Source organism: Ochotona princeps, chromosome X (genome assembly GCF_030435755.1).
Source record: "Ochotona princeps isolate mOchPri1 chromosome X, mOchPri1.hap1, whole genome shotgun sequence".
Lineage (NCBI taxonomy): Eukaryota > Metazoa > Chordata > Mammalia > Lagomorpha > Ochotonidae > Ochotona > Ochotona princeps.
Genome location: NC_080865.1, coordinates 66,464,246 through 66,595,010, shown reverse-complemented (window position 1 = coordinate 66,595,010; position 130,765 = coordinate 66,464,246). Strand labels below are relative to the sequence as shown.

Sequence of the window (130,765 nt, the reverse complement as noted above, 5' to 3'; positions counted from 1 at the left end):
ACTTGTTATCTTTTGAAATTTTACATCAGAAAAGAAAAAGGCATCCAAATAGAAACTTAGAAAAAAGATCAACAAAATAAGCTCAAATACCAAAAGAAAAAAGACAATGTTAGACTCAAGGAAGCCAAAAATGGGTTCTTAAAAGCTGCAACATGAAAAGCAAAACTTTGGTGACTAAACAAGAAAACAAAGTGGCAAACAATGTTAGAATTGAACAAAAGAATGAACTACTCAGGTCAGCATTGTAGTGCAACAGGCTAATGCCACAATTTGCGTGGGCTACACTTTGTACAGGAGTTCCTATTTGAATCCTAGCTACTCCGCTCCTGAAGGAAACAGAAGATAAGCCAAGTGCTTGCACCCCTTCTGCTCCTGTGAGAAACCCAGATCAAGTTCTCAGCTCACAGCCTTAGCCTGGCTAACTCACAGCTCTTGTGGATATTTGGGTAAGGAAGACTCTCTCCCTCCCTCCCTCCCTCTCTCTCTCTCTCTTTCACTGTGTGTGTGTGTGTGTGTGTGTGTGTGTGCATGTGTGTGTTTCAAATAAATAAAATGTATGAAGAAAAGAAAGAAAAATCAACAGTTTCAATATAAAAAGGAAAACTGCAAGCAAGTCTCAGTTATAAATACCGGTGTGGAGCTGGTGCTGTGTGATGTATGTAGCAGGTAAAGCTAGCAACTCATAAGGGTATTGGTTCAAGTCCCAGGTGCTCCATTTCTGATTCAGTTCCCTGCTGCTATGTGTGGGAAACAAACAGAAAATGACTCAAGTCTTTGGGCCCCTGCATCCACGTAGGAAATCCTTGCTCCTTGCTCCTGGCTTCAGCCTGCCCCAGCCCTGGCCATTATTGCCATTTGGGGAGTGAACCAGAGGATGGAAAATCTCTCTTTCTGCCTCTGCCTTTCTCTCTTTGTACCTCTGCCTTTCAAATAAGTATAAATAAATGTTTAAACACAAATATATACAAATTTTTATATAGGATTGCAAGTAACTTGAGCCAGAAGTCATTAACATTACTTTTGCACATTGTCCAGATCTAGTAACGTGAAACCAATCTAACCACAGGAAAGACAACAAAGCCCGTCAGGCTCAAAGATTATTTGGTATTAGCCATCCCTGTCAAATCATAATAATGAAAGCAACGTGGGAGAGATTAAAAAAATAAATAAAGAGGTTAAGAAAGTGACAGAGAAATACAAAATTTAGTAAAATATAAAATTGCCCACAAACCCATGGAGAAAAGATGGATTGTTTCGTTTGTAACATTAGAAAGATTGGCTCGGGCCCAGCGTGGCCTAGCAGCTAAAGTCCTCTCCTTGAACGCCCCGGGATCCCATATGGGTGCTGGCAGCTCCACTTCCCATCCAGCTCCCTGCTTGTGGCCTGGGAAAGCAGTTGAGGACGGCCAAAGCCTTGGGAACCTGCACCCGTGTGGGAGACCTGGAGGAAGTTCCTGACTCCTGGCTTCGGATCAGCAAAGCACTGGCCGTTGTGCTCACTTGGGGAGTGAATCATCGGATGGAAGATCTTCCTCTCTATCTCTCCTCCTCTCTGTATATCTGACTTTGTAATAAAAATAAATAAATCTTTTAAAAAAAGAAAAATAGGGCCCGGCGGCGTGGCCTAGCGGCTAAAGTCCTCGCCTTGAAAGCCCCGGGATCCCATATGGACGCCGGTTCTAATCCCGGCAGCTCCACTTCCCATCCAGCTCCCTGCTTGTGGCCTGAGAAAGCAGTTGAGGATGGCCCAAAGCTTTGGGACCCTGCACCCGTGTGGGAGACCTGGAAGAGGTTCCTGGTTCCTGGCATCGGATCGGCGCGCACTGGCCCGTTGCAGCTCACTTGGGGAAGTGAAACATCGGATGGAAGATCTTCCTCTCTGTCTCTCCTCTCTGTATATCCGGCTTTCCAATAATAATAAAAATATTTAAAAAAAAAAAAGAAAAAGAAAAGATCTAAATATGAAATCTCTAGTTACATAGTTAATATTGAAAAAATACCTTTGAAGCCTAGAATTAGGTAACAATTTCTTAAACAAAACCTCACAGGGAGAGGGTCTGGGGATGAAATCAGTTATGCCCCTGCAAAATTCCTAAATTCAAAACTTACCTTCGTAGGTCCGGGGGTCCCTCAGATTGTCCCTCGTGCCATGCCCCACGTTAGGCGCCATTTGCTCCGGCCAGCAGAGCCAGTAATGTGGACATGGAGAGGGTCGGGGGATGAAGCACTGACAGGAGACCAGTGATGGTGGAAGTCTCTCCGAAGCCTCCCTTTATTCTTCCCTATATACTCTTTCCCCCAAGCACTTTAACCAAACAATAGGATGCCAATGAGTCCCATTAGACCAGGTGCTTTTAGCAGCAAGCCCATTTCCAGCGTAACCAGTGCTAATCAACTCCTTAGCCCACAACATAGTTACATAGTTAATATTGAAAAAATACCTTTGAAGCCTAGAATTAGGTAACAATTTCTTAAACAAAACCTCAAACTAGATACTGAATGACAAAAAGATTAATAGATCTTTTTGCAGAAAAATTAAAATTTCTGGGGCCATTGTGGTGGTGCATCAGGCCAATCCTCCACCTGTGGTAATGGAATGCTGGAATACCATATGGGCTCCACTTTGTGTCCCTTCTGCTCCACTTCCCATCCAGTTCCCTGCCTGTGGCCTGGGAAAGCAGTAGAGGATGGCCCATAGCCTTAGGACCCTGAACCCATGTGGGAGACTCAGAAGAAGCTCCTGGCTCTCAGCTTTGTATCAGCTCAGCTCCAGTTGTTGTAGACATTTGGGGTATGAACCAGTAGATAGAAGATATCACTCTGTATCTCTCTTCTCTCTCTGTAAAAATTTACCTTTCAAATTAAAATAAATAAATCTTTAAAAAATAATATATATTAAATTAATGACACTATTGACAATAAAGAAGATTTGTAACATCTTAACCAAAAGATTGACATATGGCATCTACAAATCCTCCCCAAAAAGGCAGACACACACTGCCCCAAATTGACAAAATATATACTCAAAGGAGAAACAAACTGCTGAGAAATATGTAAGGAGATGTTCAAGCTCACTATGAATCACATAATTTCTAATTAAAACATAATTCATTGCATTTATTTGGTTTGCACGGTTAAAAGGCATGGGCAAGCCAATTGTAAGAGAGGGTACAGGCATAAACTCTAATGCACTAAACTGATTAGAGGTTAGATTGGAGCAGATATTCCAAAGAGCAATCTGGCAGAACTTAATTAAATTAATTATACATATACCCTATGGCCCAACAATTCCAAGTCTACTATATATATTCTGGAACACTTTTCTCACAGGTCATTAAGGGGACATGCATGAGAACATTCATCATAGTTTCTGAGGTAATAGGAAATTGGAAGCAGTTTAGGTTTCATTTTTAGGAAAATGAAGGGAATTAGGTTGGATGAACATCGTGGTATATTGAGCAAGCATTAGAAAGTACAGACTAGATGTACAAAGAATAACATGAGTGGATTTTATTAAAAGTATTACTCAGCGGGAAAAATGAATAGAATGCATTTAAATTTATGCATGCACAGTAATGTAGGATTTTTAAGAAAAAAACTATAAAAACATACATCTCAAAAACATTAGACGGATGCCTCTGGAGAAGATAGTGGAAACAAAAAATTAAGATGAAAGGAAACAAAGTAAAATAAATGAATAAGGAAAGAAGACAAGCCTTTGATTAGGCCATTACAAATGGTATGCTATGAAGTAAGATATATATTGCTTCAGGTGCAAAAAAGAAGGAAACAAGGAAATTCACTAGTGTTGTAACAAAAGTTTAAATTATTCTAAGAGAAAACTCAACAACAGTATGATTTTAAAAAAGAGAAGAAATTTGTCATTCAAAACAGAGTCTCAGAGCAGTGTCGCAGGTCAGCAAGGAAGTGCTGTTTCCCATGGTCCTTTAGTGTCCAGGGCTCATTCCACCTTGCAGCTTCACCCTCCTCTGTTTACTCAGGAGTGCTCTCCATTCAGCCAGTGGATGAGAAAAGAGAGAGCATAGATGTAAGAAGTTTTATGAAAGAAAATTAAGAACACATCACTTTTGTCTTAAACCAATGAATATAGCACAATTCCATGGTATACCTAATCAGAAGTGACATTAAGCATTGCCGAGTTCCCACGAGGAAGCGAAAGCATGGAATTGGGGAATATCAACATCCTCATCTGTGACATGTTAGAGCTTCATGGAGGGGGAGTAGAAAATGTTAGTAAAAGACATTGATCATCCAGGATTCTGGTTTTAATTCTGGTTTTCCTTACTTGGGGAAATGATTTTCAGATGTTTCAGTATCACTGATAGCTTCCTCAGGACTAGCCTGGATTCTAGGTTCTTCCCTTCACCTTCTGTGTTCACAGTTAATAACATTTCCCTTTTTTCCCATGTCCATTCTTCTTGGCCAAAATATAAGGGGAGATAGAGAAAGAGGCTACATGTAGGGATTGAGGTTAAAGAAATGACAGTGTAAGTAACAGAGGCATGGAATGGACATGATATTTGTGCTTCCCTGTATTTGCAAGTAATATTGCAGACTTAAAAATAAGCATCAGCATGCAATCATTTTTATAATCAGAAAGAGAAGCATTGAAGTGATTTTCACTTCAAAAAATTAACAAGGAATTGATTTGGGAAAAACTCTTATAAAAATATTTCCAACTTAAAATAGGAGGTCTCACTTGACTCAAGTGCCTTAGCCCGATTACGATTTACAAATGTTTTGTTTCTCTGCACAAGAAGTGGTCATAAACATGATGAGGCGTTTGAGATTCAACCCTGGGGAAAGGAAGAACTCAAAGACAGAGGCAGCCAACAATGTGAAAGATACAGAGATGGTCCCATCCCTGTCCCCCTTTACCCTCGCCGATACTCCAGAGCTTCTCATCCCCTGTACTCAGCCACCACACAAACCTAAGTGGACAGATGACTAAAGGAGTGACCTGAGTAAATACCTTTGACTCCTTTCCTGTCCCTTCGCCTACATTCCCAAAGGTTGATAAATCCCCCCAACGGAGAGGGGAGCAGTGTTCCTGCAACTGGCAGCAAGAACAATCCTCTAGACCCCTGGAGCTGAGGATTTCCATAAACACAGAAGGTCTGCCTGCTTTCAGTCCTCACTCACAGTGCCTGAGCAGAATTCTCACCGACCCCTGTCTTTTTACCTCTCCTCTAACTGAGAAAGGGTAACCAAGAAACCTGGTTATGCTCAGTCAGTTTTTGCCTACCCGTCCAAATTTCCTCTCCACCAGATTTCTACTCACATCTAAGAAATGCTGACAGTGCTGACCAGCTGTTTGCATTCATGAAGCTCACAAGCCAGTTGGGTACACACATTAATCAAATAACCATATGAGTGTATTGATAATTGCAATTTCCTGTATGTACAAAGAACTAATGGGATAGTTATGTAACAGCATATAGAAGAAGATCATATAAAAGAGTGGGCAGTGGGAAGGACAAGGAAAGCTTCCCTTGAATAAGTAAAACATTTAGTTGAAATAAGAAAGAGTATAGTTAACTAGGCAGAGAACAATAAGAACGTTTTGGATGTGCACGTCCTACGAAATGCCATGGCTACATGCATTGTTATATTTCCTTCCTGCTGTTTTACTACACATACACCCAAAAGCCATGTGCATATGTATGTATATCTTTGGGGATAACTGGAATACGTTTCAGTCCAATTTTTTGCACAAGTCGGTTTTTGCACAAAATCCATTGTGCAAAATGTCAGGCTTTTATTTTCTATAGCAATAATTAACAATTTCTATTTTGACATCCCATTCCAAAAGAAGCAACTAAATAAGAATCACTTTAAGATCTATTATTTTTTCTACTAAGTATTTCAGTTCAAAAATGTTTATGGACATCCTTAGATGTTGCTGGAAGAAGTCCATATAATCATATTGTCATTGTTCCGCAGCAACTTACCATTTCTGCTTTTTCCCATGGCCACTTCAGATTTAATAACCCCCATTTCACTTACATCATAGTTGACAGAAGTTATCTGGGGGCTGGTGCATTGGTGTAGCACACTAATCTTCTACCCTGTTGTTCTGAGAGCCCATATGGGCACCGGTTCGTGTCCTGGTTACTCCGCTTCTGATCCAGCTCCCTGCTTATGACCTGAGAAAACAGCAGAGGAAGGCTGAAGTTCTTGGGCCCCTGAACCCATGTGGGAGATCTTAAGTAAGCTCCTGTCTCCCAGCTTAAGTTCAGTTCAACTCTGGCCATTGTGGCCATCTGGGGAGTGAATCAGTAGATAGAAGACCTCTCTGTCTCTCCTTCTCTGTGTGTATGTGTGTGTGTGTGTGTAAAATCTGCTTTTCAAAGAAAACTAAATATATCTTTTAAAAAAGAATTTATCTGTTGCTTCCCCACCATTGCCATGATAGGATGCAGAAAACTTGGTAAAAACCATACAATATCTGTCTGGAAACCTTCTTAATACATCTTAAAAGGCATGATAAATGGGCCAAGTGCAGTGGCCAGCAGCTAAAGTCCCCACCTTGAACACGCCAGACATGACATTTGAGCCCTGGTTCTAATCCCAGCACCCCTGCTTTCCATCCAGTTCCCTGCTTGTGGCCTAGAGAAGCAGTTGAGGACGGCCCAAAGCCCTGAGACCCTGCACTTGTGCGGGAGAGGTGGAAGAAGTTCCTGGCTCCTGGCTTCATATAGGTGCAGCTCTGGCCATTGTGGTCACTTGGGGAGTGAATCAGTGGACAGAAGATCTTCCTATCTGTCTCTCCTCCTCTCTGCATATCTGACTTTGCAATAAAAATAAAATAGGTCTTTTAAAAAAAAATGACATAAAACCCACACAATCCAATCCCCCCAAAGAGATTCTAAGAAACTTCTAGTCAATACCCCTCTTCCTCCACAAAAAAAAAAAAAAAAAAAAATCTAAGAAACTTCTAATCAATAGAACACTGGACTGACTTGGAAAGCTTCCCCTTCCCACTTGAAGAAATGACAGAATACACACGCTTGCTAAAAGCAGAAATGTATTCAAGCTCACAGGTGTAAAATGGAAATCCCCAGGACACAAACGAGCTAGCAACAATGAGCTCAGTATAAAGACAAACAGATGGATATTGGTTTTTAAGGGTTGAGGACAAGAGTTTAATCTCTTATGATGACAAGAGGCAAAGCCTCTAGGCTGTGAAAGATGGGAAACTAGCACTGAGCCCCTTTCTAAATCCAGACTGTACAAATGCACAACTAGTACATGAAATGACTATAAAACTTCTTTCCACAGCAAAGACAGAATACAAAATAGCTTGTCTGTCAGGTAAAGTCCTCAGTAGATAAAAATCCCTTTGAGTGAAATCTGGACACAGGTCAGCCACACCCATAGGTGTGGGGTGAATTCCTAATTCCTGTAGGTTAAAAAACCCAAAAGTTATAAATTAGCACATGTTGTGATACAGCAGATTGACTGCTTGTAACATCAACATCTCATCTCTAAGTGTTACAGTTCTAGCTACTCACCTTGCAATTTAGCTTTCCACTAATGCAATGGGAAAAGCAGAAAGTGATGGCCCAAGTATGTGGGTCTATGTGACCCATGTAGGAGAACCAGAAGGAATTCTTGGCTTCTGGCATTGACCTGGCCCACACCGAGCTCTTGTGGCCTCTTGGTAAGTGAACCAAAATTGAATCAGAGGATGGAAGATCACCCTGTCTCTCTGCCTTTCAAATAATTACAATTTTTAAAAAGCATTTATTTATTATTATTAGAAAGTCAGATTTACAGAGGAGGAGAAACAGAGAAAGATCTTACATCCGCTGGCTCACTCCCCAACTGGCCACAACTGAAGCCAAGCCGATCTGAAATCAGGACCCAGGAGCCTCCTCAGTGTCTCCCATGCAGTTGTAGGGTCCTAAGGCTTTGGGCCATCCTCCCCAGGCCGCAGGCAGGAAGCTGGATGGGAAGTGGAGCAGGAGGGACAGAAACCAGCACCCATATGGGATCCCGGTGCATGCAAGGCAAAGGACATCAGCCACGAGGTTATTTCACCAGGCGGTAACAATTTTTAAAATTAATCTGGAAGCAATGAACTTTGTATAGCCCTTGCAGAAGCAAACTCAATGCTAGTGAATTTTGTCACTCAAATAGAGGTCTCAGGGCATCACCTGGTGGGCAGGCATTTAATACAACACTACTTGGGAGTGTGTCTGGTTTGAGGTTCAGCTAGTGTAAATGCTGGGATGCATCAGATTAAGGCTGAAGCACTTGGATCCTGGCCACCATGTGAGACCTAGATGAGTTCTTGGTTCTTGGCTTCAGTCTGAAGTAACTCTGGCTGTTATAGACTTTTGGCAATAGACTGGAGAATAGAAGAGTCTCTTTTTCTCTCTTCCTCCCTCACTGGAAAGTTTCAATAGAATTCCACAGAGACTTAAAAGTATGAAGAAGAGAATATTTGAGGCACAAAATTTTCAGCAACTGAGGAAAAGGACAAATCTTCATGTTGGACGCTTGCGTCTTGAGCAGTAATAAATAAAAAACACAGCCTTAAGTAGATACAGTGCAGGGCAGCATCTATACCTTATGTCGTACTTTCTTGTCTTTAGTCTTTCCACAAACCTTTCCTGAAGCAAATAATAGTTTAAAAAATACTGTAGGAAGGAGAAACAAGAACATAAGTTTATATTTTACATAGAGTATTGTAAGGCAAACACTTGGCTCAAGGGTCAGGACATTACTTGGGGTATCCATATCCTATATAAAAATGCCTACTTTCAGTCTCAACTCAGCTCCTGATCCAGGTTATTGTTAAGGTAAATCCTGGGAAGCAGGAGATGGTGGTTTAATTAACTGGGTCTGGGCCCGACACAATGGCTCAATGTCTAAATCCTCATGCTGTATGTACTAGCATTCCATATGGGCACCAGTTCATGACCTGGCTGCTCCACTTCCCATTCAGCTCCCTGCTTGTGGCCTGGGAAAGCAGTGGAAGATGGTCCAAAGCCTTGGGATCCTGCACTCACCTGGGAGACCAAGAAGATGCTCCTGGGTGCTGGTTTCAGATCAGTTCAGCTCTGGCCATTGCAGGCTTTGGGGAGTAAACCAGCAAATGGAAGATAATTTACTCCGTCCTTTCTCTCTGTGAATCTGATCGATTTTTCAAAAACAAAACAAATCAGCTTATTCTCTGTCATTCAGGTGGGAAACCTGGATTGAGTTTTGACATTCTGTCTTTGGCCCAGACCAGCACTGGCAGATAAGGACCTTTGAAGGTGGGTGGTGAGCCAGTAGTTAAAAGGTCTCTGTGTCTGTCTGGTTTCCAAATGAAGTAAAAAACAAATAAATGTCTTAAATTCTAAAAGCACAGAGTATTCTATAATGTATGTATGTATTCTATAATGTATGTATGTAAATCTGTACATATGCATAATCTCTGACGTAATAGTAAACTTCTGTGTTAAGAATAAACAATTCCTCTTCAAGGGAAAGAGGAAAAACAACTGTCTTTCCAGGATTTCAGTCATAGAATAAATGACAATCTTTAACAGTTTCCTGTGTCTGTCATCCCACTCTTAGTAAATCTTGTGTATTTATTTCTTTCTAGGTACTCAGATGTTTCCCTGGAGGAAATAAACAGGATAAGCCCTTTGACAATGGTGTCCATTGTTGGTCAAGCCTTTCTCTCTACTCGGTTTATTTGCTTGCACCTTGCTTTCTCCTAGACATTAAATTCTGAGTCATATGTCGTTTAAGTAAGGTGACAAGCAAAAAGCAATGGTAGCTGATGCACTGTGCTAGCTGAAATACCAAAGACTTGAAAGGGGTGGGAAACATAGATTAATAGAACAAGCAGGTAAATTATGGCTAGCAGTCTAAAGATACTTCCTAAAATGTTTTAATCTGTTTAGGCTGTTCTTTCCGCTATGTCTAATAAAACAACGTGACACAAATGAAGAATAAACACAAGATCAAGAGCTCAATGTCAATCAAGTCCTGGTTCTGCTTTTCTCCCAGAAGACCTCCCTTGGAGTTTTCCATTCTCCAGATCTTTGTGGTCCCTTGTATTACTCTCTTAGGACACTATTTTTACCCATTGTGTGTGTATTTCAAAACTTATCTGACTTCATACTTAAACAGAACCATTGAAAGAGTAAGATAATATCTCTGGCAACAAAATGATAACAGCACTAAAAGGAACACATTTATAGCAGGAAAAATAATGTTTTGGATTTGAAAACATGGTTTTCAAGTTTAAAACTTCAGTCGGATTAAATGAAACAGGAAATGTTACTGTTGAGAATGAAATAAGCATTCAGGAAGACCAAATGAAAATCTAAACAATGAATGAAAACGATGAGGGAAAAGAACATCAAGAACACACAGCTTTTAAATAAATAGCTTTGAGCTCAGCTGCGATCACTCTTAAGGGCAGGAATTCTGTCATTATGTACTAAATGCTGCTTAAACTTTTCATATATGTTCCTACAGGGTTCCTCTTGCTACACTCAAGGAGCAATGGGGAAACACTGTGCCTTAATGGGAGACATGACCATCACATTTGGGTTTAATAGTGAAGAAATACTGTTTGAGTGACAGAATCCATAGAAGGAAATGTGCAGAAAGGTGTAGTGATTTTAAAATGAAAAACATAACAATTGTATAACAATGAAATTTTGAAAACAAACAAAAAACAGGACAGTGAGTTGAGCTGCTGCCTGCAGCATTGGCATTCTATGTGGGCACCAGTTCAAGTCCTAGCTGCTCCACTTCTAATGCAGCTCGCTGCTAATGTGCCTGAATGCTGCAGAAGACAGCCCAAGTGCTTGGAATCCTAACCCGTGAGGGAGACACAGATGAAACTTATGGCTTTGTCCTAGCTCTAGCTATCGTGACCATTTGGGAAGTGAACCAAAGGACAGAAGATTCTCTCTCTCTCTCTCTCTCTCTCTCTCTCTCTCTCTCTCTCTGTGTGTGTGTGTGTGTGTGTGTGTGTGTGTGTGTAATTCTGCCTTTCAAATAAATCAAATTGATCTTAAGAAAGCAGATTTTATGTAGAGAGGAGAGACAGAGAAAGGTCTTCCATCTGATAATTCACTCCCCAAATGGCTACCTTGGCCAGAGCTAACCTGATCTGAAGCCAGGAGCCTCCTACTGGTCTACTACATGGGTGCAGGGGCCCAAAGCTTCCACTACCTTCCCAGGCCGTAGGGAGGGAGTTGGATCGAAAGTGGAGCAGTCTGGACATGAACCATCGCCCGTATGGGATGCCGGTGCCATAGGGCAACAGCCCCTAAAATAAACCTTTTAAAAAGAGAGAAGTTGAGTAGATTTGAGGGACATGTAAAAGGAAATTTATTTAGAACAAATTTTAAAAACTGTGGGATTGGCATAATTTCAACAGGTTAAGTCACAATTTGGGACATGAGAATTCTGTATGAGAGCAGCAGGTTGGTTCTAGTCCCAGCTACTCTGCTTCTGATCCAACTCCCTGGTAATGAACCTGAGAATTCAGCAACAGTTCAAGTGCTGGGTCCCCTCCCACCCATGTGGGAGACCCAGGCTGTATTCCTGGCTCCCAACGTTCCCTGTCACAGACCTGACAATTGAAGCCATATGAAGGGTAGAACAGTTGATGGAAAATTTCTGTATGGACATTTTACTAAATAATTTTTTTAAAACCTTGAGTTTATTTTTAAATGTTTGTTGCATAGGTGAGAAGCACACAGAACCATGTAGGTCTCTTGGTGGGATGGAAAGGAATGGATGAGGAAAGGTGGGAGAGGAAAAGGACAACAAGGATCCCCTTGTGACCTACTGTTTGAAGGAGTATAAGCTAGTATAGTCATTTTGAAAAATAGTACGAACAATCCTTAAAAAACAAAAACAGAACAAATCTCATGTGATCCAACAATCTCACTCCTTGATATATATTCAAAGACACTTAAGCTAGTTTCTCAAAGAGGCATCTGCAGTCGCATGTTCATTACAACATTATTTACAATAGCCAAGCTACAGAAGCAGTCTAATTGCTTACTAACAAAGAAAATATGAGATATATATGTGACAAAATACTAGTCAGCCTTTTACAAGAAAGAAATTTTGACTATTGTGCCCCCATGCTTAAATATAAGGAACATTATATACTAAATGGAATAAACCAAGCACAAAAAGACAAATGCCACATGGTCTCATTAATATGAAATATAAAAATGTTGCATGCATAGAAGCAGAGAGTAGAATGGTGGCTATTGGGAATAGAGGATAGAAGGATGTTATGGGAATGGAAAGGATGTTGATCAAAGAATGCAAAAGCTTAGTGATAAAGGAAAAATAAATTACAGTGTTTCATTGCACAGTATAGAAACTATAACGCATATTTCAAAGTCTCTAGAAGAATGTATTATAAATGTTCTCATGACAAAAAAATCCAACTGTGTTAGGTGATAGGTATATTAATTAGCTTGTCATTCCAAGTGTATGCAGGTACTGTAACGTCAAACAAAACCCCACAAATATACAGAACCATTATTTTCAATTAAAAATAATTTACAAAAATAAACATACTGCTTCATAAAAAAGTTTGTGCCTCACAAATTCTGCTTGATAATCAATTTGAACATTTATATGAATCTTGGTAAAACTACCAACTCCTGATGCGCTACCTCTGCCAATTTAGAATTTGCAACCTTGTCCTAGAAGAAATTCCAGCTTTGACTAGAAGCATCTATTACAGCAAAAGGTCAATGGCCATAGTGCAGATAGTGGCACCAACATCTAGCTAAGTTGCCTAAGTTCCCTGAGCACTAAATGTCTATGATAATTTTGTTTCTGATGTAGATTGATATTTGGGAGAGAATGTTCTGACCAGAAAACATAAGAATCTGGTCTTTTGATCATTGTGTTTCTTAAGTAACATAAATCGCCATCCTTTTTTTTTTCCAGAAGGAAATTTTATCCCAGTTGATAACATGCTAACTCAAAATGTTCAGTAAAATAGGAGGCTCCAAGAACCAGCAAAATGCTTGTATTGATAGCATTCACCTACTGCCTCGACCTGCATGATGTTAGTAGTCAGTGCCTGTGAGTGTGTTAGTGGTCAGCAGGGCCACAGTGAAGCTTAGCTCACTCTCGTGATTGGATCCAATGGCATTTGAATGAGCATGGTAGGACAATTTCACTCCCCTAGTAAGGTTTCCTATTCTCCCCTTCCCTCCCCCGCCTTTCGCCACCCATCCCCCAACACACACATTGTCCAGGCTATCAACACCAGCTTGACAGAGGCTAATGCAGAATGTCAGTCACGGAGGTGCACCACTCTGAAAAGCGAATGTCCTCCTGTGCAGTGCCACACTCTCAGAACAAGGCACACCCCAGGACGACCAGCACACAGCAATGAGTCAAAGGCAAGGAAACAGAGACAACGTTCACCATGGGATGTTATATAAACATAATCTAAAGAGCAAGTATTGAGGTGAGCATTTGCGATGGTGGTTTAAGACACCACTTGGGACACCCACAAACCATGTGAGAGTACATGGGTTCAAGTCCCAGCTCTGGGCTGTATTCCAGCTTTCTGCTAATGAGCACCTGAGGAGGGAGCAGGTGATGGCTCCAGTGGCTGAATTCCTGTAAACCATGTGGGGAATCTGGATTGAGTTCCCACCTTCTGGCTTCAACCTGGACCAGCCTGGATGCCGGGAGTGAACGAGCATATGGGAGCTCTCTGTCTTCATCTCTGCTTCTCTCTCTCTCTCTTTCTTTCTCTCTCTTTCTCTCTCTCCTTCTCTCTCTTTCTCTCTCTCTCTCTCTCCTTCTCTCTCTGTCTTGTTCTCTCTTGCCTGCTCTCGTCTCTCCCCCTTCTCTTTCTGTCCCTCTGCCTTTCAATCAAATAAACAGTATTTTAAAAACTAGGGCTTAAAATAGTTACATCCTTCAAAATCTGTTCTCAAGAGAAGTTAGAGCAATTAATCAAAGCAAGCGATAAGCATAAAATTTGCCTGAACTGCATCAATCTGCCAAACCTACACTTGGTTAAGACTCTCTTTTAAAACAATGCAGAGGGTCAGTCATGGAGGTGCACCACTCTGAAAAGTGAATATTCTTCCTCCTGTGCAGTGCCACACCCTCAGGACAGGGCACACCCCACGATGGCAGGGAGACAACTCTGAGTCGAAGGCAAGGAAACAGAGAAACCAGAGAAAACCTACAACATGGGATGTAATGTAAAAGTACTGTAAAAACTAGCATTGAAAATAGTTGAACTATTATTTAAAAAGCCATTCTCACCAGAGTTTACAGAAGTTATTTAGAGAGAGCCACAAGTATAAAATTTGCCTAAATCACATCAATTTTCCAAACCTGTACTTGGAAACTCTTTTGAAACAAGCACAGTAAAATGTGAATTATAAAAAGGAAACCTGAAGTTGGCATTTGACCAGTCACCTAAGCTACCCATTGTGACCCTGTATTCCATGAGTGCCCAGATAGGAGCCTCAGCTTCACACAACTTTCAGTTCCCTGCTAATACACATGCCAGGAGGCAGCATGCTGCACTTGGGTTCATGCCCCCAGGTAGGAGGCCTGGGTTGAGTTCCCAGCTCCAGTCTTCAAGCTTGCCCAGCCCTGATCTTTGTGGGCATTTGAAAAGTCAATCAGCCAGTTGGATAGCCCTCTCTCTAGCTCTGTCTTTGTGTGTGTGTGTGTGTGTGTGTGTGTGTGTGTGTGTGTGTGTGTGTGTGACCGTGAATGCCTGTCACATTTTAAAAAGGAAATCCCTTCCCCGATCTTAAAATACGGTGTTTTGGATGTCAATTTCCAACATTATTGAATTCCATCATTGTAAAATCACCATTTGGAACGGGATGGACTTATTTGTATTTCTCAATCTGGGACACCAAAGCAGCAGGGAATCCTCTGCAGTTGTAATGCCCTCAGGTTGCCAGGAACTGCTGTCCTCCCGAAAGAGAAGATATGGTTTCTTTCCTGACCCCACAAAATGGGCACAATCACTGCCACAATCCTGGAACTCTGCCGATCCCCAGAGAACTAACAGTGACAATCTCTTGGGTGAAAACATCACAATACCACTCTGTGACCTGGGTGTTTCACCCAGCTCTTTCCCCAAGTAAAGCTTATATGATGTCAATAATGCCAGTGCAGGACAACCCAGGACACACCTGGCTGCACCAAGTTGAGACTAGCTCCTCAGTCACTGTTCTGCTCAACAAGGGATTGGAAACATCTTTGCATCCTATCACATCATTTTATATTAAATGCCACTATGCACAGTATGGTGTCATTGGAATTAAAGCTCACCAAAAAGACAGAAAGACTGGCAGCCTACACTCCATCCTTTCCCAGAAGGAGGAGATAAAGACAGGGTGAGGGAGGGAGAGGAGAACTGGAAAGACAAGTGGAGAGGGAGAGAGGTGAATGGGCACTAGTCAGGCCCATTCCTGCCTCACTATGGCAAGTTAATCAGTAAACCTTATTTTTACCCCGACTATAAAAGTCACTTAGCACCTCAAGTTTAACATGGTTTAATTTAATCTGAATTTTTTTCTTTCAGATGATCAAGCTACATATCTGAGTTAAGGAACAAGTTTGTACTCATTGTCTCTATTTTCCCAAAAAGTTTCATTGAAGATTTATTAATTTTAAGGAGAAAACTTTTAATTAGGCTCTGAAGGCTTACCTGTTTTAAAATCCAATTTTATGCAAAAAATATATAGATACATACATAGTAAAAGTATGTGAAGGAGCATCCATACCATTTCCATTTTCTGCACTTTTCACCAGTTGTCGAAGTCTCCACAGGTTTTTGTGTCTGGTTTTTTGCAGCTCTTCAATTTTATTCTGCACCTTCTGTCACATCCACTCTCATGTCCTCCATTATTATCTACCATGTCATAGCTCTCGAACCCTCTCCTGAGGGTTTGATCAATACATTTAAACGACAATAGCGTTGCTAGCATTCTTGGTGCATTGGTTTAATCCATGGCTTCTGACATCTGCATCTGATATTGGAGGGCCAGTTTGAATACCGGCTGTTCCACCTACATTCCACCCATCTGTTACAGTGCCTCAGAAGGCAGTGGAAAATGGTTCAAATGCTCAGGCGCCTGTCACCCATGCAGATGACCCAGATGGATTTCTAGGCTTTTGCCCATTTTGGGAGATAACCAGATGGAAGATCTGTCTCCTCACCTTTCCTCTCTCTATTCCCTCTCCCTCTACCGCTCTCCCCCTTTCTGGCCATTCCCCCTTTCAAATATAGATATGTTTAAAAATTGCAGTAGACATCTCCGCTAAATGACATTTATTTTACACAGATTTACTTATTTATATGTTTATTTAAAACAAACTCAATTATTTTAAACAGATTTATCTTCCCGCTTCCCAAATTATTTTCTCTTGCTTAACAATAGAAGCTGGCACTGGGGGCTAATACTGTCAAGTCTAACCACAGAACCACCTGGAGAGTGCATAATCTGGAAGTGAGAGACTTAGGAGGGAAATAGTGGGCTCCTCCCTCTTGGGTTACCACTCCCATGGGAGGGCACAAAAAACTAGGACAGGGGCTGGTGTGGCTAGACAGAAAGGCACAACATCCGTGAGGGCTGGATAGTTGAGCTGGTTAGATGGAACTAAGCTTCAATACCCTTCGACATGTATGAGAGCCAAATGGGATATGGGGCAGACTGGACTAGTCTGCTACACATACTGGCAAACCAGGGTAGGGGCGGACCTGGTGGGGGTTATTGTGGGTCGCTCTGATTGGGCTGCAGCTCCCACTGGTTTATGTGAGGACCGAGTGTGTGCTGGGCAGAACCAGGCTGGACTGCAACACCCATTGGTTCCAGTGGAAGTCGGGGCTGAAAACAAAACCAACCCAGCAATTGCAACCACCAGCTGATTGGGGCGATGGACTGTGGCGGGCCCTGTGCTTGCTAGTACATACAAGAATCTGGTCTGGGAACACCTCAAAGTTTCTTTTGGGGATATCCCCAATCGAAATGTCTGACTCAGAACCCTAAACAAGAAAAGACAGAAGACAGAACAGGTCAATCCATCACCTCAGCTATATGTTGGCAGTGAAATACTGGACAAATGGAGACTCTGATGGACTATGTCAATCAGTGGATTCTTCAACAACCTCATAGTGCTTGGAGTGGCGAGATTGGCAGCGATTCATAACTGGTGAACTATCAAAACCACTTGAGCAAGAATCTCAGAGTATGCCCCACATCGGGGCCCTGGGATGGGTGGGAGACTGGGTGGGACTTCTCCCTCAATATTCCCTTTACCTCAGATATATGAAGGAAACAATAGGGAAATAAGACTCTTACCCACTTCCCTATAGCCCTTGTACCTTTCTACCCTAATTAACAATGTAAAGATTTTCAACAATATAATAAAAACAAAAATAAATATAAAGAAAGAAAACAAAAAATTCTAGGACCAAGATTTCAGTAATGATACTTACATTAATTTTCACAGCAAGTGATTAAACCACTTGTGAAAATATAAAAATTCCCTGGGTAAATTAATACAGATAAAATATTTAAATATATGTGTATTATTATGTCTAAAAAAAAGAAGCATAAAAAACCCTGTCCCTTGGTCATTCACCCCACCCTTCATACTAGTGTTACATCAGCTCCCACATGATGCAATAGGTCCACCATCTCCAACAATTTCAAACCAACCAATTCTCTGTTCTCCTGTTTACTACAAATGTAATTAAAGTGTATATGGAGAATTGGGGCTAAAACCAGATCATAACAGAACAGAGGGTTCATCTTAACAGAGGATTAATCTTTTTCCAGATTCATATACAAAGCAATATCCCGAACCAATTAGGGATGCACTGTAGAAGTTGGTGACGTTATTCCTAAAGAAACAATTTGTCCTTTGAAAAGAAAGAAAACCCTATTTCTTTGAGAACTTCTTTTTTTAAAAAAAGATTCATTTTTATTTGAAAGGCAGATTCATAAAGAGAAGAAGAGACAGAGAGAGGGAGAGCCTCTATTCACTGGTTCACTCCCCAAATGACCTAAATGGCTGGACTTGAGCTAATCTGAAGCCAGGAGCTTCATCTGGGTTTCCCCAGTGGGTGTAGTGACCCAAGGACCTGAATCATCCTCCACTGCTTTTCCAGGCCATGAGCAGGGAGCTGGGTGGGAAGTGGAGCAGCCTGGACTAGAACCAGCACACATATGGGATGCCAGCCCCAACAAATAGTGTATTATTCTATTGAGTCAGGGTGCCAGAACCTGAGAACTTTTTAAATAGTTGTCTAATATAAATGACAGAACTCTACACAGTGGTCACTTAATTAAATGTTAAGCTTTATTAGCATATTATTTATTAAATGACACTGAAATGTGGCAGAATGACCCCCACAAAACAAAGTTCAGCCAACAAACCATCAATCCTGCATTTTGGGTACTTAAAGCCCCTCATTTTCTTGATTAACTGCTATATGCCAGAACATTGTCAATACCTTGCACATATTATCTCATATAGCCCTCACAATAGTCTTTATGATAAGCCTTTACCATTCATCTATCATTTCAAGAAGGAAACCTCGCTCCATTTTTCTTCTACTAAATATTTTTTCCTCACAGTTTATGCTATAATCAATTGCTTATTTCATTCTCAATATTTCCATCTTGTAAAAATTTCCTAATGATCAATATTCATTTTAGATAGTGAGAGTAGATGAATAGAAAGTAAAAACAACTAAAGATCACTCATTATTCTTTCACCCAAAGATAACTGCTATTGCCTATTCCATGTTTATAATTCCAGAGATTCTAGTACCTTTTAAACATGTTTTGTTATTCTCAAAATATGAGAACAATGTTATCTGGCCTACCTTTCTTACTTAGTAATGCAAGATGAATATCTTTCCTGGTAATACAGATTTTCATCAGCATATTTTCCATAGCCTACTCTGTAAACATTCCTTAACTTATTCAACCAATCCAGTATGCTAGACATTTACGTGGTTTCCAATTTTTACCAGCTGAGACAGGGCTGGGATGAACAACCTTATACACATCATCTTTGGTCAATTACTTGATCACTTCTCAAGATGAGGTGTTTACATATTCTACGGTTTATGATATATAGTATCAAATAATCACCACCAGGGTTTCAGAAGGCCCATTTAGCCACACCTTCGTTGACACTGTAGGATGTTGAAGGCAAGGTGGGAGTTTTTAGATGACTCCCAATTATTTTCTTGTCAAAAATACTTGGCTGTTTATGTTCAATAGGATAATGATCAAATGTGGCTCTCAATTATTTTCTGGTCAAAAATATTTGGCTGCTTGTGTTCAATCGGATAATAGTCAAACAGCCCTCCCAAATTGGCTTTCTCCGTTTTTCCAAAGCACTTATTCCTACTGCTCATATTCTTTGCTCTAAGCTGTCATAGAAAGATTTCTATGTCAATGCTTTTCTCACACAATTCCTCCCTTATTCCTGTCTCATGGAACACCCACCCAACCTGCCACCTTCTGAGCTCATGTACAGTGGCTGCCTCCTCCAAGCAGTGTATTCTGCAAAAGCCTATGTCTCCATGTTCTCTGACGGAGCACACTTGACAATACGTGCATGCTCTAAATGGTCTCAGATTTCTTTCATTTTGTATGTTTCTTGCCTCTCCAACTAGATTGTAAACCAAAGGACAAGGCAAGTTTCTTCTTTCATTCTTTTTGTCATTACAGAATTAACACACAACTTTATTAATGATACACAAATCAAATCAACAAAAATGACAGTAGAGGGAGCTTACTTATGACAAATGGATTCACTGTCACTTGTGCAGAGGAAATAGTAAAATATTTCATTCTAGGCTGCAAAATAAAAAGCAACAAACATGTTTTCATAACAAGTAGTGATACTCATTCATCCAGCTAAAACCTGAAGTCCAACTAGGTTAAATGGTATTCACTATTCCAAACTGACAGCTGAAAGGATTCCTTTACCATATAAACAAGGTGGAGAAAAGGTATAGCTCACAACATGTGTGGCTTCAAACTACAAAATCCAGAAGTTATTCCTGACCCTTGGGGAACATACGCTCAGCCAGTTTAGCCATGAATTTTCCAACTCTCACTTTTGCCAAAAAATCATGGTGACTTTCTATTCCCAGAACCTTATCAGCACATACTTGAAAGTCTTTCAAAAAGGAAAAAAGTGAACCTTCCTCAAATTGATTCTGAGTAAGATCAGTTTCATCCCATTTAAAATTGTCAATGACATTCTCAAAGATGATCAGAAGTTTCAAAATAATATCTTTGTTCTCCTTCTTATTAAAGAGGGAACTCAGTGAAGATGGTACTTGGGCCCTGAATAGGTCTCTAGCCATGGCTGGATTTTCAGCCAGATTCAAAAGGAGTTTCAAAACCTGCAGCCTGGTTTCTTCATTTCCTGCTGAAAATAAACGGAAAAAGTCTGAAATGGAATTAGCAAGCATGTGCTGATACTCATTAGTAACAGTCATATTTGTAAGCAGTCTTAGTCCAGCCAGCTGCACAGAAGAGTTCAAGCGAGAAGTAACTGTATCATCACACACTTGATTCATGTATATCTTAAGCCTCCGCTGATTTTCAGTATTCACACTCAAGTTATTCAGGACAATTAAAGCCTTTTCCTTCACAATGGGATCACGAGTATTAAGAATCTTTGCAACAATTGGGAGACCACCCAAATCACGAATAATATCTCTGTTAAATGCATAGGCAGCATTATTACCCAAAGCAATTAAAGCTGCTTCAAGAATATAAGGCTTTTCAGACATCTCAACCAAGCAAAGAACTTTCTGCAGCTCTTGAGGGGACAAAATTGTATCATCTGAATTAGGGGAGGCTCGTTTCTGGACAGCACGACGTGCTCGGGTAGCCCTGGCCCTTGCTCTGGCCCTAGCTCTGGTCCCAGCCTCAGTCCCAATCCGGGCCCAAGGTGGGTACCATACTATGCTCTTGTTTTCATTGCTGTCATCATCGTCGTCGGACCACTCATTGAACCTGACCCCAGTACAGTCCCCAGCATCATCGGCCTCTGCAGACCCACCCTCAGCCATTTTCTCCTTGTTCTGCTTTCTTCCCCGGGTCAGTCTATAAATGCAGTAGCAGGCACCAGCTCCAATCACTAGGCCTGCAGTCACCCAACCTACTTTCCTAGCGTAGCCCATGCAATCGTCCCTGACAACTGCAGGGACCAACAAATGGAGTAGTCACTCAGGGTTGGGGTAAAGGGTCAAGGGCCTGGGTGCCGGCCTGTGGAGGGTGAGGGTCTTCTGCCACTTTAAGCTCACAATAGCTGATTCCTGAGGTAGAAACCTAGAGAGAAAGGAAGGAAGCAGGGTTTGAGTTTTTCTTCTGTTTGTATTGCCCCATGCAGGGAGGGATGGAAGAACAGCTAATGAATGCTGGGAAAGAAATGTAGATTGTTGCCAAATCTCTATTCCCTTCATTTCATCCTTCCCTCAACCTCACCCAACCCACTCTGAACACAAGACTAGGAAAATGTAATGGAGTTGGCAAGCTCTGTGGCATCAGTCACCACAATCTAAGGTGTCCCCAGGAGGCAGTACCCTTGCAACTAACCTCCTCAACACAGGCTGTTTGCCCTCCCCTTCCTGGAGGTGTGCCACGCCCAACAATCTCTCCGGTCTGCAGAGAGAACACAGCCAGTGAAAACAGAGAGCATGAAGGATTCTGACTGCTCATTTGTTGCTTGACTGAATTACCACCCAGGTCGTCAGGCTTTTGTGCTTTAACATCTCTGCGCCATTCAAAATACAAACATGCTTGCCCCTCCCTAACCTGAAATGGGAGGGATGTCAGGAAAAAAGTAGGATTGGGTGAACCTGTGCAAACAATGGCTGATTGCCAACTCCTCCCCCATCCCAGGCAGCCCCCAAGCCCATACCGACCTCTACCGATTTGGGGAAACTTCCTCCCTTTACTTCAAGTAGTGCCACCTGCTACAGCCGACCTGCAGGATGACAGATCGAAAACACCGGGACTAAGTCCTGTTGAGGAGAGAGCAAACTCTTTGATAGGTTTTCCTACTGTCATTCGACCCCCTCCCCGCAGCGCGCGCGCACACACACACAGACACACACACCCTACACGCCATTTCTCCACAGTCCGCTGGGTGCAAGAAACACACTCACTCAAACCTCAATCTAGATTATCCCCTTCTATAGCTTCTTCCACCCCCGATTCCCAGCCCTCTTAGGGTCCCTAGATCTTACCCTCAAATTGACCTTCAACTCTCCGGGTTAATTCCTTCCTCTTCTCTTGCCTGACGTTGGTTGTGCTGCAACGTACGGAAAGACGGAGTCAGCCGAGAGAGGCTCAGACCCTCTAGACGCAAAGCCAGGTAAGGGAGCCACGGCCACAGGCAGAAAGACGGGACACACAGTAGCTAGTGAGTGTTTGGTGGACGGACCACTCCCTAGAGCACGAAACTCTTCCCTAATTCGGAGGCCTGGCTGTCAACGGTTTCCCAGCCCCGTTGCCCCTCTCTGGGATCTGCAGACAACATCGCGTTGCACCCCTCCGCTCCCGACCCTCAGGTCCAGTGATTTCCCGCCGGCGCCGTCCCAATGAACTGGGGACAACACCCAGACCACCGCTCCCTTTCCGGATTGCTGGTTTAGGCTCCTAGCAGATTCCCTTCTCCCAATCTCTGGGCTCCTCCCCAAACAACCCTCTACGCACCAGCTCGCAGCATCGAAAGGAGCTGCGGGCGGGACGAGTGTCTTGGAAAGCGGGCTGCGAGTAGGAGAGACGGCGGAGGCGCCTCCGGACCCGCGACGGTCTCCGCCCTACGCCCTGGGCCGTGCTCTCTTTATGGAATCTCCCAGGCACTGACTTGCAGGAATCCGGGACAATTTCCTTCTTTCTTCCCACTGCCGCAGGCCCGCCCGCCCTCAGGGCAGTAGGGAGCTGGTACTCAGACGGGAACAAGGACCAGGACAAGAAGGACTTCTGCACACGTCAGCTCTTGGTCACGTGACAGCTACGTCATCCACCAACTCGGGCCCCCAATTTCCCCTCCCACCAGCAGTGCGGCAGAAGAGGGCCCGCCCCCCTCCATTCCTTCCCCGGTGCTAAGCCTTGTTACTCTTTCTTAGATAATTCCATCGCCCTATAGTTGTGTTTCCCTTCCCGGGATTACCAGAAAGGGACAGCCTCTTCCCCTGGGGTTACTAGCCACTCATACTTTCTTGCAAAATCGTTGCTCCTTTCCCTAGGCTCCTGGGACAGCAGCCTCTCCCTTCGCTATCCCTCCCCTCAGCCACTGATGTTTACCGTTTTCTCCCAACCTACTCCCAGATTTGAAATGAAGCAGCAATGAGCAAAGGAAACCTAGACTGAGAGTGTGGTTTCTACTTTCTTACAACTTTTGGGTTATTTTTGTTTTGCCCTCCCCCCACCTCCAACCAACCTCCTCTTCATGAAGGAAAAAAATACTGAAAAACTATTTTCATTTTAGGAAGAAACAAGTGGGGGAGGGATGTTGGATGACGGCCTCCAAAAGTCCCACATAGTCTCACTTGGCTGAGCACGTTAAACACTTCTTTCAAAGCAATCTTAGTGTCTTTTGGAGCCTAGTACATATCAGGGTCTTGAAAGAGTGAGTCTAAGAAGGTCTTCTGACCATGCCAGACTGTAGAAAAGTGAGTTGCAGACTTTCACATGCATTCATTACCAAGGAGCAGGTATCAAGATCTCTGAAGTTAGCAACACAGGAAAAAGTGAACAGAAATAGCAAGTACATAGTCAGAATCTGCAAGATACAAAGGTGTGCATGCTGAGTGATATGCAAAACACACGAAAGATACATTTGGGTTACAATAGATTCTGTACAATAGATTCTGTAACATAGGTGTTAGAGGAACAGTGAGGGCTAGGACACACTTAACTGATTTGGCATGGTTTGAGGAGCTCCATAACTGCCAGCCAAATATGTAACATTTTTCAAGTAAGAAAGGGAAGAAAGTAATTGCATCCCTCACTTTTAAACTAAATTATGCTACTTACAACCAAACAACTTTTAACTAACACTCCATACAGAAACAGCGTGATTTTAAAAAATAATCTTTTTCAGAGCATAAGGTCTTCAGTTGGATGTGCCCTAACAGTTTCCATATGAGGTTGTTTTCTGGCCATAACTTGTAAAACTTGCAGACACTACGGGAACAACTCAAGAGGTGGGGGAAGGATGTTTGGAAACACACAGACCTGCAGGAAAATTCACTGGTGTCACTACTGGGAGGCAATATGAGGACATGATTGAACTTCAGTAAACAGAAATCAAGTCAACTGGACAATTCTCTTGAAGGAAAGTCATGTGTAATAAAGGGTCATAATCAAGCATAGGAATATATGAAAAAGCATGTCAGGAAAGCGTTCAAAGTGCCCACCCAGACACTGTCCAGAAGAGAAGGAATACTGCTGAGCTGAAAAGAATATTCAGGTATGCCCAGCAGAAGCCCATGCTGTATAAGAACACTTCAAGCTTTTCCACTGAAAGCCATTTCCTAAGGTGGACAAATGCCCTTGCTCTGATCATAAGTTCACCAAGCAACTTTCTGAGGTTGTGGCTTCATTATCTATAGGAAGAAAAAGGACATTAAGACTAACGAGAAACTGCAGCACCCTGATAGTGGTATTTCTAGGGGTGAATTATTCAGTTGTCACTTTTGTTGAGACTTAGCTTCCCCTGTGCCCTACTTAAAGAGAGAGAATGCAGAAACTCATGGGTTTGAGTGTTCAGGACCAAATTCCTATATCTAGGTCTCAATGAGTGGGAGTCCTTCCTTGACAGAACCATGCGCTTTCAGTGTATAAAGTCAAAGTTTAGGTCATGTAAGACTGAGGATAAGACCCCAATATAGATGCAGTCTTCTGAGATTGTGCCAGGAAAGCCAGGTGGCCTTGGCTCGAAGGTCAGTCTTAAGCATCGCAATTTCATAACTGTGCCTTTGTAATGTTCAGTCATTGTGGAAATTACATTAAGACCTGCTGTCCAAAGTGAAAGGCTCCTAGAAATCAACAACATCTGAAACAATTTCCCTTTCTTTCTGAGAAAAGAAAGGAAGTACATTTACAGCTTAAATACTCTATGATTTTCCCAGCGAAAGGCTGGGCATTGTGCCCCCAAACAGACCAATCAAAAGCTCCCTCAATAAAATTTGAATTTGGAACAAAAATAAAACCCTGAAAAATCAGTGGACTTACAGCATCCTGAAAAGACTATCAATTGCTCCAACCTAGGAATTTGAGCTGAGCCTGGTCTTTATCCCTTTGTGCATTCACACGGTTTTATTTCTGTGATTTGCAACCCAACAGCCTAAACTAAGACACAAGTAAAAGACAAAACGTTTTTTTCACAACACAGTATTTTATATTTTATTTTTTCACCCTCCATAATTCCATTAATGTTACCACCTGCCGATCCTTTTTATTTGAGAGTACTTTTTAAGTCACACATCACATATGAACTAAGTTGACTTAAACCAAGAAATCCCTTTTAGCAGGGGCTTCACAGTCTTTTGCAGACTTGGGAATTTTTAACAGGCTGAGATTTGCTTAAGAATTTTTCTTTTTCACTGTAAAGAATGCATGTTAGGCATTTAACATGTCAAAAAGATATCAGATTTATTATTTATTGATAGATGTACAATGAGGAGCAAAGCAAGTTTTAAATATTATTCCTCAGATTCCTTGGTAGGAACTGTGGGTCAAAAGAGTGGAGTTACAATACCCAAGAAGTTTAAGAAGCTTTGGAGAGGGAGTGGATCCAAATCCTGAAAGCTCTGACAGACCAAGAGAATGGTGGTTAGTAGGGTACACAATGAAATCATGGGAAGAGAGCTCAAACGGGGAAGTATTTTATAACAGTGAGGTGGAACAGAAGTGTCCCTGAAGGCTGACTAAGTGTTGTGCAAAGGAATCTGTATTATTGAACCAACTCTAGAATACCAAAGCATCTGTCTGTGGCAGGCTTTCCATACTCCTTATTTTATTTATTTTTTTAATGTATACATCAAAACCATGCACAAGTGTAGTACTTTGCCTCCCCCATGCCAACAGAATGAGGGTCAGTTGCAGCAGAGAGGTCTGTGTGTCAGGCATCCTGAAGAAAATCTGTCCGTCTAAAATAAGGACATAAAGGGCCTCAAAAAGAACAGCATAAGAGGATAATGCTAAGACAAATGAGGTAGATATTTAGAGAGATGAGTTATATGATATTGGTGTGGATTTAGACCATAAAATGTGGGGAAGACCAGACTTGTGTAAGATTCTTGAGCTCTAAATATTGGCCAGCCAGATAGAGTTCTGAGCTGAGTCTCACCTCCTGGAGGGGCCTCCCCCACACTGGGACCCCTCACATGGAGGCCTCCAGCTGGGGTGTCACATTTCAAAGGTCTGAGAAAGCAGCTGCCTGGACAGGCTATATTTAGAGTATGACTTGCCCTGGGGGAGACAGGTGGATGACTGGGGACTGCCTTTGGCATACTTGGGCCCTGGGTTCTAGGGATTCTTCTGTGGGGCTTGTATGGGTGGTGCAGTGAGGCACGGAGTGAAGAAACTTCTTTCTCCGGGTGACTGCTCAGGACCCTGGGCTTTGGGCTGCCACCTGTGGAGAGAAAGTAATATGGACATCAGGGGTATGTGCGTGGCAGGACTCGCAGTCACCCACCCCAAGCCTCACCACCATCTCCATGGATGTGCTGAGCGCTCGCCACTGCCTGGGTGACACAGAGCAAGGAGGGTGTGCACTTGGGAGAGTTCACACCCCATCACGATGGACTAGAAATTCCCTTAATGAAATCTCCTTTTCATCTGTCAGATAACAGGCAGTTCTGTAATTTCTGAGTGATTTATGGGTTGCATCATGAACCTTCAGAAAATATTTTAAATAAAATCTTTTCAAAGGAAGTACACATTTCTGTGAAATTACTAATTTGTGAACTTGTCTTCATATGCAAGTTCCATCTGTAGTTGGGATCCACAAAATCTGTCCTTTTAAGCAAGAGTGGAAGCCATCCAGCAGTCTTCTATTAAGATTTCTGTCATCCGACACGTAATTCTATGAGTTCGGCCAGGAGGAAGAAAGAGACAGCGATTCACCAATCTTAAAAGGTCAAGATGAGAACATGGAGTTTCTTACTACAGATTCATGTATCCATTATTTACTAAATTGTGTTGAAAGAATATCAGTTTCATTTGAAAGAATATGTTTTTGTAAGAGTTACTTTATTTTATTTTATTTTTAGTGGAAAGGTAGATTTATAGAGAGAAGGAGAGACAGAGAGAAAAATCTTCCATCCTCTAGTTCACTCCTCAAGTGGCTGCAACAGCAGGAGCTAAGCTGATCCAAAGCCAGGAGCCAGGAGCTTCCTCTGGTCTTCCATGTGGGTACAGGGTTCCAAGGCTTTGGGCCATACTCAACTGCCCTCCCAGGCAACAAGCAGGGAGCTGGATGGGAAGTGGAGCAACTCCTATATGGGATCCTGGAGAATGCAAGGCGAGGATTTAGCCATTAGGCTACTGTGTGGTGCCCCCAGGACAAGTTTTTAAATTTGGATTTTAATATGCTATTTAAAACTGCTGTTTCCTGTTCAGCTAGAAGAAAATATTTTCAATATGTTATAAAATAACTACACCAAATCAATGAGGCTTCTTTATGAGGACAATCCTCTTTTTAACATTGCACTTTGTTTTCCAGATGATAGTCTAGCTCCTTTTTTCTCCTGGTGAAACTGGTCTTATTGTTTATCTTAATTACCAGATAATGCAGCTAGAAAGAATAAAAAGGAAGCACCAAAGAGACCATCAGTATATCAAAAATACTAACAAAACCCTCAGAACTACCTGAACTTCCTTTTCTGCTCCCCGCTCCCCCCTCAAATTTTGGCGCAGAGAACCTGAAAGGTGCTGAAATTAACGAAGGGGCGTGCAGGAGTGTCAGAGACCAGAAAAGGATGAGTATTCCCCAAGAAGTCTAAGGGGTAGATGCAGGACAAGATGCCGCCCCTCGCTGTAATGAGAAAAAGTCAAGTTCAATCCCCAGCGACATACGCCCACTTCCAGTTTCTGATATTGTTAGAGGGGAAAAGCGGCAGGACCTAGCATGTTGAGGGGGAGGTACAGGGCAGAGGGGAGCCTGCCGCACTGCTTGTGGGAGTGGAAATCGGGGGCTAAAGCTCACTGGTGACGTGGTTGTCACGTGACCAAGAGCCTCCTGGAGCAGAAGTCCTGCTTGCTAGTCGCTTCTGTCTGGGTACCAGCCCCCTATTACTCCGCAGGCGTGTGAACGGAGAAGGAAACTAGGTCGGACCGTGCAGGTGGGTGCCAGGGTGGGCGCTGCTGGGCAGGAGGTGGGGGTGAGAGAGGGTCAACAGCCGTGTGGATCCGAGTTCGGGTGGATAGAGGCTGGGTCTCTTTCTCTACTTTCTAAATACCGTCCCCGCCCCCACCCCCAGCTCACTCCGAGCTCATGTTAATTAGAAGTGTCGGGGCTGCGGGTGGGGGGCGAGGGCACTGAATGGCTGTTACCCAGACTCTGAGGAATGAAAGCTTCCACAGTCAAGGCACCACGTCTCAGGTCCGGGTCCGTCCACCAAGTACTCGGTTCCCCTCCCCCCTTGGTGCCCTATGTGTTTGCAGGTTTGTAGATCTATTTGGTCTGTAGATTGCGGCTGAAGTGTCAACCAGAGAAGGTTGCTTTGGTGGGAAGTGTGCAGGTCGGCATAAAGGTGGGTTTAGTTCGGGACCATGCTTCAGGCTGGTGGGGGGAAGGGGCGCTGGGATCCAGGAGGGCCGGGTCCTAGTCGCCCTCTCCTGGCCCCTTCTTTCTAAACACCCCTCCCATTTCAGTGCAGGGAAAGGGGTGTGGCAGCCTTTGCTGGGGAAATGGCGGACGACAAGCTGGGGCCGGGGAAGCCTGCATTAGGAAGGTGGGGATGGGGGCAGTGAGCAATCTTGTCAACTCAGGACCTCAGATTCGAATGACAGGTATTGAACCTTCAGTGCTCATCCATCCCCTACACTTTCAGTTCTCCATTGCTGCTTACCTGTGTTTCCGTTTGTCCTGCCAGCCCCTGTGCACAGATCACTGTGGAGGAAACACAGACACCAGGAGACAAGGACAGGAAGCATCGACTTGAGTTTGGCAAAGGTTGGTGGGACATATTGTAGCTGGAGGTTTGTGGGTATGAAGGGAAAGTCTGTTGATCTTACTGTCACTCCTATGTGTATGGTAGCACAGTCCCATCTGTCACCTTTCTCTGGAAACCTGGAACACAAATGATGGCTCCTGAGGGTAAATGGGAACGACAGAACAAAAAACTTAATTTGCTAGTAATTCACCTTTATCTAAACTTGCACTCCCCACAAATTCTCCAGGAAACCACATACCCAGGCAACACAAAAGGCCTAATTTTCTTTTTCTGCCCATAGATTCTTGGCAAGAGAACCGAAGAGCCTGGAAGAAGTTGAAGACTTCCTCGCTCCAACGTTACACATTCTGAATATTCTTTAGTCAGGTGCACCACAGCCCTATCCTGTCCTGGCTGAGGCTGGCATAGTCTTAAACATGGGACGGGCCCGGGAAGTGGGGTGGATGGCTGCAGGACTGATGATTGGGGCTGGTGCCTGCTACTGTGTTTACAAATTGACCATAGGAAGAGATGAAAGTGACATGTCAGAGGAGGAAGAGGAGCAGGAATGGGAGGATGATCAGGACACTGATGAGGAGGACCCTGAGAGTTGGTTTGATTTCACAGCCATGGCTCGGCCTTGGAGTGAGCATGGGCAGTGGAATGAACCTGGGGCCCCAGATGGCACAGAGGACAGACATTCTGGGGGGGGCAAAGCCAACCGAGCACACCCGACAAAACAGCGGCCATTCCCCTATGAACATAAAACTACATGGAGTGCACGAAGCTGTAAAAATGCCAGCGGTGTTCTCCACTGCTCCAACTGTCCTTTTTTTCAGGGAAAGAGTGAATCCAAGCATTCTGCTTTTGCCCTTAGCTACTGCATCAATAGTCCTTTGGGCAACCTCTCCATGGGTGGAAACGCAATCCCCGCTCCCTACCCCACCCTCAGGGAGGAGGAGCAGGCTGTGTGGGTGCTGGAAAGCTCCAGTGCCAGTGTGCCAAGTCAGGGCCAGATAAAGATGTCCATGGGTGAAGTGTGTTGGGAGGCTGTGTCCCGTGGCTGCTGCGCGATGCTGCAGCAGGCCGGATTAGATTTGCTAATAAGCATGGCGGTTATTAACGGCATGATTGCCAAGTGCGTTTCAGACTTGGAGTTTCCTTTGATAGCAGAGGGAAGTGGACGTGCAGAGGTTCAGGTTTCCAGAGTGCCGCTGCCTTTGTCTGCAAAGCCAGCACTGGTGGGAGAAGTGTTCAGCGTTCAGGCGCTGCTCTCATTCATGACCCTCTTAGGCAACAGTCCCCACACGGGGCTGCTCCTGCAAAGGCCTGTCCTTTAGATGGCCATCTCGGGCGGGATGGGACTGGATGCATCTGGAGCCGTCAGAAGAGCTGCAGTGGGTGCTGCCCCCGGGAAGGCAGCCTCAGCCGGTCACCACACCTTTTGGGCAAGTGCTGCAGTGGCTCCCTGGACCACCACACTCTCACTGGCCGGGCAGGGCTCCTCACAGTGCCTGGACTAACTGCTTGGTGTCTCAGTCTGCAGGCAACCTGCACTGCCAAGTCCCCCCTCACAGCCCTCTTGGTACGCTAAAGGAAGGGCTCCTTTTGGCTACCAGCTGTGGAGAAGGGACATCCACTTCCAGCAGCAGTGGTCTCCCTGCCTAAGCGGGCTGCTGTGCAGAGACCCCACGTGTCTGTTCACTTGTGCTGAAAGTGCATTTCTGACCGCACCGCTGAATCAGTTACCTTTCCTTTCTCTTCTGTCTGAGTGTGCGGGTGGCAAACCTGCCCACCGCCAAGACTTCCCTTCCCTTCCAGCCACCAAAGTGACCCACCCTCCCCCACCTGCGTCTGCATCTGTGTGTCATCAATAAAGTTGTATGCTTTAGCAGAAAGCAGTCGTAGCCCTGGTCTTTGAGCTTCCAGTGCACACGAGGAGAAAGACAAAGAGGCATGACAAGCACAGATTCCCTGGCTGCTGTCCCCAACAACCACTTGCTCCCAGGTGCCCACAGGAGACAGGGGTGGTGTGTAGCCTTCCGGAAAAGCCCCACCTGGGGCTGGGAGCTGGGGGCTGTGGGAGGCAAGGTTCTGGTCTGTGGAAGTCAGGTGGAATGCAAAGAGGACTGGGAGGCACACCTCATCCAACATCCCCCCCGACCCCAGGCAGGCAGCACAGGGCCTGGTACAGGCAAACCCTGCCAGAAAAGTGCTTTGGGGACACAAGCCTACCCTGGAGGATATGTGTCCTTGGCCTCTGTCTGCAAACCCTTAGCGGGGGCGGAGGAGGGGTCCTGGGAGAGGTGCACTCTGCCAGGCAGCCAGGCTAGTTAAGGCATACTTGTCCTGGTAAAGCCCACCATGTGCTCAGCACTTGCAAGGCACAGTTCTGTCTCCTGTGAAACCGGCTCCTGGCTCCTCTTTCATGCCCACCAGGCCCTACTCTCTGGCATGGTGACAAGAGTGACCCCTGCGGCTTCTTGTGGAGGAGCCTGTGGTCTCTCCAGCCCTCCTGCAGGGCCTCACACCTTGCTAGGCTCCTGGTGGGGATGGTAGTGTAGCTGCCAGGGGCTCTGTAGGTCCCCAGCTTGGTCATCAAGCCATTGCTTCCCTCCCAGATCCAGGTCTCCACCAGGACGGGAAGAGCCCCTGTGTGCTAAACTCCTCCGTGGTCATGTCCAGTCAGCACGTTAAGGTGCAGATCTGGGGACAGACCATTGGTAGGACAATTAGTCCAAATGCCTTGTCCTTTCCCTCATGGTTTCTATTTGAGAGTTACAATGGAAAAGCATGTGATGGTCCACTTTCTTCACTGCTGTTGTCAAAACAGAAAAAACAGATACGTCCAGTGTGGTTCCACATGGAATAAGGACAGGGGAGTCAAAGTAGTATAGCATTATAGGATGGAGAACTGGACTCTTCTATCTACTTCCCTCCCCTTTCGCCTATTCACCTATCAATGGAGTAGTCCAAACTAGTTCTGCTGGTTTATTGAAACATGTTTCTTTCATTGCTGGCAAGGTCACCACTAAGTGTAGCCATCTGTATTCTATTGTTCTTTATTCTTGGATATCTGGATATGAGATGATCTTGAAGGAAGGGAAAGGCAATTTGACAGCTGAAGTTATCTTCACAAATACGCACTCCTAAATAACTGTATGAAGCAACCCATTTTTGAATAAATATTCACATCTCACAAAAACCATTTACTAACTTGTAAATATATATGTGGGGCTCTGTGTGTTTTCTTTTATTCAGATCTTTAAATTGGGTTTTTGATGAAATTGACAATTGCCTCAACTGGGAGTATGTGTGGGGAGGTAACAGACGTGGTTGTAATATTGTAACCAGTCTTCTCTCTCATCATTTTTTTAGTTTGCCATTTAAGCTGTCTCATATTGGATCTAGTACTTTCACTGTATGTGAGTATGAACATAAAAAAAAAAGTAATCCCAGCCTGTGAATTTGTCAAGAACTTCTCTGTTTGCATTTAATACATTCATCCCTATAGGAGTTCAGTCTGAGTTTGAAGAAGAAGACATGAGGTTGGCTGTTTTCTCTCCCTCTCCTCTCAATAAATTTCTTCTCTACTGAACATTTTCTTCATGACCTGAATTCTTACTGCCTATGGCTTGTAGGAAAATCTATCATCAGAGTTTTTCAGGCCTGGTTTCAAATACGTGATGGGAGGTTTTGGAGTTTACGAAAACTCCAAATTCATTGCTATAAATTTTTAAAATTAACTTTGAGAACTCTAGCCTTTTGGATCAAGGTATAGACAGTACCCTGTTTCTCTTCAGGTGAAGTTATCGCTCCAGTAGTTTAATCTTAATGATGAATAATGAGAATGAACAGTGACAACATGGGACAACTTAGCAACCAGAACATTGCCTTGCACGTTTGCCTTAGTCCCCAGGGGGACAGAACAAACAGAAATATAGGTGGAATGAGGAAGTTACAAAGCCCACATCACGTACTTCACATAGCTCTTTACCCACAAAACTGAAAAAAAGGCAGGTCAAATAATTCTTCATATTTCTTCTTAAATTTAACTGATTAAAGATGAATACAAATACTAATCACTCACAATTCAAAATACAACAATGGGCATAAATGTAAAATCTCCCTTTAACCCCCACTCTTTGCTCAGCTACTCAATTCTCCCCCACTAAGTGCAGTTTTATCAGTTTCTTGTTCATCACTACAGAAATATGTGTTTACACACACACAAATACATACATAGCTAGCAATATATGAACAATCTTACAAATCCTCAGATGCTACTTAAAAAATTTGCTTTTATTTCATAGCCAAATAGTATCCTACTGCATGAGTACATTAAAATTATTTATTCTATCCTCTGTTTGTGGATATGTACTGTTTTTTGTTTTCTAACTACAACACTATGACAAATAATGTTTCAACTACTACCTTTCACATGTTTTTTCTTCCTTTTCTAATTCCATTTAAAGGATTTTCACAGATTGTATTATGATCTTCAGGTTTATCTCTGTTCCATGCAACATATTGTTACCTCTATCACCATATTTGTTTAAAATGGTAACTTTTAGCCTTAATTATTAAGGTGAAGGAAATAAACACCTTAGAAAAAAACTTTCTCTCCTCACTCTTACCTATATAAGTCTTACTGTACTGGCTTACTACTATTACATTTATTTTTTAAAAGATTTATTTATTTTTATTGGAAAGGTGGATATACAGAGAGGAGGAGAGACAGAGAGGAAGATCTTCTATCCATTCATTCACTCCCCAAGCAGCCACAACAGATGGAACTGCGCCAATCCGAAGCCAGGAGCCAGGAGCTTCTTCTGTATCTCCCACACAGGTGCAGGGTGCCAAGGCTCTGGGCCATCCTCTGCTGCTTTCCCAGGCCACAGGCAGGGAGCTGGATGGGAAGCAGGGTCTCCAGGATTGGAACCAGCACCCATATGGGATCCCAGCGTGTTCAAGGCGAGAACTTTAACTGTGACGCTATCATGCCAGGCCCCATATTTATTCTATAACCATAATCACTATTGTTTTTGCTTTTAGTCCAAACTGCGTGTGGATTTCACACCAATTTCTGTAGTGTCTTTCTGTGCTATCATCCTACAACCTTCGCCATCAACTCTGTGGTTGTCAAAATTCTTTTGCCACATTCTTCCCTGAGGCCTGATAGCATACACTCATCTCCTTCTTATCTTGTCATCTCTTCCTTGAGCTCTCGCTTGTTTGCTTGCTTCATTAAAAGATTCAAATTCATGCAAAATATTGGGTGAAAATTTTCAGGTACTATATGTAACATTTTTTTAGATGAGCTTTTTTTAATCTACCATCTCTTTTCCACATGTTTGTTCTCTTTTTTCATGTTGAACTTGAGTTTTCCCCTTAAACCAGGGCCATTTCTGCCTCTGTACCTTACAGGAATGTTGGATTTTCTTGAACCAGTTAATTGTAGAAGGTTCATTTAGGGCAGGACTAGAGTTCCTCTCCTTGATACCAACAATTTCCATTCTGGTCCAAGCCATTAGAGAGAAGTAGCTGTGAGATTGGTAGAAGCATAGTCTCTCCTATCATGCTACTCAGGGGCAAAGTCATCCCCAATGCTAATGAGGGAGACAGATAGCTTTCTGTATCTATGACTTCTCTCTGATTTCTGTTTTAGCCCAACTCTGCTGACTATACCATGATGGACTCCACTGAGACTTCTGCTGTCAATGTGTGTTTGCATCTTATCTTTAAGAAATATATGTGCAGCCTCTCCCTTTTTAAAAATGTGGTGTTATCTAGTGGCTGACTCAAGGGTGCCACTAGAGAGTTTCTTGAAAATTAACTGAGCAGAGTGTCAAGCACGAAAAAAAAAAAAATCACGAATTCATACAGATGCTTTCTGTGAAGGAGCCAGAGCCTAGTAGACTGAGAGGCTTAATTTAGACAGAACCTCTAATCAGGCCCAGAAAGACGAATACCTCCATGTTCTCTGCCAGCCTTTCTGAGCCTTCTCCCTATCCAGTACAGGTAGCAAAAGGAACTCAAAACAGACATAGCTCTTTCCTGTCCTTACAACTATACTCATACCTAGCACGAGAAAAATTGGTGACGTCAAATGTGTTTAAATAACCCCTTCCCATTTTATTTTCAGGTGAGGTGGCTTTTCATGATTAATTTTCACAGCATTCATCACACTAATTGTATTTCCTGTTTCCTTTGACTATATTCCCCATTAGATGATAAGCACTATGAACACAGGAATGGTGTCTGTTTTGTTTACTGTTTGATCTCCAGCTACTTGGCACATAAATAGTACTCAGTAGCTATTCAGTTTGATTGTCCAATGTTCAAGCTAAATTCTGTTTCTGGACAGTAGCTCACGCTTAACTACATATTTTGTAAATCACTTCAATAGATGTGAATTATGGAAGCCAGGATAGTGACATACCACCTGCAATGCCAACATCCCATTTGGGTGCTGGTTCAAATCCTAGCTGTTCCACTTCTGTTTCAGTTCCCTGCTAAATGCAGAAGATGGCCCAAGTGCTTGGGCCCCTCCACCCACACAGGAGACTCATGAAATGCCTGGCTACTGGTTCATGGCTTCAGTCTGGTCCAGCCCCAGCCATTGTTATCACTTGAGGACTAGGCGAAGAACTTTTTCTTAATCTCTACCTCTCTTTGTGTAACTCTGCCTTCAAGTAAATATCTTTTAAAAAAATAAAAATAAAATAGATGTGACTTATTTTGTAAAAATGAAATTTATTTCAGAAAATATATTAAACAGTATTTACAGTATACTCTTGATTAACTAAGATGCATTAAAAAGTCTGAAGTATTACTCAGAATCTAACAAATAATGCCTTGGAGTCTTATTCTTAGGCTTCTTCTCTTTCTGGGAATTTCATTCCTATGTCCTGGCTCCAATTATATGTTAATGACTCACAAGTCCACATGACTTGAATTCCAGAATATTCTATTTAATATATACAGATACCATATACCCACAGATATTTTGTGTAGGAGTCATTTCCAGTTTATTTTTTTAAGATTTATTTGTTTTGGGCCCAGCACGATAGCATAATGGTTAAAGTCCTCGCCTTGAACGTGCTGGGATCCCATATGGGTGCTGGTTCTAATCCCGGCAGCTCCACTTCCCTTCCAGCTCCCTGCTTGTGGCCTGGAGAAGCAGTCGAGGACGGCCCAAAGCTTTGGGACCCTGCACCCCAGTGGGAGACCCAGAAAGAAGTTCCTGGCTCCTGGCTCCTGGCTCTGGATTGGCGCAGCTCCGACCATTGTGGTCACTTGGGGAGTGAATCATCAGACGGAGGATCTTCCTCTCTGTCTCTCCTCTCTCTGTACATCTGCCTTTCCAATAAAATAAATAAATCTTTAAAAAGTATTTGTTTTTATTTGAGAGGCAGATTTACAGAAAGAGAAGGAGTCAGGGTGGGGGAATCTGCCATCCACTGGTTCACTTCCCAAATTGCTGCAACAGCCAGAGCTAAGAAAGATGATCCAAAGCCAGGAGCTTCTTCTGGATATTCCACATGAGTGTAGGTTCCCAGGGATTTGGGCCATCCTCCATTGCTTTCTTAAGCCTGGGCAGAGTTGGATCAGAAGTGGAACAGCTGGGACACGGACCGGGGTCCATATGGGATGCCACCACTGCAGGCAGAGGATTAGTCTAATAAGCCATTGTACCAGTTACCATCATTCCCAGTCTTAAAGCAAGACTCTCACCATTCCTACATCCCATGTCTCAGTGAAACACAACCATTAGCCTAATTGCTCACATTAAAATCTGACTCGCCATTGACTCTTCCTCTTCTCTCACCCTCTATTGTTAGCTCCATTTTATCCATTTTTCTGAAATTAAAAAAAGTATTTCAGCACAACTTCACAACAAAGCAGTTACTGTGGAATTTATGATGAAAATAAATGATTTTCCCTCCCTGCTCTTCCTTTGACTTAATAAGTTTCCGTAGAGTGACGACTTTCTTCAGTTTTCTGATTTCTAAGCTTTCTGATACAGTGGTTCTCAACAAGAGATGATTCCCCCCCCCCCCACCAGGTGATATTTGTTAGTGTCTGCAGACAGTTCTGGTTGGCACAACTGAAAAAAAAAAAGGTGTTGCTGGCATCTTGTGTGTAGAAACCAAGTATTCTACAATGCACAGGATAGCCCCTGACTCGAAATTTTAATAGTTCTCAAGTTGAGAAACTGTTCTTAGGATTATCTGCAAAACTATGTTTGCATGCCTAAAGACTTTCAGATAGGAAAATAGAACACTGTAGTTTATTTACATAACTGTTCTGCCTCTCCCTCTCTTATTCCCAAGATTTGTGTGTTAGTTTGATCATACAGTCCACAAACTTTGAGGACTGTGCATGTCAGGCAGGATCTAACGCATTTGGAACACAAAAGAGAAACCTATGTATTAGTCCATTTCTTACCATTCTAGCAAAATGCCTGAGACTGGGTAACTTACAAAGGAAAGAGATTCACTTAGCCCATAGTTTTGGAGAGTAAAAGTGTAAACGGCATTGTGCCAAGTCTGAAGAGGGCATCCTACAGCTGCATCACATCACAACATATGGGATCCAGAAAGAGAGAGAGAGAGAGAGAGAGAGAGAGAGAGCGAGAGAGAGCAATTGCATGGTGAGACAGGTAGCACAAGGTGAGGCGAAGCCACACTTGTTCTTTGTTAACAACTCAAGTCTCCTGAGGACAACTAGGTTCTCATGAGAAGTATCTTAATCTCCTCTGGGGGCAATGCCCTCAGTCAGACCTAATGATTATCTCCTAGGCCTACCATCTCTCATGTTTTCACTCTGAGGATTGGCCTTCCAGTGGATAAACTCCTAGGAGACACACTTAAAGCATATACCAAACATAACAGCCTTTAATGAAACTTGCTTTCTTGTGGAGGAAGTAGACAATAAAAATTAATTAAGCAAAGCAGCTAAATTCATCTTTGAATTGCTATACATAAAATGTTGCGTATTGCATAGGCATCTACCTTTTGTAAAATGAGTATACCCAGCTCTGCTGTTCTTACTTTTCTTCTTTTTATAATCTCTGTCAATATTCCACTTTATGTCAGCTAAACTTTTTATTAAGAATCGTGCCTGCTTAAAATCTCATTCCCACAAGTGATATGTGAATCATTTTCTAAAACTCTACAAAATGAGTTCAAGTGCTAGGACACTGCATGGCTCAGCAATGAGTGACATTTAAATCACCATAATCATCTAAATGCAGTTCATGATTTTCAGTGACTAGAGTTGAATGCAGAAAGTTCTAATGGGAGACTTGGTTGTTACAGAACAACAAAGTAAGGGAACTTTGCTGCATAAGCAGAAAACTCAATACATTCTATTAGAAGGGCAAGCATCCTTTTATTTCAAAACTCCATGAAGGTACCACTTGCTAATGATATCACCTGACTTGTGTTTGGATCCCTTACAACCTAGACCTGTCTTGAGAGCATTTATATTCACTTGGGTACTTCAGACTGTCCTGAGAGCCATGTTGCCATGGTCTTCTTACATGTTGTTTTCAACTGTGGTAGACCTAGACATATGGCATAAATCAACTGTATCAGTCTACATTTATGTGCACACCTGTTACTAACTTGGGGATTCCAGCTTGCCCCATCTTATGTAACATGGTCAGATTTCAGGGATAGTTGAGATTAGTTTCATATTTAATGCAGCCTGCTATGGCTGTTCCAAAATGTTCTAGGACTCAAGGTCAAGGCTCATGTCACTTACGGAAGAACCTTCTTGCATTCAGGACTCAATAAGCGGCTGGAATTATACCATCACTTGTAATACTAGCATCTCTAGATGCACTGATTTGAGTCTAGCTGTTCCACTTTCAATCCAGCTCCCTGCTAATGGGCCTGGAAAGCAGTGTAAAATGACCTGAATATTTGTGCCCCTCCACCCATGTAGGAGAACCTGATGGAGTTCCAATCTCCTGGCTTTGGCTTGGCATTTGGGGGTGAACCAAGGAATAGGAGATCTCTTTATCTCTCTCTTTCTCTCTCTCTCTCTCTCTCTCTCTCTTGCCCCCTCTCTGTCACTCTGCCTTTTAAAACAATAAATAAGTCTTTAAAAATAAGTTTAAAACTTTAAAACATTCAATAGATTTTTTTCCCTTTTGCATTCTATTGAATGCTAAACTCCTTCTGTATCTTAATTTACTGTACTTTTGGAATAAGAACACATTTTTGTTTTGGCTACTGTCTATTGGTGCATAAAAAAGACATTTCAAAATTCAATGGATTAAAAAAATCCATCTTATTTGTCTGTTGTTTGTGGATCAGCAATTTGTGGAAGGCTTACATGGTTGGTTTTTCTGCTCTTCTTGAGATCTTTTATGTAGGTACAGTCAGATGGCAGATCAGGTAGGGTCTGATTTTCCTGTAGTTTGGGTTACCATACACAGCAAATGGAAAATACAGGATGCCTGGTTAAATATGAGTTCAAAGAGCAAACAACATTTTTTAGAGTATAAGTTGTGTTGCATATCATTTTGAGTCATACATTCACCAAAATTTTGTTTGCTGTGCAGCTGCAATGTAAATACAATTAGGAGACCTGTATCTTATATGGCAACCCTTTCTAGAGGTTCTCAGTTGCAACAATAGTTCATATCTGTTCCACATGCTGCCACCCTCCGCAAGTCAGCCTGAGCAGCGCCACACATAGTGATTTCAGAGCAGAAGTGGAAACTTCACTGAAAAATCACTGCGTAAGTCTCTTCTTAAGCCATTTTCACTATGTCTTTAAGGAGCCAAAGTCAATGTCATGGCCAAACCTGAGTCAAAGTGGAAAGGGATTATCCAATGGTATCGATATTGAGTGGCATGGTTTATTTAGCATCATTAATGTGATATTTCCTTAGAGGGTCTTCCAATTAGTTATTCCTTTCTTATTCATTTTTTTCACATCTTCTGGTTCTGTAACTTCACAATTCATTTTACTAAGCCTCCTTTTATTCCTGAGTTCATTGACACTAAATCCTCCAGTATCAAGCTCCACTTGGTCTGACCAGAGTCTGCTGTTTGGTCATCATGATCAAAGTAATTTTTATTGCTTTCTCATGTTGGGGTCACTACTTTCTGAAATCTATGTTTTGCTTTTGAAGTGAGTGCTAACACATTTTGCTAGAATACATGCTTCAATAACTTTCAAAGAGCAGGGTAAATTTTCTGAGTACCATCAATCCTGAAAAATATCCTTATTGTCATCACAGCACTGCTTGTATGTTTAGTGATGGAATACAAGAGCAAAGAATAATAATTATTTCAAAACTTATAATGTTTAGTATAAAGTATTATAAATGAGAAATCCGATGCTGATATGATTTGCAAGTGTTTGCCTCTTACCATAGAAAAATTTTAAGGTATTGTGTCTAGGTGAAGATGTTTTTTGTTAAATGTGTTGGGCACACAATATATTCTTTTTTTAAAAAAAAGATTTATTTATTTTTATTGGAAAGGTAGATATACAGAGAGGAGGAGAGACAGAGAGGAAGATCCTCCGTCCGATGATTCACTCCCCAAGCGGCTGCAATGGTCGGTGCTGTGCCAATCTGGAGCCAGGAGCCAGGAACTTCCTCCAGGTCTCCCACGCGGGTGCAGGGTCCCAAGGCTTTGGGCCATCCTCGACTGCTTTCCCAGGCCACAAGCAGGGAGCTGGATGGGGAGTGGAGCTGCCGGGATTAGAACCGGTGACCATATGGGATCCTGCCGCATTCAAGGCGAGGACTTAAGCTGCTAGGCCACGCCACTGGGCCCACACAATATATTCTTGATTAAGCAAGAATAATCAGACAAAATAATTATGATCAATTTATACATCATCTCCAAGTAACAAACATAACAACGTTGTATTTGTTTATGATCTATTGATTAACAGATAAAATTAAGTGACAGATCTTGTCCATATCATATTTTCTTCAATTCTCTTCCCAGAAGCAATTGATACTGCAAAATTGATGCACATCTTTTGATGTCCATTTTTAATTTTGCTAAGAATATAATATAATGTTTCAACTGTTTAATATAAATGGGTTCATGCCTTATCTTTCTGCAAGCTGATTATTTTACTACATATGAGGACCCTGAGAATTGTGTAGATTGATACATAGAGACAGACTTCACTGATTTTTACTGCTTTGTAAATGCTATTATACAAGTATATGACATAATATTTATTTGGAAACCTCCAGCTAAGAATCGATCTTACACTGAAAAATCGACCATGAAAATCAGAAACAAGACAAATATGCATTACATCACCAATACTGCTGTGCTGCAGGTCTTTGACAGTGCAACGAGGTAGGTAAAAATTAACTGAAATCCTGAATAGGAAGAAATAAAATTGTCATAATTTGTTAACTATGTTTATCTACTTAGTTAGGGAGCAAAAAGAGGCAAAATAACGCAATTAATAAGTAAGTTACTAAGAGCTCAACAATAGAATGACAATGCAGTATCAACAGCTTTTATACTGAAAACAAGAATTGTATCTTAGAAGATTTATTTACGAATGGGAAATTCATGCACAAGTACAAAATAAAAGTAGTACAAAGGACAAATGAGGTAATTCATGCTCTTATTACCTTTTCTATGAAAATGCAGTAAGTCTTGTGGGAGGAAAAAAAAAACATGCATCTTTGTGGATCTTTCAAGAAATATTCTGCACCTACTAAATGCATCCTCACATGCTGGCAAGCAATGTTTCAAAACAATTACAAATATTTATACTGGTATTAAAGCACATCATTCCATAATCTGATTTTCTCTTGCACAGAAGCAGTAATGGGGAGAGTCAAGAGGACAGAGGAAGTCTCTTAAGATGTGAAATATAGCAAATTATCATCAGTGAGCTCCCTATAAGCATCCAATTGCCTTTCCCTTCCTTCAAGATCATCTCATATCCAGATATCCAAGAATAAAGAACAATAGAATACAGACGGCTACACTTAGTGGTGACCTTGCCAGCAATGAAAGAAACATGTTTCAATAAACCAGCAGAACTAGTTTGGACTACTCCATTGATAGGTGAATAGGCGAAAGGGGAGGGAAGTAGATAGAAGAGTCCAGTTCTCCATCCTATAATGCTATACTACTTTGACTCCCCTGTCCTTATTCCATGTGGAACCACACTGGACGTATCTGTTTTTTCTGTTTTGACAACAGCAGTGAAGAAAGTGGACCATCACATGCTTTTCCATTGTAACTCTCAAATAGAAACCATGAGGGAAAGGACAAGGCATTTGGACTAATTGTCCTACCAATGGTCTGTCCCCAGATCTGCACCTTAACGTGCTGACTGGACATGACCACGGAGGAGTTTAGCACACAGGGGCTCTTCCCGTCCTGGTGGAGACCTGGATCTGGGAGGGAAGCAATGGCTTGATGACCAAGCTGGGGACCTACAGAGCCCCTGGCAGCTACACTACCATCCCCACCAGGAGCCTAGCAAGGTGTGAGGCCCTGCAGGAGGGCTGGAGAGACCACAGGCTCCTCCACAAGAAGCCGCAGGGGTCACTCTTGTCACCATGCCAGAGAGTGGGGCCTGGTGGGCATGAAAGAGGAGCCAGGAGCCGGTTTCACAGGAGACAGAACTGTGCCTTGCAAGTGCTGAGCACATGGTGGGCTTTACCAGGACAAGTATGCCTTAACTAGCCTGGCTGCCTGGCAGAGTGCACCTCTCCCAGGACCCCTCCTCCGCTCCCGCTAAGTGTTTGCAGACAGAGGCCAAGGACACATATCCTCCAGGGTAGGCTTGTGTCCCCAAAGCACTTTTCTGGCAGGGTTTGCCTGTACCAGGCCCTGTGCTGCCTGCCTGGGGTCGGGGGGGATGTTGGATGAGGTGTGCCTCCCAGTCCTCTTTGCATTCCACCTGACTTCCACAGACCAGAACTTTGCCTCCCACAGCCCCCAGCTCCCAGCCCCAGGTGGGGCTTTTCCGGAAGGCTACACACCACCCCTGTCTCCTGTGGGCACCTGGGAGCAAGTGGTTGTTGGGGACAGCAGCCAGGGAATCTGTGCTTGTCATGCCTCTTTGTCTTTCTCCTCGTGTGCACTGGAAGCTCAAAGACCAGGGCTACGACTGCTTTCTGCTAAAGCATACAACTTTATTGATGACACACAGATGCAGATGCAGGTGGGGGAGGGTGGGTCACTTTGGTGGCTGGAAGGGAAGGGAAGTCTTGGCGGTGGGCAGGTTTGCCACCCGCACACTCAGACAGAAGAGAAAGGAAAGGTAACTGATTCAGCGGTGCGGTCAGAAATGCACTTTCAGCACAAGTGAACAGACACGTGGGGTCTCTGCACAGCAGCCCGCTTAGGCAGGGAGACCACTGCTGCTGGAAGTGGATGTCCCTTCTCCACAGCTGGTAGCCAAAAGGAGCCCTTCCTTTAGCGTACCAAGAGGGCTGTGAGGGGGGACTTGGCAGTGCAGGTTGCCTGCAGACTGAGACACCAAGCAGTTAGTCCAGGCACTGTGAGGAGCCCTGCCCGGCCAGTGAGAGTGTGGTGGTCCAGGGAGCCACTGCAGCACTTGCCCAAAAGGTGTGGTGACCGGCTGAGGCTGCCTTCCCGGGGGCAGCACCCACTGCAGCTCTTCTGACGGCTCCAGATGCATCCAGTCCCATCCCGCCCGAGATGGCCATCTAAAGGACAGGCCTTTGCAGGAGCAGCCCCGTGTGGGGACTGTTGCCTAAGAGGGTCATGAATGAGAGCAGCGCCTGAACGCTGAACACTTCTCCCACCAGTGCTGGCTTTGCAGACAAAGGCAGCGGCACTCTGGAAACCTGAACCTCTGCACGTCCACTTCCCTCTGCTATCAAAGGAAACTCCAAGTCTGAAACGCACTTGGCAATCATGCCGTTAATAACCGCCATGCTTATTAGCAAATCTAATCCGGCCTGCTGCAGCATCGCGCAGCAGCCACGGGACACAGCCTCCCAACACACTTCACCCATGGACATCTTTATCTGGCCCTGACTTGGCACACTGGCACTGGAGCTTTCCAGCACCCACACAGCCTGCTCCTCCTCCCTGAGGGTGGGGTAGGGAGCGGGGATTGCGTTTCCACCCATGGAGAGGTTGCCCAAAGGACTATTGATGCAGTAGCTAAGGGCAAAAGCAGCATCTTTTTTGTTTAGGACATAACATCTCATTTGAATAAAAGAATACTTAGCTCAAGAAAACTACTAAGAATTTTAATGTTTTCATCTTCCCCCTAAAAAATAACTAAAGCACACTATATTCTTTCTTTTGAAAACCTAAAATTACAGAGATCTCCCACCTGCTATTTTATTCACCAATTGGTGGCAATACCCAGGGGTGGTCAACACTAGGGTGTTAGAATTCTGTCTAGGTGCTGCATGTTGCTCACATGGCCCCAAAAATGGAGGTATCACCTGCTGCCTGTAGAGCATGTATTAGCAGGAAGTTGTCATTGAGAAAGAGCTTGTGCTGTTGCCATGGTGGCAGAGCAAGCTCACCCGTTGCGTGATGTGTCAGCGTCCTATGTGGATGCTAGTTTGAGTCCTGGCTTCTCTGCTTCCAATCCCACTCCCTGGTTATGGCCTGGAAAGTCAGAATAAGATGGCCAAAGTCCTTGGGCGCTGCACCCCCTTGGGAGACCCAGAGGAAGCTCCTGGCTTCTGGCTTGGCCCAGTTCAGTTCTAGCCATTGTAGCAATTTGGGCGTTGAATCATTGGATGGAGGATCTTTATCTTGTTGTGCCTCTTCCTCTTTGTCTATAATGCTGTCTCCCCAATAAAAATAAATTTTTCAAACACATCAGGCCATTGAAAAGCCATTGTTCTTAGCAGTGTCTGCGTCTGTGCTAAATTCCTGTCCCTCAAATATCTTTCTTTTCATAGAGGTAAATATGGTTGTTATTCATGGGTTGGTATCCTCTTTGTGAGACCCTGGGCCCTTTCTGGCCATGATTCATGTTAATCTCATCCCTAATGCTTTGCTTCTTCCTGGTCCCTGGAGCAGAGATTAGAACCCTTCCCTCTCTCCACCCCTGTCTTGCACTCCCACTGTTTTGCTCTTTTTGTACTTAACAGCACTTTCTACTGACCAACGTGTAGCACTGTAGCCATCTTTAGGCCTCACTTCCAGATCTGCTTTCACCAATACGTTCCTTTAATATCTCCTACAAGTATGATGGCTCACACATGAGTCTCATGCTTGAAGAAGTCATCTGGTTGTGGTATTCTAGGAAAAGATTACTTAATGTTCTTTTCTGGCACACAAGGTATGTGTCCTAGACCTGGGGGAAATACAAAAGCATAGATATCTGATAGATTTCTCCCTTGATGCACATCAGCACTCAGAATACAAGGGTATCCTGTCTTTCCATCTCTTTTTTCCCAATTATGGTCTTAATGTCCAAATATTCCTCCTATGATATTTACGTAATCAGGTTCATGTGCACTATTTCCCTTGAGGTGCAGCACTTGCAGTGTTTTTAAGCACAAAAATAAGAAAGAGGCAAAATAAAGACTTGGAGGAGAGCAAGGGGAAGACAAGATACCTCTGGGCTTTGTATTTTCACCTTGATGTCCCAACCCCCACACCTTGTCTCCAGAAGATCACATTATATGGTGCAAGTTCCTTCCTCTCATACCCGTATTTTTGTCTACTGGTTCACAGACAAGATCAAATGGAGACTGTGGATGCTTAGGTACATGACAGGTGCATCAACTCCACGGTGAACGATCTGTCTTGCAGAAACTTTCCATTTAAATCTAGGACACCCCATGACTTTGCCCTTCAGCCCCTTCCTCCACACTCAGTTTTCTGCTCTGCTTCACTCCACTCTGCTTTTTGGCCTGTAAATACTGGCACTCCCTTCCAGGAGCAGTCAGGATTAAGAATTTCCTTAAAACAGGAGAGGAAGCGCCTAATTTCTGATTTAGTGCTTGTCTCTATCGCCCCCTCGTGACTGGTTCCAGCCTCACGCTTCCTACAAGGCAAGCAGGTTTGCTTCAGACTTGTAGAAAGCCGGTCCTGGACCTCCTTTCTTTTCGCTTGGATTGTGCTGTCCCCTACAGGTAAATGAACAGACCAGCAGCTATCTGTAAGCTGGAGAAATATCCAGCTCTGGTTGGTTGGAGGCATTTGCCTGCCTTCTAGACATTGTGGACTTCGGCAGATGTGTATCATGGTTCCCTCCCAGAAACAAACACCGGCTGACCGCACGCACCATTCAAAAAAATGAAAAGTTGACTGTGCTTGAGCCTGACACCTCTTATTTCCACACCAATCTACAAAGAACCAGAAGCAGTGTCCTCTTTGCTCACACAAGCACGTCTCTCTGAAGTCGACAAGAGCTGACAACATGATTGCAAAGATGTCATTTGCTCCACAGTTCTTGGTCACCTGAAGCGTATGTCACTGATGAGTCATGCCCCTCAACTTCTCATCCCACCACAGTGAGGCAAGAGTGTCTGCCTCTATTGTTTCCAGCACATCAGACCTGTCACCCATTTATTTCTCTGCCAGTCCTACATGCCAAAAGAAATTCAATTCCCTTTTTGCTGCAATTTGCCTTTGTCTGATTTCCAGAAAGTGAATGTATATCCTTTGGGGTTATCTCTCTGATCCTACTCCTTTTTCTTATTCTGGGACACAAGGAAATAGCCTGTATCTCTTCACTACCTTTCCCCTTGACTTCTAATATCCATCATCTTGCTTGGAATCAGGAAAAAGCACATTCCATGAAAGAAGAAAGGCAAAATAAAGATATTAAGTTTACTTTTGCCATTCTTTTAGATGTATTTATTTTTGTTGGAATGTCAGATTTACAGAGTGAAAGAGAGACAGAAAGATCCTCCATCTGCTGGTACACTCCCCAAATGGCTGCAACAGCCAGAACTATGCTAACCCGAAGCCAAGAGCCAGGAGCTTCTTCCAGGTCCCAAGGCTTTGGACCGTCCTTGACTGCCCTCCCAGGCCACAGACAGGGAGCTGGAAGGGAAATGGAGCAGCCAGGATACGAACTGCTGCCCATACAGGATCCCGGCACATGCAATGCAAAGACTTTAGCAACTAGGTTACTGCGCCAGGCCCTTTTGTTTACTTTTTATAGAAATACTCACCTTAAAAAAGATTTTTTTAGGGACAAAAGCAGTGGTGTAACAAGCAAATACTCTGCTTGGAGTTCCACCATTCAAATACAGTTGTCTTTGGGGGTCCTGGCGGCTGCATTTCACATCCAGCTCCCTGCTTATGGCCTGAGAAAGCAATGGGAAATGGCTCAAGACCTTGGGCCCCTACACCCACGTGTGAGATGGGAAGCTCATGACTTTCAGCTTTGGACTGGCCCAGTACGTATGTTAAAGACTTTTAAAATTTATTTATTTTGCTTGAATATGTATAATATATATAAATATATGTATTTCTTTTACTTGAATATATATTACATATAATCATATAATCTGGTGTTTCTTGGAGTGGTGTTTGATAAAATGCACAGATTATTTCTGAGAATGCAATTTAAGGAAAAATTCCTTCTAGCTGCTGTGTCAGATACTAGGACCAACAGGACACACAGATGAATAGAGACTTTTCTTGCACAAGACCACCTGGTTTTCCAGACAGGTCACCATAAATTAACATTTCACATTGTTGAGTTCACTACACTTCAGATTCTAAACTATGACTTTCTCTTCAGATGAAAAATACACATGATTTGTGACCCTATGCTCAAGAGAAATACACGCATATGTTCCTCAGAAGACACATATAAGAATATTCATTAAAACTATTCATTATAGCCTTAAACTGAAAACAACACACACACAAAAATTAACAGCTATGGTACAATGGCTCAAGGGATAAATTCCCACTTTGCAAGTGCTGGGATCCCATATGGGCACTGGTTCTCTCTCTTTCTCTCTCTCTCTCTCTATATATATATACATATATACATATACACACACACACACACACATATATATATATATATATATGATTTTGAATTATTTGGTACAATTTCGTATAGGCTGGGATTCCCCCCAAACTCCCACCCCTGTCAGATTTTTCCCATTTTGTTACAATAGTGTAGTCCTTCATAAGGAATCATAATTCTATCAGTCTCTTATTTAAATGTACCCCAACATTGTTGGTACAGACAGTCCCCGGTTCTTGTCCTTGCTGCTCCACTTCCCCTCCAGCTCTCTGCTTAAGGCCTGGGAAAGCTGGGGAGGATGACCCAAGTCCTTGGTACCCTGCACTCATGTGGGAGACCTGGAAGAAACTCCTGGCTTTGGATCCGCTCAGCACTGGTCATTGTAGCCTTTGGGGAGTGAATTAGCAAATGGAAGATCTTTCTCTCTGTCTCCCCTTCTCTCTGTAAAATCTGATCTGCCTTCCCAAGGGGGAAAAAAAAGAAGATCTTTAAAATAAAAAAGCCCTACTGGGTCTGGCGCAGTAGCCTAGCAGCTAAAGTCCTCACCTTGCACATAAGGTGAATGCACCTGGGAGCAGGCAGGTGATGACCCAAGTACTTGAGGTCCAGCTTCCCATGTGGGAAACACAGCTTCAGCCTGGCCTAATCTAGAAGTGTGAACCAGAGAATTTTCTGAACCTTTTAAATCATCAAATCAAAGATTCATGAAGTCCTAAAAAAAGTTCTAAATATAATTACACACACACGTTTTGAGCCCCAAATTAGCATAGCTTTTTAATTTCTATTTATTTGTTTGTTTATTTATTTACTTATTTATTTACTTCCTTGAGCAAGAAAGAACCTATCCTACTCTATAGACTCCTATGGAATCTTACAGTGCCTGGGGCTGGGGCTGGACCCAGGCGGTAGAGGGAAGAAAGGAATGCAACCCATGTCTCCTGCAGGAGTGAACCACTCACTTGAGCAGTCATTATCACCCTCTGTGAGCATGGCCAAGAAGCTGGAGTCAAGGGCCCGGCACAGTGGCCTAGTGGCTAAAGTCCTCTCCTTGAAAGCCCCGGGATCCCATATGGGCGCTGGTTCTAATCCCGGCAGCTCCACTTCCCATCCAGCTCCCTGCTTGTGGCCTGGGAAAGCAATCGAGGACGGCCCAAAGCTTTGGGACCCTGCACCCATGTGGGAGACCCGGAAGAGGTTCCAGGTTCCCGGCTTCGGATCGGCGCAGCACCAGCTGTTGCAGCTCACTTGGGGAGTGAATCATCGGATGGAAGATCTTCCTCTCTGTCTCCCCTCCTCTCTGTATATCTGGCTTTCCAATAACAATAAAAATCTTTAAAAAAAAAAAAAAGAGTGAATGAACTCACTCTTTATATAAAAAAAAAATAAATAAAATAAAAAAAAGAAGCTGGAGTCAAGCACTACAGCTAGCAACCCAGGCATTCCAGTGTGAGATGAGAGCATCTTAACTGCTAGGCTAAATACACACTCTGAAAATACCTTGAAATCAGCAAAAAAGCAAAAGTCCTCAGGCTATCTTTAAAACAATAATCATTGGGCTGCTAGCTGATTCCTTAAATAGAAGGGGAGGAAAAGAAGAAAAAAGGGGAGGGGGCAGGAGGCAAGCAACAAAAGGATCTCTTCAAGGAGCTGAAACAAAATTTTCATGATCTTATATTTATATGTCCATACACAATGTCTTTCAGATTTCAAAGAAGTTAAGACATTTTAGTGTAGAACAAAAAAGAGAAAAAAGAAAGGAAAAAAGGTATTGTTAATAAAGTCCTACTATAAAAAATGCTAAAACTTCCTTCATCTGGAAGAGCAATAATTGACTACCAAAAAAGCAATAAGATTCTCTGAAAATATTGAAATACAGGAGAAGTAAGCTGAAAATATAGAGCTGAGATCTATGAAAATACTGGTGTGAAAACAGAGATGAGGATAAATGGAATCAATATTTTAAGTCCTATGAATTGCTTCAGATGACAACAAATGGTCCAAGAAATAGTAGACTTTAAAAAATCTGTAGTATATAAGATAGCTCCCAGGATAACCACTAAACATAGTAAATTAGCACAAATATTAAGCCAAAAGAAGAAAGAGGAACAGTATAAACATCCAATTAATCCAAAAGGAGAGAAGCAAAAAAAAAAAAAAAAGAAGATGGAACATAGAGCAGGAAGGAACTAGCAAGACCTAAGATATTTAACCTTAAATACATCAGAAATTACATGAAATAAAAATGAACTAAATGCTTCAATTCAGAGACAAAGCCTGTCTAACGTGAAATGACCAAAAGTGGAACTCTGACAAAATGGAGCCCACTGTTTATACATATGTCTTCTAGGGCCCGGCAGCGTGGCCTAGCGGTTAAAGTCCTCGCCTTGAACGCACCGGGATACCATATCAGCGCTGGTTCTAATCCCGGCAGCTCCACTTCCCTTCCAGCTCCCTGCTTGTGGCCTGGGAAAGCAGTTGAAAACGGCCCAATGTTTTGGGATCCTGCACCCGCGTGGAAGACCCAGAAGAGGTTCCTGGTTCCCAGCTTTGGATCGGCGCAACACCGGCCGTTGCAGCTCACTTGGGAAGTGAATCATCGGACGGAAGATCTTCCTCTCTGTCTCTCCTCCTCTCTGTATATCTGACTTTGTAATAAAAATAAATAAATCTTAAAAAAAACCAAACATATATGTCTTCTACATAAAATAAACACCAAGAAACCCACCCCAGATTTGGAGACTATACCTGGAATTATTCCTTTTATAATATAACATTTTAATCTCTAACCAGGACTTCTATTATTTCCTTTCTAGATGCTGTCTTAGACCCTACCATTTGCCCTAGCTTCAGGTGTAAATGTCCAACTATTACCTCATTGATACTCACAACAGAACATTTTCTTTGTAAAATCTTAGACAGCCAGGACAAGTGGAAATTGATCATCTCTACAGTAGGCTTCCAAAGCATTTTATTTCCCTTTTATCTCATGAATTGCTGATGTCTAATTTCTATTTTTATGCACCTTACATGTGTTTCTTTCCCCAAATATTCTCGGAATTCCTTGTTTCCAGCTTTCATTTCTTACTTATTTTTGTATAATTCCTAGGTCATTTATTTTGCTCAAAATATTTGTTGGATTTTATGGTACAATAAAAAATAGTATTAGTCCAAGAAATGCCTTTGTTTCTTAAGAACGAACTTTGGATATTAAAACAAGTGAAGGGGAATCTATTCTTAAAAACAATTTTAATATTAATTACAGGGGATAGCAGAACCATGTGGGCCTCTCATTGGGTGGAGAGGATTCATGGGGGTACAAAAGATGAGTGAGGCACTCATTGAGTGTGATTTATTAAGTATGACAAAGATAGTGATATGAAATGCTAATATGTCACTCTGCACATCCTGTCTGTCAGCAAACTGTGAATGTGCCTGCTGCTTCGAATGAACATTGCAGACACACCCTGTAGGGTGGACACCAGGAAACATTCCCAATCGGTTAAACATCCTTCTCTATCAAGTTTCTCAAGGAATCCATGCTTTCTTCCCAGCCCACTGTGAATACCCACAAATTGCATCCCGCCACATTGCTCTTGAAAAGGTTTTTGTCGGCTCTTGAAAAGGTTTTTGTCGGCCCTTGACAGTGGGTGGACCCACCTGTGTTTGGGAGCCTGCACCACATCAGAGAAATGGTTCCATCCAGGCTGATCCACTTCTGATTCAGCTCTCTGCCTATAAACCTGGGAAGGCAGTAGAAGATAACCCAATCCCATGGGCCCCTGTCACATGGAGTTCCTGGATCCTGGCATCAACCGGGGACAGTGCTGGTATTGCAGCCATTTCGGTAGCTTTACGGGACAGATGTCCCTTTCCCTCTCTCATTTCTCTCTCGCTCTGCCACTTTGCATCTGAAGTAAAGAAATACATCTGAAAACATGACAGTGAGGACAACTGAGTGAGGCTCTACCTTATTCCCCATTGCTATATCTCATCTGCAACTAGTGGCTCCCAGAGTGTGGTTCACCAATCAGCACAGCTGAAATCATCAGTTAGTCACAGTGAGAGTGAGAACTTTCGGGCATTAAAATACATATATTTGAAGTGCAGCATTTTAGAGCAACAGAGGCAGAGATAGGGAAAGGAGAGAGAGAGGGAGAGGAAGAGAGAGCACGATCTTCTATCAGCTGCTTGACTCTTCCGTATGGTTCCAAGGCTCAAGAATGAGCTGATTTGAAGCTAGGTACCAGGAGTCTCCTGTGGGTCTCTCACATGTGTGTACACCCTGAAGCGCTTGGCCATATTCTGCCATGCTTTCAAGTGCAAAAGCAGGGAGCTAGATGTGAAGAGAAGCAGCCAAGACTCAAACTAGCATGCACTTGTGATAACACAGATGGCAGCTTAACTCAGAACTCCACAGCACTGGCCCAACTTCCAGCCAATTTAACACATCCTTCTCCTAACCCCTACTCTCCAGCTCTATGAGAGCCTTGAAAAGCAGCAGCCCTGAAGTTACAGTATTCACCAGAATCCCGAGAGCCACTGAGGGTGTAGAGGAGGGATAGAGATCCTTCAAAGCCAAACCTTGCTCGTTGTGGCCCTTTTGAGAGTAAACAAGCATACAGAAGATTTCCCTCTTTTTGTCTTACCCTCTATCTTAAACTTTTCCCAATAAATACAACAAATCTTTGAGTAACTAATAAAATAAGAATTAAAATATCCTAAAAATAGCTCATAAAACAAAAATGGGTAATAATGGAGGATTAGAAGAACAAGAGTGATGAAGGTCAGGAGGTGAGGCAGCTCACTGGTGGTAAGCTGCTGCTTTGCAACACTGAAGACCCTTTTCAGCATGTTGCTTCTCCTTCCGCTTCTCCTTCTGCTTCGCATATGGGACCTTGAGAACACACCTGCCATGGCAGCACCCCATGGCCCAGTCACCTGGGCTCTGCTACCCACAGGGCACACCTAGACAGAATTCCTGGCGCCAGGAGAACTGTTCTCAAGTAGAATTGTCAAATGAGGGTCCAGCACGATAGCATAATGGTTAAGGTCCTCGCCTTGAACACACCAGGATCCCATATGGGCACTGGTTCTAATCCTGACGGCCCCACTTTCCTGAACGCAGTGTCTTAGACCACTCAGCCATCCTGACTTCCCTGCCCCACTTTCCATCCAGCTCCCTGCTTGTGGCCTGGGAAAGCAGTCGAGGACGGCCCAAAGCCTTGGGATCCTGCACCTGTGTGGGAGACCTGGGGGAAGTTTGAGGTTCCTGGCTCCTGGCTCAGGATCGGCACAGCAACAGCCATTGCAGACACTTGAGGAGTGAATCATCCCACAGAAGATCTTAATTTCTCTCCTCCTCCGCTCTGTATACCTGACTTTGCAATAAAAATAAAACAAATCTTAAAAAAAAGAATTGTCAAATGAGATTTATATCTGGTAAAAAAGCCAATACCTTCCGAAGCTCCCAATCCAACAGTTGTTGAAATTTCATGGTCATCTTTAGGAATGGCAAAGAGGCACAGTGACGAAGAGCCCCAGGCCTAGCCCAAGATGAGGAGGAGGTCTTGTCTTCCATCTCCAGGTTTCTGTCTCTGTATTCCAGGAACAGGCCAAAGCCAAGAGATCAGAACTCCCCCTGGGCCTTTCAGCTGGTAGCCACATGCTTCAGCCACATGCTTCAGAGACATGACACATGCTGCATTCTCAAGGTACATTATGTGACAGAAGCTGAGCAGTGTGCGGGTCTTAGAACAGCATTCTGATATACGGTGCAAGTGTCCCAAGCTGTGCTACTCAGCACTCACCATTTGTCACAGTGGTCTGCACTCAGTCTCCTGAAAGAGTACCACTGAGTGCTGCAGCCAACCTGTCAAATAGGTAACAGTGTCATCTCCCCCTGGAGCTCAATGCTCTGCAGAGCTTCAGAATGGGTATCATGCACTGTGGGAGAGCAGCCCAGGTCAGCAAGGGAAAGAAAAAGCAAACCGATGTGCCCTAAACCCATCTGGAGTGTAGCAATTTGGACATGTTCAAATGCACAAACCCAAACAATCTTCCGCCGGACTGTTGCTGAAAACGGAAGTACAAGCTAATTCAACCAGGCTAATCGTAGCTTGTGTCAAAACCAGCAATGCACCCCCACACCTACACAGGCAGCAAGCAAGCTGCTGCCAGCAACATGCAGCCTCCCAACTGCTCATTTAACAGTGTGTCCCTTCGGCAAAGCCAGGGACAGAGGGCATGGTTTGAGGAGACCAGAGTCAATCCCCAAGGGCAGCTCCAGGAACCCTGAAGCATTGCTGGTAGGCATGGTTGCTCATGCCAGGCATGTACACAGGGATGCTTTCCTCTATGGGGAATTAGCCGCTGCAGCGTGTCCCTCATCCTTTGCTCTGGTCAACATACAACTGTACTCTGGAAGACAGCCTCTGCTTCTGCCTTCCAGACACAATTCTATCACATTGTACCTGCGTTGGGGTTCCCTGAGTCTCCAGAACCGCTGCACATGGTGGGGTTCCCTTGGCTGGGGAGAAGGACCCCACAGCAGGTGCTGCCCTGAGGACCACTTTGGAGGCCAGGTGGCGGGTCTCGAAGTCTGAGGGCTGCTGGCTGGGCATCTGGGGCTGCCGGAGACTCATGGGGCCAGGCCAGGTTCCTGGGCACATCCTGCTACTGCCCACCCAACCCAGGGTCACAGGGCTGGCCGAGGTCCCTCCACCTGGTTCTCTGCCTTGGTCTCCCAGAGACCTCTTGCCCAGGCTGCCCCGTCCTACATCGGCTTTTTCACTCCAGGGCCACCCTCACACAGAACAGCACTTCAGACAGGAGGCCATCAACCCTGTGCCTCCGACACTCAGCCCGAGTGTTTCAGCAACTTCCATGCCCACTGCAACTTCCCACAGGGAACCTTCCTCCTGCCCCTGCCCTCCCGGAACCCCGACCCAGGGTCTTGGTCTGCTGAGCTCACCTCCTTGTCTGAGGGACCCATGGTGCAGAACCACGAGCCGTTCGGTAGAACAGGCCATCAGTCTCAGCAGCACATGCATGGTCATGGAAGCCTCCTGAGAGAGTGACCAGTTGGAAGCATACAGCCATCCCCCTCTCTGAGAACTGATGCAGTTTTATAGCAAGGAGCCGTCTCCACACCTTCCCCCTGCCTCACTGAACACACAGGAAAATAAACAAAGATGTGAAACATTTGTCCCACCCACCTTCCTCCGTACCTTACCACATTCTGTAATAGCATGCATCCCTCTCAAGTATGTAAATAATATCAAACATGAAAAACTAATGAAGATGAGGGCTACAACTGATAAGGGCACCAGCACCAGAAGTGGAAACAACTTGGATCACCACAATGAGGCTCTAAAAGTGTACCACTCTTTTCTAAATAAACGTATTTTTATTTGAAAGGCAAATTCACAGAGACATAAGAAGAGACAGAAAATCTTCAATCCACTGGCTCACTCCACAAGTGCTCAAATCGAGCAGAGCTAGGCAGGTCCAAAACCAAGGGACTAGAGCGTGCTCTGGACCTCCCAGATGGATTCTGGAGTCCCAGGATCTGGGCATATTTCTGCTGCTTTCCCAGGGACATCGTTAGGCAACTCGATTGCAAGTGCGGCAGCCAACTCCATCACGTCCTAACTGTGTCTCTTCACATGCCACTGCAGACCTGCACCAGCCTTGACACATCATACCCTCAGGTACCTGTGGGGCCAGTGGCATGGGCTTATGACCTCTGCCAGGGTCCCTGCTCTCACAAGACCCTCACACTTAGTGCAATGCTGTGCTCTCACCAATGAAATGCCTATCCACTTTGTACTTGAATCTGTGTTATGTGCCTGAAGTCCAGCAGAGCCATGCGCACAGGCCTAACCAGCAGCAGGCAGTACATGTACCGAGCCAGGGGTGGATGTGGTTGGCCACATGGGTCCTGAACACACATACCTCATGTTAGCAACCAGGCTTGGCAAACAGAAGATAGGAAATGCCTGACACTTTACCACACAACCCAGCCTCTGGGATACCTCCTGCAAGTCAGTCCACAGTCACCGGGACACATTCTTGTGCCCACTTCAACACACAAATGCCTGTGCTGTGACTCAAGCCTCCTCCACTCTACTGAAACAAGTGACAGTAGGGATGAGAGAAGGAACTAGGATAACACACAGCTTCTAGCTAAGGTGTCCAAATCCAAGGAAAGACCACCCTGGTGCCACCAGTGTGAGCTGAGCCCAGGAGAAGCAACATGGGGAGGGCAAGGCTGAACTCAAGTGTGTTGGCAAGAGGCAGACTGCCATGGAGTCAGGGCAGACTTGCAGGAGAACCAGGATGAAGACTGCCATGCAGAATTCTGCAAGGGGTAATGTGTAGGAGACAGGGACAGCAGCTAGCAATGCAGAGCAATTGGGTGGCACTAGCTCTAAGAAGAAAAAAACAAAAAGGTGAGGGGAGAATAGCCCAGCGCATGGGAAGGCAGGATGACTGACTCCCCACACCAATTGTGCTGAGACCAGCTGGCTGTAAGCTCCGCAGCACACGAGAGGCCGGACACAGAATGGCAGAAGCACTTTAATCACAAACACCGTGAGTTTTCACAAAAGGCAACCTGCATCTCAGGAAATAGATCAAGTGCTGACAGAGCATCTCAGCAGAGCCCTGCCATCAGGCACAGAGACAAGGGGAAACACGGTGCTGGAGCTCCTCGGCTCAAAAAGGCCCAGCATCTTCTGGGGATGCGGGTGCTGCTTTTAACTCAGCGAGGAGATCAGAGTCAGACAGCATCCACCAGTCGGGGGCAGTCTCGGGACTCCCTGAAGGCTCTGAGCGTGAAAGGGCATGGAACTGGTGCCACTCACCTCCATCCACCTGAGACTTGCCATCAACACACTGCAGCTTTTCTAGGGTGGAGGAAGGAGACAAAGAGAGAGACAGGCACAACTAGGCTCTCCATGTGCTGGGAGGCAGGAAACCTGCCCTCACCTTGCCTGTATGGGAGGCCAAACCCAACACCCCAACACTCCACTCCCACCTGGTGTTACCCAGCCCCGGGAATGACTCCCTCACACCGGCCCAAGGAAAGGGAGACAATTTTTTTCTAATTGGAGCACAGTCATTAAGTCTTTCTCAAATGTTGGTAAGAGACTTGTTCCCAATCGCTTAATAACATGCACATGGCCTGGCAACAAATTGGAGATTTAATGCACTCAGTCTCCAATTGGGCCAAAGTAAGAGTCCAGGGCTCACTGGTGAAACGTGCATGTGCTCACACGATGTGTTTCTCACACGGGTGTGCGTGGAGGGATGGACAGGCAGATAGGCAGGCAGCACCAAGGCCACTCATTAACGCTAAAAGGCTTTATCCTGCAAGACCGGTGGTCCCCAGGGGCCACCACCATCCTCAGTGCAGCCCTGCACTGCCTCGGGCCCCAGTTGCTGCACAAAGCCACCTGGTTACCACTCGCCACAGCCTACCTATTTGATCTTGCAGGCGGCTGATATGTCTCTCTAGCAGGTGACACTAGCCAGGCAGACAGGGGAAGAAAGCAGCATGGTCAGCTTTTTCCGGCCCTTGTTCCTTTCCCTCCTCTGCTCATTCCCTCTACACCTTACCACTTTCCCACCCCCATCCCCATGCCCAGTGCTAAAGTGGACAGGCCCAATAGGAATGAGCTGGTGCTCTCTGTTTTGCAGAGATGTGGGAATGGAAGGGGTATGAGTCACGCTAAGCGGCACACAGATACCACTACGCAAAGGAGCATTACTCGATGACAAGACTGCAACCTGGGCGGAAGCTGCCTCCTTCCCTTTCGCTGACGGCGCGGAGGTGGCCTGTGTGCATCTGGGAGAAAAAAACAAGAACAAAAAACTCACATAACTCCTGGGAAATAGGAGACAAACAGTGAAGGTCTCCAGCCAGCCTTCCCAAAAAGGGCCACCTACACCATACTGCTTCAGTTCTCCCACACGTGCCTAAGGAGGTAGAGCAGTCTGGGTGAGAGGCAAGCACTTGGGGGGTCTCAGGGCCAGGTATCTACCCAAACCACTATATCTTCATTTGGCTCCTCTACTTTGATCACATCTTAATGCCTCACCTGAGAGCAGTGATGGCCTGGACTGGATGTCTTCCTGCACCACAACAAAGGGCTGTGTACCTCCAGGGTCTTGTCTGCTCTTGCTCTTGGGCCCGGCCTTATGACATGCTCCATGGTATGCAGCCGGGTGAGACAGTCTTGTTCTGTCTGCTAGAAACTAAAACACAGGTTGCTGGCTGGGGAATATGTGTGTGTGTGTGTGTGTGTGTGTAAGTGTGAATGCGTACTTGTGTATGTTTCTGTGTATGTGTGCGTGGGGGATGGGGAAAAGTGTGATCCTGGTGGGATGAAGGAGCCTCATCCCTCACCACTTAGTCCCTCCTGGCGCATGGCCACTTCAACGAAGGCAGCAGGCGTCACGCGACTCCCACACTGGAGGGTCGCTGGGGCCAAGTCCTTGTCAGAAATTTCTGCACAAGTCTCTGCAGGGTTGACAAGATGGCCCCCATGGCATACAGGAAGCCCCAGATGAGCCTACTGAAGTGGCCACACGGAAGGAACAGGCAGAGCAAGGGGTGAGTGTGTGTGTGTGTGTGTGTGTGTGTGTGTGTGTTGGCACGGATTTCTTATGGACAGTTGTGAGGCTGGGGAGAGAATCCAGGGAATGAGGGAGGGCTGCCTACTTGTTCCTGGGTGGCAGGCTGCTTCTTCCCGGTGGCATCATCCTGGGCCAGCATGGCATTCTCCCTCATGCTGCCGAACATTGGCTTCTTCCTAGGATGGCGTCTGGGCAGTCTGGAGCCCCTGAGGGCCATGGTGCCTTGCCCACCTCGGCCGAGTGCTGGAACGTCAGCCATGAGTGGGAAAGGCCTGGGTCCTGGTAGACATTCTGAAAGGAGACCCTGGGTCTTCCTCCCCATGGCGCCGAGGGTGGCGCTGCCAGCCGGGCCCTTCTTGTCCAGGACCGCCTTGCTGGGGGAGGCCTGGGGCAGGTAACTTGCCCTGGCCCCACTCCTGCTGCCTGCCAGCCCAGCTGCTGCCTTCCTGGTCGGCAGCTTGCTGGTGAACGACTGTCTGAACTCGGCCTGCAGTGGCACACATGCTGCAGAGTCACTCAGGACCCCGAGGACATCTTTAGTGGTGCGTTCTCCCAAGTCTTCTGAGCTGCTGCATGTGGTGGGGCTCCCATCTCTGGGGAGCAGCTGCCCCACAGCCTGTGCTCCTATTGGAACCTCGTGGGACACCAGGTGCAGGGACTCCACGTCTGAGGGTTGCTGGCTGGGCACCAGGGGCTGCTGGGGACCCACGGGGTCAGGTCAGGCCCCTGGGCCCACCCTGACCCTCCCCACCACACCCAGGGTCACAGGGCTGGCCAAAACCCCTCCACCGGGCCAACTGCCAGAACCTCTCAGGAGACCCCTTGCAGAGTCTGTCCCGCCCTGCTCTGGCCCTCTCCCGCCAGGGCCACCCTAAACTCAACCCAGACAGCTCCCTTAACAAGCCGCCATCACCCCAGTGCCTCCAACACCCAACCCGGAAGCCTACCCATCTCCCAGCCCCTTCAGAAGCCCGCCACCAGCTGCCCTCCTCCCGCCACCGCCCTCCAGGAACCCAGACCTAGGTTCCTGCCCCACTGAGCTCACCTCTTTGCTGTCGGAGGAGCTCATGATGCAGAACCACGAGCAGCTTGGCGGGACACCACCGCCCTCAGCGGTGCTTCTGCCCTACTGGAAGCCTCCTGAGGGAATGACCAGTAGGAAGCTCACTGCAGTGTGTACGCACGCGTCCCGCTGCCCTCCAATCAGAGCGGGACACGTCACGCTGCCCTCTGTGCGGGAGACCTGTGACGAAGGAGGAGCTCGAGGAACCCACGGGGTCGGCGTGGGAAGTACTGCACTGGGGGTGGGCTAGGCAGAGGGGTTGGGCTGGGAGTGGAGTATGTGGGAGGTAGGAGGAGGACTTGCAGGTGTGGCCGTGGATGGCTGAGGCTCCACCTTCTGAGCTCCCTGGCAGGGCTGTGGCCGCCCACACAGAACGCAGGACCCCCCACGAATTGTAGGCCGGCCCACCCCACACTGAGCCCCCTGAGCAAAGAGCAGAGTCCAAACCCTGGGCCAGGACATCAGGGTGAGCAAAGCGCCTAGGTGCCCTGGGCTTGTTGTTTCAGTTGGGCCGTGTAGGCAGGAAGCGTGGCCTGTGCTGCCATGGTCCACAACGCCAAGAGGCCACTGCCAGTCTGCTGCCTGCAGCATCGTAGTTACAGGTAACGGCTTGTTCGTGTGCATGCCTTCCTGTCTTGTGGGGACCCGGGACAGGGGGCATTCCCATACCCATTCACAGCAGTCTTGGGCCGCACACTGAAACCTCAGCTGCTGTCATACATTGGCCATGGCAACAAGCCAGAAACTCCATCCTGGTCTCCCAGGTCAGTGTGGTCATCTTCAGCTCTCTTTTCAAGTGCATCAGCAGGAAGCTAAATGAAACGAAGGTGGCAATGGCTGGTGTTCATGGAGGCAGAGCTTGTGGCAGCGTGGCTTGGGCTAGGCTGCAGCATCCCACTATTTACAGGATGGATGGGGCTGGTGGTGGAAGTGTCCAGGCAGCCTCAGAAACTGATATGTGTGTTGGCTGGTTCAGCATGTACAGAAACACAAAGGGGACATGATGGCCAGCCCAGCTAGCCCAGTAGATGATGTCCATCCAGTGACTTGTCGGAGGATGGAAGGCAGAATAGGTTGGACAACTGTCCTGGCCAAGCTTTGCAGCAAGTGTATAGGTCTGTGCAAATGCACTAAGGTGGACATTTCCAACCAACGGACCTTGGAAAGACTTTCTGAACCCCAGTGCAACAAAACCAACAACTTCTCAGTGCTATCAAAATCACTCAAGCAACAGAGCACCTCTTCCCACATCTCTAAGCACCATCAAAGCACATAACACATCCCTGGGTACTGACAGCAAGAAGCAGTCTCCACTCCTCCCCCCCCACTGAGTTACAGGAAAATTAAAAAGATATGGAACATTTGTCCCACGCACCTTGCTCCATACCTTAACACTCACCGCATAGACATGTATCCCTCTCAACTATGTAAACAATCTCAAAACGTAAAAAGAAAGTGAGACTCAGGACACAAACTGCTTCTCTGATATGGGTACCAGCACCACACACAGAAACGCCTTTGTAGCACCACAATGCCAATCCAAATGTGTCATATATATATATATATTTTTTTTTAAATCAAGTTACATTTATTTGAATCAGGTTTTACAGAGATACAAGGTGGGACAGAAAAAGAAAATCTTCGATCCACTGGCTTACTCCACAAATGGCCACGTCCAGCAAGAGTTGGACTGGTCTTCAAAAGACCAGAGTGTCCTCCGTGCCACCCATGTTTCACAGGCACCTCAGGACTTGAGCCATCCTCTGCCGCTTTCCCAGGCACATCATTGGGGAACTGGACTGCAGGTGCTGCAGGCAGGACTTGAACCCATGAACATATGGGATACCAGGCCTATAAGCAGAGGCTTAACAACTATGCCATGATGAGGACCCAAAATGTGTTGTTATTTTAAAAGCCTAAAGAATATACGCAAGAATTGATCATACATTGGTCCATGCAGCACGTTTAAACAAATGACAAGGGTTAAACTCTTACATTGTGTGTTTATCAAATCCTCCAGGAGGCTACATGCAATTAACTAAAATTCAACAGCAAAACAAAACAAAAAAACAAAATTCATAGTTTTGAAATTTAAAAATAATTTTGTAAAGATTTGTTTTATTTTTATTGGAAAGTCAGATAAACAGAGAGGAGCAGAGACAGAGAGGAAGATCCTCCATCCGTTGATTCAGGCCCCTAGTGACCACAACAGCCGTAACTCTGCCAATATGAAGCCAGGGCCCCCCCCCACCAGGTCTCCCATGTGGGTGCAGGGTCCCAAAGCTTTGGGCCATCCTTCACTGCTTTCCCAGACCACAAGCAGGGAGCTGGATGGGAAGCAGGGCTGCCAGAATTAGAACCAGCACCCATGTGGGATCCCAGCTCATGCAAGGTGAGGACTTTACCTGGTCCGCTACCACATCAGGCCTTTCACATCATTAATACATACCCCTTGATGAAAAGAGTAATCACGAGAGAGAGAGAGAGAGAGAGAGAGAGAGAGAGAGAAACTGGGGGTGGCATGGTGGCATAGCAAGATAAGCTGCTGCCTGTGGTGTTGCTGGCATCCCATATTGGTGTCATCTCATGACCCAGCAGCTCCCACTTCCAGTCCAGCTCCCTGCTTGGGGCCTGGGAAAGCAGCAGAGGAAGGCTTATGTCCTTGAGCCCCTGCATTCATGTGGGAAGTCTGGAAGAAACGCCTGGCTCCTGGCATGGGATTAGTTCAGCTCTGGTTATTAAGCTCATTTGGGGAGTGAAACAGCAGACCAAAGGGTCTCCTGGGCCTGGCACTGTAGCCTATCTGCTAAAGTCATTGCCTTGCATGTACGGTGATCCCATATGGGTGCGGTTTCTAATCCCTGCGGCTGCTTCCCATCCAGCTCCCTGGTTGTGGCCTGGGAAACCAGGGGAGGATGGCCCAAAGCCTTGGGACCCTGCACCAGTGTGGGAGACTCAGAAGAGGATCCTTGCTCCTGCCTTCTGATTAGAGCATCAGCTCCAGAGCGGTCATTGTGGCCTGTTGGGGAGAGAAACAACGGACAGAAAATCTTCCACTTCGTCTCTCCTCCTCTCTGTATATCTGACTTTCCAATAAATTAAATGAAAAATAAACTGTTTTTTTATTAATTACATTGCATTATGTGACACATTTTTATAGGCACTGGGATTCCCCCCACCCCTCCCCAAACCCTCCCCCCATGGTGGATTGCTCCACCTTGTTGCATTACCACAGTTCAAATTCAGTTGAGATTCTTTCATTGGAGGTATTTACCAAGCATAAAGTCCAGCATCTTATTGTCCTGGTAAGTTCAATGGTTTCTTGGTGAGACCATTTCTGGCCTGAAGGTAGAGCCGGCAGAGTATCATCCCAATCAATTAAAAGCCCCAACATAGTATTTACAACAGTTTACAACATTATGGTATTAATTGACACGGTATTGATTAACCAATATGTTAATAGGAAAATGCAGATTCTCAACCACATCCTGTGACTTCTTCATAAGGTTAGTTACTCCTCACTGGGGTATTGAGGATTTCTCTGCACACCCCTCCTAAAAAATGTTCTGCACCTAAACTGTTGACACATGTCTTGTTAGAGCTATAAGCCAGTTCAGATCACCCAAAAAAACAACTAAGTTCAGCAAAATCATGCTTCAACACTATAAACAGCTAAATACTAAAAAGAAAATGGACACGAGACAATTGAATAGTAATCTATAGCCATTTTAAGGTGTATAGAACCAGGTTGACTATAAACCCAACCGTTATTTTTTTAAAGAAGACTTCTCCCTTTGCTGTCCTCTCTGCAACTCTGCCTTTCAAATAAATAATAAATATGTTTTAGGGGAAAAAAAGAGTATGCAGCTGGATTCTATTATTTTATCCAATCTTGCAAACTTTGGCTTTTCACAGCAGTTTTAGATGAGTTAATTTGGTTAACAGAGCAGACACTGTGAGATAATAATACAAGAAGTTCTCAAATCCCCTTCCCTCTTTGCTCCTGTTAACATCGCATATCACTGTCTTTGTCATGCTTAATAAATCACACTGAAAGAGTGCCTCACCCACTTTCCCCACACTCTACAAATACAATCACAATTTAACATTTCACCATCAGTTTGTTAAGATGATTTACTCCTATGCTGCCTTCCCATTCCTGAAAAGAATTCTGAAATAAAGACAATGCACCCTAGATTTTCTCAAATGAGAAGAACAAAGTACTTCCTACCAAAGGTAAGTCTGTGCTTGCCATAACCTGGCCTGGTCTGGGTTGCTCCTTGTCTTGGTTCTTGCGCTCACCTGCAGGGACTATGTCCCAACAAAGTTTCCCAGGCTTCTCCATCAGAACTTCTCCCAATGTCAGATCTCGTGCACACCACTGGGTCCATGGGCTCACCTTACTCAGTCACCTCCTGTCCTAGCAGGATTAGTAGCCTTTCCTGACCGGCCCTCACCCTTTCCGGTTCTTAATGTTGGGTGCTACAACCCAGCCAGGCTTGGTGCACACCCAGACACAGCTCACATATGGCTCCACAGCCTGTCCTACACCTCCCCCCACCCCCGGTTCTCACGAGCACCAATAGGTGCTGGAGTCTAGCCCAGACTGGCATGCCATAGACCCATTCCACGCCTATGCCAAGGGACACTGCAGCCATGTCCAGACTAGACCACAGGCCTCCTCCAGCCCTCGTACTCAATAGTAGGAACCACAACCTAGCCAGGGTGTCCCCTTAGTTCCCCAACCAGGCCTGTCCCCGGGCACAGATCTTGTGCATGTGTTAGTGGTTGATCTGACCCAGCTTGACATAGCCCCTCACCTGTCTTGGCCTTTGCCTTCAGATGCTGTAGCCTGACCTGGTCTGGCCGGCTCCCAGTCCCAACTCTCATGGGTGGGTGCTGCAACTTGGCCCTGCTCAGCCTGCTCCCATCCCTGGCTCATGCAGACTAATAGGTTTGACAGATTAGCCTGGCATGACCTGCACTCTATCCTGGTTTCTGTACTTGTCCGTGGCATATGACTTGTTTGGCTCCGCCTGGTCCACCACCTTCTAAAACCAACTCACACGCTTGCCGACAGATGGAGCTACCCTACCTAGCTCACCCTACACCCAGGCCTGGACCAGGTGCTCATCAGCAAGAGCCATTACCCACCAGAGGATTTTCCCAAGTTCCCCTGCTCAGGCCACTCCCAAACCCAGATGCCACACATGCAAGAAATACCCAACCACTGATTCATTGCCCCAAATGCCTGCAGCAGTCATAGGGACAAAGCTGGCAACCAGGAACTTAACCCAGGTATCCCATGTGGGAAGCAGAAATCCAATTATTTGATTATTCATCACTTCCTTCTGTGTTCTGGATTAGCAGGAGATGGAATTAGGAGCTGGATCTAGGACAAAGGCACTGTGATGTGGAACATGGTGTCTTAATGGCTTCCTAAGCCCTGGGCCCAAAATGTGCTCTTCATGAGCTTTTTGAAGACCCCTGATTTCCACAAATTTCAGGTTATTCACCACAATAAACTAACCATTTCATTCTGTTTTTTATGGATTTTCTGAAGTAACCTTATGTGTAACTCAAATCAATAGACCAAAAAAGTATCCCAGTTTTTCAAAATGTGCAAAAAAAAATCTGAATAGACATTTCTTGAAAGAGTATAGCCAAATGACTAACATATACATGGCATAATGATCAACATAAATATGAGAAGAAGAGCAAAAATAGAATTTAAAATCTAGTACGAATGGGGATGGTGTTGTGATGCACTAGATTAAGCCACCTTGTATGACATTGCCATCCCATATGAGATTTGAGTCCCAGCAGCTCCACTTTCCATCCTACTGCTTGCTAATGTGCCTGAGAAAAAGCAGAACATGGCCCTTGAGTCCTCGGGCCCCCACACCAACATGGGAGACAAGACGAAGCTCCTGACACCTGGTCCAACACCAGTTGCAGCCATTTGGGAAGTGGAGAGTGAGCCAATGGATGGATGGAAACTCATTTTATCTCTCTCTCTCTCTCTCTCTCTCTCTCTCTCTCTCTCTCTCCTCTTCTGTGAATCTACTGCTCAAATAAAAATGAATAAATCATGTAAATAGAGAAAAGAAGTAAGATGGGACATGTAGAATCTTTTAATAAAGCTAAATAAAATGGAGTAAAAAAGGTGGGTAGGAAATGAAGAAATGTGTCAATGGAATACATATTGCAGTTCAAAGGGTGTCACATTGGAGCACACACTCACAAATATAACTCCGATCTGCTGTAAGATTTACAAGGTAAGTGTAAGGACACAAAAGGCTCTGGGACAAATGGATGAGGAAAACAATCATGCAGATGCTAACCAAAGAAACACCACCTCAGCTAAAGGGAAGCATTTCATACTTGAAAAAAAGTTTTGCTCCACCAAAAAGATGGAACAATTCAAAGTTTGCTTTATAATTTCAAATATATAAAGCAAAGTGGGAATAATTCAAAGTTAAATAGATCAATTCAGAGACTCAATATATCTGTCTCAAAATTGATGAAGCAGAAAGACATTACATGTGACAGTGAGATGTGCTTTCGCAAAAAATCATATCCTAATGGGTAACTCATGCCTTTGGATTTGCTTTCCATCTTTTCCTGGCTCATTTCGTTTGTCCCCTCACTCTTATTTACTTACATTACAAATCTCAAAAAAAAAAAAAAAATCACTAGATAAGCTTTAGGCCCAGGCTGTGTTTTCTGGCCCTGAACTAAAAAACACTCACAACGGGAATAATATGATTGCAAGTTTTTAATGAAATTACTCAATGCAACATGTTTTAAAAGCTGCAAACCTGGGTCCGCTGTGGTAGCCTAGCAGGCTAAAGTGCTTTCCTTGCACACTCCGGAATCCCGTGAGGGCATCGGTTCATGTACTGGCAGCCCTGATTCCCATCCAGTTCCTTGCTTGTGGCCTGGGAAAGCAGTGAAGAAAGGCCCAAAGCCTCAGGACCCGACACCTGCGTGGGAGACCCGAAGGAGGCTCCTGGCTTCTGGCTTTGAATCAGCGCAGCACTGAACATTGGGGCCTCTGGGGGAGTGAATCAACAAACAGAAGATCTTTCTCTCTGTATACCCAACTTTTCAATAAAAATAAATCTTTTAAATAAAAGCTACAAATGGGCCCGGCATGGTAGCCTAGCAGCTAAAGTCCTCTCCTTGCATACACAAGGATCCCATATGGGCACTGGTTCTAATCCCGACGGCCCTGCTTCCCTTCTAGTTCTCTGCCTGTGGCCTAAGAAGACAGTCGAGGATGGCCCAAGGCCTTGGGAATCTGCACCCACGTGGGAGACTCAGAAGAGATTCTAGGCTCCTGGCTTCAGATTGGTTCAGCACACACCGTTGTGGTTATTTTGGGAGAGAATTATTGGAATGAAGATCTTCCTCTCTGTCTCTCTTCCTCTCTGTATATCTGACTTTCCTATAAAAATAAATAAAACTTTTTAAAAGATGCAAACATAAAAAATCATGTTCTGTTTACAGAGAATAATAGCATTTCCCCAAATAATCAAAGACTTGGGGCAAGCACTAAGTACAGTATTTAAGACACTGCTTGTTGTGCTCATATTACACATCAGAATGTTTGGGTTTTAGCTCCACATTAGCTTCCTGCTAATGTACACACTGAGAGGTGGCAAATGATGGCTAAAATACTTTTATTTCTGTCGCCCACATGGAAGACAAGTAAATGTTGAGAATAAGCATATTTTTCATAATACACAGAATGATGTACAATAGAGTAAATGATTAAAGAACAAATCAAACTTTGGATATAGCTATAATACAGTTTCAAATACATGAAGCAAAATGAAAAAGAATTCAAGATAAAATAGATTAATTCACAATAATAGGATATTTAATATTTCTTTCTCATAATTGGAAGACTTTGAGCGATATAGTCAATAAACTCATCTAAATTGGAAATATGAGAACGTGACACTAGGCATTGTGATACAGTGTGTTAAACCCCCACTTGGGGTCCCGACACAATATCCTAATGGCTAGGCCTAGGGGCTTCATTGCCATGCAAGCACTGGGATCCCATATGGGCACAAGTTTGTGTCTGGCTGCTTCAGTTCCCATCCAGCTCCCCTGCTTGTGGCCTGAGAAACCAGTAGAGGACAATCCAAAGTCTTGGGACGCTACATCCTCGTGGGAAAGCAGGAAGAATCTCCTGGCTCCTGGCTTTGGATCAGCTCAGTTCCTGCTATTATGGCTACTTGGAGAGTGAACCAGAGGATCAAAGATCTTTCTCTCTGTCTCTCCCTTTCTCTGTAAATCTGCCTTGCCAATAAAAACAAATCTTAAAAAAAAAAAAAAACCACTGGGCAGATGGCCACATTCCATTTCAGAGAGATTGGTTAAAGTATATTCTATTCTGTGCTTCAGAGTCAGTTTCCTACTAAATAAACTTCTTTATACAAATTTAGAACATTAATTTGAAAGGCAAAGCAACACAGAAAGAGACAGAGAGGGAAAGAAAGAGAGATCTTCCATTCACTGAGTCATTCACCCCTCAAACGTCCTCAGTGCTGGGACAAGGCCAGGTAAAAAACAGAAACTCCATCCAGGTATGCCATGTGTGTGGCAAGGGCCAAAGTACTTGGGCTGCCATCCACTGCTTTCCCAGACATACAGATTGGAAGTGGCTCAGAACTAAGCAGCTGGAGTTCAAATAGGGATTCCAATACAGGATGCTGACACTGTAAGAAGTGACGTAACCCCCTGCATCACAGTGCAGCACACACACCCCATTTCTTAATACAACTCAACTCAGGTATTTTATTATAACAATAGAAATCTGAATCATATAATCACAATGAAAATAAAGAAAAAAATTAAATGTATGTATGACAAGCTTACATGGAATATGTGTCTTAACAGAGATTTCCTCAGCTTCAGCACAGCCCATAAAGGAAAAAAACAAGTGAAATTTGATCAATGATAGGCACTTAAGTGTAAAAGAAAAAACATAAACAAAACCAAATGAATTACATGAAATGTATACCAGTTTCTTCTACTTGCATGGCACCAACATCTAGCTAAGTTACTACCTTCCCTGGGCACAAAATAAGCAATCTTCTGTGATAGTTTTGTTTCTAGTGTGTATTGATCTTTGGGAGAGAATGTTCTGACCAGAAAGCATAAGAATCTGGTCTTTCGATCATTGTGTTTCTTAAGTAACATAAATCTCCATTCTGGTATTATTGGGGGGGGGCAGGGTTTGTCATTTTGTTGTTGTTGCTGTTTGTTCGTTTTTCCAGAAGGAAATTTTATCCCAGTTGATAACATGCTAACTCAAAATGTTCAGTAAAATAGGAGGCTCCAAGAACCAGCAAAATGCTTGTATTGATAGCATTCACCTACTGCCTCGACCTGCATGATGTTAGTGGTCAGTGCCTGTGAGTGTGTTAGTGGTCAGCAGGGCCACAGTGAAGCTTAGCTCACTCTCGTGATTGGATCCAATGGCATTTGAATGAGCATGGTAGGACAATTTCACTCCCCTAGTAAGGTTTCCTATTCTCCCCTTCCCTCCTCCGCCTTTCGCCACCCATCCCCCAACACACACATTGTCCAGGCTATCAACACCAGCTTGACAGAGGCTAATGCAGAATGTCAGTCACGGAGGTGCACCACTCTGAAAAGCGAATGTCCTCCTGTGCAGTGCCACACTCTCAGAACAAGGCACACCCCAGGACGACCAGCACACAGCAATGGGTCAAAGGCAAGGAAACAGAGACAACGTTCACCATGGGATGTTATATAAACATAATCTAAAGAGCAAGTATTGAGGTGAGCATTTGCGATGGTGGTTTAAGACACCACTTGGGACACCCACAAACCATGTGAGAGTACATGGGTTCAAGTCCCAGCTCTGGGCTGTATTCCAGCTTTCTGCTAATGAGCACCTGAGGAGGGAGCAGGTGATGGCTCCAGTGGCTGAATTCCTGTAAACCATATGGGGAATCTGGATTGAGTTCCCACCTTCTGGCTTCAACCTGGACCAGCCTGGATGCCGGGAGTGAACGAGCATATGGGAGCTCTCTGTCTTCATCTCTGCTTCTCTCTCTCTCTCTTTCTCTCTCTCTCTCTTTCTCTCTCTCTCTCTCTCCTTCTCTCTCTGTCTTGTTCTCTCTTGCCTGCTCTCGTCTCTCCCCCTTCTCTTTCTGTCCCTCTGCCTTTCAATCAAATAAACAGTATTTTAAAAACTAGGGCTTAAAATAGTTACATCCTTCAAAATCTGTTCTCAAGAGAAGTTAGAGCAATTAATCAAAGCAAGCGATAAGCATAAAATTTGCCTGAACTGCATCGATCTGCCAAATCTACACTTGGTTAAGACTCTCTTTTAAAACAATGCAGAGGGTCAGTCATGGAGGTGCACCACTCTGAAAAGTGAATATTCTTCCTCCTGTGCAGTGCCACACCCTCAGGACAGGGCACACCCCACGATGGCAGGGAGACAACTCTGAGTAGAAGGCAAGGAAACAGAGAAACCGGATAAAACCTACAACATGGGATATAATATAAAAGTACTGTAAAAACTAGCGTTGAAAATAGTTGAACTATTATTTAAAAAGCCATTCTCACCAGAGTTTATAGAAGTTATTTAGAGAGAGCCACAAGTATAAAATTTGCCTAAATCACATCAATTTTCCAAACCTGTACTTGGAAACTCTTTTGAAACAAGCACAGTAAAATGTGAATTATAAAAAGGAAACCTGAAGTTGGCATTTGACCAGTCACCTAAGCTACCCATTGTGACCCTGTATTCCATGAGTGCCCAGATAGGAGCCTCAGCTTCACACAACTTTCAGTTCCCTGCTAATACACATGCCAGGAGGCAGCATGCTGCACTTGGGTTCATGCCCCCAGGTAGGAGGCCTGGGTTGAGTTCCCAGCTCCAGTCTTCAAGCTTGCCCAGCCCTGATCTTTGTGGGCATTTGAAAAGTCAATCAGCCAGTTGGATAGCCCTCTCTCTAGCTCTGTCTTTCTGTGTGTGTGTGTGTGTGTGTGTGTGTGTGTGTGTGTGTGTGTGACCGTGAATGCCTGTCACATTTTAAAAAGGAAATCCCTTCCCCGATCTTAAAATACGGTGTTTTGGATGTCAATTTCCAACATTATTGAATTCCATCATTGTAAAATCACCATTTGGAATGGGATGGACTTATTTGTATTTCTCAACCTGGGACACCAAAGCAGCAGGGAATTTCTAGTGCCCTCAGGTTGCCAGGAACTGCTGTGTTCCCAAAAGAGAAAATATGGTTTCTTTCCTGACCCCACAAATGGGCACAATCACCGCCACAATCCTGGAACTCTGCCGATCCCCAGAGAACTGACAGTGACAACCTCTTGGGTGAAAACATCACAATACCACTCTGTGACCTGGGTGTTTCACCCAGCTCTTTCCCCAAGTAAAGCTTATATGCTGTCAGTAATGCCAGTGCAGGACAACCCAGTACACCTAGGACACACCTGGTTGCATCAAGCTGAGACTAGCTCCTCAGTCCCTGCTCTGCTCAACAAGAGATTGAAAACATCTTTTCTTCCTGTCACACCCAGGATGTCCTGACCAACTCAAGGACAATCAATATTTTGTACTAAATACCCAAGCCTGAGGAAGGAGAAGACAATGGAAGGAAAAAGGTGTGGAGGAAGGAGTCTGGGCCTGCCTCAACAAGGCAGGTAACCTGATTTTAAACTCAAACTAGCCAAGAGCCTGGTTCCATGGTGTAGCAAGCTGAACTCCTGCCTATAACTCCAGCATCATATATAGGCTCTAGTTCAAGTTCCAGCTGATCCAGCTTCCTGCTAATGGCCTTAGAACACAGCAGAACAGGGCCCAAATCCTTGGAGCCCTGCACCCAACGTGGGAAACTCAGAAGAAGCTTCTGCCTCCCAGCTTCAACTTGCATCGTTTCTGGTCATTGCAACCATTTGGGGAGTGAACCAATGATCGAAGACCCATTTCTGTATCCCTCTTCTCTTTCTGTAAAATCTCCCTTTCAAATAAAATAAACAAATCTTAAAAATTTGAAGTTATCTTCAATTTCACCCCAGAAAGAAGTCACTTGACAACTCAAGTTTGATATATTGATACAGAAGTTATTACTATTTACTCAAGCCCAAACTGCTGGTCCTGTCAGATACATAGAAGCAATAAGGTAAACAGCAGTTTCTGTGTCTTGCTCAGGTCTCACTTGTAGAAATCCCAGAGACTGCTCTTTCCTCTACATCTTGCTGTGTAGGTATCCACAAAAGTTATTGGATTCAACCTACAGAATACCATCTGCATCTCTGTTTACATCAAGGGCTGCCTTTGTGTTGAGAATCTATAGAGGCATTTTACAAGTGTTTGGCTCCATAAGAAGCAATTTTAAGGCACCCAACTGCCCAACCATAGAAGGCCATCTTTCAATAGTCGCAGAACTTTGGAAATTTTACTCACTTCCTGCAAGTCTCATTTCTTTTGCAATAAAGACACAATGATATTTACTTTATAGAATTATTGAAGGGATTCGTGGAGGGGAAATTATCCAACAGAGTCTGAATTACCCCACAGCGTCTAAAAAGTATGAGACACCAACCTCCTCTTTCCCTCATGGATACAAGTGTGTCATTTATTTAAATAAAATTTGGATATTGCAACATTATTCTAAAAAGGATAAAATTTCTCAAGAACCCCAGAAGTTTTTTCAAATTATTCTTATAGTAATGTGATATATATATATATGTGTGTATATATATATATGTGTGTGTGTATGTATATATATACATATATATACATATAATATATATAATATATATACATATAATAATATATATACATATAATATATAATATATAATATAATATATTATATAATATATTATATATATTATATATACATATAATAATATATATATACATATAATATATATATTATACCTAAAACCAGGTATAATGCCTTCTTTTGTAGCTGGCTATAAAGTATAAAGCAAAATAACTTCACAAATTAAAAATAAACCTAGTTCCCCCTCCCATCACTAGGATGGGAGTCTACTTTCTCAACTATTTCTAATAAATCTTACTTTAAAACCAAAAAAAAAAATAAAAATAAACCTAGTTACAAAGCCAAGAAAATTAAAATTAACATTATTTCAATGACATTGACTATGCTACTTTAGTGGCCATAAATCACAATTTGGACCATAGATATCCTGATAATAGTACAAAATCTCTTGACTTGAATTTTTCTCCCTTAGGGAGATAATAATGATGCAAATTCAACCCTCTTCTTATTTCCTAGCGCAAGACCTTTTTAAATACAAAACAATGCAATCTTTATGCATTAGATATGTTTTATACATTCTCTAATTGACAGAAAACAAAATTTTGTTGAACAATGATGTCTTTGATTATTAAATGCATCTTTATTTTTTGAACCACTGCTGTAGTTTGAACATGATTTGACTCCCCAACTCATGAAGATGGTAAGTTCTCAAAGACCTAAGATATCTGTGCTAGCAGAGTGAAGACTTTGTCCAATCACAGTGTCTTGGAGTTGGCCTTATGGGAAGTCCTTGGGTTATGTAACATGCCCTTGAAAGCCAGTTCATGTGGGAGAGTCAGTTATAAAAATCTGAGAATTAGACCTAACTTCTCTCTCTCTACTCCCTGAGCTGACACACGATTCTTCCTCTGCATGTGTTCTACCACACACCTCCCTCATCAGATGTCAAACCAATGGGTTGTCTGATTTTTGTCTCTGAATCTCCAGAATCGGTAAACTAAAATAAGCTTCCTTCCTTTACAAGTTTATCGACCTGTGTACTTAACAGTCGTAAACAATCCAATACAACAACTAGAGAAGTAAAAATAATACTTCAAATTGACACAATGTTAAGGTGACCTCAAGTGTAAGGTGTACCATGAATGTTGAGACATGAAGTTTTGAGCGAAGAAAGTGCCCAGAACACTTTGTATCATGCCTATATTTAAAATAAACTCAAAATGTGGGACTCACTAGGTAACACTTGTATTTATAACAAATTTATTTAGGTTAGGTTATCAGCAAAATGAAAATACAACATTCAAATATATTTGTAAGTTGATTTATAAGACACAAAAATATGTCCATGTATTCTCAAAACTCCACCAACATTTCTTTAAGAAGCATTGATGTAGATTTCATGTGTAGAACACAGAAGCATTACCTAGACAACAAGAAAGTTGTAGAAAGTAATGAGAATTAAGGAAATGCTTAATTCTTAGAAGAACTAAACACTTCACTGCTCAGAGGAATTATTTTTAAAGTTCATTTATTAAATGATACTAATATATGCGACAAATGACCCTTTAAAAAAGATACAAATATTATGTTTTAGTGAAGTAAGGCTGTTTATGTTTTGCAATTAACTTAAGTTCCAACACTATTTTAGTATTTTGTATGCATTTTCTCATTGACTTACCAGTACAGTGTTGGCCACAGCTTCATAATGCATCTTTAATTTTAACATATTTCCATTTTTGATTTAAAGATTTTTCCACTCATGTGCTTTAAACATATACATGCACACCATTTGAGTGTACAGTATTTCAAAAATTGTAATACATGTTAATATTTTGCAATTACCAGAAATAGTATATACGGTGCACGAAGTCCTGTAACTAGTTTTATCACTCAAGATTACATGCTGAACATTTTCCAAATACATATTTGTAGATGTTTAAAAACATTTCAGTGTGTGTAGTCATATCTTTAACTGCTTAAATTGCTTATTTGGAGACACTTGTTGCTCACATTCACCCTTCAAAACTTTGTACAAGCCAGTGATTTGGACATCTCCTCAGGATAAATTTCTGCAGATGGGATGCCTGGGTCAAAGGATGTGTACATCTTGAAGGCTTCTGAAACGTGTATGCCAATGGACCTTCTGCCAACGTCTTCCATCAGCAGGTCATGTGCTTCTCTCCCACACACTCACCAACACTGAGGGGTAGCACACACGTGAGTTTTCCCCTGTGTGGATCCCAACAGCACTCTAGATGGTTCCATAAAGATCTCACACCCATCAACCTTATAAAAGAATCTGATTCAAGCACTAAAAGTCGTTTGCCTTCAGCTGTACTTGCCTATTATTACAAAATGATAACTGTTTATTCATTCTCAAAGACCCCCAGAGTTGAGCAAGAAGCAATTTGTTTTCCTGTCAAATGCCCCCAGGACCCCAAAATCAAATTGGCCCTTTCTGTGTGTCCCCACAAGAGGTTCCAGCAACAGTTGTTCTCAGGGTCTCACAAGCTGGCCTCTCCTTCCTTTGCCCACATCCTCCAGTGAAGATTACACCTTTATCATGCCATGTTTGGATGACAGTGGAAGTTTCCAGCCGACTTCCTGATCTTTAGTCAGATGGGGTGGAATGTCTCTGCCCGCCCCCCAGCTCTGGCCCATGCTGCACACAATACAACCTGTTCATTTCCCATTCACCCTGTTAGTTCCCTGGTCACAAAAGGCCTTGATGTCTTCCAGAGGTGTACAAACACTGTCCAGACATCCCAGCTTAGCAATCAGGGGTGTTCCACAGATGGAATTCACCCAGCTGGCCGACTCTGTCTCCCACCACTCCCCTCCCACCCTCTGCAGGCCAGGCAGCCCCACCTACTCCCTGGAGTAGGATTCCCACTGTTACACCTTTCTTCCCACACCTCCCTCCTTGAATGCCCTCCTGTGCCCTATCCTGACTTTTTTCCAATTATTATTACAAAGTCAGATATACAGAGAGGAGGAGAGACAGAGAGGAAGATCTTCCATCTGATGATTCACTCCCCAAGTGACCGCAACGGCCGCTGCTGCGCCGATCTGAAACCGGGAACCAGGAACCTCTTCCAAGTCTCCCACACGGGTGCAGGATCCCAAGGCTTTGGGCTGTCCTCAACTGCCCTCCCAGGCCACAAGCAGGGAGCTGGATGGGAAGTGGAGCTGTCAGGACTAGAACCGGCGCACATATGGGATCCCGGCTCGGTCAAGGCGAGGACTTTAGCTGCTAGGCCATGCCGCTGGGCCCTATCCTGACCCTTTGGTGCTTTGAGTGCCCCCTCCCCCACACAACCTGCCCTGGCTCTGCTGGGTGTGACAGTTTTCGCCACTTCTGAGTCCCGACGGGAAGCATGTGGAATCATGTGGCCATGACGGGAAGTTCCCAGCTCCCCTACCGTCTTCTTGTTGCCATACAGCTGGCTTTTCCAAACAGAGCACAAACTCAAGGACAAAGGCAATGTCTATTTGTCTGCTGCTTAAAACACACAAGTTTATTGATAAAACACAAGTCTTACATTTAAATTTAAAGCAATAGGAAATGTAGCTTATTCAAGAGTTATACTTGATTTACTGCCATTTTAAGTACAGAAGAGAGTAAAAATATCTCAGTCTAGGTAGTAAGATCACAATCATTAAATGACTTATTTCTAGAAACGCTAATATTCATTTCCCATCCTTAAAGTGGTCCAACATAACCTCCCATCATCACAATCATTATTGATGATATGTGATATTCACATTCAAAAATAGAAACTAAAAGAATCTCTGCCATATCGGCACAGTGAAAGATAAAAAACGTACAAATTATATTGTTTCCAAGTGCAAGTTAGGAAATCACCCCGGTGCTGCCTGGGCTGCTTCCAAAGTTACAGTTTGGTTAACACTTTCAGGACTTTCACTTTCACCACCAGATCATTGTGATTTGCTAATGCTTTGATTTTCTTAACACACACTCCTGACTCTTTGAATAAGAAAAAAAGTGAATTTCTGCTGAATTCCTTCCTGGATGATGCAAGGCCTTCACTTTTTATGTTGTCATTTATATTCTCAAATAGAGTAAGGATATTAAGAAGAATCTCTCTATCCCATTCTTTATTAAAGAGCAAAATTAATTCTGATGGTACTTTGCAACTGACCAACTCTCTTGTCATGGCTGGATTTTCAGTAAAGTTTATAATTAGCTTCATAATCTGTATCTTGGTGAAGTGATTCCCCAGGAATAGCAAAGCAAAAAAGTCTGGAAAAGAATAGGAAAGTAAATGCTGGTAATGATTAGTCACAGTCATATTGGTTAACAGTCTTAAACCGGCCATCTGCACAGCTGAGTCCAAGCGACAGACCATGGTGTCATCACACACTTGACTGATATATGTCTTAATCCTGCCCTGATTTTCAGCATTCACACTGAGATTATTAAGAGCATTGTAGGTCTTTTCCCTAATGATGGGGTCTTTTGTTTTTATCAATTTTGCAATAATTGGGACACCACCTAATTCACGTATTGCATTTTGGTTAAATGAATATGCTGCATTATTACCCAGAGTGACCAAAGCAACTTCTTGAATGAAAGGATCATTTGTTCTTTCCAGGATGTTAAGCACCCTTTGAAGGTCAGGAGTACTCAAAATATCATCAATTTTATAGGGAAAGTTGAACTTGCCCCTACGGACAGGCCAAGCTGTAGCTGGAGCTTTAGTACTCTTACTTCGGGTCTTTCCTTTGGATTTACTGATTGCCTTGCTCCCTGCCTTACTCCCACTCCTGGTGGGATGGCAACCTCCACCCCTGCCACCTGGACAGGGCAAACCTGAGACAAGGGTCCTGTTCCCAGAAATGTTACCCACCCTGGCCCCTTTGCCCATCTTTGCGCTTGCCTGTTCCTTCAGGGTTTTGAAAAGGGCCTTGGCCTTAGCTTCTAGGCCACCTCCACTCTGGGGTCCCAACTGTGCCTCCTTCTTCACAGCTGGACCATTATCAACACCTGTGTTCACCTCAGCCTCAGCCTTTGACTCATTCTGAAGTTTGGCTACAGGATTCTCCTCAACGTCATCGCTGGCTTCTATCTCAGGCTCATGCTCAACCTCAACCTCTGACATATCACTACATTCCTCATCGTCATCCCAGATTTCCTCATTTTCTTTTCCCCAGGTCAGTTTGTACACACAATAGCAAGCACCAGCTCCAATGACCACACCGGCAGCCACGCAGCCAGCCTCCCGAGTGCGGCCCATGATACAGCTGGGGGGAAATCTCTTAATGTCAGCACAGAGCAGTATTGCTCTGGCTTAGAAGAGTGAGCACACTTTAGGGAGAGGAGCAAGGGAAAGGAAATGGGGGCGGAGTCTTCAGCTGCTGTTGGAAAGCTCTGTGGCAGCTGCAGATACAGCAGAACCTAGGAATAAAGGAAAAACTTCAGTCTCCTCCTCTTCTTATGCCTTTACAGACAAAAAACTAATGACCCAGAAACAAATAGGGATACTAAGAGATTCAGGATATCTTTGGCTTCTGGATCATTGATTCCATCTCTTCAGTGAGAAGCTAATTTGGAAAAATTTCCCCAACCTCCTATCCCCTAACTCCACCCTGGAATGTTCAATTTCAAGGATCTGACTAGTTCCTTACCACGGCAGCTCCTGGAGGCAGCCACACCTTCAATCACTGGCAAAGGCCCAGGCAGTGTCTTCCTTCTCTTTCTTCTCTCCAAGAGCAGTGTTGCCCAATACACCTGCAGACATGAGGCTACAGGTGAATGCAGAGCTCAGGGAAGAGATGGCCCTCACTCAAGATGGGACACGCCACCCTTCTTCTGAATCCCTGGCCCTTGACCCTGCCTTGCACAATGTTCCTACCCTATCCTTTGATTATGTGCCTCTCCTCCACAGAACTGCACAGCTTTGGAATTTATTTTGTCCCTTCTTCTCTAAGGATCCTATCTTGCAATTCTCCACTCCACTCCCTACCCCTACTTCTCCAAATGTGTCTGTGCCACCATGCCTGTTTCCCTGAAATAAACTGGAAGGTGGTGGAGCTAGAATAATATCTAGAAACTGGACAGGCGTGAAATACACACAAGTCTCAACCTCAATTCCTGCCTCCACCATCCCCACCATCTTAGAGTTATCAAGACAGCCTCCTCCCCACCACCTTTTACAGCACCTTTCACTGCTCAGGAGCTATTTCCTTCCTTTACCATGTTGGCTTTGGGCTCCACCAAATCTAAATACTGATGAACTCTGGGACTTGGTGCTGGGTGGATTGATCAAGACCACAACACTATGCACTCAATACAAGTGCAAGGGGTCCTTGACAATAACTCCCTCCCAACCATTTCCTTCCTGGTCTTATGCCTGCAGAACTGTTTTCTTTACATCTTCCAAGGGGACTAAAAAGATGAGAATCGGGGGGATGCAGACTGTCCTCCATCCCAGGGATCCCCAAAAGCTACCACCACCCTGTGTCTGACTTACTTGGTTCTGGACAATTTTCCTCTTTTTCTGTCTCCTAGAGCTGCTTTGGCCTTCAGGTGCAAGATCGCAGACACAGGCGACCCTGGGGGGAGCCACGGGTGTTTCAGCTGTCAGAACAGTGCTTCGGCAACCCCAGTATCAGAGTTTCCTATTTGTAAAATCCTAGTTGTCAATCAGATTTGCTTTTTTTCTCTCACCCTTTCCTCAACCCGCAGCTTCCCCGTCCGCCACCCCCCCTTTTTTTTTGCCTGGACTTCGCTAACACAGTTCTTCCACTGCGCGGTATCTATCCGCGGCGCCCCCCCCCCCCACCCCCACCCCCCACCCCCGTCTCCAACCTCAGAATTCGGCCATTTTCCCAGAAAAAAAAAAAAAAAAAACCTTTACAACCACTGGGAAGAGGCCGGGACGCGGCGAGTGAGGAGGGAAAGAATGCAGAATCACCCTCCCCAAGCGACCTCACCCCCTTTGACAACCGTTTTTCCCTGTAGGAACGGTCACATCCTTTTTCCTGCATCACGGACACCGTAGCGAATCAGTAATGAACCCGATGTAAAGATGTAAAGGCGAGGCCCTCAGCCAACCGGGCAATTAGCAATTTGACACTGACTCGCACAGATTCGAAGTAGATTATTCCTCTGCCCCAACCGGTACTGTTCCCTATTGTAAGTTAAGACGGAATGTCACACAGCCCCGAGATTAGCATAGAAGCACCAGCACGCAGGACACAAATCCCAATACTTGCCTTTCCCGATTTAAGGCCCTAGACGCCAGAGTTTTCCCTCCTATGATGGGCTTTCCGCCAGGAGCCAGCCCCCGAAAGTTTGCTACTTTGTTGTAGAAAGGGTCGGGGAAGAAGCAAAGCAAAAGCGGGCCTCTGTCCTTGGGTCTGCAAGCTCCACTGCCTGCACCACAGTGATCCGCAAGCAGCGCCCAACCACATGCAGACCTGCTGGGATTCCGGCTATTACCTGCTCCTCCTTCCCCTGCCAGAAACCAGTCCGACGATGGGCGATGGCGAGAGGGCCGGGAGAGCACACTAAGCCCGAGATTAGAAGGACTGCTGCACACGTCGGCTGCTGCTCACGTGAGGGCCACGTCACCCGTGAGATCAGGATCCTGGTTACCACTCCCACCAGCAGTGCGGCAGGCGCCCCCCCCCTTCCTTCCCTGCCACATCAGGTCCTGCCACTCATATATCCCCTCCACCTCCCATCCCCTTTGTCAGAAGCCACTTGCAGTTGTGATTTGCCTTTCTTTGCTTGACAGGGGTAGAATGCATCCGCTTGCACCTCCTTTGGTCTTTTTCTCCTCTTGGAGGAATAATTTCTCCCCTTCTCTCTTCCCAGTCCAATTGCCTCTCTCTTCTCACCCCCACCTCTGGAGTCACATGTTCCTGTGCACCCTACACCAACTAGCAGACGGATCCAAATCTCAGAAAAAGAGATGAAGTAATAGGGATGTCTTACTTTCTTAAACTTTTCTGTCCTTTTTTTTTTAATCCGCAATGTATTACTTTTGTAATGAGAAAATATAAATAAACCTATTCTTCATTTGAGTGAGAAGAATTCAGGTAGGAGGGAAACCCAAACGGTCTCATTAGTTTCATTATATTTATTTCTAACACAACAAAAATATTTCTGCTAGCTACAGCCAAACAGCAGCTTTCAAACATACAAAATTGTTTCAAAACTGAAAACTGGAAATTTTTTTTCTAGTCTTGCAGGTGCTTGGGATCCAGAGCAAGCTCTGCTTATCTTTTTTTTTTTTTTTTACGTAGCATTATGTAACACATTTTCATAGGCTCTGGGATTCCCCCAACCCCTCCCCGTGCCATCCCCCCATGGTGGATTCCTCCACCTTGTTGTAGTATTAAAATTCAAATTAAGTCAAGATTCTTTCGTTGCAAACATATACCAAGCATATACCAAGCATCTTATTGTCCAGATACATTCAACAGTTTCTTGGGAAGACCATCTCTGGTCTGAAGGTAGAGCTGGCAGAATATCATCCCAATCAATTAGAAGCCCCAGCACAACATCAACAACAGTTTACAGCATTATGGAATTAATTGACATGGTATTGAGTAATCAATATGTTAAAACAGTGCAAGTTCTTATCCATATCCTGTGACTATTTCATTGACACTTCAATTTTTGTTTGTACACAGAACCGGCTGCTATACACCTTAAAGTGGCTATAAGGGTACTATTCAGCTGTCTCGTGTCTGTTTTCATTTTAGTATTTAGCAGTTTATTGTGTTGACGCATAATTTTGCTGAACTTGGCATATTTTAGGATAGTCTAAACTGGCTTAGAACTCTAACAAGGCATTTGTCAATAGTTGAGCTGCTAGAACAGTTTTAGGAGGAGCATGCAGAGAAATCTTCAATACCCTAGTGAGGAGTAACTAATCTTTGTGTCCTACCTAGTAAGATATATGTGGATCCACACTGACGTTTCCTGTTTGGTTCTAAGCTTTCCTTGTATTTCTCTGACTATCTATTCTATTTTTTTTTGGGGGGGTGCTCCGGAGTGACCCTGATGGTCATTGCAAGAGAGGGTGGGGCTCCAAAGTTGGAACTAAGTAAGGACCAGGAAAAGCTCCTCTCCCTAGTTCTGAAGGAAGTTTACTGTTCTTCTGTTTCTGTAAACCACTCAGGGCTCCTGGCTGTTGTTCCGATGGCCTTGGATCCTGCGAGGAAGGATTTGGGCCTCTTCCATCCCATGTGGTAGATCCCAACGGGGCTGGATGACCTCCGAATTTTCGACCTCCGAAGGCACTCCAATTCCCCTTGTTCTCCTTGGCAGTTGGGAGTAGTCCTTGGTACCCATACTGATAGTCCTTGGTGAGAATCCGGGAGTCTTCAGGGTTGGGATACAAGCCTCCTGCTGTCCGCCTGCTCCACTCTGGGGTCCCCCCTTGCTCTGTGCATATGACCTCCTGTCAAGAGGTTGTTGAAAACTGGGAATTTTTATATGATCTGTGAATTAGTCCCCAAGGAGATGACCAGTTGTCAAATCTTTGCCATTTTTCATGAATGGGCCAACTTGACAATTTGATAAAATAAAAACGATACAACCCTGTCTTTCTTGATCAAAGAAAAATGTGTACAAACTCACTTTTACAAATTCACAGGAAACTGAATTAAGACATTTTGAATTTGGTGTAAAAACTAAAATTCATGCATAGTCTTTTGATAACATGTTAACTTTCTAAAGTTATCTTGTATTTAATGTCCCAAAAGCAAACTGCTTGTGATTTGATGGTTTCTCTGCTGACCATTTGTTCTGTATTAGATTCCATTCCAATAAAGAAAGACAGCTGAGGACGTGAGAAATGCAAAAATGGTCGGGTCCTCTCTGCCCAGTCAAAACTTGCAAAAAGGGTTTCCCTTCTATTCGTCCACCTCCCACAGCTCTCCATCTCCTGTATTCAAGCACCTATCAATTAGGCACTCTAGAAATGCAGAGATGTGTGACCAAATGCCACCTTTACTCAGCTAACCAGCCTAAGGAAATAACTTTGGCTCTTTTCTTCCCTCCTTCAGATTCCCACCAGGGAAACTCAGCAGTGCCTGGATGAACATTGTGCAAACACTGCTCCTACCACTTGGCCTGATAGGTGCAGGTTGTTAGACTTCTAACCCTTAGCCCTTTAATTAAAGGACACCCAGGAAAAATCTAATTTTCTGGAAATGTCATTACCTTCCACTCTATATCCACTCCATTGCCCCTCAGCCAAATACACGCCCAGGACCCAAAGAACAATCCCTACTGGCCACACTGTTTAACGTAAGGTGGGCATTCTCACCTGTCCTACTCTGCATCACCTGAGATTGCATCAAAGTTGTGTGAAAACATTATGTTCATTTTATTGGGAAAAGAAGTCATAGCTCTAATCAGATTCTCACAGATATATGTATCTAAAAAATAAGAACATTTTCATAGAAAAAAAGAAATATATCATGAAGATGGCAGAATAGGGTAAGGATATGTTTAAACAGATGGAGAAACATTAGCCAATGTGAAGCACAGAGGACACATTCCAGGAAATAGAAGAGGACAGAACAACAGCAGAGGGGTACCCAGAGACTGAGAGACACAGGAAAGCAGCTAACACAATGGTGTGGTGTTGCAGTGACCCATATCCCAGTAACATTCAGCGAACAGCGATCTGAACTCCACCGGCAGCTGGAACTCTACCAGCAACAAGGTAGACAGGGACGTTTACCGGGAGCTCAGGCAGTGAACCCAGACAAAGAACTGCCTGTCCTGCTGGTCTGTTTGATTTGACCAGGAGCAGAGACAGAGCAGCAGGTCCCAGACCAGCAGTGTGGGAACAGGGTGGATTTCACAGCCCAGTCCACCTCCTAGAGCTGAGTCAGGCACAATTTTGAGCAATGTGGAAAACTTTAAGACTGCAGGGAAAACAGTGAGCTGCGCATGCACTGACTTGGAAGCGAACTCACTAAGCTCAGTGGATTGCAGTGGTCCCACATAGAAAATAATACCAACTTTGGGGTTCGGACCTTGGAGTTGGGGGCAGCTTGCAGCTCCCTGCAGTGTGGCAGCTGAGGGGAGTGCCCCTGCCAAGCTGGACCAAATGCTGGGGAATCAGGCCAAAGCCACTGCTGACAGGCAGTGACCGAGTACTACGCCTTGGGCAGCCAGCGTACAAGTGGCGCCAGGCTCTGCCTCCTGGCAGCCAGGTGGCAAGCTCTGGGGTTTTTAGGATATGAAATTGCTACCTTGGGACACCCATGAATAAGGCCAGTTTTAGTGTAGGTGAGAGATGAATTCTTGGTGATTCTCAGTAACAGGATCATGAAACTTTCGGGCAAGCATGGGGACTGAGACCTGATGGTTTGGAGGGGAGTGTCCATAAGATCTATTTGGGCCAGACTGATTCACTAGCCAAATTAGGAATTCTAAGATGGGCTGTTAGCATAGAGCACCACCGACTGCCACACACCAATCCACACCAAAGCTACGGATGGGGACCTGTCTGGCAGGGCTAGGTGCCATTACTTGACTGGGTGGTGGAATAGTGGACTGGTCACATTTGGCAGGGTCAAGACACTAACCAGCATGCAAGAGAACTTGGTCCGGGAGTAAACTCTATGGGGGAAGTTTGGGCCCAACCCTGTGGAAATACAAGTCCCACAGGTTAGCTCGCTAGTTGGGGTGGCAATGGGCTAAACTAGGTGTGATCATGGCACCTACCATCACTTACAGGTAAAGGAACCGATGGCAATCTGGGCAGGTCAAGATGGCACCACCTGAAGGTGCATCCAAAAATAGGATGTGGGGTGGGCCAAGCTGGAACTGGAAGACAGCGGACCGGGCAGGGCCAAGCAAACTTCAACTCACACAAAAGAATAGAAATCAGGATGGAGCACATGTCATTCCGACCTAGGCTCTTACACTAACTGGTCTGCATGAGGCAGCGGTACTATGCCACAGCATCGAAGGCAAAGGCTGAGACAGGTGAGAAGCTGAGCCAACTGGGTCAGAGCACCCACTGGCACGCATACAATCTAGGGCTGGGAATAGACTTGGTTGGGAAGCTGTGAGAGTACACCCTGGCTGGGTTGGGATTCCCACGGGAGGGATTCCCCATGGGGGCTATAGTGGGGGTTGCGTTCTGGTCTGGATATGGCTGCAATCTCCCTTGGCACAAGTGTGGACTGGGGCTGGGCACCAAACTGGGCTAGACACCAGCACCATCTGGTGCTCTGGAGAACCTGGGTAGATGTGGGATGGACTAGGCTGGGTCTTTGCCCCTACTGAGCCATGTGTGAGCAGTGTCTGAGTATGGACAAACCTTGGCTGGAGTGAAACATCCAACACCAAGAACCGAAATGGATTAAAGGCCAGCAATGAGGGCTGGCCCACGGAACCACCAGTACATGCAAGACCTGGCGTAGGGAGAGATTCTGAAGGAGGAGCTTGAGAAACTCCTCCGTCGGAACACAGTCCCTACAGGTGAGTGCAGGAACCATGATAAGCAGCAACCCAGACCAGGTCAGAGGAAGATACCCACCAGCATATATCTGGCATAGGTGGGGGGCAGACCAGGCTGAACCCGTTCACATCAACCGCTGGCAAATCCGAGCACCAGAACAGAGTGTGGGTCAGGCTAGCTTCGGTAGCAACACATACTAGTGCACATTAAGGAATGCCAAGGTGAGAGCCATACCAGATGTGGTTGCAGCACCCAAGCAGCACACGTGAAAACTGGGGGGGGGGGGGAGGAGGCAAAGCCAGAAGGGGGAATGTGGGCTCCCCTGCTGGACAATCACTCCCACTGGAGAGCATGAGTTGAGATGGGGACAGACCAGATCAGGCAGGGCTACAACACCTGCGGGCCTCATGTGAGCTAGATCAGCGAAGGGCCAGATTGGGCTGACTGTTCCGACTGGTGCAAGCAAATTAGAGTGGGTGAGGGTTGGTTGGGCTCTGCTGGAGCATCAGCTGGTACAGGCTAGGACTGGGGGCTAATTCTGTCAAGTTAAATGCCAGAACCACCTGGAGAGTGTATAATCCGGAAGTTGGAGTAGCCTAGTAGGGAGATAGTGGGCACCTCCCTCGTGGGTTACCACTCCCACTGGAGAACACAAAAATCAGGACAGGGGCAGAGGTGGCTAGATACAAAGGCACCCACCAGCATGTGTGTGGGCTGGTAGTAGGTTGGTTGGGTTGAAGTAGGCTTCAATGCCCATTGACAAGTACCAGAGCTAAATGGGATGTGGGACAGACTGAACAAGTCTGTGGTACGTACTGGCATGCATGGAAACCAGGGTAGGGGCAAGCCTGGTGGGGGTTATGGGGAGTCATCCCAACTAGGCTGCAGTTCCCATTGGTTTGCGTGATGACTGAGTATGAAGTAGGTAGGATCGAGTTGGACTACAACAACCATTGGTTCATGTCGAAGATGGGGCTGGAAACAGAACTGACCCAGCAATTGCAACGACCAGCATGTACATAGCTGATTGGGGCGACGGACTGTGCCAGACCCTGTACTGGCAAACTCACACAAGAATCAGGTCTGGGATCATCTCAGATGAAGTTTCTTTGGAGATCCCTCCAACTGAACTGTTGATCTCAGAACCCCAACCATGAAGAGACTATGTCAGTCAGTGGATTCTGAATAGATTTCATCGCGATTGGAACAGCGAGATTGGCAGCAATTCAGGCCTGTTGAACTATCAAAACTGCTTGAGCAGGACCCTCGGAGTGTGCCTCACATTGGGGACCTGGGATGGGTGGGAGGCTGGGTGGGGCTTTTCTCTTTGTTTCTCCTCTGACCCCAGATACAGGGGAAAAAAACTGATGATATTAGTGTGGAAACAATGGTATTACCCACTTTCCTGTAGCCCTTGACTCTTTGTACCCTAATCAACTAAGTAAATTATTTTTAAAAATCCTAAAAGAATCTAAAAATTTTTATTTTTAAAAAAATTTAAAAAGAAATAATAGAGAAAAGCTTTCAATTTTTTTAATAAAATTATAACCCTGAGGACATAATAAGCACCATAAACATCAAATGCAAGCCACATTATTATCAAATTTCTCAATGTCAGTGATTATCAGAAAAAAACATCATAGAGGGCCCAGTACGCTGGCTCACAGGCTAATGTGGTGCCGGCTTCTTACAGAGGCACCAGCTGGTGTCCCAGCTTCTCCACTTCTGATCCAGCTCCCCAGTTACAACTGGGAAAGCAATGGAGGATGGCTCAAGTCTTGGAAGAAGCTCCCAGTTCTTGGATATGGATCAGCTCAGCTCTGGCCATTGTGGCGATTTAGGAGGTGAATCACCAGATGGAAGACCACTCACTCTTCCTTCTCTCTATGAAATCTGCTTTTCAAATAAAAATAAATTCTTAGAGGAAAAAAGCAGCTTAATTTTTTTAAGTTATACACAGGGGGACAAAGATAGAGATGACAGCAGCTTTCTCACTAGGAACAATTTAAGCAAAAAGAAAGAGCTAAAGTTTAGGTTCTGAAAGAGAAAAAAAATAATTGCAACCACCAGCTGATCGGGGTGATGGACTGTCCCGGGCCCTGTACTTGCAAGTACACACAAGAACCTGATCTGGGGTCACCTCATACAAAGTTTCTTTGGGGATCTCCCCAATCGAACTGCCAGACTCAGAACCCTAACCATGAAGAGAAGTGCTGGTTCCATGGTCTGCCATGGAGTGCAAGTGTCAAAGCTCAGCCTCCTCAGAGGCTCAGACGGAGCAGTGGACAGCATAACCAGGGACACACAGAGGATATGGCAGTCTATCGGAACCTGCAGAGGATACCTGGCACCACAACAAAGGACAGTACAAATCAATCAACTACCTCAGCCATATGTTGGCAGTGAAAAACTGGGCAAAGACTCTACGTTGGACTATGTCAATCATGGATCCTGCAGTGACTTCATCGTGCTTGGAATGGCAAGTTTGGCAGCAATTCATAACTGTTGAACTATAAAAACCACTCGAGTAAGATCCTCGGAGCGTGCCCCACATCAGGGACCTGGGATGAGTGGGAGGCTTGGTGGGGCGTCTCCCTTTATCTCCCCCTTTACACCAGAGATAGGAAAAAAAAAGTGGAAATAATAGTCTTACCCACTTTCCTATAGCCCTTGAACCTTTGTGCCCTAATTAACTATGTAAAGATTGTCAAAAATAAAATAAATAAATAAATGCAAAAAAAAAAAAAAAAGAAAGAAAGAAAGAAAAGAATACCGACTTTGGCATCATACAGACGAAATAGGTCCGTGGGGCTCTCAGACCTAACGACCAACAGGTTCTGACAAGATCAATACCACCAACAACTTAGGGAGACACCTGATGTCTCCCTAATACTGGGACCTGCTCCAACCGGAAATAGAAGAAAGGTTGTACAGATAATGGTACAACTTCAGCGCGGTATCACAGGAGGTGGACAGTGGTGACCAGTTTGTGTCCCTGCTGCTCCATTTCCCATCCAGCTCCCTGCCTGTGGCCTGGGAAAGCGGTGGAGGATGGTTTAAAGTCTTGGGAGCCTGCACCCATGTAGGCGATCTGGAAGAAGTTCCTGGCTTTGGATCAGCTCAGCTCAGGCTATTGCAGCCATTTAGAAAATCTCTCTGTAGATCTAGTTTTCTAATAAAAACAAATAAATATTTTAAAAAGGGTTCTGGAAAATGAAATGAAAACCTAATCTGTGTTTTCCACAAATTCAAAGAGTCCTCACTCAGAAAAGTTGACATTCAGTGACGTATGTGCAATAAATCTGCCCTTTAACCTGAGAGCTGACACCTTGTTTGAAAGCTAGAGTGAGAAAATAAAATTAAAATAAAGGTAGAATGAGAGTGAGTAGGGGGTGGGACAAGGATCTTTTGTCCACTGATTCATTCCTCAAATGTTTGCCAGATCCAGGGCTGGGCCACACCAAAGCCAGAAGCTTGAAATTCCATTTTTTTACTGCCATGTGGGTAACAGGGACTCAAGCACTTTAGCCATCATCCACTGCTTCCCAGGCACATTATTAGGAAGCTGAATCTGAAGCATGAAGTAGCTGGAATGTGAACTAGCCACTCTGATACAGTATGTGAGCATTCCAAGAAGTTGCTTAACCCACATTGCCATGAAGTCCACCCCCAATCTTTAAGGAAATCAGTCCTTTGATTGTTATAAATATTATAAAAGTTATCTAATTTCATAAATTTTTTAGGTTTTTGCTACATAGTTTTATCAGTGTTATGGCACAAAAATCTAGCAATATTGTTCTTTACATTTTAAAATTTTATATCCTGGTTAGTTCCTCTAATTTGTAATGTTTTCTTTCATATCTAAAATTTTGGTTCTTATGGGATTAATTTTTTTTTCCCAAATGGTCACAAACACTTTCAAAAAATCAAGAAGGAAACAAACACTTCCAAACTTATTCTGCCAGGGTTAGATACCAAAACCAGATAAAGATACGACCAGAAACCAACTGGCCAATATTCTTTATGAGCACAAATGCAAAAATCCTCAATAAAACACTTATACATATAAAAAGGATTATACATTACGGCCAAGAAATATTTACTCCAGGAAGGTAGGTGTGTTGAACACCTGAAAATTAATTAATATAACATTTTCTTAAATATAGCATCTTAATTAACCCCAAATCCTTTCACAATAGAGACGCTTTATAAACAAAGAAAGAAAATGAATGTTCTCAACTGGATAAAGGTTATCTATGGAAAACCCACAGCTAACATTAAACCTAATAGTAAAAGATAAGAACAAGATAAGGATATGTGCCCTCACCATTTTCATCCATCATCTTACTAGACAGGGTAACTGCGGAAGAAATGCTCAGAAAATCTATCTTGACTGTAAACAAAAGATTTGAATTATCTCTATTTGCGGACAACATGGTCTTATATATGGAAAATTCTAAAGAATCCAGAAAAATCTGTTAGAAATAATAAATGAGTGAAGCAAAGATACAAAACACTATTATTAATGTATAAAAATCAACTATGATTCTATAAACTAGCAATGAAAAGTCAAAATACAGTTATGAAATCAATCTTATTTAAAACAGCATCATATGTATATATGATAGACATTGAATTTCCAAAATACATAAGGAGTTCATACAACTCAGTAGGAAAAAAAATCTATATATAGTCTAATTTTAAAATAGTCAAATGACTGACTATGCATTTTTCCAAAAAAGGCATGCAGATGACAAACAGGTATTTGAAAACGTGTTCAACATCACCTGGTAATCAGGAAATTGCAAATCAAAGCCACTGTTAGATATCAGTTCATATGTTTCGATGGCTATTATCACAAAGCAAGAGGATAAGGACTTAGTTTTTGTTCTTAGGGCCTATCTTTTATGCCCTTATCTTTAATGCCTGTAAATGTATATAGGTTCTTTAGTTTTTGTTCCTATTCATGTTTGAAGTTTTATATTGGTGTTGGTGGCTAGTGTAATCTTCCACAACAATAATGAAATTCAATCTTCTTTAAGTCTAGATCCTTAAATATGATCGTTGAGTTTAGAACTCAACTCCTCTGGTTGAGGTACATAGGTGGAAATGTGTCCATGTGTCAAACAAGGTCTTTAATCTGAGACAATCCCCGCCACCATTATCATCAATCCGCAAAGGTTTTTTTTTTAATTTGGAAAGAGATACAGTTTTACATCTTTAAGTCTATTTTTCTTCCCTACTTTGCTGTAATAGAACTGTCTTTACTTTCCATTAAGAATGAAAACATATTTTCTCTACATCTGTAGGCCAATCCCCACACAGAAATAAATAAGAAACAAGGATAGGGAAAATGTAGGAGTTCTATTTTTTTCTAGCCACTTCTTGAACTATTACAATTATTTTTCTCTAGTTCATTTGCTTAGTGAATGAATACACTTGAATCATGCTATATTATGCGGAAACCACACTAAATTCCTGTATAAATTTTAGATTTATTTCTATTTTCATTAAAATTATGCAATTACATGACCAAGCGATAAAATACAAAAACTACACTAAAAAATTTTTCCTTAACTATTAGTTATGATACTCCTGTGAAACCATCCACAGCTCCTTTCAACCATCTGTATATTTCTAAAAAGCAAGTGTTTAAAATTACGTATATTGAACTTTCACTTGTCTGTATGTTAAGACATCTAAAATAAATATGAATTATTTTTCAGAAATGAAAACAGTAATAGTAAATTTACTTTAGGATTTCTTTTTATTCATTTGTTTAAAAGGCAGAATTACAGAGAGAAAGGACAGGCAGAACCAGAGACAGAAAGAGAAACAGGAAGAGAAGTTGTCCATTCATAAGTTCAGTCCCCAAATGGTTGCAGTATCAGAGCTTGGGCTAGACCAGGAATTCCAAGTCAGAAACCTGGAATTTCATTCAGGTCTTCCACATGGATGGTGGACCCCATACACAAAGGCCATTTTGCACTGTTTTTCCCAGACGTATTAGCAGGGAACTGGATCAAAAGTGAAGCAGCCTGGACTCAATCTAGTACGTATATGGGATGCTACTGCAGCAGGCAGTGGCTTAAAGTGCTGCACCACAACACTGGCATCAAGAAGTTATTTTTGAAATCAAATTTGTGAGACTTCAGTAAGTATAATGTACTTAACATATGGTATATCAACTTGATTAGACTATGATGCCCTCTTGTGCAATCAAAAACTGATCTATTTTTTTTCTTTTTTTTTTTTAACATACTGGTTACTCAAAACCATGTCAATTCCATAATGTTACAAATTGCTGTTAATGTTATATTGGGACTCTTAATTGACTGGGATGATATTCTACCAGCTCTAACTTCGGACCAGAAATGGTCTCCCCAAGAAACTGTTCAACCCATCTGGACAATAAGTAGCTGGACTCTATGCTTGGAAAGAATCTTGATTGAATTTGAACTGTAATACTGCATCAAGGTGGAGGAATCCACCAGGGGGGAGGGGCGTTGAGAGGGGTGGGGGGATTCCCAGAGCCTATGAAACTGTCACATAATGCAAAATAATTAATTAAAAAAAACTGACCTAAATGTTCCTTGAAAATACTTTGTGTATGCGATAACATTTATAGTCAACTGAATTTTCAAAAAAAATGCATTTATTGTTTCTTTTCATTTCATTTGAAAGGCAGAGGGCCCAGAAAGTTAGCCTAGTGGCTAAAGTCCTCTCCTTGCATACACCAGGATCTCATATCAGCGCCAGTTCGTGCCCTGGCAGCCCTGCTTCCCATCCAGCTCCCCGTTTGTGGCCTGGGAAAGTAGTTGAGGACAGCATAAGCTTTGGGAGTCTGCACCAGTGTGTGAGATCCAGAAAAAGCTCCTGGCTCCTGGCTTTGGATCAGCTCAACTCTGTCTGTTGCAGCCACTTGGTTAGTGGTTCAGCAGAAGAAGGTCTTCCTCTCTGTCTCTTCTCCTCTCTGTATATCTGACTTTCTCATAAAAATAAATCTTAAAAAAAAGAAAAGCAGAGACATATAAAGAGACAGACAGTGATGTTTCATCTGCTGGTTCATTCTCCAAATGCCTGCAACAAGCAGAACTAGACCAGGCCAAAGCCAGGAGCACAGAATCCAATCTGAGTCTCTCATGTAACTGTCAGGGATCCAGTGATTTCAGCATCATTGGCCACAACACAGCATGCACAACGGTGAGAATCTGGACTCTAAGCAGCCCTGGACTTCAACTCAGGCACCCACGATATGGAATGTAGATATCTCAAGCCATATCTTATCTATTGCACAACACTCACTGCCCCATCAGTTGACTTTAAGTAAAGTAGATTACTTTCCATAAATTGAATGAGCTTCATCCAATTAGTTGGAGATCTTAAGAATAAAAACAGGTTTTCTGGAGCATAATCTTCATGACTCCTGGAATCTTAAATCCCCAAATTCAACTCAGTTTGCTTTGCCAGTGGGTACATCTCTCCTATCCCTGTCTGAGAAGCTCACTGCAGTTTTGCTTAACAAAACTTTTATGGTCTCTCCTGAGGCAGTAACTGCCTTCCGCATAAGACACTACTGAGTCTCATCAGGACCTATCACTACCATTTCTTGGTTTTTAAGCCTAAAAATGGATTCAAGTCACCGCAGGCCCCAAAAGGTTAAGTACAAATTTCAGTTATTCATGGAAATGCACTCCACTCCAGAGGAACTATACAATTTTTCCAATTTATTTAGATACAAATACAGGAAATATATGTGAGCGTACATATTAAGAGTGGAATAATGGTGGGGAAAATATCAAACTTAGTCTGGTTAACTGAGTCGCAACTTGGAGGTTGCAGGACTTGAAAGACTCGAACAGTTTCATTGACTGGATAGAAATAGTAGTTCACATTAAACGCACAATGTTTCAAAGATTGATTTATTTTTTAATGGAAAGTCAGATTTACAAAGAGGAGATACAGAGACAAAGCTCTTCTATCTGTTGATTCACTCGCAAAGTGGCTGCAATGGCCTGAGCTGAGCCGATCCAAAGCCAGGTGCCAGGAGCTTCTTCCAGGTCTCCCACATGGGTGCAGGGTCCCAAGGCTTTGGACCATCCTCCACTGCTTTCCCAGGCCACAAGCAGGGAGCTGGATAGAAAGTGGAGCAGCTAGGATATGAACTGGCACCCATATGGGGTCCTGGTGGATGCAAGGCAAGGTCTTTAACCACTAGGCTCACGTGTAGGGCCCCCTAAATGAGCATTAACTGCTAAAATTTCCTTTGCATACTATGCCAAAAAACATCCATAAGTTTCAGAAAATTAGAACATTAAAGAGAATTTAGCATATAAGAGCCGCTCATCTTCCTGTGGGCAGTCTGGAAAATACACCTTTCATCATGACAGTGAAGAAGACATCTGGGAAAATATCCCCAGGATCATCGAAGACTTCCGCAATCACTCTTCTCCTCAGACCAGAAATTGCTTGAAACTACTGCCACTGAACTGGAATCTTTAAATACTGTGAGGAATTAGGGCAGTGAATAGGCAGTTAGGAAAGGCCCTTGTGGGAATGAAGAATCAGGTGTTTGTATGAAATCTTACATCAGCTTTTTAGATAAATGACATTAACCCCACTTCCGAGAAAATGAAAGGATTGACAGGGAGCACAGTGGGTCCCATACCGATAGGTGATCCTGTGAGGAACTGGGTGTCATACCGGAGCACACCACAAAGCAGCATGTGAAGTGCTTAACAGATGATCTGGTATGCATAATCTACCTTAGTTGCTTCAGGTCAACATTAGTCAACAGTTATCTCCCAAGAAGTCAACACATTAATTTGATCAGGAACTATGACCGCTATGCAAGAGAAATAGGCAAAACAAAGTAGAACTTGGACATCTAAAAACCATATAGAAGAATTTCTCAGTTGATGTGCAGTCCTTATATAAGCTCTCAATATCCAAATCTGGATAGAGACCTCATTTGGGGACCCATCCTGGCAAGCAGAAGTCTCTCTCTCTCTCTCGCTCTCGCTCTTGCTCTCGCTCTCTCTGTCTCTCGCCTTGCTCACCCCCTCATTTCCTTATTCTCCACATCATAACTCTTCATTGTGGATTCCAAATTTCTGTAACAATACAGTGGAGATAATTGGATCCTCTAGAAACTGTGCCCAAATGGAGGCATTCAGTCACCAAAAAACAGGTTGACATGGTTACATAATGGACAGCAGAATCCAAGCAGTAGTCAGAAGGGTCTGATGCGCAGACCTCTGACAATAGCTCGTTGATCTTTATCCTTGCAAATTAAAGAGGCTACTAAATTTTCCCTTAATCTATATAAGCTGAAGAGTTCTAGGTCTAATGGACAGAAGTTCAATTTAAATCATGAAATCAGAGAGTGATAGCTAGTCAGTAAGTTCCAACTTCGTTCACCTTACAAACCCAGAGTTCCCTGAATGAAGAGTTCCCACTTAAGGAAGAATCCTGTGATAGCACCAATTTTTTTTTTGAATTTTATACCAATAGTCTTTATCCCAACCTTCTTTTTTTTTAAGATTTATTTACATTTTTATTGGAAAGTCAAATTCACAGAGAAAGACAGAAAGCTCTTCCATCTGCCAATTCACTCGCAAAGTGGCCACAATGGCTTGAGCTGAGCTGATCCAAAGCCAGGAACCTCCTCCAGTCTCCCACATGGGTGCAGGGTCCCAAGGCTTTGGGTTGTCCTCCGCTGCTTTCCCAGGCCACAAGCTGAGAGTTGGATGAGAAGTAGATCAGCTGGGACACAAACCAGTACCCATATGGGATCCTGGCAGATGCAAGGCGAGTACTTTAGCCACTAGGCCACCACATCAGGAACCCCCAATTATCTTTAAAGAAGAAAAAGTGGTGGTGGGGGGAAGGAGGGCGGTACAATAGCTTAGTGGCTAAATCCTTGTCTTGCATCCACAGGAACTCATATGGGCACTGGTTCATGTCGCAGATGCTCCACTTCACATCCAACTCCCTGTTTGTGGCCTGGAAAAGCAGTCAAGGATGGCACAAAGCCTTGGGACCCTGCACCCACATGAGAGACTCAGAGGAATCTCCCGGCACCTGAATTTGGATTGGCTCAGCTCCAACCACTGTGGTCAGTTGGAGTGTGAATCAGCAGATAGAAGAGCTTCCTCTGTGCCTCTCCTTCTCTCTGTATATCTGCCTTTCCAATAAAATAACTATTTAAAAAGAAAAGAAAAGAAAAATTGGGGAAGGTGAAGGACTCCAGGCCAGGACATGCCATCCCAGCCCCCAGGTAAGGGAGTTGCAGACTGCCCATGGAAGGGGGCTAGGAACATGCTGGAGTAGGAGCAGCTGATTGTCAGGGAAGGAATGATTTCTGGGATCTTCCATGGATGAGGTCACTGCACTCACAGGTAGGCAAGGGACTGAGGTGGAGTGGTTTAGGGGGGAGAAATTAGAGGGCATGTCTAGGTCAGGCCAAGACACCCACCCATGTGGGTGACCTGGGCTGGGCTAGACAGCATCACCTGCCGCCAGCTGGCACTCCAAAAAACTGGAACTGGAGCACATGCCTGGGGGGATAGGCTGCAGTACCTTCCTGCAAGTGTTGGAGCAGGCAGTGGGCCATGTCTAGCTGTGCCACAGCCCCTACCAGAACAGGAGAGAACCAGATTTGTGAGCAGATTTTGTAGGATACTTGTGGGCTAGCCTCTATGGGGTTGCAACACCTACAGGTTTACTTGAAGATCTGGGACAGTGATGGGTCTAGCCAGGCTGGACCATAGAACTCATCTGACATGAACCCATCTGACACTCGCAGGAGCTGAGGCTGGAAGAAGACCAGGTGGGACCAGGTTGCAGCACCCACTGGCCCATGCAAAGGCCCCTTCCCCTTGCTCTCCTACAGACACAGGAAGATAAATTAAAAGACTCAAACATGTGTCCCACCCATCTTCCTCCACACCTGACCCTCCCCTAATCAGAAACCCATATGTGCATGTATCCATCTCAATTATGTAAACATATTAAAAATCAAATTTAAAAAAAAGATTTTTCTCAACCTTGGTGCAACAAAGCTGATGACGTCTCAGAACCGTCAATATCACTCAAGTAATACCCTCGGAACATTCCTCCTCACATTGGGGCCTCTAAGGTGGCATCAAATGGCTGTCTCCATCCCTGCAAACTGATGTAGTTTGACAGTAAGGAGTGGATCCTCCATTAGACCCAGCTTGCAGACACAGGAGGAAAAAAAAGAAATAAAGCATTTGTTTCACCCACTCTTTTCTAATCAGAAGCAAACATAAGTATGCATCTGTTTCAACTATGTAATCAATATTAAAAGCAAAGTTAAATTGCAAAAATTTACGTAATAGGAAAAGAGGAAGAGATTAAATTTAGAGAAAACAGAAAGCTGGGCAGGATAGGAAAAGCAGTTCTAATGTACTATGTGATTCAGCTGTTGATATATGTGAAAATAGTATGATCAATATAACAAAGTAAGTATATAACTGTATCAGGTAAAGTCACTGCCTCTGACTTCAGTATCGCACATGAGCTGGTTTAACAGAGCTCTAGAAACCCAGCAGATGAAAGATTCTTTCTCTCTCTCTCTCTCTCTCTCTCTCTCTCTCTCTCTCTCTCTCTCTCTCTCTCCCTCTCAAATCAGGAAAAACAACAATATAAGCATGTGATTTAGACATAGATAGTTAATACAAAAAATAAGCAGTTAAGAGTCAAAATTGAGGGGTCAGTGAGGTGGTATTCCAAGCTAATCCTCCACCTTGGCGCCAACATCTCATATGATTGTCGGGTCATGTCCTGGCTGCTCCACTTCCAATCCAGCTACCTTATTATGACCTGGGAGGGCAGTAGTGGATGGCCTGAATCCTTGGACCCCTGCACCTGCCTCGGAGATCCAAAAGAAGCTCCTGGTTCCTGGCTTTAGATCAGCCCAGCTCTGGGGACTGCAGTCATCTGAGGAGTAAACCAGCAGGTAGAAGCTCTCTCATTGTCTATCTCTCCCTCTCGTTGTGACTCTGCCTTACCGATAAAAACAAATGAATCTTTTAAAAAAGAGAGAGAGAGAAGAAGAGAAACCTTCCATCTGCTGGTTCATTCCCCAAATGGACGCAACAACTGGATCTGGGACAGGCTGAAGCCCAGGAACCTAGAATTCCATCCAGGTTTCTCACATGGGTGACGACACAGTAAGTCTCTGGCTATCACCAGAGGCTGCTAACATCTTGATATTTGATTGCCAACCTCCAGGAGAAAAAAAATGGGAGCTGTTTAAGTCACTAGTCAATGGTATTTTGTGACAGCAGCCTGAGTAAGTTGCTACAAGGACAATATACAGGTAAAATGAGTTAGTCACAACGGGACAAATACTACGATTCCACTTACATGAGTATCTTCCATGCAGAAATTTATAAAAAGTAGGGTGGTGGTTTCTAGGGCCTGGGGGGGGGGGAATAAGGGGTGTTATTGTTTAATGTGTACAAAGATGGAAAGAGTTCTGGAGGTAGATATTGTTAATGACTGTAAAACAATGTGAATATCACCGAACTGTACACCTAAAAATGGTGAAAGTTGTACCTACCACAACTCTTAAATTATTTATCTCATTTGAGAGACAGAAAGATATGTCTATCTGCTGATTCACTCTCCAAATGCCCACAAGCTGGGGCAGCCCAAAGCAGGAGCCTGGAAATTCATCTGAATCTCCTAAGCTAAAAACAGGGATCCCAAGCACTTAAGCTATCATCTGCTGCATACCAGAGTACGCATGCTGGGACTCAAACCCAGACACTCAGATACGGAATTTAGCAATTCTAAGTGGTGTCTTAACCATTGTGTCAAATGCCTGTCCCCAAAATTGTCTCAAGGAAAGAAGGAATGGAAGAGATGTGGACTGTAAAATTGTTAAGAGAGTCAACAAACTATTTCAGTTCTGCAGTCTTCTCTGCCAAAGTCCCACATACATAGAGATTCCTAAATGTTCTGTCCTTGGCTTTTCTATCCGGACCCCTTGCTAGGGCTATCTGACTTACTCCCTCTGTTACCTACAGTACACACATTTAGCCAACCAAAATCCACCTTCTGTGTTCTAAGCAATATCCTTTATTTTTCCCCCTTCTATTTTATTTTTAATTTTATGATAAAGTTCCATAGGCTCTGGGATTTCCCTTACCCTTCCCCAAATTCCACCCCCCAACTGATTTTCCTCATATTATTACAATACTATATTCCTTCATGAGCAGACATAAGTCCATCATTCTGCTATTTAAGTATGTACTGATATTGCTGGTACAGACAATGGTAGACAGTCCAGCATCCTATTGTCAAGAAACATCCAACAGTGTCATTGGAAATCCTTTGATTTGGAAACAGAGATGCACACTGTACCATATCTTCACATCTGAGTATGAAAGCCTCTATTATGCAGCAATATCCTTCTTTAACAGTCATTTAGCATTTGTTTTGAAGGCTGAATATCAGAGAGAGAGAGAGAGAGAGAGAGAGAGAGAGAGAGAGAGAGAGAGAGAGAATCTTACATGTATTGGTTCACTCCCCAAATGATTGCAACAGGCATGGCTCTGCCAAGACAAAACAAGGAACTCTTTCTGGGATTTCCCCATGGGTGACATGGTAAAAACACTCAAGTTATCATCATCTGCCTTCCTAGGTGCATTATCAGGGAGTTTTATGAGAACCAGAGCTGCCAGGACTTAAAGCAGCACTGTAGTATGAGATGCTGGTATCCTATGCCACAAGCAGTGGCTTAGGCCACTGTGTCACAACACCAGTTCCTAGATTGACAATCTTATAACGAATACTGAATATATCATCCACTGATATCCTAGCTCCAGCATTACCCTTAGAAATAAATCTTTTTTAAAAAAGATTTTTTAAAAAGTAGTCAAGGACGACCCAAAGCCTTGGGAACCTGCACCCATGTGGGAGACCCGGAAGAGACTCTGGGCTCCTGGCTTCGGATTGGCTCAGCTCCGGCCGTTGCAGCCGCTTGGGGAGTGAATCATCAGATGGAAGATCTTCCTCTCTGTCTCTCCTGCTTTCTGTATATCTGCATTTCCAATAAAAATAAATAAATCTTTTTAAAAAAAGGTTTATAAGAAATAAATTGGAGGGTCTTCTCCAAGCTCATGCTATATGGAGGGTGGGTATGGGTTTGGGTGTGTCTTGTTTCTCTCATGATTAAATACATATTAAAGAAAACACAGGTGCTTGGGACACATAGGAAGTGGTGCTGTCAGCAGAGTACAACTGATGTGGTCCTAAACATCTGCACTTTGATTAACACCCCTCCAGCTTCAGTAAAACACTTCTCCATGTCAGTTTATCAGTGTCCTCTAAACAAAAGACAGCTTTGTCCAGACTCCATGGACATGTGTGAATTGTTCTGCTGCTCACTTAAGGGGCAAACATTCTTTCAAGTTGCCAAGAACCTTCTAAACAATGGAAGATTTGGATACTTAAAAAAAAAACCTTACTTAACATAACCTTCTCAGATACATAAATGCAACAGGTTCAATAAACTATCATTTTCCAGTAATACTGTGTATCTATTTTCTTGCTTATGTGTGTTCGATAGTTTATGGTTCCAGGGATCATCAAAATTAGTGCAAGATTGCAACAGTTGTGTATGGAGGCTGAAAACAGTTTTCAGTCATGCTACTCCTGATTTTAGGGTAAATAAACAGCCAGACAAAGATGTAATGTGTGTCGGGGCCAGCACCATATCATAGTAAGCAAAGTCTCTGGCTGTAGCGCAGGAATCCCATGTAGGCAGGTGCCAGTTGGTGTCCTGCTGTTCCAATTCTGATTAGGAGCCCTGCTTATGGCCTGGGAAAGCACCAGGAAAGTGGCTGTAATGCTTAGGCCCCTGCAGCCAGGTGGGAGATACAGACAAAGTTCTTGACTCTCAGGTTCTGATCAGCTTAGCCCTGGCTGTTGCAGCATTGGGGGAGTGAACCAGTGGGTGCAAGATCTGATCTCTCCTTCTCTCTGTAAATCTGCTTTTCAAATTAAAAAAAAAAAAAACTTAAAAAAAAGATGTAACATCTGTAAAACATTGGGTAACCCATGAAGCAGATTCTGAGATAAAACTTTATAAGGGAATGCTGATGGAATCAAAACCAGTGGAAGAAAAAGGGAGGAAGGAAGCAGGACTAAACAGAGGAAAACCTTAAATTTCTATTCTTGGTCAGTAGAATGCTTTGGCATACCCTACAGAGAATTCTCAATACAGGATGAAATTCAGAGCTGTTCCAAGTTGGGGCAAGAGGGCTGAGCCTTTACAGGCAACCTCAATGAGTCATCAGATAGAAACCACCCTGGGAACATGGTGTGATTTTGAACAATACCACTCTCCGTGGCTGAGGCAATACCTGCAGGGAGCTGACAGTCAAATGTTCTCTGGTGCCATTATTCCTCAACAGAAATCATAAATTCTTTTTTTTGCAAAATGGAATATTGCAGAGTTCTCTATATAACCCCTAGTGTCCCAGTTCCACTTCTTCACATAATTTCTAGGATCAACTCCTCCAGGGATCAGGGCCTGTCTTCCTGGGAGAAACCAGGGCCAAAACACAGCCTCCAATACTGCAATTGCTCTCAAAGCTGAAAATGACCGTGTCCCTCTTCCACTATCAACTATGGATCTCTCTCACTCTTAGAGCACCTGGTGATATGACCTACCCAGACCCTCATTCCTGGTCATTATGCCCCTCTCAGCTCGAGTTGCTACACTTTCTGATACCCATATACCAAGCTCACCAATCTATGAACAATGCTTGCTTTATGCCCTTCTCAGTCATGAGGCCATGGGCATAAAGGAAAGTGCTAGCACGACAGTGACAGATATGGATTGAATGATCCTCAGTGGCCTGGGGTAGAGATATGGAGGATCTGTTCTGCTTATACAACTGCTTGTGCCTTCTAGTCCTGCCTGTGCTTAATCCTGTTTATGAAACTTCCTTTATTTTTTTTTTTTTTTTAGTTTGCCTAGCCTTACCCCTTTTGGATCTGATGGAACTAAGTTCATAATGGACAGTTATGGTTGCAGTCGCTTGATGTCTTTTTTTTAAAGATTTATTTATTTTTATTGGAAATGCAGATATACAGAGAGGAGGAGAGACAGAGAGGAAGATCCTCCACCGGATGGTTCACTCCCCAAGTGGCCACAATGACCGAAGCTGAACCAATCTGAAGCCAGGAGCCTCTTCCAGGTCTCCCACATGGGAGAAGGTTCCCAAGGCTTTGGGCCATCCTTGACTGCTTTCCCAGGCCACAAGCAGGAAGCTGGATGGGAAGTGGAGCTGCCGGGATTAGAACCGGCGCCCATATTGGATCCTAGCGTGTTCAAGGCGAGGACTTTAACCACTACGCTATCGCACCAGGCCCAGTCACTTGATGTCTTAACAACTAAGCATTATTTCACCCCTAGCAGGATGCTTTCACATTGCAGGGGTTGCTTTTTTTTTTTTTTTTTTTTTTGTAAGATATACAATTCTCCACTACATGGGACATTGATTTGCCCTGGAACTCAACCTAAGTTTTTATTTCATTCTCTTTCTTTCTTTCTCTCTCTCTCTCTCTCTCTCTCTCTCTCTCTCTCTCTCTCTCTCTCTCTCTCCATGGTGTTTGCTACCAACACAGGCATCTCTAATATCATAGGGTTGGTCATTCCTATAGGCTAAGTGGCAAAACGGCTTGAAACTCTACTTGGATCATAGGGTTTTCTTCTCCAAGATACTCAATGCTAACAGTTTCTGTGTCACCTAGTATATGGATTGAAACAGTAACTCCAGATGTGAAATGCTTCCAAAACCCCAAAAGGCCTACCAGGTTTTGAACTTCCATGTAAAGGAGGTGAAAATATCCTAATGAATACTTTGTTTTCACAGTAACTGCTTGGTATTCTTCAGACCATTCAATTCCTAAAAGTTGCACTTAATGTGGCCAATTTCCCTGGATCTTTGTAAGGCTTATCACTCATCCATTGTATGGCACGCATCTTACCTAGCCTTCCAAAGTGCTATCCCTTCTTACTCACTTTGGTCCAATTAACATGATGTCATCAATATAGTTAGTATTATATTCTGAAGGGAGTCTAGATGGTCTAAATCTCTTCAGGCTATATTACAACAGAATGGCATGACAATTAATAGTCTTGAATGAAAACTGCGAGTGCATAGAATTACCCATTCTAGGAATATGAACTTTTTCTGATGATACATTCTGATAAAAACCAGTAAACAAACACAGCTTCCAAATTAGTGGCTGAATCCCAGGTATCTAAGGCCATGTTAATCCTATCCAACAAAGATACTACATCTGGAATAGTCATTGCAATTGTCTTACTGCTTGGTTGAGTTTCTAATAGTTTATCATCCAATAGGCTCCATCCACATTTTTCAAGGAGTCAAAATATTGCATTTAATGAAAATATGCCAGAGACCACATCCCTAGAGACAACATCCCTATATATTCTAGGTCTTTAAAAGCAGCATTAATTTCTGCCACCTCTTCCCTACTAACGGTGCTACACATTTTTCATTGACTATGCTGGCCAAGAAAGGAGAGAACAGTTTCAGAAGCATGTGATTGCCCTTCTTATCTGCAAGTATAGCCCTGCTTCCGCAGACCAAGAACCACCAAGGTGTCTCCACCAGTATAAACTGTGTCTATTCCAATTATACATTCAGTGATCGGGAAGGTAGCTTCTGCAGAGATCTGTGGATCCAGTGGACTCCCTGCAAATCATTCCTAACCCAGGATCCCATTTATATCTGGCTTTCACGCACTCCCATTCTAACTGGGGTGGAGGTCAGGGAGTGGAGGGGAAAGGGAAGCTATGGTGACATTTTAGGTCTTTGAGTATCAGTATCAACCCAGAATCAGTGCCCCTCTTTCCTTGGTCTGCCATTTACGTGAGTAAATGGGTGAAGAATTTTAAGTTTTTAATGAAATAACCACCCTCCACGTCTCAACCACCTTTAATTCCTTTTGCTTGTACAGACTGAGTACAAATTGTTAGTGGTTTCTTTTACCAAGGGCACTGTGTTATATTGACTGTTCTTGTCATATCAACTATTTTTTAAGCATGTAAATACATATTTCTCATAGACAAACTGTTTGATGGAGATCAGCATATCGGGAAGTGAATGCAGTATGCATCTCTACTTCCGAATAAAAAAGAAGGACTCCCAATGAGGCTGTTCAATATGTTTTGACAATAAGAGACTGGATTTTCTACCATTTTCTATACCTATATAATTATGATACACTTACATGGCAAAATGATGAACTTGTGACTGTTGCTAAAGCACTAGACTCCTGCAGTAATATGGGGGGGGACTATGGAAATTGGGAGATTGGATGGTGGAATCCTGATACTTATAAAAACGTATCATAAAAATAAATACAAATAAAAGTATTAAATAACCATCATCCAGATATAAAATACATTGAACACAAAAAATTGTAGCTTCCTTAATCTGATCCAGATTGCCTTTAAAAACAACCTACAACATACAACACAAATAACATAGAATTATTGAAAATGTTCACCCTGGGATTGGATCTAGACAAGGTTGCATCTTTTATCTACCCACCAGGGAGAATGTGTTTTGTTAATCCTCTCCATAGTGACTCCCTGCCTACCACTCCAACTTGCATTGCATCACAGTATTTGCATACACCTGATTTTTGTCACCTAAGTGAAGCTCTCCTGCCTCTGATGTTTTGGAATCATGACAATCTCTATTGTTAATCTTCCTTCCAGAACATCCTCTCCTACCCTCAGCCCTGTCCTGCAGGGGAGCGCCACTACTGAACTTCTTGGGGATGCTGGCACTCCTCTCACCATAACTTTGTAAGTGGGTTTGTACTTTCAGTACTCCTGCAGAATATTCTTTCCGGAGGGTTTTATGGACTTACAAAAATGACAGTACTTCAGAAAGTTCATGAAGAGACAGAAATTTGGCATGTCATAACCCATCACTTACAATTTTCACATCTCATATAGAAGAGACTCATTTGAGACCCAGCTCTGGTTTTCATTCCATGTTCCTGCAAATGCATACTCTGAGAGGCAGCAGACAGTGGTTTTAGCGCCTGGGTCCCTATCACCCATGTGGGAGACCTTGATTAAAATCAGATCCTGTCTTTTGTCTGGCTCATCCCAGGCTGTCATGGGCATTTACACAGTGAATCAATAGATGGAAGATATCTCTGTGTGTGTGTGTGTGTGTCCATAGCTGTCATTCAAATAAATATGTATTTTTAAATACGTTGAATATAACTTTAAAATAACTTTATTTTGGTGGAAAATTTCACACATTTTTTTCATAATACATGTTTCCATGAAACAGAGCGGGAGAGACAGAGACATCTTCCATCTGCTGAAGGAGTTCAGAGGAAACTGGGGATCAAGATTTTTTAGGAACACCAATCAAGAGATTCCCATCTTCTGAGTCAGGGTCCCATTCCTTCCCAACCAGGGTGCCAATCTTGTAATAGAAGACTTCTCTTGGTTGGAATCTCAACTATATTTGCTACTTTCAATAAGTCCTGGGCCTAATCCTTAGAATTCTTTGCCCTCTTAACTAGAAAGGAGGAGAACCTCCTTGTCTATAATGCAAGTTTTCATTGTTGATTGTTTTAATTCAACCTTTCGTTATTTTTCCCAGAGATCAATCAGGCTTAGCAGTAGCAATTCACTTTTTTAGCTTTCCTTATATTTATATTTCCCAACTAATTTTCAAAGACTTAACATGTGAAACCAGTTAAGGCATTCCTTCTGCCACTATTCCATCCCAGTTCACCATGACAGCTCTAATAATTCCTCTGCTACCTTGTTTTAGAGATCTATCTATTCCACCTACCACCAATGATGGGGTCGTCACTGCCAGCTCATCAGCAGATGATCCATCTCCAAAATGTCATCACATTGTTTTCGTGAACCACTTCTTATATACCAACTGTTCCAGATTGGCTTCCAAGGGAGCAGACTCAGATACACGCAGAGTTCAGCAGGAAGGGCTTTTATTAGGCATTGCTCTTGGGATCAACACCTGCAGAAGGGAAAAGAAGGAAGCAGGATTGGACAGAGGGAGAAGTTAAGCTGCTCTAATGTGGAGCAAAAACAGACATAGCCATCAATCATTGGATGTGAAGTACCCCTAGCAAAAGGATGTGACCTTGAGGGAGGTGCCTTTCTACAGCTGACAGCTGAATACGTGTACTAGCAACACTCCTAGCAACCAAGGTAATAAGCTGATTAATGTTGAAGGGAGATCAGAGCAGCAGATGGCAGGATCAACAACATGATACCTTTTTTCTAACAAGAGAGCTAGTAGCCGTCAAATACTAGAATTGAGAAAACTTTTAACTTTAAAATAGCTGATAAGATTTGAAGTTTCCGTATGTTAGTATTTATACTTCACAGCTATATTTAAATATTAAAGTTCTAAGTTATACATTCCAAATATTTAAATACAAATGTGTAAGCCTCCACTTACACTTTGCTATATACATTTATAATTTGTATCACAGATACTATTGACAGATCTGCCTAGCTAAAACTCCATCTTCTTATTTTTGGTAAGTTACACAAAAAATATTTAGTTACTGTACAGATATAAAAAATACAGATGAATAAGAAAACAATATAAAATTACCCATCAGTCCAACACTCACAAGAATTTAACACTCTAAGAACATACACTGAGAACATATACATCATATGTATGCATATATATTTATAAATATATCTCTATTTGCCTTTTCTCTAAAAGTGAGGCATGTACTTTTACAAACTACTTTTCTCTTCAAACATTTAGTAAATTAAATGAAGAAATCCATCAACGTTTTAAATAGTTGAATATTTCAGTGTGTAGCCATATCTTTAACTGCTTAAATTGCTTATTTGGAGACACTTGTTGCTCACATTCACCCTTCAAAACTATTTGAAGATGCAAAGCTTTGTACAAGCCAGTGATTTGGACATCTCCTCAGGATAAATTTCTGCAGATGGGATGCCTGGATCAAAGGATGTGTACATCTTGAAGGCTTCTGAAACGTGTATGCCAATGGACCTTCTGCCAACGTCTTCCATCAGCAGGTCATGTGCTCCTCTCCCACACACTCACCAACACTGAGGGGTAGCACACACATGAGTTTTCCCCTGTGTGGATCCCAACAGCACTCTAGATGGTTCCATAAAGATCTCACACCCATCAACCTTATAAAAGAATCTGATTCAAGCACTAAAAGTCGTTTGCCTTCAGCTGTACTTGCCTATTATTACAAAATGATAACTGTTTATTCATTCTCAAAGACCCCCAGAGTTGAGCAAGAAGCAATTTGTTTTCCTGTCAAATGCCCCCAGGACCCTAAAATCAAATTGGCCCTTTCTGTGTGTCCCCACAAGAGGTTCCAGCAACAGTTGTTCTCAGGGTCTCACAAGCTGGCCTCTCCTTCCTTTGCCCACATCCTCCAGTGAAGATTACGCCTTTATCATGCCATGTTTGGATGACAGTGGAAGTTTCCAGCTGGCTTCCTGATCTTTAGTCAGATGGGGTGGAATGTCTCTGCCCGCCCCCCAGCTCTGGCCCATGCTGCACACAATACAACCTGTTCATTTCCCATTCACCCTGTTAGTTCCCTGGTCACAAAAGGCCTTGATGTCTTCCAGAGGTGTACAAACACTGTCCAGACATCCCAGCTTAGCAATCAGGGGTGTTCCACGGATGGAATTCACCCAGCTGACCGACTCTGTCTCCCACCACTCCCCTCCCACCCTCTGCAGGCCAGGCAGCCCCACCTACTCCCTGGAGTAGGATTCCCACTGTTACACCTTTCTTCCCAATCCTCCCTCCCTGAATGCCTTCCTGTGCCCCATTCTGACCCTTTGGTGCCTTGTCCTTCAAGTCCAGCTTGCCTGAGTGCCCCCTCCCCCACACAACCTGCCCTGGCTCTGCTGGGTGTGACAGTTTTCGCCACTTCTGAGTCCCGACGGGAAGCATGTGGCCATGACGGGAGGTTCCCAGCTCCCCTACCGTCTTCTTGTTGCCATACAGCTGGCCTTTCCAAACAGAGCACAAACTCAAGGACAAGGACAATGTCTGTTTTTCTGCTGCTTAAAACACACAACTTTATTGATGACAGAAAAATAAAATCTCAAATGTATAAACATAAGTCCACACAAAGGACCAAAGATTACCTTAGTTATAAAGACTCAGTTCAGTTCTGCTCATGAAGCATACTTAAAATATCTTAATCCAAACAAGATAAAAAATCATCACATGTATTTTTAGTACAAGTTTTCATTCATTTGGTGTTCATAAAATGGTCTAGGCGTAGACCATCATAGGTAACATCAGATTCAAAATTATAATGCAGTTTACAATGTGCATCATTTCCGGTTGTAAAACCAAAATATTCAAGTTTGAGCATACATAGCCAATCAGAGTTTACTTATTAATATCTCAACTCTTTCTTTTACCTCAGGGTCACTGCATTCCGCTGCTAAAAGTCGAAGTTTCTTGGCACAGGCTTTAGGCCGTTGGAATAGGAAGTAAAGGGAATTTTTACTGAATTTGTCTTGAGTAAATGCTTTTGACCTTCTTTTAAAATGATAATTTATATTTTCAAAGAGTAAAAGAGCATTAAGAATATTTTCTTTTTTCTCCTTCTTGCTAAAAATGTTAATCAGTGCTGTTGGTGCATTAGCAATGAGCAAATCTTTTGTCATAGATGGATTTTTAGAGAAATTCACGAGCATTCCCAAGACATGGTCTTTAGTTTCTCCACTTCCCACAGTTAACAAACGAAGAAATTCTGAAATATAGTTTGTAACCATATGCTGATATTCACTAGTAATGGTTAGGTGCCTTATCAATCTTAGACCAGCCAGTTGCACATTTGAGTTCAAAGGATAAGTGACTGTGTCTTCACATACTTGGTTTAAGTATGTTTTAACTTTCCTATGGTTTTCAGCAGCCACTGAGATATTATTCAGTGCATTTAAAGCCTTCTGCCTAACACTGGGGTAGGGATTACTAAGCAAACCTTCAATAACTGAAATTCCACCAACATTACGAACAACTTCATGGGAATAAGGATAATCAGCACTGTTATACAGAGCATTATTAGCTATCTCATGAACAGAAGGGTCTTCGGTCATCTCGATCATGCAAATAAGTTTTTCAAGGTCTCGTGGATCCATATTAGCTTCAAATTTACAGCGGCAGGACCAGGGCCGATTTTTTTCTCCAGTCTTGTTCTGTTTTCTGAACTCATTTCCAGTGAAGAAGCCAGGCTCATATCTTGAAAATTTCATTTCTGACCAGATCACAGCTCCATCCCATGACCCCATTCCTGCACCAGGAACCATGGATGGAAACAAGCCTTTTGACTTGGCTAACATTTTAGCTTTGTCTTTACTTGTGGATTTGTCGTCACTTCCATTTTCATTACCAGTACAGAACCAAGACCTTATATCAACACCATCAGCAACCTCAAATTTATTGTTAATGGCCTTATCCTGAATTGCAGACTCAAAATCGACATTTTTTTCTTTCTTGGATCTACACTCATTACTGTTTTCAGGCTCAGCCCAAAACAAAGATCTTAAACTGATCTCCTCAATATCAGGGCTAGAAGATCCACTCAGACTCAACTCATCTTCATCTACATTCCTAGCCCAAGTCCAGGACCCTGTGACAATCTCTTCCTCATCCCTAAGATTATCTCTATTCCAAGACCACGATGACTTCCTGGCCTCTGCTCCAGCCACAGCTCCAACCATAGCCCCAGCTTCAAACCTAGGTACAACCCCTGCCTGAGCCCTGGCTGCAGCCCCAGATGGAGTCTCAGCTGCAACCCAAGCCCAAGCCCGAGCCTGAGCCCCGGCTACAGCCTTACTGCGAACTACAGCCCCAGTCCCAGCCCCAGCTACAGTCCCAGCCCGAGCCTCAGCTGCAACTTTGGGCCGAGCTCCAGCAGCAGCCCCAGCCAGAGCATCAGCTGCAACCTTGGGCCGAGCTCCAGCTGCAGTCCCAGCAGCAGCCCCAGCCAGAGCCTCAGATGCAACCTTGGGCCGAGCTCCAGCTGCAGCTCCAGCAGCAGTCCCGGCAGCAACCCCAGCTGGAGCTTCAGCTTCAAACTTAGGTCGAGCTCCAGAAGCAGTCCCAGCAGCAGTAGCCCCAGCTGGAGCCTCAGCTGCAGGCCCAGCCAGAGCCCTAGCCGAACCCACAGCTGCAGCCTCAGCCAGAACCTCAGCTGTAGCCCCAGCCCGAGCTCCAGCTTCAGCCTCAGCTGCAGCTTCAGCTGGACACCCAGCCAAAGCTCCAGCTGGAGCCTCAGCTACAGCCTTAGTCTGAGCTCCAGCTGCAGTCCCAGCGGGATCTTCATCTACAACAATAGCTGGAGCCCCAGCTGCAGTCTCTGCTGGAGCTTCATTTGCAACCCTAGCTGGAACCCCAACTGGATCACCAACTGCAGTCCCAGCTGGATCTTCATCTACAACCCTAGCTGGAGCCCCAGCTGCAGCCCCAACTAGATCACTAGCTGCAGTCTCAGCTGGAGCTTCATCTACAACTCTAGCCGGAGCCCCAGCTGCAGTTCCAGTTGTAACCACAGTCACAGCCACAGCTGCATCCCCTACCTGAGCCACATCTGCAGCCCCAGCCAGAACCTCAACCCCAGCCACAGCCTCAGCCCTAGATGAATCTGTAACAACAGGTCCAACCCCAGCCACTATCTCAGCTTCAGCCCCAGCCCCAGCTGCAGCCACAGCCTCAGTATCAATCTCAGCTGCAGTCCCAGACAGAGTCTCAGCCACAGCCGGAGCCACAGCTACAGCCGGAGCTGCAGTCACAACTGGAACCACAGCCACAGCCGGAGCCTCAGCCATGGCCACAGTGGCAGCTACAACTGGAGCCTCAGCCACAGCCGAGGACACAGGCATAACTGAAACTGGAGCTATAGCCAGAACCGGAGCTGCAACCACAGCTGGAGCTGCAGCCATAGCCACAACGGCAGCTGGAGCCACAGCCACAGCTTCAGCCCCACAAATAGCCAAAGCCTCAACCCCAACCTCAGCTGAAGCCTCAGATGGAGTTGCAGACACAGCTGCAGTCATAGCAGCAGCCACCGTCACAGATGCAACTTCAGCCACAGTCCCTGCTGTAGACACATCCTTAGCCTCAGCCCCAGCCTCAGCCTCCACACAGGAACCAATGTAAGTTGCCTCCTCGGAGCTGATCCAAGATCCAAGACTTGCCTTATTTTCAGTGTCAAATCTTGAACTGGTAATGGCTTCTTCTTCTGATCTACATTCAGTACTGGGCCCACCCTTAATATCAGACCTAGGCACAATAATAGCTCCTTCCCCTGTCCAGCACCAAGTTCCTATAAGAGCCTCACTCCCAGGCCCAAACCAGAATCCTTCATTGGCTTCCACCTCAGCACTGACCAAGAACTTTCCACTGGTCTGGTCCTGAGATCTATCCCAGGAGCCTCCACTGGCCTGGTCCTCAGGTCCTAGGCTAGACACTGCACTGGTCTCATTCCCGGGCCTAGATTCAGCCCAGGATTCTCCACTGGCCTGTCCTCCAGCCCCTGCCCAGGATGTTCCACTGACCTGAGCTCCAGCACCAACCCAGAATGTACCATTAGACTGCTCTGTAGGTCCTGACCTAGATGTTCCAATGACCTGGCCACCAGCTGCACCCCAGGGCTCTCCTCCACTGGACTGATCCTTGGGCTCTGGCCTGGAGCTCCCACCAGCCTGGTTTCCAGTCCCAGGCCAATACCCTACAGCAATAGCCTGATCCCCAAATTCAGATTTGGAACAACCACCAGCCTGATTCCCAGTCCAGGATCCTCCAATGACCTGACTCCCAATACCAACCCAGGACCCACCACTAGACTGAGTTGTGGGCACCAGCCTAGGTCTTTCCACATTCTGGCCTGCAGCCTCACCCCAAGGCCCTCCTCCATTGGTCTGACTCCCAGTATAAGCACAGAACCATCCAGTGCCCTGGTCCCCAGTGGCAGCCCAGGAATTTCCAGTAGCTTGGTCTGCTGGATTGGGACCCAGCCTAGATTCTACACTAACCTGATCGCTAGCCTCAGCCCAGGAACCTCCATTGGCCTGAGCATCAAAAACAGGCTGTGTCCCACTAGCAGCCAAATCCTCAGTCCCAGCCTGGGACCCTCCATCAGTCTGGTTTACTGCTCCAACCAAGAATCCTCCATTGATTTGATCTCCAGAGTCTGCCCAGGACTTTCCACTGGACTGGTTCTCGGGTCCCGACTTAGACACTCCGGCAGCCTGGCCATCAGGCCCAGACCAAGACCTTTCTTCACCAGCCTGATTCTCAAATCTATGATTAGCCTCACCACCAGACTGCTCACTAGTCTCAGCCCAGGAACCTCCACCAGCCTGACTCCCAGTGTCAGGCCAGGACACACCACTGGTCTGGTCTACAGGCCCCAATCTGGTTCCTGTACTGGCCTGGCCACCAACCACAGCCCAGGACCCCTTCTCATTGACCTGATCCTCAAATACAGCCTTGGACCCACCAACAGACTGATTACCAGGTGCAATCCAGGTCCCTCCACTAGCCTGATCCACAGCTCCAGTCCAGTAGCCAACACTCACCATATTACCAGTGCTAGCTCCAGCCCAAGCCGCTCCACTGGCTTGGTTCTCAACCCCTGTCCAGGATCCTCCAATAGCCACTTCACCAGCCCAGGACACCCCAGTGGCCTGGCACCCTGCCCAAGATGCTTCAGTGGCCTGACCCACAGCCCAGGACCCTGCGATGGCCTGGTTCCCAGAAACAACCCAAGTCCCCCCACTGGCCTGGTTCTCAACCCCAGCCCACCCCTCACTAGCCTGACTTGCAACCCAGAGCCCTCCACTAGCCTGTTCCCCAGCTCCTGTCCAGGACCCAATATTGACTTCATTTTCAGCTCTAGCTCCAGCCCAGGACTTGACACTAGCTTCATCACATGCCACAGCCCAGGATCTAATTATATCAGCTTTATCATTAGCCGTACTCCAGGACCCAATATTGGCTTCATTCTCATCAGCCCAGGACACACTGTTTTCCCAGTCTCCATCCATGGCCTGAAACCTAAATTTGATCCAACGCTCAGCAGCAATCCAGTCCTCAACACCGATCCCATTCCAATAGTAGTCATGAACACTTGGCTGAGTCTTTCTGCAAGCCTGAGCACCAGTGCCACCCTCACTCTCAGAAGTGGGTATGGTCTCCCCTGCAAGCCCTGCAGAAACCTCACTAGCTGCTGTGACTTCTGCCTCAGAATTAAGTTTAGCCTTGTCTCTTGCCCCAGGCATGGCCTCATCCTGGGAAGTGGCCATAGTCTGGAACTGAGCAGAACCCCTTGTGCCTGCCCTGGATCCTGCTTTAAGTGTAGCACTGGAGTTACCCCTGACCTTATTCCTGGCACCAAGCAAGGACTCACCCTGAGAAGCAGCCACAGCCTGGGTCTGGGCAGAACCTGCTGTACTTGCCCCAGCCTCTGCCTTAGGCACAGAATTGGGATTGTTCCTGACCTTACTCCTGGCACCAAGCAAGGTTTCACTCTTGGAACTGACCACAGCATGCAGCTGGGTAAAGTCTGTAGTGCCTGCCCCAGCCTCAGCCTTAGGCACAGCATTGGAATTGCCCTTATTCTTATTCTTGGCACCAGACAAGGCCTCACTTTGGGCACTGGTCATAGCCTGGGACTGGACAGAGCCTGTTGTCCCTGCTCCAGTCTCTGGCTTAGACACAGCATTAGGATTGCTCTTGACCTTACTCCTAGCACCAAGCAAGGCCTCGCCCTGGGAACTGGCCATAACTTGAGACTGAGCAGAGCTTCCAGCATTTTTTCCAGCCTCTGCCTTAGGCACAGTATTAGGATTGTCTTTAATCTTATTCTTGGCACCAGGCAAAGCCTTACCCTGGGAACTAGTTGTAGACTGAGGCTGGGCAGAGCCTACTATATCTGGCCTAGCCCCTGCCTTAGGTGCAGAATTGCGATTGCCCCTGACTTTATTCTTGGAAGTAGGCAAGGCCTCATTCTGGGAACTACCCACAGCCTGAGACTGAGCAGAACCCACTGTGTCTGGCCCAGCCCCTGTGTCAGACACAGTATTGTGATTGCTCTTGACCTTACTCCTAGTACCATGCAAGGTTTCACCCTGGGAATTAAGTACAACCTGGGGGGAAGCAGAACCAATTGTACCTGCCCCAGCCTCAGCCTTAGGCACAGCATTGGAATTGCCCTTATTCTTATTCTTGGCACCAGACAAAGCCTCACTTTGGGCACCAGTTACAGCCTGGGACTGGACAGAGCCTGTTGTCCCTGCCCCAGCCTCTGGCTTAGACATAGCTTTGAGACTGCTCTTGACCTTACTCTTGGCACCAAGCAAGGTCTCACCCTGGGAACTGGCCATAACTGGAGGCTGAGCAGAGCTTCCAGTACTTTTCCCAGCCTCTGCCTTAGGTACAGCATTGGGAGTTCCATTGACCTTACTTCTGGCACCAAGCAAAGCATCACTCTGAGAACTGCTGATAGCCTGTGGTTGAGCAGAGCCTACTGAACTTGCCCCAGCCTCTGCCTTAGGCACAGCATTGGGATTGCCCTTGACCTTATTCCCAGTACCAAGTGAGGCCTCACCCTGGGAAGTGGACACAACCTGGAGCTGAGCAGAATCTGCAGTATCTGCCCCACTCCCTGCCTTAGATACAGCACTGGAATTTCCCCTGATCTTATTCTTAGAACCAGGCAAGGGTTCTACCTGGGAATTGGTCATTGACTGAGGCTGGGGCAAGCCTAGTACACCTTCCTTGGTCTCTGCCTTAGGCACAGCATTGGAATTTTCCCTGATTCTGTTCTTAGCACCAAGCAAGGCTTCACCCTGGAGACTGGCCACAGACTGGGACTGACCACATGAACGCTGGTCTGCCTTGGTATCTGTTCTAGAAATGACATTAGAATCCCCCTTACCATCAACCTTGGAATCAGATGAGGCCTCAGCTTGGGTCTTGGTCCCAGCCTGTGGCTGTGCACAGATTTTTACATCTGTCTCAACCCCTGCCTTACATTTGGTTTTGGTTTTAGTTTTGGTTTTGGCTTTGCCCTTACCCTTAGCTCTAGTACTAGATAAGGCTTCACACTGGTTCTGAGTTGTAGGCTGAGTTCCTTCCTTAGACATGGTGTTGACACTAGTCACACATTGAGGCTGTGTACAGGATAACATGTCTGGCCCAACCTCTGCCTTAACCATGGTATCAGAATTACCTCTGTTCTTATGCTTGGCATCAGGCGAGGGCTCAACCTGGGAACTAGTCTTCAAGTTGGCCCTGGCCTCTGCTTTAGCCATTGCATTTGAATTACATTTACCCTTAGCCTTGACATCAGACACAGCCTTAACCAGAGCACTGGCTGCAGTCTGAGGCTCAGCAGTAGCCTTCATGTCTTCTCCAGTCATTGCTTTAGATAAGACACCGCTATTTCCCCTACAATCAGCCTTAGGCTCAATCACCACCTCAGTGAGTTTCTTGGACACAGTCTGAGGTTCTGTACAAGATCTTATATCTGCCCTTGCCTCTGCCTTACAAGCACCATTAGTATTACTCCCAGCACCAATCCTTGCCTCAAGCAAGACCTCAGCCTGGGCCTTGGCAACAATTTGAGACTGAACAGAAGCCCTTGTGTCTGCCCCAGGCCCACCCCCAGATATGGTTTTGAGATTTCCATTGTCTTCAATCCCAGCATCAGGAGTGTCATCAACCCACATCTTGGTCATAGTCTGAAACTGTGAACAAGACTTCATGTCCACTTGAGCTACTTCCCTGGATATACCACTAACATTTTCCCCGGCATCAGCTTGGGCACCAGGTTTGGCCTCAGACCAAGTCTTAGCCACACTCACAGTCTCTTCTAGGGCTATGGCCTTGATCTCAGCCACAATTCCAGTCTTGCTCATGGTTCCCATCTTGGCCAATGCCCTGGTCATTGTTGAGGCCTCATTCTGTGTCACTGTAACTTTGTTAGTCTCTGTCCCTGTTTCAGCCAGTGTACAAAATTCAGCCTTGGTCTGGGTTATTGCTTCTTCCTTGGCCTCTGCCTTGGCAGCCAGTGCCAAAGCTTTAGCCTTTGTTTGAGTCACTGCCTCTTTCTTGACTACTCTCCTAGCCTCAGTATCAGTTTGTGTCACTGCCTCTTTCACAGCCACTTCCCTGGATTTCTCCTTGGCTTCAGTCAGAGTCTCTGCCTCTGTCATAACCAGTGTTCCAGCCACCAAGTTAGCCTCACATTGCGTCTCTGCCTCTGCCCCAGTCACTGCTTTGGCCTGAGTGTTGACATTGGGGCTAGATAAAACAGTGACTTTGGTCTCTACTCCAGTCCCAGATCCACCTTCAGTTCCGGTTTCTGCTTCCATCTTGTCCTTGGGTCTAGTCTCAATCTCTCTCCCAGCCATGGCTTCACACTTGGCCATGGTCTGGTTCTGTACCCCAAACACAGTTTCCATCTTGACTTTGGACCCATTTTTGTCAAGTCTCCTCACACTCTGGGCTCTTCCCTTTGATAATCTGTAAATGTAGTAGCAGGTGCCAGCCCAGATCACCAGTCCTGCAGTCACCCAGCCCACTTCCTGAATGCGGCCCATGGAATCACCCCTGCAGAAGACACCAAGGTATGGGGGATAGGGGAGCTCACTCGGACTGGGGAAAGAGGATAGTAGGTCTGGGTGTAGGCCTGTGAGGGTGCTGGTCTTCAGCCACTCAAAGGCCACTACAGCTGCCACTGGAGGTAGACCTAGAAGTGGAGGAAGGAAAGGGACTAAAATTTCTCTTCTAAATCTATTGCATCACACAGATAGATACACAAAGGGATGGGAAAGGGCAGAAATTATGTGCTTGGTAGAAGAGTATGATAAGTAAATTTTCCCCTCAAATTTCATCCTAGCCCCACCTTCCCCAATGCCCAACAATTTTCCCCCTTGGTAGTTCCATACACAATACCACACACCAGATAAACAGTGAGAAGGAAGGTGGGAAGGCTGGTGAAGAATGGGAAAGAGAGAGAGAAGTCCCCAGATCTTGATTTTTACTGGACTTAGACCTATTCTGGCCACCATTCCCACAGGTTCCCACCCTCATACCAACCTTTAATGATCCAAGGCAGTTCCCTTCTCTTTCCTTCTTTTGCTTGATGATATAGTCTAAAGTTGATACATAAACGCATGAGATCTTTGGACCTAGAGACAGACAGACAGATGGAGGGACAGAAGGGAGTGGACATTTCATTCTTGACGGGACAGACATATAATTAGTTTTCCCTCAGTTGACCTGAATCCCCCCAGGTGTTATCACACTCTTTTCCTTGGATCAGAATGAAGGTAAGAGTGGGACATAAGTGGCAGACATGGGGAGAAAGTGACTAAGAAAAGAAGAGATTAAAGATCCTCCAAACTGGACACTGGCCCTTGCTACATATACACTGGTCTCCATCAAACCACTGCAGAGGTCTACCCAGGTAGGCGCCCACACTCTTACCAATCTATCCCGATCAGAGGCACTGTCCTTTTCGTTTCTTTGCTTCCAGTGATCTCATGCACTACAGCAGATATGCAGGTAGCTCTATAGACATAAAACAAAAAGGAGGTAAGGGAGACCAGGCCTTTTCTAGAACAGACAAGCACACTGACCAGTGACCCCATGACCTGCCTTTTCAGAATCTGGGACCAGCTTCCTAGTGTGTCTCATCACATGGTCTCTCAGGTCAAAGTCTTCTCTCAGTCACACTCTGGCTCATGCTTACTCCAGTAAGGACTGTTAGAATCCCTTGCACCACTCTCGGCAGAAGGTGTGGCAGCACTACAGAAATTCAACGAAGTATGAGACAGAAGTGTCCTGCAATGATATCCTGTCAAGTCTCAGCCACCCTCTAGGCCCACCCTCTGTTGCCATCCTCAGGCACTGCCCAAGTACACACCAGTCTCCACGATCCCAAGCCAGTCTCCTCCTTTTTCCACTGCTTCCAGTAACAAACAATCCTACTGTGGGCCTATGGGAAGACCTAGGAATACAGAAAAGGAGAAGGTGAATATTGGGTGCTTGTGATATCCCAAATCTAAGAGATGGGTCCTAGCATCTGCCTTTCTAGACTCAGAGACCCATTTTCTGATACACAAAACCTAGGCCTTCTCCAGCACTGAAATGAGCAAGGTAGAAAAGGAGGCAGGCAAAAGAACAAGGAGAGACAAGGGCCAAATTATTTGTAAGCTGCCTCTATAGAATGCTAAGGCTTCCCCCAAAAAGTCATCAGTGTTATCTAAAGTACACATAAAACCATCAATAGAAAAGCTTGCTGTCAGCCTACAAAAAAAAGGCTTGCTCTTCAGCCTACAATTTCAGGTAAAAAGTCCTAAGCATGGTAAGTAAATACAGTTGAGGCAAAGTTTCCTAGTTAACCCTACTTCACACCCTAATCAAGCAATGATAGCGCCTAAGTTCCCGACAAGAAAATTCACATAGAACTTGAAAGGTTCACACACCAGAGCCCATGCTTTCACTAACCTTCCGAGAGCCCATGCAGTGTTCTGTCCTTCTTCCCTGGCCTCAGCTTCAAACAGTGCCAGCTTGAATTATTATTGTCCGACACACTGGAGAGAGAGAAAAGGCACTGAGAGCTGGCCAGCACTCAGGCCTCCTCTCAGTCGTGATACCATCCCTACCAAGCCCGCTGGACACTCACTCAGGCCCACCATTTTCTCTGGAAATGCCACCGTGGCACGTCTCTTGCACTGAAACAAGCAGGAAGCCAGCGGACATGTGGGGTCAGTGATTGGACTGAGAGAGGATGTGCATCTCGATCCGGATTTCCCTCTGGCACTCCCTCCAAGCTGCTCGTCAAAGCCCATGGCTTCCCAGCAGAGAAGTGGGGGGGGGGGGGGGGAGGAAGAGAAGGGGAGGGGGCAGGGGATTCCGGGAAAATCATAGGCAAAGGGAGGCTCCTTGAACTTGAGCCAGTACAGACCTCACCCCAAACCCAGCATCCATCCGTCGCTGGATCCACTGGATCCGCTAGCGGCTACCGCCCTGGCCGCCGGGGCCCTCACCTGCTCTGCTTTCCCCGGGCCCGATGCCAGCCCGCCGTGCGCAGGACAGCGGGGAGCTGGTAGTCAGACGCGAGTGACGACTGCACCCGAGGCTGCGTCCCTCTGCAGCTCGGGGTCACGTGACGGCCGCGCGTCACCGCCGCTCGCCCCCCTCCCTGGCCCCGCTGGCCAGCCGACGGTCAACAGGATCCCCCCTCCCCGCGCACCGCCGCCCCCGCTTCCGTCCTGCCCGGGCGCCACGCACCGCCCTGTCACTCATCTGCAGCCTCTCCAATCTGAGGGCCCACAAGTGGCATCACCGCCTTGCGGTTGGAGTATGCCTTGTCCTGGTTACTAGGGAAGGTCTGCACTACCCCTCACCCTCCCACACATGCACATACACGCCCAGGCTTTACTATGGCCTTTTCTGCTCTTTCTTTGAAGAATTCTTCCTGCCCCTTCTACAACGTACACTCTGGTAAGATAATCCCAAAGGGGGTGTTATGAATGAAGCAGAGAGGGCTGGTCTTAATATTCTGGTAAATATTCTTTTGTTCCTTTTAGCATCGCGCTTTTTAAGCAAATAATTTCATAAAGCAATTTTTCACTTAACATAAACTTTATGTTTTTTACATGAAATATGTAAAAATCAATATTCAGGCTGTAAATGTAACAGAAAACTTATTTACATTGCTTTTATGTCGCATTTAAACCATGTTTCCCAGTTGTAAACTCTTTCAAAGCTTCCAAAACAAACTAGCAATTATTGACATTTTAAATGCAATTTTTTTCTGGACAAAACCAGCATGTTTTAATCAAAATCTATAAATTAACCTTGGAACAGACACTGTTTTCAAGTATTGACAATTTCATATAAGTGATTCATAGCTTTTTGAAGTTCTGAATGAACTTATGATCTTTTATCAGGTGTCAGAAAAATTTGCAGAACATTCCTGGATGTTTAGTAAAGGCCCAACTAGTGATGAACCCGTGGTCTTACAAGCAAAAGTGTTTAAAGATTAATGCGTATTCCACCCAACGGCCTTTATGTGGATTTTACAGTTGCCTGTAGTCAACTCAAGCTTATCGAATCCATAAAAGCTCCAAACACTATTGCATGCCTGGAAGGGAGGCCCAGCAGGTGGAATTTCCAGTCCATCATGACGGGGTGTGAACTCTCCCAAGTGCACACCCTCCTTGCTCTGTGTCACCCAGGCAGTGGCGAGTGCTCAGCACATCCATGGAGATGGTAGTGAGGCTTGGGTGGGTGACTGCGAGTCCTGCCACGCACATACCCCTGATGTCCATATTACTTTCTCTCCACAGGTGGCAGCCCAAAGCCCAGGGTCCTGAGCAGTCACCCGGAGAAAGAAGTTTCTTCACTCCGTGCCTCACTGCACCACCCATACAAGCCCTGTAGAAGAATCCCTAGAACCCAGGGCCCAAGTATGCCAAAGGCAGTCCCCAGTCATCCACCTGTCTCCCCCAGGGCAAGTCATACTCTAAATATAGCCTGTCCAGGCAGCTGCTTTCTCAGACCTTTGAAATGTGACACCCCAGCTGGAGGCCTCCATGTGAGGGGTCCCAGTGTGGGGGAGGCCCCTCCAGGAGGTGAGACTCAGAGCTAGAAGTGCCTTCTAGCTTGAGTAATGGCTTTTCAGAGCTCAACTGCCAACAATGATCCACATTTCTCCATCACTGGAAAAGACTGATTACACGGAAATATAAAGCTTTGAAAAAAATTTTTAAAGCATTGAGTACTAATGCATTAGTTTATAATTACCTAAAAACTCTTACAGATCATTAATGAAACTGTGAGTAATACGATAGGGGAAAATGTGCCAAAGAGAAGAATAGATCTATTCACAGAAAAGAAATAAAACTGGATACACGTATAAGAAGATGCGCAACTTCCCAAGAAACGCAAATCAAAGCCAAGTACACCATGCTATGCCAGAATTTAGAAATTTAAAATCATTGGCTGCTTTGTGAAGAAATGGACCCTCTTGTACTCTGTTGCAGGCAGATACTCTGATACAATGTTGTGATAGAGGGCAAGTCTCTCTCTCTCTTTTTTTTTTTTTTAAGATTTATTTATTTTGGGGCCTGGAATGATAGCATAGCAGTTAAAGTCCTCACCTTGAATGCTCCAGGATCCCATATGGGCACTGGTTCTAATTCTGGCAGCTCCACTTCTCATCCAGCTCCCTGACTGTGGCCTGGGAAAGCAGTCGAGGATGGCCCAAAGTTTGGGATCCTGCACCCATGTGGGAGACCTGGAAGAGGTTCCTGGCTTCAGATTGGTTCAGCTTCGGTCATTGTGGCCACTTGGGGAGTGAATCATCAGACGGAAGATCTTCCTCTCTGTCTTTCCCGCTTTCTGTATATCTGACTTTCCAATAAAAAGAAATAAAAATCTTTTTAATAAGATTATTTTTATTGGAAAGGCAGATTTATAAAGACAAGAAAAGACAGAAAGATCTTCCATCCATTGGTTCACTCCGCAAATAGCTACAAAAGCCAGAGCTGAAGCCAAGAGCCAGGAGCTTCTTCTGGGACTCCCACAGAGGTGTAGGGTCCCAAGACTTTGGGTCATCCTCTACTGCTCTCCCAGGCCACAAACAGGGAGCTGCATGGCAAGTGGAGCAACTGAAACAGAAACCAGCGCCCATATGGGATTTCAGCACTTGCAAGGTGAGGGTTTTTAGCCATTTAGCCACCATGTCATTGTATCGGGCCTGAAGGCAGTTCTTTGATCCAGAAATTGTCCTTCCTGGAATTGGGCCAATGGATATACCTACACTTTAGGCTACTTCTTGGAGTGCTTCTAAAGATTGAAACAAAAACCTGAATAACAAAGTGGTCATCAATAAGGAAGAGAGTTAATAAATTAACTTAGAGTTACACAATGTTACTGATAAAGAGGAAGCATTAGATTTTATATCCTTATAAAAACTCAATTGGAATATTTTATTGTTTATTGCTTATCCTCTGTATTTATATACAAAGTCCCCAAGAATACACTCTGCTGTAAGATTCAAATCCAGGCAAAGCACTGACACTAACCCCACTTTAACACCACTATTCTCTCATGCAAATCACAAGTTCAGCGTGTTAAATTTTTTTTCTGCACCTTATACACACAATGTATTTCTTACTAACATTATAAATGGAATCATAATTAACATTGTGTCTTGTAACATTTGTCAACTTAAATTATGTCTTACAGAGTGCTACGTGCTAGTATGTTTAAAGCTGCTTCGTTCTTCTTAACCACTGTATACTATTCTAGAGTTTGGTTATGCTACTGTTTAAACATCTCTCCCTCACTAATAATAGAATTGTTGTGAGGCTGGGGAAAATAAAACAATCCCACAATGAGCAGCTTGTTATGGACAGCTTTGAATACAGGTGAAAGAATTTCTAGGAGAGTTTACTACAAACAGAATTGTTCAGCTAAAGAAATAAGATTTTATACATTTGATATTGCCACAAGAAAGAAGTGAGATTTTACACAGTCAGTATCTATGGCCCCAAATTGTTCTCCTAAGTGTCTTGGCCAAATTACCACCCCAGTAAAACTCATTTCAGTACCTATTTCCTCATCCAGTTGTGTACATTGAGTATTGGGAATTAGTGCCAGTATAACTGGCAATAACGTACCTAATTGTCCTTTCAAATTACACTTACCTAAATATCTATTATCTTGGCCACAAAAGCTTGTTAGCCATTTGCATTTCTTCTCAGAAAATTAGTTGTTCATATCCATTGAGTATTTTTCTATTCAATTGTGTTCTTTCCACTGTTATCTACTTTGTGAGATATTCCTGTATGTTATCTATTTTTGTATTATACAGGTACAGTGCATGTATTCTCCAAAGCAGTCACTAACATCTTCGTTTTATGTTTTTGATGAGATTCATAATTTTTATATTTTTATATGATCAAATACATTAACTACCTCCTATGTGGTTTCTGGTTTATACAGAGAGAGAGAGAGAGAGAGAGAGAGAGAGTGTCAAATACTCTTAAAAGCAAAATTAAGAAGTTTATTTGGCACAAAAAGTGTGAAATACACCCTTTTAAAATACTATTTATTGGAAAGTCAGATTTACAGGGATCCTGTATGAGATATTGGCTCTTCCAAGGTAAGAATATAGCCATTGAGCCATCCCACCAGGGCCTGGGAGCAAAATTCTTTTTAGCACACTTGTGAGAGTGAAATAGAGACCTGTGGGTGCCTTGGCCTGGTTACCATGGGACCTGACAACTTTGAAGACCAAGAGGGGTTGAGCTGGATGTTAATTACATGAAACTACCACAAAATGCGCCAAAGAGGAGCCATCGCTTTGGTTTAACCAGCTAGGCCTCCTTCTGCAGTGCAGGATCCTACATGGGCACCGGTTCCTGCACAAGCTGCTCCACTTCCCATCCAGCTCCCTGCTTGTGGTCTGGGAGAGCAGTAGAGGATGGCCCAAAGCCTTGGTTTCCTGCATCCATGTGGGAGATCCAGAAGAAGCTCCTGGCTCCTGGCTTCAGATTGGTGCAGGTCTAGCCATTGCATCCACTTGGAGAGTGAACCAGTGGATGAAACATCTCTCCCTCTGTAAATATGCCTTTCTAAGAAAATTAAATACATACTTTTAAAAATTTGCTCTTAATATAAAGGTTAATGTAATTGGATCAGTTCACTCAAGCACCTTAGAGCAGAAGATTGTTTTCTGGAGTTCTTTGAATAGAAACAACAATATCTCTGATCTTTCAATTTTCGTATAATTGGGATCAATAAAAAAACAGTATTGTGGCACAGTAGGGTAAGCTGCCACCTGTGACTCTGGTATCCAGAGTTCCAGTTTCAGTCCCAGCTGCTCCACTTCTAATCCTACTCCCTGTCAATATGTCTAGCAAAGTAGCACATAATGACTCAAGTTCTTGGGTCCCTGCCACTCATGTGAGAGACCAAGGCAGAGTTCTCAGCTCTTGGTTTCATTTGGACCAGTACTAGCTCTTGCAGCCATTTGTGGAGTAAACAGATGGAGTATTGCTTTCTTTGTCTCTCCCTATATGATTTGGTGCAGATTGACCCAATATTGTCATAAAAGTCTAACATGGTTAAATCTATGAAAGTGGTGATAGTGTCCCATGTAGACTTCAGTTCAAGTCCTGGAGGCTCCATTTCCTTTTTAAAATTGTTTTATTTTATTTTTAAATTGATTACATAGTTGAGATGGATGCATGTTCATATGGGTTTCTGATTATGGCAGGAAGAGCCAAGAAGGTGGGTGGGACAATTGTTTCAGTACTTTTCTTCTTACCTTTTTTTCCTCCTGTATCGGGGGAGGGCGGGGAGGGGAGAAAGTGGAATGGAACCACTCCTTGATGTCAAACTCCATCAGCACTTGGGAATGGATGATGGTCATTTGATGACAACTTCAAGACCATGATATGAGGAATATTTTTCCAAAAGTGTCACTTGAGCGCTTTTGATAGTTTTGAAATGTTATCACCTTTGTTGCACCAGGATCAAGAAAATCTCTCCAAGGTTTATTGGCTGACCAAGTTCACCTTAGCGCATCCACAGACCCAGCCACTAACTTCAAAGCTTGGTCAGGAGAGTGGTCCTAACTGTTCTGCTTTCCATCCTCTGATAAGGCACTCGACATCCTCTGCTGGCCTAGATGAGCTAGCTGTCATGTCTTTAGTGTGCATCTGGGCATCAGCACTGCACTGTCCACTGCACAGGGATCAGCAACTGAAGAGACCCATTCACAACACGTACACTAGACCACACATCCTGTGATTTTCCTTTGTCCAGGGTTTGAGACCAGTAATACAGTTGGGGAGTCCGTCAAGAAGCTTTGCCTGGGATGACCTCAGGCTTGACTCTTGTGTGCACCAGCCAGTGCGTGGTCAGGTGTGCTCTGTCACCTGTGCCAGCCAATCCACATTACCAGTGGATGCAGCTGCCTGGTCAGTTCCACCCCCAGTACCATTATTCACGCAAACAAATGAGTGCTGTAGCATAGCCCTGCCCAGCCCAGTCCTCATACACCTCAATGGGTGCCATGGTCTAGTAGGAGGAACTCCCAATAACCTCCACAAGGCCCACCCTCAAGGCCCAGTTTTTACATGTGCCAGCATGTGCTGCAGGCAAGACTGCCCTGCCCTGCATCCCATTTGGCTCTTGTGCACATGCATGGGTGTTGTGGGTTAGCTCAACCCAAATTGCCCCAAGACCTGGCCCACATGTATGCTGTTGGTTTGCTGGCAATTCTCTCTGCCTGGCCCACCTCCAGGCCTAGCTCTGCTGCCCATCAGTGAGAGCTTGTAGCCTAACAAGGGAGTGCCCACAGTTCCCCTATCAGGTCTGCCCCTAGCCCTGGATCCTCTGTTTGCCAGGGTACAGTTTGACACTTGTCAATATATGCTGCAATTTAACCAAACCTAGCTGGCCTACAGATTCAACCCACATGCCAAATGACAGGTGTTCTAGCCCTACCCAGACCAACCTGCCCCTGTCCCTGCTCTCATGCTCACCAGTTGGAAGCAACAGCCTAGCAGGGGGATTTCCTAATTTCTCTGACCAGGCCCACTCCCAGTCCCAGGAATCACATGTGCCAGTGGGTGCTGTGGCCCAGTCTGGCATGGCCTGTCCCTAGTCTTGGCATTCACAAGTAGATGCTGCAGTCAAACTTTTTGGGGCAGGAAGGACTGGGGATCCAAGGGAAGGTACTAGGATAGGATTGAAGGGCCCGGAGCAGTGCCACTGCAGTGAAGGCAATTTGGGATCACGGGTACAGCTGATCCCAAGAGCTGCACAGAATGGTGGCAGTCACCTTGCCAGTTCAGTGGGCATGGACCAGACTGCAAGTTAGGGGAGCAAGGCATACAGCAGAAAGAGGGGACACACAGCAAGGTTTGAAGAGTCTTCTTTGGGATGTCCCCAGAACCCCCAGCCCAGACCCAGCATAAAGATCATGGGGGGAGCGGGGCTGACCCAAGGCAGAGCTTCATGTTGGCACATGCAGGCAGAACTATCTCCATCCTCAGCCAGAGGCTGGGCCTTCAGGCAGACAGGCAGGCAGGGAACCCTCCAGGGTGGTCTGCTCATGGGCTACAGCCCGGTGGTGGGGGCAGCATCCCCCAGGGAGTACCAGGTATCTATCTTTGCCCCTCCAGCTGGTATCTCTGAGCTATGCAGGGTCCTGAAGTGAGCGGCCCCACCCACTGAGGGTCCACAGGAGCTGAAGAGAGGCCCTTGGCTAGGAACTAGAGAAGGACAATCCCCTGAAGAACCATCTACTGTAGGGCTCTTGGGCCCGTGGGGCTTAGAGCTATGACTGGGTTTGACCAGCCTCCATTTTCTCCATCATGGCCTCTGTGGAATGGAGCAGGGAGATAGTGCCACCTTACCTTCCCCCTGGTCCTCATCAAATGCTTCCTGCAATAATTTGCACAAGAGAATGGGCTTCTCCAGATCCAGGGGCACAGGGCTCCCTGGGGAGTCCCCGGGGCCAGTCTCTCTGGACTAGCTGCACACACTTGACACCATTTGCACAATCTTGCACAAACAGGGATAAGAACCCATGAATGGGATAGGAAACTGGGGCAGCCCTTGGCCTAGGGAGTCCCGTGGCCCTGCCAATGGGCACAGTCCCTAGCACACATACCCTGGTCCTGGGCCTCCAGGCCCTTGCTCCACCAAGCGACTACTTCCTACTGGGAAAAGCCCTGGTTATCAGCTCTGAAGATGAAGGTGCTGCACCTCAGAGGTGCTGGGGAACCATGGGCTACCCTCCTGCTGCCAAAATCTGTCTTTCAAATAAAACAAGTATTTTTAAATGTATATATTGGGGCCAGTGTAATGGATCAACAAGCTGGTTGACTCAGCCTGCCACTACTGGAATCCCATAAACGTGTTGATTTGTGTCCTGGCTGCTGCTCTTCCAATCTGGCTCCCTTCTTATGGCTTTGGAAAGCAGTGAAATATGACCCAAGGCCTTGGCATCCTGCACCTGTATAGCAGACTCCAGGGAGTCTCTTGGCTCCCTGCTTAGGATAGGTTCAGCTCTTGACACTATAGCTATTTGGGAAGTCAACCCACGGATAGGATATGATTTTCTCTATCTTTCTCTCTGTAAATCTGCCTTTCAAATAAAAATAAATATATAAAAATAACAATCTGTTCTCTGTTTCAGAGTCCAATAGGCTCTAGTCATTTTCTGAGCAGACATTGTTCTCTATTCTGGATCACAACACATTGTGTATTTAATGATTTCTGGCAACAGTCCAAATCAAAATGCAGATGTATACATTTCAGGATAGCTAAGAAGTCACTTAATAAGCCTAATTCCTCTCAGAATGCCACACTGCTCTATTTTTGAAAGCTATCCTGGAGGAAATACTTCAGCATTTCAAGTAAAGTTCCAATTTTACTTTTTAAAATTCTTGTTGGGTTAGGGTGGTCCTGTAGCATTTACGTTCTAGTACCAGCTGTTTCACTGCTGAGCAAACTCCCTGCTTATAGCCAGGGAAAGCAGCACAAATGGTTCAAGTCCTCTGATCCCTAGACCCACATGGGAGACCCAGAAGAACCTCCTGGATGCTGGCTTCAGATCGGCTCAACTCCAGCTGTTGTGGCTATTTGTGAAGTGAACAAGCACATGGAAGATTTCTTTTTCTCTCTCCCCTTCTCTCTGAAAATCTACCTTCAAATAAAAATTAAATAAATCTTCAAAAAATTGTTTGGATTTCATTAGGATTGCATTGAATTTATACATTGATTTAGAAGATAATTAAAATCTTAGCAAGAGATTATTTTCATTCAGGGTCATCTAAGTATGTTCAAGAATGTAATGAGGTCCTATTGTTGTGCTCCTTAAGAAACATGTGCATTTTTCTTCAAATAGATTTACACAGTGCTCATTAGCTGTATTCCAAGATATTTTTGTAGTGTCAATATTGTTAATTGGTAATTTTTTGGTACGCCATTGCTCCTTCTCTCTCTCTCTCTCTCTCTCTCTCTCTAATTCTAACTTTCAAATAAATAAATCTTCCAGAAATAAATAAATCTTTTAGGAAAATAGTTTTTTTTTATGCATGATTATTACAAAAAAAAGTAACGTAACACAACAAAGTAGAGAAGAAAGATACAATATCACTCAGATACCAGAACTGTGACGTGACAAACTTTGAATCAAACCTCCTGGAATGTAATGTGCTCTTTAGATCTGAACACTTCATTCTTTCTTAAGAACACACATATCATCCTATAGGTAGTCCCCTGTATCTGTGCATTCTGGATCCATGGATTCAATCAATAACAGATGAGAAATATTTTAGAAAAATAAATTACATCTTTACCAAACATGTATGCACTTTGTATTCTTGTCATATTCTCTAAACAATACACTAGAGCAACTATTTACACAGCATTTAGATTTTGTTAGGTGTTCTAAGTAATCTGGAAATGATTTAAAGTATGCAGGAGAATTGCCTAGATTATATGGAAATACACCATTTTATATCAGTGACTTGAACATCACAGGATTTTGATAGCCTAGAATCAATCTCCTACAGATACTTAAGAATATCTGTGTATGGAGTGCATGTACCATTAATTCCATTAATTTGTTCTATTTCACCTCTAGTCAGTGTGATTATCTCAAACCCTTTCTCTATTCATAATCTAATTTTAGTTACATTTTTCTATTTCATGCTGTTTATAATTTAATATCTTTTTATTTTTAAAAAATGTTTTTGTATTGGAAAGACAAATTTACAGAGAGAAGGAAAGACAAAGATCTTCCCTCCACTGGTTCACTCCCTAGATGGCTGCAATGGCAGAGTTGAACTAAACTGAAACCAAGAAGCAGGAGCTTCTTCTGGGTCTCCCATATAGGTACAGAGTAACAAGATTTTGGGCCATCCTATGCTGCTTTCCCAAGTCACAAGCGGGAAGCTAATCGGGAAGTGAAGCAGCTAGGACATGAAGCAGCACCCAAATGGGATCCTGGAGCTTGCAAGGGAAAGATTAGCCAATTGAGCCCCATCACGGCAGCCACATCAATGTCTAATTTTCTTCCATCTTATCCTGACACTTTCTCTTCAATGTCTTCCTTAATAATGCAATTTGGAATCTCCTTCCAGTATCCATGGCATCATCCAGTTTGACATTGCTTACAGAGGATTTATCATCTGTTTATTTATGTGTGGTTTAATTATTTTCTCTAATTAAACAAAATCTCCTTGGGAACAGGAACATTGTCTTTTATTTGCTCCATGATTTTCAATACCTAAAATAGAGCCTGGGGGCCAACATTGTTGTGTAGTGGATGAAGTTGCCACCTGCCAGCATCCCCTCTGGGGCCAGTTTGTGTCCCAGCTGCTCCATGTCTAAACAAGCTCCCTGTTAATGGCCTAGGAAAAGAGGTGGCAGATGGTTCAAGAGTTTGGGCCTCTACCACCTGCTTCGGAGAACTGGATGAAGCTCCTAGCTCTTTAGCCTTGTCCAGCCCATTTGTTGCATCCATGTGGGGAGCGAACCCGGGCAGAGAAGATCTCTCTGCCTCTGTCTCTAATTCTGATTTTCAACTAAGTGAACAAGTAAATAAATTTTTAAAAAGTAAAAATAAAGTATAGAATACAGTATGTACTCAATAAATACTTGCTGAATAAATTATGAATAATAGAGGTCACCTCTATGATTTTTATTTCTACTTTTCATTGAAATAGGTGGGATTTAACTGGTGAATGAACAAGTTTGAATATTTGAGCAGTTTTTGGGGGGGGTCTTTTTGCTTTTTTTTGGTTGATGTTTTGATGAGCAAATTTTTAAAACCAAGTGCCTTTGAAAAGAACTTTAAAAGTTGTATATATTAGAAAGATTAGAGCTTTGTCAATTGTATACATTCAGATCCCTTCCATACTTGCTAATCAGTAGATTACTGAAAGACATGTTAAGTCGCTCAGCTAGCATTGCAAATGTAACAACTTTTTTCTTGTATTTATACTCAGCCCTACATATCCATGAGTTCTATACATGTGGGTTCACCCAACTATGGATAGAAAATATTGGTAGAGAAAAATTATCCCTGAACGGAATGTTAAGACATTGCTCTCCTTTTTAATTTTTTTCTTTTTTAAGATTTATTTTAATGTAAAAGGCAGAATTACAGAATGCAAGAGATAGATAGATAGATAGATAGATAATCGATAGATGAGAGAGATATCTTTGATCCCCTGATTCACTCTCCAAATGTCCCAAATGACCAGAGCTGGGCAGATCCAAAGTTGGGAGCCAGGTTCTTGTTCCAGGTATCCCAGGTGGGCACAGGGACCCAAGGACTTGAGTCATCCTCCACTGCTTTCCTAGTCCATAAGCAGGGCACGGGATTGGAAGTAGAGCCACAGGAACTTGAATTATTGCCCATATGGGATGCCAACAATGCAAGCTGAGGCTTAGCATGCTATTCCACTCCCCAGATTTTGTTTTCTTGTCATTATTCCCTAAATAATACAACTTCTTACATAACATTTATACTGTATTATGTATACAAGTAACAATAATAATAAGTGATGCAGAGATTATTTAAATTATATGGGAGGGTGGGCACAGGTCATGTGTAAATTCTGTCTCGTCTTATATAAGGAAGTTGAGGATTTCCAAATTTTGGTAACCTTGCAGATGTGAGGATCCTTGAACTCCTTGAGAGATGACTAAATGTTATACTTTTTCATTGCACACTTACAAGTTATACTGTTAAACATGTAAAAAAGATACAAGTATTACAATTTGTAGGTAATCTAGGTGTGCCTATTAATATTAAACCTTTGTCATTTTCAATACTTTTATTCTGTTTCATTTGTTTGAAAACAGAATAACAGAAGGAGAGAAGAGAGAAAGGAAGAAAGAGAGATGAGAGAGATCTTCCATCCACTGATTCACTCTCCAAATGGTCACAATGGCCATGACTAAGTTAGACTAAAGCCAGGAGCCAAAACATCCATGTAGGTCTCCCACAGGAGTGCCAGGGGCCCAAGCGCTTCAGCCATTTCCCACTACCTTCCCAGATGTAAGGCGCTAGATCTGAAGCAGAAAAGCTGGGATTGGAACTGGTACTCCAATAAGGGATGCCAATGTCACAGGCAGTGGCTTAAAGCACAACGCTGGCCCCAATTTCTGCAATTCCAGACTGTCTTACATCAATATGATGGCATCAGCTTTCTTTTTATTAGTTTTCACCATATTTATTTTTTCTATTTTCTTATTTACTACAATATAGAAGTGGATTTTTCTATTTTTAACACAGTTTGAGAATTAATTAATTGTGGTGATTATGATATGTTTGAATTTATACTTAGTTATCCATTTTCTATTTGTCATTTTTAAGTTCCTTCCCATACCTAGTAGAGGTTATACATTTCATTTTTATTTTACGCCTCTTTGGTAGCTATCATTGATTTCCACTATCCATTCTCTCCAAATCTAATAGCCTGTTCC

General features: G+C 44.3%; 5 protein-coding genes across 14 annotated transcripts; 1 reads left to right on the top strand and 4 right to left on the bottom strand.

The window, feature by feature from the left end:
• Positions 1–19,745: 19,745 nt before the first annotated feature.
• ARMCX3 (armadillo repeat containing X-linked 3) lies at positions 19,746–23,040 on the bottom strand. 2 transcript variants are annotated; one of them, XM_058658783.1, is made up of 5 exons: positions 22,758–23,040; positions 22,289–22,400; positions 21,965–22,026; positions 21,636–21,701; positions 19,746–21,368 (listed from the first exon to the last, which is right to left on the bottom strand). In XM_058658783.1, exon 5 carries the CDS (start codon positions 21,218–21,220, stop codon positions 20,081–20,083), a length of 1,140 nt encoding a protein of 379 aa, XP_058514766.1. In that variant the 5' UTR covers positions 21,221–21,368; positions 21,636–21,701; positions 21,965–22,026; positions 22,289–22,400; positions 22,758–23,040; the 3' UTR covers positions 19,746–20,080. The 2 variants fall into 2 exon arrangements, with proteins under 2 accessions (XP_058514766.1, XP_058514767.1); XM_058658784.1 differs by lacking the exon at positions 21,636–21,701.
• A 5,232-nt stretch (positions 23,041–28,272) lies between these two features.
• On the top strand, positions 28,273–31,085 carry ARMCX6 (armadillo repeat containing X-linked 6). Of its 5 annotated transcripts, XM_058658417.1 has the most exons (5): positions 28,338–28,396; positions 28,719–28,807; positions 28,929–29,066; positions 29,150–29,229; positions 29,511–31,085. In XM_058658417.1, the coding sequence occupies exon 5, from the start codon at positions 29,647–29,649 to the stop codon at positions 30,547–30,549; it is 903 nt and encodes a 300-aa protein (XP_058514400.1). In that variant the 5' UTR covers positions 28,338–28,396; positions 28,719–28,807; positions 28,929–29,066; positions 29,150–29,229; positions 29,511–29,646; the 3' UTR covers positions 30,550–31,085. The 5 variants fall into 5 exon arrangements, with proteins under 5 accessions (XP_058514398.1, XP_004590280.2, XP_058514400.1 ...); XM_058658415.1 differs by lacking the exon at positions 28,929–29,066 and having other exon boundaries at positions 28,273–28,396; XM_058658416.1 differs by lacking the exon at positions 28,929–29,066 and having other exon boundaries at positions 29,108–29,229.
• A 25,698-nt stretch (positions 31,086–56,783) lies between these two features.
• LOC105942101 (uncharacterized protein CXorf49 homolog) lies at positions 56,784–59,996 on the bottom strand. 3 transcript variants are annotated; one of them, XM_058658788.1, is made up of 6 exons: positions 59,844–59,996; positions 58,884–59,492; positions 58,261–58,417; positions 57,931–58,007; positions 57,641–57,686; positions 56,784–57,066 (listed from the first exon to the last, which is right to left on the bottom strand). In XM_058658788.1, the coding sequence occupies exons 1-6, from the start codon at positions 59,865–59,867 to the stop codon at positions 56,876–56,878; spliced, it is 1,104 nt and encodes a 367-aa protein (XP_058514771.1). In that variant the 5' UTR covers positions 59,868–59,996; the 3' UTR covers positions 56,784–56,875. The 3 variants fall into 3 exon arrangements, with proteins under 3 accessions (XP_058514771.1, XP_058514770.1, XP_058514772.1); XM_058658787.1 differs by having other exon boundaries at positions 58,884–59,495; positions 59,844–59,995; XM_058658789.1 differs by having other exon boundaries at positions 58,261–58,410; positions 58,884–59,495; positions 59,844–59,995.
• Positions 59,997–76,140: 16,144 nt separating this feature from the next.
• ARMCX1 (armadillo repeat containing X-linked 1) lies at positions 76,141–79,338 on the bottom strand. The gene is made up of 3 exons (XM_004590140.3): positions 79,155–79,338; positions 78,310–78,412; positions 76,141–78,079 (listed from the first exon to the last, which is right to left on the bottom strand). The coding sequence occupies exon 3, from the start codon at positions 77,916–77,918 to the stop codon at positions 76,554–76,556; it is 1,365 nt and encodes a 454-aa protein (XP_004590197.1). The 5' UTR covers positions 77,919–78,079; positions 78,310–78,412; positions 79,155–79,338; the 3' UTR covers positions 76,141–76,553.
• Positions 79,339–107,005: 27,667 nt separating this feature from the next.
• ARMCX4 (armadillo repeat containing X-linked 4) lies at positions 107,006–118,423 on the bottom strand. Of its 3 annotated transcripts, none has more exons than XM_058658432.1 (7): positions 118,285–118,423; positions 117,743–117,828; positions 117,159–117,242; positions 116,720–116,803; positions 116,330–116,421; positions 112,214–115,979; positions 107,006–112,174 (listed from the first exon to the last, which is right to left on the bottom strand). In XM_058658432.1, exons 5-7 carry the CDS (start codon positions 116,406–116,408, stop codon positions 107,602–107,604), a joined length of 8,418 nt encoding a protein of 2,805 aa, XP_058514415.1. In that variant the 5' UTR covers positions 116,409–116,421; positions 116,720–116,803; positions 117,159–117,242; positions 117,743–117,828; positions 118,285–118,423; the 3' UTR covers positions 107,006–107,601. The 3 variants fall into 3 exon arrangements, with proteins under 3 accessions (XP_058514415.1, XP_058514416.1, XP_058514417.1); XM_058658433.1 differs by having other exon boundaries at positions 116,330–116,385; XM_058658434.1 differs by lacking the exon at positions 116,330–116,421.
• Between the last annotated feature and the right edge of the window lie 12,342 nt (positions 118,424–130,765).

What these genes read in the sequence shown, in the direction of transcription:
- ARMCX3 (XM_058658783.1), bottom strand. Translation starts at nt 21,220, where the DNA reads ATGGGCTACGCTAGGAAAGTAGGTTGGGTGACTGCAGGCCTAGTGATT.
- ARMCX6 (XM_058658415.1), top strand. Translation starts at nt 29,647, where the DNA reads ATGGGACGGGCCCGGGAAGTGGGGTGGATGGCTGCAGGACTGATGATT.
- LOC105942101 (XM_058658787.1), bottom strand. Translation starts at nt 59,867, where the DNA reads ATGAGCTCCTCCGACAGCAAAGAG. An exon ending in GCTCCTCCGACAGCAAAGAG is followed by an intron (nt 59,496 to 59,843) that starts GTGAGCTCAGTG and finishes GTGGGTCCCCAG; the next exon opens with CAGCCCCTGGTGCCCAGCCA. An exon ending in CCGCCTGCAAGATCAAATAG is followed by an intron (nt 57,067 to 57,640) that starts GTAGGCTGTGGC and finishes CCTCCACCCTAG; the next exon opens with AAAAGCTGCAGTGTGTTGAT.
- ARMCX1 (XM_004590140.3), bottom strand. Translation starts at nt 77,918, where the DNA reads ATGGGCCGCACTCGGGAGGCTGGCTGCGTGGCTGCCGGTGTGGTCATT.
- ARMCX4 (XM_058658432.1), bottom strand. Translation starts at nt 116,408, where the DNA reads ATGCGTTTATGTATCAACTTTAGACTATATCATCAAGCAAAAGAAGGA. An exon ending in ACTGCCTTGGATCATTAAAG is followed by an intron (nt 115,980 to 116,329) that starts GTTGGTATGAGG and finishes CTCCACTTCTAG; the next exon opens with GTCTACCTCCAGTGGCAGCT. An exon ending in GAGAATGAAGCCAATATTGG is followed by an intron (nt 112,175 to 112,213) that starts GTCCTGGAGTAC and finishes TGATATAATTAG; the next exon opens with ATCCTGGGCTGTGGCATGTG.